The 101,139-nt window shown below is 33.2% G+C and overlaps 3 protein-coding genes across 7 annotated transcripts; 2 read left to right on the plus strand and 1 right to left on the minus strand.

Annotated features, from left to right (window-relative positions):
* Window positions 1-2,407: 2,407 nt before the first annotated feature.
* On the minus strand, window positions 2,408-57,697 carry LOC127738005 (kyphoscoliosis peptidase-like). Of its 4 annotated transcripts, none has more exons than XM_052249012.1 (5): window positions 57,635-57,697; window positions 9,258-9,575; window positions 5,876-5,991; window positions 4,434-4,550; window positions 2,408-3,905 (listed from the first exon to the last, which is right to left on the minus strand). In XM_052249012.1, the coding sequence occupies exons 2-5, from the start codon at window positions 9,561-9,563 to the stop codon at window positions 2,603-2,605; spliced, it is 1,842 nt and encodes a 613-aa protein (XP_052104972.1). In that variant the 5' UTR covers window positions 9,564-9,575; window positions 57,635-57,697; the 3' UTR covers window positions 2,408-2,602. The 4 variants fall into 4 exon arrangements, with proteins under 4 accessions (XP_052104972.1, XP_052104969.1, XP_052104970.1 ...); XM_052249009.1 differs by lacking the exon at window positions 57,635-57,697 and adding an exon at window positions 13,418-13,517; XM_052249010.1 differs by lacking the exon at window positions 57,635-57,697 and adding an exon at window positions 10,777-10,902.
* LOC127738001 (uncharacterized) lies at window positions 57,108-72,338 on the plus strand. Of its 2 annotated transcripts, none has more exons than XM_052249000.1 (6): window positions 57,108-57,168; window positions 62,802-63,565; window positions 64,539-64,997; window positions 65,614-65,700; window positions 68,994-69,063; window positions 70,751-72,338. In XM_052249000.1, the coding sequence occupies exons 2-6, from the start codon at window positions 62,839-62,841 to the stop codon at window positions 71,688-71,690; spliced, it is 2,283 nt and encodes a 760-aa protein (XP_052104960.1). In that variant the 5' UTR covers window positions 57,108-57,168; window positions 62,802-62,838; the 3' UTR covers window positions 71,691-72,338. The 2 variants fall into 2 exon arrangements, with proteins under 2 accessions (XP_052104960.1, XP_052104959.1); XM_052248999.1 differs by having other exon boundaries at window positions 57,114-57,172.
* Window positions 72,339-78,749: 6,411 nt separating this feature from the next.
* LOC127738010 (calponin homology domain-containing protein DDB_G0272472-like) lies at window positions 78,750-97,505 on the plus strand. Its single transcript, XM_052249019.1, has 6 exons — window positions 78,750-78,939; window positions 82,753-82,934; window positions 85,626-85,871; window positions 88,043-88,170; window positions 91,026-91,095; window positions 91,776-97,505. Exons 1-6 carry the CDS (start codon window positions 78,825-78,827, stop codon window positions 91,923-91,925), a joined length of 891 nt encoding a protein of 296 aa, XP_052104979.1. The 5' UTR covers window positions 78,750-78,824; the 3' UTR covers window positions 91,926-97,505.
* The last annotated feature ends 3,634 nt before the right edge of the window (window positions 97,506-101,139 follow it).

Here is a 101,139-nt window from a genome sequence, read left to right on the forward strand (position 1 = left end):
GTATGTTTTTTTTTATTTTAGTTCATTTATATGTTTTGGAGTATAGTGTGACGACCAATTTAATTGGACTAGTACACATGTTTGTTTAGGGGCCAGCTGAAGCCCGCTTCCGGGTGCTTGATTTCGTCTCGCTGTGTTGAAGCCCCATTGGTGGTCTTTGGCTGTTTTTTGCTCTTTGGTCGGGTTGTTGTCTCTTTGACACATTCCCCATTTCCATTCTCAATTTTAGACAGGTAGAAACTGTGAAAAGCAAAGATGATCAGCAATACAAAATCTACAACTAGAGACTCTTTTTTATATAAATATCGTCATTTAAGTGCAACAACTCCTATAGAGAGTTGACTGACAATTTGGGCTATGTTCACCTATATTTGTAAGTCTTGTTTTCCTGGTCATTTTTACTGTTTACAGCTTTTCTTTATCATCAAAATGTTATAACTTTTACAAAGAGTTTACTGAAAATTTCGGCCATCCTGACATATCATAGAAATTGTCCTACTGATCATGTTTCACGCGGCATCTAAAGTTTCTATCTATCTATTATAGTTTTCTAGATACTAGACAAAAACGCGAAATTAATAAATATGTCATTTAAAGGCAATCACTCCTACAAGGATTTCGGCCATTTTGACTTATTTGTATATTTTGCCATGTTGATCAATTTAGATGTTGAAGGTATTTTTCTTTCTGTTATAGTTTTCAAGATAATTGCAAAAATGAAAAAAAAGAGGTAAAAATCGTCATTAAAGGGCAATCAATCCTGTAAGAAGTCGTCTGGATGTTGGACGTGTACTGATTGATATTTTAGTCTTATATACATGATATTTTTATTAGTTGTTATTGGCTTTGAACTTGCTTTAAGATACTGCAAGTACTCTCAGATCTGTACTTTGTCTTTTTTGTTGTGGGAGATAAATTCCCTGCCACGTCCGGTCTGTGTTTTGTAAGTTGTTTTCTCTGCTTTGTATCGATCCGACGAGTTGAGCCCTTTTCAACTGATTTTTATAGTTTGTTCTTATGTTGTAGTGTTACATAACTGTCCCAGGTAAAAAAAGGGGGGGGGGTTGGCGCCAGAAAACATGTTTAACCCCGTCACATTCTGTATGTGCCTGTCCAAAGTCAGGAGACTGTAATTTAGTGGATGTCGTTTGTTGCTGTATATCATATATTTTTTCCTTCATTGTTTTGTACATAAATCAGGCCGTTAGTTTTCTCATTTTTCATTTGGGGCCTTTTACAGCTACTACGCGGCATGGGTTTTGTTCATTGTTGAAGGCCGTACGGTGACCTCTATATATAGTTGTTATTGTCTACGCCATTTGGTCTCTGGTGGAGAGTTGTCTCATTGGCAATCATACCACATCTTCTTAATTTTATAATGACAGTTTTTATGAGAATAGACAGTAGGTAGATCTCGTCATTGGAAAAATGTATATAGATATAAGAAGATATGGTATGAGTGCCAATGAGACAACTCTCCATCCAAGTCACAATTTGTAAAAGTAAACCATTATAGGTCAAAGTACGGTCTTCAACACGGAACCTTGGCTCACACCGAACATGCCACTATCTGTAGTACAGTAGTTGTCGTTGGTTCGTGTCTTTCATATTTGTTTTTCGTAAATTGTTATAGGATTAACACATTTGTTCTAGGGGTTATCGATGTGAAAACTGGGACGATTAACTCCTAAACTTTGATTGCCTAAGAGACAAATGTCAATCAAATACCAATGGACAAGGATGAAGATCAAATCTTTATAACTTTATAGAAATGACGATTGAGAGACCCTTTAAAAAATTAAAGGGGGTGACTGAAAAAGAGCAAAAGCTTTATTATTTTCAAAATTATTCTTGACTTATGCCGATGACAAGTCTGTATACAAGATGATAAAGTTAGAGGGTCGAGCAAAAAAATATCATAGGTGAGAATGCAGGAAAGCAGAACATTCATTATTTAATCAGCATTGAATGTTACCATATACGATACCTATATATAAGGTAGACTAAAAACCTGCAAATGACTAAATATCCATTTCAAGTTTCAAACTTTCATGATATTTGTAATTTCATTTGATACAATATTTTTATGTCTTTTTTTCAAAGAATTATTGGATATTTTTTATTTATCTTTTGTAGGCTAATGACAAGCGCGTCCCGGGCTTAGTTATAAGAAAGTAGAACATCCAAGTGTAAGTGTTTTGAAATGTTCATGCTGGTGTTATAACTCATTTTTAAATGTAGTTAAATATCAATAAAGAATATGAACAGACTATCTTTGGTAGATAGTTGTCTACCAAAGATTAAATTGTATTTACTCATTTTTTTTGAAGTTTGAAAAACTATAACCATTTGACATGAAAGGAGGACAAGTTGAAGCAACTATTGTTTTTTCTGTGGACTAATGGAAAACTTTTTTAAATCATTTTATTATTCATGTAAAGGAAAGGTTGGTGCCTACTAAAGAACAAGTCAGCATGCACTTACGAAACAACATGTTAATTCTGATCCGTTGTGTGATCACCGTTTTTGTATATGATGCCATTTTAAATGGTCTGACCCGGCATCATCGACATAAAAAAAGTTCTGAATAATTAAAATAAACTCAAGCAGTTATAAATTCATACAATGGCATCCTATGCTCTTCTTCGTCTAGTCCGTAGATAACAATCCTCTCACCCATGTTTGGCGTTTCAAAGGTGAAGTCCCAATATTTTTTGCCAATTCGTTTGAATTTGTGCTTTCTTACCATCACTGCAATCATATTTTCACATGTTATCTTTATAGTTATGTTTTTATTACATGGCAAGATTTGGCTGAGCGGCTGAATTAAGTGGCATTTTAATTCTCTAGCATGGCGCAGTGTTTTAGGATATGGGTAACAAGGTTTTGACGGATGTATGCAATTTATCAAGCAATTGATAGCCTCTCTGTAATTTCCCTTTTCATTTTTGAAAGACAGGGTGAGTTTATAGTATCCACTTTTAGGAAATTTAACATTAACTACCATTGATTTTGGAATTGCCTGTATCATAACAAAATCGTCCATGTTCGGTAGTTCTCCATGTGAATATGTCAGTCTTGCTGTAACATCTACGTCGTAATCGACTGGAATTATAAGGTCAATGAACCCGTCGTGAACTTCATAGAATGGTCGTATGTCGGCACCTCTACTTATTCCAAAGTCGAGATATCCATGTACCGGCCCATAATATCCGTAGTATTCTGGATAAGGATCAATTCGGCGCTCTATTTCTCTACATCGTACAAAATATTCATTAATTAAACTGAGTACTTTGTTGTCTGGAGATGTAGTTGCGAATAATTTGACGCTGTACCCGCCAACTTTTGGTGGACGAATGATAGCCTTGAACGCATTGTCATATGGACCGTTTAATACAATGGCATGATGTTGCAGCATATTTCCATCAATATCCATTAAATAAACTGATGTGTCACATAATTTGACTAGATCTGTTTTGAATTTTACAACTAATTCCTTGGCACAGTCAATTACAGCAGACTTGTGACTTTCGTACTCGATACCCCATTCTAAAGATTTATTTGTTGGTTTTATGTTCAAATTGAATGTTTTCAGATCAATTGTTTTTGGAAGCAACTGCCATAATTTGCTTTCATCCACTTCTGGGTCAGAATATGGGAAATGGGTAAATATCATGGTTTCTGGGTCCGGTAAAAAATAGTTTTCATTATACCGCCAAACAAATCTCCGATTTTTATCGATATATCCCGCTCCCCATGTACACTCCATGAAATGCCACTCGTCATCGACATACACAGCATTCCATGTGTGATTAATCGATCCTCTATAATTAAATCTCTTTGCTGGAGTATGTCCAAAGCCTTTGGCAAATCCGGGAATTATTTTGGCATGTATGTTTGAACAGCTAAAATGGAAAAAATAAATGAAATGAAACATATAGGAGAAAAGACTAAACACATTTCCTTGTGCATTCTCATGCAGCTCATTTATGCAAACGTAGTTTTCAAATGCTAAATCGTTATAAATTTGACAGCCAGTGGAAAACTTATCAAATAAGAAATTTAACATTAATTTTTGTTTTCTGTGATAAATATATAAAATGATATAAAAGATAAATCGCCTCAAATATTCTTAATTCTACGCTAAATATAACAATAGCCTTACGTATAGAAAGTCAGGGCAGTCGTGGTTAATAGCATACAGTTTTTGTTTGTATTGTAAAAAAATTGAAGGTAATCATAAAATATGATTCAAAACTTAAAATTCACTTAAAATATCACATCCGTTACAAACTTTAAGTTGATTGTTGACTTCCGTCGAATCATATATGTTTACTAGTATATCATAGAATTGTTAAAATTCTTTTGAATACAGCGTTTTAAGAAGTATTTGAGGATAAATGAAGAGGAATATTGAATTTAATCAGGCTTACTTGCAGAGTTCTGCGAACAGATTGGCATAGCCTTCACATACTGACACCTTACATTTCATTACAGTCAGTGCATCCACTGGTCGACTCCTTCCACTAAAGTGGGACTCCGTATCGTAGCTGAAATAAAATTCTATTTTTTAATCTTTAAGAAGTGTACAAATAGTGAATTTAAGATACAGCTTTTTAAGTATGTTTCTCTAACAAAAACTTTAATCATAGACAACCTAAAATGTTGGTGACGCTGACGACAACGATGGAAGGAATGACCGGTATGTCTCGCTCGCCAGACTTTCGTTGCAGGCTTTACAAAATGAAAGGAATGAATACTCGCAAAACAAATGCAACTGCGTCACATCTCGGTATATCATACCCAAGTAGGGAACATCGACTGATGTTGTCTTTTATAATTTAGTTGGTTTTAGCAATTTTTGTGGATGGAAGACTTTTGCATTTATTCTCACAATATCTAGAGCTTTATATTTCAACTGCTAGATTGACCTTCTTCTTATATTGTGTTATTAGGTCGCTGTTTCATTGACGTATTCTTGGCTCCTTTTTTAAATATCTACCTTTCACACAAATGTGTCGATATTTGTCAGCAGTTGCTAGATATTAACTGAAAATATACACAGTTTGATAGCTAAACATCTAACTTTAATTTAATTTAGTTTGATAATATTTTATTGCATTAATCAAGCAATAGGATTGGACACAAGTTATAACAACTTATATTAAGTCCTCTCCTTACATATACAATACACATATATGATGACAGCAAACACATACATAATATAGCGACAGTTATAGAAAATAAAGGAAGGAGTCACACATTGGCATGGCAACAAAAAAAGTAAATAGGACAGAAAGAAAAAAAGAAGGAAAGCTGCTGACTTAGAACGTTAAAATCTTCTTGACTGTTTAATGAAATAACGAACTTTATCAAAAATTTTAGAGTTAGTTTGGTAATTATATGCATCTTTTCCAAACAATAGCGTTTCAATATCAATGTGTATGTTCATATTTATAAGATCATTAATCAGAGATATTCTTTGGTTATAATATAATTGACATTCTAGAAAGTAATGGATGGCATCTTCAACAGGAGAACCGCAGGAGCATTTAGAATCATTCACTACATTTATCTTATTTAAGTCTGCATTTAATGAACTGCACTGCTGCCTTAGTCTTGTATGCAGTATATTTAATTTTCTGGGCCCTTCACCATAATATGTTTGAGGTCTAAATAGTTTACCCTTTATTTTTCGTTTAAATTGTGGGATAGTTGGTGCGTTTCTTATTGTTGGATTTAAATTATTCCATATTCTGACAGTAGATGGTACGAATGACTTTTCAGTTGTTCGTAGTCTACATCTCTATCTGTCTTTTTTGTCAAGCCCAGAATAATTTACTTGCTGTTGCAAAAAATCAATTAGAATACTTACTGTACATTGTTAGTTATCCAGATATAAAACGCTCGGATTTTCTCCAAGTCACTGGAACATTCTCGTCTTAGATACTGGGCAAGTTTTAGAACAGTTGGTTCTTTATAGTTTGGTGCCTGTCAAAATAAATGGTGATCCATTATGTGAATCTATCATAGAATTAACTGACAGGGGAACTTTCGTGTTTTTTTTTCTAAATTCTGATAAAGATTTCAAGATACTGAGAAAATTTACAAATGAACGCTGATTCATAAACAAGAGCAGCATAGTATTATGTATAGAAATGAATTATTTTCGAAATATTATGTTATAAGTTTACATTTATTTCTCCCTTGAAATTACTACATTTTAGTAAAAACAAACTTCAAATGCATAATTACTTTGCTAACTAAGCAGACACACAAGCAAACAACTTTTCAAAAGTTCTGTTAAATAGAACACACAGGGTATTTTGTATGTGTTGGAAATTCATACAAGAAAAAGGCCTTGGATATTTTGGATGAAGAAAAAACCATCAAATCATATTCTTGCTCATTGTTCAATTCAAGAACGATAACCTGTTCCCTGTTATGGATTGTTCCCTCCTGAAGAAAACCAAAAAGAGGAAAAAAGAATAACTTCAGTATTCACGACGAGCCATGTATTTTTGGTTGCATTGTCTCGGCCAATACATGACGTGGTCTAAAATATAAAGGGTTTAATTCCTTCCAAAAGGACCCGCATCTATGAGCGAGACCAATCGTATGATCCAAGAGTTTCACATTTTATGGACAATATAATTGTGAAGAAACTAAATAAAATCTATTTTCCGCCTAATTTCTATCATTAAACATTACTCTTTTTTTTCTTCAAATAAACTACTTAGTAAAAAAGGCAATCATGAAATAAAATAGTTACGTGGTTATTTCAGTTATTCATTTCTATAATTATCGCATGCCATATATGTCTTACCATTGTAATTTACCAGGGATCAACCTTCTGTAATAGGAAAAGGAGCTTAACTGACATTACTAGGTTAAAGATCTTTAATCGTTCATACATATTAAATATAAGCTAATATTTCCATTAGTCTGAATAGTTTATAAAGTACTCAGAAATTCCATACCTAGGATGATTAAAGTGTGTTGTTAACATAAGCAACATATTTCCTGAATTTTTTCTTTGTTTCTTTTTTTTTTCTATAAACGTATTTTTTTCTGTATTTTAAGGGTTTTGATTCCTTTACTATTCTTACAGACATTTTAATTGTTTTAAAGTTTATTTAATCACATTAAATTTCTAAAAAAAAATATCTTTTTTTCACAAATATAAGTGGCAGAACAGTTAGTAGAAATTAAGTCCTTCGAGAACATTTAATCAAATTATCGGTTGAAAGAAACACTTCGTTAAACGTAGATTCCGTTTCAACAGAACGAAATATTCCGGGAACAAGAATAACGAACATTCTACGATTGCAGGAATATCTGTAACTGTAAATAATATACAATTACGGCCCTCTGAGGAGGGGGATATCCAAAATTGTCAACCCTGCTAATGGTTATTCCTCGTAGGTCTGTATTAAACTGTATTATTATACCGAACAAATATTGGCCACTGCCGGTGAATAATAGGGTTATTCACCGGACGGTACAATTCGGCTTCACCGGTGGTGAATGATAGGGTTATTCACCGGACGGTACAATTTGGCCTCACCAATGGTGAATAATAGGGTTATTCGCCGAACAGTACAATCTGTCGAGGTTATTCACCGGGCTTGCCGATTTGGACGCAAATATCCGAATTAATTCACATTACGTGATATTTTATTAGCCAATAGATTTATTCATTTAGGTGAGGTATAATAATGTATATATAAGTTTTATAATAGATGAATTATTTGCAATGATCTAATGTAAGTCTGAAACAAGACACATAATGTGGAGACCAGGGCCAAAATGTGCTTGCTACAATATGAAACTAGCTAAGGATGTTAATTTGTCTAATAACATATTCGTAACAAAGAGCTCTACATCAATTCTTCGGAAATCAGAAATGAAAATAGAATTCTCTTATGAAACAGTAACATTTTGTCATAATTTTTTTTTTATTTTGAAATGAGTAATATAAAGACGAAGTTTTGTTTAACTGCTAACTTGACATCATTTGTACAGAAAATAAGCAATACATATTTTAATACTTACATCTGCCAAATTAAGCCAGTGTCAATTATAGTTTTAGATATGCCGTGTAAAGGGACTTCGTCTATATAGCGTTTTTTACTACAAATTCTATTGCAGAATAGAAAAACAAAGGATATACCTTCTTTTGTTTTGTGGTCTTTTTTCCCTCCGTTTTCGATTTTTGCCCTAGCCAACAGGTCAAAAATTGCATTGTGTCCCGAATTACCCTTTATATGATGCTTTTGTATTTTTCCAGCTGTGTTTTAAATCATTTTATGAATTACTAGTATGTTATCTGTTTATCTTGCCAAAGGTTGACTGGGAAATAGAAATACGGTGAATTTGGTGTTCTACCGACCGACAGTAAAACCATAGTCCAAATAATTATGACGTCTTGAAAGTCTATTTTAATTTTTTCTGGAAGGCATCACAAAAAGTAAATGAAATAGCCTTTCAAGACGTGATAATTATTTGGACTAGTAAAACCATTGCCAAAGTTGGACTTCCGTTTGGCTGTGCGGGATGGATAAGAACACAGCCACTCCCGGTTAGAATGGGGACGTTAAATCCGATGCCTCGTGTAGAGATAGTTCCACGCTTGTTGCACGCTAAGAATCATTGCAACAACTCGTTGAGGGGTCTGTACCTGGCATGTTGCAAGGCAAAATTACTGCCCCTATCCAATAATACATACCTTCTTTATCCAGTGGCAGTCCAAATTTCACCGACCTATGTTACAGGACCTACCTATAGTATTTCTCGTCCCAAACATGCATGAAATATTTGCCACTGGATTTTAAGCAAACATCAATCAATTTATCTACCGTTGATATATGTCTTAAATATGGTATTGGATGTAAGCCAATTCATAAACAGTCTTTTTTTACGGACATGCTTTGGCGTCTCTTAAGCATTATCGGACCGAAAATTACTCCATCCATGATATGTTAGTTCGGTCATCATATGGTCTTAAGACAACTTCCGATGCAGGTTGTCTGTTCTCCGAACTTTTCCGAAGTCCTCCGTATAGCTGAGTTTGAAACACATATATATATACCATTCAGACTTTTAAGACGTTACTTCAATAACTCTCACGGGTCCTAACCCACTCAACTAGAGCACAAAAATCTTTTAAACTTTATGGAAAAAAGTAACAAGAGGCTTTTCAAAAACCATAAGTCGAAGACAGATCGACTAGACCATGGACTAGATTTATCACTTACCTTTAATGCATTTTCATCGATCTTTTTAAATACAGTTGAGTCAGGTATCAGATCACGCCTCTTCTTTTGTGGTGGGTAGGGTCTTCGAACGTCCTCAACTTCCGGGGATGGAGTTCCAGGTATGCTAAATCTGACTGATGATACGTTTGCAGGGCTTCGGACAACCTGAACTTCTTTGTTAAACTGAACTCGACGTTCAGATTTTGAACTGTGGGTGTCAGTGCTTATTATAGTAGCTGGGGTTAAGAGAGAACTCCGATTTCCTGAATTTGCGGAAGATTCTTGATGGGAAGAGTTGCATCCCATTTGTTACTGCATCTGAAAAAAAAGAATAAAAATGTCAACAATCTTAATTCTTTAAATCAACCTTTAGATCTAGATAAAATGAATGGGTGGGCTACATCAATTTTAGCAGGATACTACCGCAAAATTTTGCACAGAAAATTGCGCTTGACATAGATATATATTCGCCTCATTAATCGGCTAGTGTGTGTTTTGATTCTAAAAAGTATAATAATATAAAAGTGTTATTTTTTACCCCTGAAAGGAGTCTTCCACCATCTTGGATCGTAAAACAGCAGAACACAATAGGTCTAGATTTTCAATTGATAACAATATTTTTCTCTTAACTTCTGGTGTCCATCTATATGAACAGGCTACATTTTAATGCACTTGGATTGAAGAGTTAGAACAATGTGATTTAAATACAAATCTTGTGTCCACGCTTTGCTTACATTGTGAGCGAAGTACATTGTGAGCCAAGCGTGGACACAGGATCTGTATTTAAATCAGAATGGGGTCATAGAACAGCATAGTTTAAAAAAAAATCGTAAACGTACGAATCTCGTATATTAGTTGTATAGGGAGATAGATCATGGCACCTTGATCTCAAATACATATATAGCTTTCTTCTTTTTTTATATATCAATTGTGGACCCCTAAGACTCACACGTCTTAGCTGTTAGTGTTTCACAAGAAGCATTTTTATTTTTTAAGAAATACCATAAATCCATCAAAAAACGTATTAACGAATGAAAAACGCCTGACATTTACTCTCTGTTTAAATAGTGTTTATCTTCTATGCGTAATGCCAAGCGAATCTACCATTACTATCAATGAAGATCAATGATTCTACCATATTCATTTTAAATACTTAGTACCTAACCCTTCTCCTTTCTGTTAGAAAAAAAACATGAAACGTGAAATTGATATAGGCATGCGCCAAATCATTCATTTGCATGACAGTTCCAACAGTTCTGATACCTCCGATCAACCGCGTTATCCTTACTTTACCAAGGATGATATTGCCATCCCTGTAGATCGAGATATATGACAGATACACAGAACTAGAAAAATATGTACTCACAACATGACATTCAGATCTGTTTATATTTACACCGAGAACAGATCTATGAAAGAACGGTGGTATGTAAAGAAGACTTGCCATTCAGTCTTAAAACCGAAAAGACGCAGACAAATCTCAATGTATATACTTTAGTACTGAAAATTGTTTACTTACCTTATTTCGTTTGTAAACAAGACCACTTTCGCTAGTTACTGAGATCAATACTTATAACAGATTTTAATTATTCAAATAAAAAAGTGGAGAATGTCAATAAAGAGGACATTTAAAACTCTGTGGTGATTGTTCAGTGGCGCGTATCAGATATTGAGAATTGTGTTGATAGGATTTAACGTTAATGGTGCGAGGAATATATTAAAACAAAATTAACTTCGACTATAATGCATGTCATACTCGGTAGATTTACGAGTAATTATGTTTTTTTCTCATTAACCCAGAAAGAAGCGGTTATAAAGAATGTATTATCGTGCACTTACATCAAAGAAAAAACGTACAATATAAGTCAACAACAAAAAAGTACCTAGAAATATCAATATTTAAATATATATATATTATAAGTATAAATGAAGAAAAAAACATGTTGTTCAACGAATTAATAGACAACTGACAGCATTTTTTTTTTGCTGATGGAAAATCACGTCTTATTTTTTACTAAGTAATCCTTTTAAAAATACAAGATGCGTTAAATTTAACAACACAGTATAACTATTAACTTAATCGATAAGTCTATCAGAAAAGGACAAATTAAGGTTTTTTTTTGTCAAAACTGTACTGCTACTATTCAAATTCTCTTCTAATTAAAATCTTTCAAAAAAATCGTAATTCTACAAAATACCTGTATATATAATATTAGGTTTATTGATATCCGGGAAGTCTTTGCATACTGTGTATCAGTATATAAATATAAACTCAACAAGAGATAACCAACTGACCATATCAACCAAGGACAGGAAAACTAACTGGTATAGGGAAGAAAGATCTTCCCGCAACTAAAAATGTGCGAAAGGCAGATTTTTATACCAAGGTCCAAAATGGACATAGTCAAAAATTTAATAACACTTTTAGATATTTGGATGATATATTGGCTCGCAATAATGACGACTTCAGTATGTACATTAAAGAGATTTATTCTGCTGAACTGACTTTAAATGAAACTAATACTAACAATGAACACTGCCCTTTCCTGAATCTTGATATCTATATCTTTAATGGAAGCTTCATACCAAAATTCACGATAAATTAAAAGAGATGATTTTTCATTTCCTATTGCTAATTATCCATTTTTTTATGGTGACGTTCCCTTGTCACCATCTTATGGTGTTTATATATCTCAACTTGTTCAATTCGCTCGTGTATGTAACAACGTATTTGATTTTAACGAAAGAAATCTCTGTATTACTGAAAAATTATTACACCAGGGTTTTCGATATCACAAACCAGTCAAAACATTTGCTAAATTTTATCATCGGTACAAGGACATCATTCGTAAATATAAATCAACATGCAGACATCTTATACGTTCAGAATCTTTCATGGTAATATTCTATACAAAGCACAAAAATGTCGTCATTCACCTCAAAAGCTAACCAAACCTTTAAACAGACTTATTTAGAAGGGATATAGTTACGATACTGTTGTCAGATGGCATATTTTGGAATTAATATTGATTCACTCATAGGGTCTTTGCATCGGAAATAAACACATTTATTCTAAAACCAGTTGTTGGCATGATACGGGTTATGTTCTTCTCATGTATTTTATGATGGTATGATACTAAACCCCTAACGGGAGGGATTGTGCTTGATTTTCATATGATGAAGACATAATCTTTCAATCAGTTTAATTGAGGTCTGGAGCTGGCATGTCAGTAACTGCTAGTAGTCCTTTGTTAATTTATGTATCATTGTCATTTTGCTTAGTTTCTTCTGTTACCTATTCTAACATCGGACTCGGACTTCTTTTAAACTGAGTTTTTTCTGTGCGTATTGCTGTATGTTTGTTTATTCTACATTGGCTAGAGGTATAAGGGGAGGGTTGAGATCACACAAAACATGTTTGGCCCCGCCTTTTGTTGGTCTTGTGTGTTTTTTGGCTTTAGTTCATTTATATGTTTTGGTTCATTAATATGTTTTTGAGTTTAGTGTGGCGTCCGTTTTCACTGAACTGGTACACATTTTTTTACGGGCCAGCTGAGGCCCGCCTCCGGGTGCGGGATTTTCTCGCTGTGTTGAAGACCCATTGGTGGCCTTCGGCTGTTTTCTGTTCTTTGATCGGGTTGTTGTCTCTTTGACACATTCCCCATTTCCATTCTCAATTTTATGTGTCATTAACACATCATCTTAAAAAGTGTTGTTATGGATATTTATAAAGTGGTATGTCTGTAATAGCACAGATAAGAACTTTATAAAGTATTGGCAACAGTGTCTCAAACCACACTTTATTTGTTACTTTATTTACAGTGACATATCTGAGTCATATCTTTTGAGTACGAAATTATACCATGAAATAAATCGCAAGTGAAATTTATTGGTGTAGTTGCATAAAAAATAACAGATATTATCTAAATAAGTGTAATATTTTCTGTATCAAAAAAACTTAGGAGCATTTGGCTGTTCGGGTTGTATAAATTCGCAGTCACGGTCGGTCGGAATAGCCTCGGACAGTTTTGGCTTTCTTTTTCGATTCATAGATAGAGTATAAGTGGCAATGAAACATATTAAAAAAGTATTCAAATAAGAAATATCAAAATGTAGATTTGTATAAAGAATACGTTTTATACAATGAAATTAATACATACCGACAACAAACACTGAATAATTGTAATGGAATCCTTTAATTTAGCACGGCATAAGAAAGATATTTTGTTGAACGTTGGTATGGTTTTAGGTTTGATCAAGCCCTATGCTAATCTCATTGTGTATTGAAATTAGATATTGAAATCTTAAAGATTAAGCTGTTTAAAAGATCCACAAGATTATTTAAGTTCAATCAGTGATCGATATATTAATAATCTTTAAGATTTAATGCCTGCAGTTGGTAGATTTACAAATGCATTGTACATGTATTATTTTAACTCGGAATACGAAATTATGCGTTAATGAATTATTAGTGTATATTGCATTATCACCCATGTGAGTTCTGGTAAACCAGTGAGGAAGTATTCCTTTCTTCAATAAATCAATTTTAAGACGTATGTTAAGGTAACAGAGGTACAAAAATTGGCGATATCACGGATTTTTTATGAAATGCGTGACTGCTAGGCATAGATTACCTTAGCCGTATTTGGCACAACTTTTTGAAACTTTGGGTCCTCAATGCTCTTCAACTTTGTACTTTGGCTTAATAACTATTTTGATCTGAGCGTCACTGATGAGTCTTATGTAGACGAAACGCGCGTCTGGCGTATTAAATTATAATCCTGGTACCTTTGCTAACTGTACATGATAGCAAAAATTGTTTCGAAAGGCAACCGGGGACACAGATCCTATCATGTATCTGTCGAAATGATAGTCGGTAATACGGTATGATATCTGTAACTTTAATACTTTCCGAAAAATAGCAAATTGAATATCCGGAAATTGAAGCTATAAATGTATAGAATACGCGTAACAAAATAAATAAAGCAAAATGAATTGCCTTATTCTCAAAAACCTGCCTAGGAATTTTAAAAGTTGTATGATATTGCCAATACACTTTCATTTTTACTGAGTTACTTTTTATATTTTGGTATACAGTTCCACATGCTCTATCCGCTAACACTACATTACACATAAGTTGTATAAATTATATACAAAAACTAAGCGTCAAAGTTTGTACATTGTCTATTTCTCTCTCGTTACGCCATTCTAATTTTAGGAGTGAATGCAAGGTAAGCGTTTGTTTCCTTCGACATTATTATTAAAGTATTTCACAACTATAGAAATGTATTGATAGTACAAATGTATATGCTATAGTACATGTACATAGCAACATAGGAAATCATATGTTATTTTTCTGTATTATCATCTTCAAGATGCCTTCCAAAATCAAATACTGTACCAGCCAGGATTCGAAACCGTGACCCCTGTCACAGTAAGCGCTCTACCAACTGAGCTAACGCTAAAGTGGTTGGTAGAGTGGTGGTTCTTCTTTAGCTCAGTTGGTAGAGCGGTGGCTTACTGTGACAGGGGTTCCGGGATCGAATCATGGCTGGTACAGTAATGAATTTTGGAAGGCAAATCATGCTCTACGGATGCAAATTCAAATTCAGAAATTTGAATTATAGTGTTATAAAAATAGATATCAACATATTATGATCATACCCTGGCCTTGTAAGAGCTGAAAATAAATAACTTTGCTTAAGACAGGATGAAAATGAATATTCTGCAACACAAAAAAACATGGAAACAATAGTGTACAAATTTTCGCGCGGGAAGAAAATAAGCATATTCCAACAGATGAAAATGAAATCAATTTCAATACACAAAAAATCGGCATTTTTAGCATATGCAATGTTGACGACACATTTGCAACAAAGGCTTTTGCTTACTACTTAAGTTGACAAGCACAGACAGCGTATGCGTGTTCATTTGATACAAAGTTGGAATAAATGGAGTTCTTCACCCTTTTTATAGGTAACCATATTATAAGCAAAAATGTGCAAAAACTCGGAACGAAAAGTGCTACATGTGGGATAAATTCCGAGACACCATTACAGTAATATCCATGTGACGGTAAACCAACCTTATTACACTAAACCAACCTTTTTACACCCCTCCCCTTTCGTGCTCGAAGCTCTCTCTGTCCGCGACTGAAATGGATTTATCTTCATCAGATGGCTCAAAATGAAAAAAAATGAAGGCCAAAGATCTACAAATACTTGAATATTCAAAGAGCATTATATCCAAAATGGGTAAAGGGTGATGAAACATGTGTTAAATTTAAGTCAATATTTTTTTTCAGGTGGAACACGTCCTTGGCCGCGGTATAATTGGCGATGTCACAATTTTTATAATATTTTGCATACAACTTCGATATGTTAAAAATCGGGAAAATAATGCACTTATCCTTTTACTTTTTCAGAAAAATTATTGAACGAATTGCTTTAGAATAGAAGAACATTCATAAAGGATGCAGATAAAGTCACATTTAACAAAATTCCATGTATAAGTATTCAAAATGCTGATCATTCATGTGAAATATTACCGTGTATTTATCACCATTTTTAGAGCCCCGTCGACTAGCCCATGTCGACTAGTCGGCGGTGCTCTTTGTAATAACTGTCTGACTGTTTGCCCGTCTATCCATCGATTCACTGTGACAAAAAAATCTTTTAAGAGCTATTCCAAATGTTTCCCCGGTGTAAAAATTGGTGTTAGAAGTCGCAATTTTGAGTAACATCATCTTGCCACCATTTCAACAATAATCAAGATGCCGGTATGATATGCATTTCCAAATTCCAGTTGTCAGATCATTTTCAGTTAAATTTGGAGATAGATGTGGTGAAAACTATTATTTATGTTTTAAACATAAATTTTGAGGCATGTCTTCTTATGCTAAGATCTCAACAAATAAGATATATATGTGTAGTAAAATATTTCAAAGTGATCAAGCGTAAAGGGGAGTGAAAGCCAGTTTTGAAATTAGAAAAAGCTGCTTCTACCCTTTTTATCATTTCAAGTAGCTCATTGTAATATCTAAGAGACCGTATTGGCACTTTTTTTTCTAATATTCGACACGAAAGTAAAGGTCAAAAATTGTCATATTTCGTAGAAAGATCAGACCACTTATAAATTAAGCCCCCACACCTGTGACTAATACATCTATTGGCCCCAGTCCCATATATAAACTTTGGATTTTTAATCATTTTCTGAATTTTAGTTTTAAAGATTTATATATAGAACTCAAATGGACCATGCACTTCAATATTGATGTACTCGGATTTTTATAGATATTCTTCTAAGTCTGTAACTTTTCTGGACTTATAGTAAAATCAAGTCCAATTTTTGTAGAGAGAATTATTTATATGTTGATGATGATAAACAAACTATTATATCATTTATTAAAGTACGTATTGGCAAAGACATATATCACATTCTTTTCATTCTGCCTGAAATATCTAATCTATTTCATAAAATTCTTACAATTGTATCATTTATGGTGTTTTCACAGATTCTTTAGTATGTCTGTATTATATGTCTCTGGTATTAGTAATGGTATTTTAGAACCTCAGATGGTGTTTTTAAACCTGCCAATCAAGTTAACAAAGAATTTATAAATTGTGCAAATTGGACCATAGAAGATGAATTTGACTTTGTAAAGACAAAGACATATATTCATACTTCTAAATAACAGCCCGAGAATGTTAGATCTGTAAATTTGCGGAAGCAAATTTTTTGTTCTTCCCTGGCCGGGATTCGAACTCATGCTCTTGAGATATCGTGGCACCAAATAAGATAAGATACAAGATATTTTATTGTGCCAATCACGGCGCCCATTACTGAGCAGAATAATCATCGTTATTACAAAACAATTAATAATACAATACAATATAATATTTTGAATTGATAGAATAACAAAATAATTGGGTTATTAATGTTTAGTATGATTTTTTATAAAATAAGGTTTCAGGAATACAAATCAAATATAGAAAAAATAAAATAAAAGAAATCCTCAGCTGTGATAGGCCAGGGTTTATTACTAGAGACATACATTTTGCTTAATGTATTAATGTTGCCATTATGGCAAACCGTTTTTATATTTATTCCATTTTCAAGATATCTAATAAAGTTAAACAGATATCTATATAACTAAATAAGATATCTTATTAAACAGTCTATGAAGATATCTTATTTAAGTTAATAAGATAGCTTAATTAGGTTATAAGATATCTTATGTAGTTAAAAAGATATCTTGTTTATTTCAAAAGTTATCTTATAAAGTAAATAAGACATCCTATATACTTTTAAAGATATCTTATAAACTATACAAGATATCTTATAAAAAGTATTTGTTTAAAAGGTATCTTTAAAAAGATATAAGATATCTTATAAACTATATTAGATATCTTTTTTAGTTTACATGCCAAGAAATTGCCTCCGTTGAAATTTTGCAAACATCCCATAGAGCAAATTACATGGATGATTAATTTTGACCATTTGGTATATGGCTGTGTTTTAAGTGAGACGTACACGCGGGTCATAAATTAATTTATTGAATGAAATCAAATCTTTAACTACTAATTGATGCCGTAGGAGGTCGACCGGAATTTTTAGCGAGGATTTCTTGGCATGTAACAGACAGACAACTTAGGGTAAACATTCATAGAACCGAGACAAGGGGCAGTGGCAAATATTTCATGTATATTTTGAACACAAAGAGGATTACCCCGGTACCCTTTGCCAAAAATAATCTTCTTTTTCTTCTATTTGCCAACGGACTTTATGTTATGGATTGTAGTTTCACTTTCCATATTCGGTATGTATTCTAATTTAAGTTCCACGTAGTAAAAATCACGTGATTCAGGAATATAGTATCTTGGAGTTAGACTATTTCTTTCTTTTCGGGCGGAGACTCCAAGCAATCAACATGCATGTGTATAACGGCAATGAAGATTTTCTTATTAAATAAAAAAAGTTGCCTGTCCGGTACATGAATAGATCGGTTAGAAATCAAAGTTTTAATTTTAATTAGATAAGAGGGTTGAAAATAGAGAGCACAAAAAAAAGGGGGTGGGGGGTGGGGGTGTTCCACAGGGAATATTTCCTTCTTATATGAACTCTACATCTGAAAGGTTTAACTTTTTTTTATTTAATTGAAAGAGAGAAAAACAAATGTAAGACAAATTGTGAATGGTCTTTCTTCCTTTCTCCCGTAACAGACAGACAACTCAGGGTAAACATTCATAGAACCGACACAAGGGGCAGTGGCAAATATTTCAAGTATATTTTGAACACAAAGAGGATTACCCCGGTACCCTTTGCCAAAAATAATCTTCTTTTTCTTCTATTTGTCAACGGACTTTATGTTATGGATTGTAGTTTCACTTTCCATATTCGGTATTTATTCTAATTTAAGTTCCACGTAGTAAAAATCACGTGATTCAGGAATATAGTATCTTGGAGTTAGACTATTTCTTTCTTTTCGGGCGGGGACTCCAAGCAATCAACATGCATGTGTATAACGGCAATGAAGATTTTCTTATTAAATAAAAAAAGTTGCCTGTCCGGTACATGAATAGATCGGTTAGAAATCAAAGTTTTAATTTTAATTAGATAAGAGGGTTGAAAATAGAGAGCACAAAAAAAAAGGGGGTGGGGGTGGGGGTGTTCCACGGGGAATATTTCCTTCTTATATGAACTCTACATCTGAAAGGTTTAACTTTTTTTTATTTAATTGAAAGAGAGAAAAACAAATGTAAGACAAATTGTGAATGGTCTTTCTTCCTTTCTCCCGTAACAGACAGACAACTCAGGGTAAACATTCATAGAACCGACACAAGGGGCAGTGGCAAATATTTCAAGTATATTTTGAACACAAAGAGGATTACCCCGGTACCCTTTGCCAAAAATAATCTTCTTTTTCTTCTATTTGTCAACGGACTTTATGTTATGGATTGTAGTTTCACTTTCCATATTCGGTATTTATTCTAATTTAAGTTCCACGTAGTAAAAATCACGTGATTCAGGAATATAGTATCTTGGAGTTAGACTATTTCTTTCTTTTCGGGCGGGGACTCCAAGCAATCAACATGCATGTGTATAACGGCAATGAAGATTTTCTTATTAAATAAAAAAAGTTGCCTGTCCGGTACATGAATAGATCGGTTAGAAATCAAAGTTTTAATTTTAATTAGATAAGAGGGTTGAAAATAGAGAGCACAAAAAAAAAAGGGGGTGGGGGTGGGGGTGTTCCACGGGGAATATTTCCTTCTTATATGAACTCTACATCTGAAAGGTTTAACTTTTTTTTATTTAATTGAAAGAGAGAAAAACAAATGTAAGACAAATTGTGAATGGTCTTTCTTCCTTTCTCCCGTAACAGACAGACAACTCAGGGTAAACATTCATAGAACCGACACAAGGGGCAGTGGCAAATATTTCAAGTATATTTTGAACACAAAGAGGATTACCCCGGTACCCTTTGCCAAAAATAATCTTCTTTTTCTTCTATTTGTCAACGGACTTTATGTTATGGATTGTAGTTTCACTTTCCATATTCGGTATTTATTCTAATTTAAGTTCCACGTAGTAAAAATCACGTGATTCAGGAATATAGTATCTTGGAGTTAGACTATTTCTTTCTTTTCGGGCGGGGACTCCAAGCAATCAACATGCATGTGTATAACGGCAATGAAGATTTTCTTATTAAATAAAAAAAGTTGCCTGTCCGGTACATGAATAGATCGGTTAGAAATCAAAGTTTTAATTTTAATTAGATAAGAGGGTTGAAAATAGAGAGCACAAAAAAAAAAGGGGGTGGGGGTGGGGGTGTTCCACGGGGAATATTTCCTTCTTATATGAACTCTACATCTGAAAGGTTTAACTTTTTTTTATTTAATTGAAAGAGAGAAAAACAAATGTAAGACAAATTGTGAATGGTCTTTCTTCCTTTCTCCCGTAACAGACAGACAACTCAGGGTAAACATTCATAGAACCGACACAAGGGGCAGTGGCAAATATTTCAAGTATATTTTGAACACAAAGAGGATTACCCCGGTACCCTTTGCCAAAAATAATCTTCTTTTTCTTCTATTTGTCAACGGACTTTATGTTATGGATTGTAGTTTCACTTTCCATATTCGGTATTTATTCTAATTTAAGTTCCACGTAGTAAAAATCACGTGATTCAGGAATATAGTATCTTGGAGTTAGACTATTTCTTTCTTTTCGGGCGGAGACTCCAAGCAATCAACATGCATGTGTATAACGGCAATGAAGATTTTCTTATTAAATAAAAAAAGTTGCCTGTCCGGTACATGAATAGATCGGTTAGAAATCAAAGTTTTAATTTTAATTAGATAAGAGGGTTGAAAATAGAGAGCACAAAAAAAAAGGGGGTGGGGGTGGGGGTGTTCCACGGGGAATATTTCCTTCTTATATGAACTCTACATCTGAAAGGTTTAACTTTTTTTTATTTAATTGAAAGAGAGAAAAACAAATGTAAGACAAATTGTGAATGGTCTTTCTTCCTTTCTCCCGTAACAGACAGACAACTCAGGGTAAACATTCATAGAACCGACACAAGGGGCAGTGGCAAATATTTCAAGTATATTTTGAACACAAAGAGGATTACCCCGGTACCCTTTGCCAAAAATAATCTTCTTTTTCTTCTATTTGTCAACGGACTTTATGTTATGGATTGTAGTTTCACTTTCCATATTCGGTATTTATTCTAATTTAAGTTCCACGTAGTAAAAATCACGTGATTCAGGAATATAGTATCTTGGAGTTAGACTATTTCTTTCTTTTCGGGCGGGGACTCCAAGCAATCAACATGCATGTGTATAACGGCAATGAAGATTTTCTTATTAAATAAAAAAAGTTGCCTGTCCGGTACATGAATAGATCGGTTAGAAATCAAAGTTTTAATTTTATTTAGATAAGAGGGTTGAAAATAGAGAGCACAAAAAAAAAGGGGGTGGGGGGTGGGGGTGTTCCACAGGGAATATTTCCTTCTTATATGAACTCTACATCTGAAAGGTTTAACTTTTTTTTATTTGATTGAAAGAGAGAAAAACAAATGTAAGACAAATTGTGAATGGTCTTTCTTCCTTTCTCCCATGCCAAGAAATTGCCTCCGTTGAAATTTTGCAAACATCCCATAGAGCAAATTACATGGATGATTAATTTTGACCATTTGGTATATGGCTGTGTTTTAAGTGAGACGTACACGCGGGTCATAAATTAATTTATTGAATGAAATCAAATCTTTAACTACTAATTGATGCCGTAGGAGGTCGACCGGAATTTTTAGCGAGGATTTCTTGGCATGTAACAGACAGACAACTTAGGGTAAACATTCATAGAACCGAGACAAGGGGCAGTGGCAAATATTTCATGTATATTTTGAACACAAAGAGGATTACCCCGGTACCCTTTGCCAAAAATAATCTTCTTTTTCTTCTATTTGCCAACGGACTTTATGTTATGGATTGTAGTTTCACTTTCCATATTCGGTATGTATTCTAATTTAAGTTCCACGTAGTAAAAATCACGTGATTCAGGAATATAGTATCTTGGAGTTAGACTATTTCTTTCTTTTCGGGCGGAGACTCCAAGCAATCAACATGCATGTGTATAACGGCAATGAAGATTTTCTTATTAAATAAAAAAAGTTGCCTGTCCGGTACATGAATAGATCGGTTAGAAATCAAAGTTTTAATTTTAATTAGATAAGAGGGTTGAAAATAGAGAGCACAAAAAAAAGGGGGTGGGGGGTGGGGGTGTTCCACAGGGAATATTTCCTTCTTATATGAACTCTACATCTGAAAGGTTTAACTTTTTTTTATTTAATTGAAAGAGAGAAAAACAAATGTAAGACAAATTGTGAATGGTCTTTCTTCCTTTCTCCCGTAACAGACAGACAACTCAGGGTAAACATTCATAGAACCGACACAAGGGGCAGTGGCAAATATTTCAAGTATATTTTGAACACAAAGAGGATTACCCCGGTACCCTTTGCCAAAAATAATCTTCTTTTTCTTCTATTTGTCAACGGACTTTATGTTATGGATTGTAGTTTCACTTTCCATATTCGGTATTTATTCTAATTTAAGTTCCACGTAGTAAAAATCACGTGATTCAGGAATATAGTATCTTGGAGTTAGACTATTTCTTTCTTTTCGGGCGGGGACTCCAAGCAATCAACATGCATGTGTATAACGGCAATGAAGATTTTCTTATTAAATAAAAAAAGTTGCCTGTCCGGTACATGAATAGATCGGTTAGAAATCAAAGTTTTAATTTTAATTAGATAAGAGGGTTGAAAATAGAGAGCACAAAAAAAAAGGGGGTGGGGGTGGGGGTGTTCCACGGGGAATATTTCCTTCTTATATGAACTCTACATCTGAAAGGTTTAACTTTTTTTTATTTAATTGAAAGAGAGAAAAACAAATGTAAGACAAATTGTGAATGGTCTTTCTTCCTTTCTCCCGTAACAGACAGACAACTCAGGGTAAACATTCATAGAACCGACACAAGGGGCAGTGGCAAATATTTCAAGTATATTTTGAACACAAAGAGGATTACCCCGGTACCCTTTGCCAAAAATAATCTTCTTTTTCTTCTATTTGTCAACGGACTTTATGTTATGGATTGTAGTTTCACTTTCCATATTCGGTATTTATTCTAATTTAAGTTCCACGTAGTAAAAATCACGTGATTCAGGAATATAGTATCTTGGAGTTAGACTATTTCTTTCTTTTCGGGCGGAGACTCCAAGCAATCAACATGCATGTGTATAACGGCAATGAAGATTTTCTTATTAAATAAAAAAAGTTGCCTGTCCGGTACATGAATAGATCGGTTAGAAATCAAAGTTTTAATTTTAATTAGATAAGAGGGTTGAAAATAGAGAGCACAAAAAAAAAGGGGGTGGGGGTGGGGGTGTTCCACGGGGAATATTTCCTTCTTATATGAACTCTACATCTGAAAGGTTTAACTTTTTTTTATTTAATTGAAAGAGAGAAAAACAAATGTAAGACAAATTGTGAATGGTCTTTCTTCCTTTCTCCCGTAACAGACAGACAACTCAGGGTAAACATTCATAGAACCGACACAAGGGGCAGTGGCAAATATTTCAAGTATATTTTGAACACAAAGAGGATTACCCCGGTACCCTTTGCCAAAAATAATCTTCTTTTTCTTCTATTTGTCAACGGACTTTATGTTATGGATTGTAGTTTCACTTTCCATATTCGGTATTTATTCTAATTTAAGTTCCACGTAGTAAAAATCACGTGATTCAGGAATATAGTATCTTGGAGTTAGACTATTTCTTTCTTTTCGGGCGGGGACTCCAAGCAATCAACATGCATGTGTATAACGGCAATGAAGATTTTCTTATTAAATAAAAAAAGTTGCCTGTCCGGTACATGAATAGATCGGTTAGAAATCAAAGTTTTAATTTTATTTAGATAAGAGGGTTGAAAATAGAGAGCACAAAAAAAAAGGGGGTGGGGGGTGGGGGTGTTCCACAGGGAATATTTCCTTCTTATATGAACTCTACATCTGAAAGGTTTAACTTTTTTTTATTTGATTGAAAGAGAGAAAAACAAATGTAAGACAAATTGTGAATGGTCTTTCTTCCTTTCTCCCATGCCAAGAAATTGCCTCCGTTGAAATTTTGCAAACATCCCATAGAGCAAATTACATGGATGATTAATTTTGACCATTTGGTATATGGCTGTGTTTTAAGTGAGACGTACACGCGGGTCATAAATTAATTTATTGAATGAAATCAAATCTTTAACTACTAATTGATGCCGTAGGAGGTCGACCGGAATTTTTAGCGAGGATTTCTTGGCATGTAACAGACAGACAACTTAGGGTAAACATTCATAGAACCGAGACAAGGGGCAGTGGCAAATATTTCATGTATATTTTGAACACAAAGAGGATTACCCCGGTACCCTTTGCCAAAAATAATCTTCTTTTTCTTCTATTTGCCAACGGACTTTATGTTATGGATTGTAGTTTCACTTTCCATATTCGGTATGTATTCTAATTTAAGTTCCACGTAGTAAAAATCACGTGATTCAGGAATATAGTATCTTGGAGTTAGACTATTTCTTTCTTTTCGGGCGGAGACTCCAAGCAATCAACATGCATGTGTATAACGGCAATGAAGATTTTCTTATTAAATAAAAAAAGTTGCCTGTCCGGTACATGAATAGATCGGTTAGAAATCAAAGTTTTAATTTTAATTAGATAAGAGGGTTGAAAATAGAGAGCACAAAAAAAAAGGGGGTGGGGGTGGGGGTGTTCCACGGGGAATATTTCCTTCTTATATGAACTCTACATCTGAAAGGTTTAACTTTTTTTTATTTAATTGAAAGAGAGAAAAACAAATGTAAGACAAATTGTGAATGGTCTTTCTTCCTTTCTCCCGTAACAGACAGACAACTCAGGGTAAACATTCATAGAACCGACACAAGGGGCAGTGGCAAATATTTCAAGTATATTTTGAACACAAAGAGGATTACCCCGGTACCCTTTGCCAAAAATAATCTTCTTTTTCTTCTATTTGTCAACGGACTTTATGTTATGGATTGTAGTTTCACTTTCCATATTCGGTATTTATTCTAATTTAAGTTCCACGTAGTAAAAATCACGTGATTCAGGAATATAGTATCTTGGAGTTAGACTATTTCTTTCTTTTCGGGCGGGGACTCCAAGCAATCAACATGCATGTGTATAACGGCAATGAAGATTTTCTTATTAAATAAAAAAAGTTGCCTGTCCGGTACATGAATAGATCGGTTAGAAATCAAAGTTTTAATTTTAATTAGATAAGAGGGTTGAAAATAGAGAGCACAAAAAAAAGGGGGTGGGGGTGGGGGTGTTCCACGGGGAATATTTCCTTCTTATATGAACTCTACATCTGAAAGGTTTAACTTTTTTTTATTTAATTGAAAGAGAGAAAAACAAATGTAAGACAAATTGTGAATGGTCTTTCTTCCTTTCTCCCGTAACAGACAGACAACTCAGGGTAAACATTCATAGAACCGACACAAGGGGCAGTGGCAAATATTTCAAGTATATTTTGAACACAAAGAGGATTACCCCGGTACCCTTTGCCAAAAATAATCTTCTTTTTCTTCTATTTGTCAACGGACTTTATGTTATGGATTGTAGTTTCACTTTCCATATTCGGTATTTATTCTAATTTAAGTTCCACGTAGTAAAAATCACGTGATTCAGGAATATAGTATCTTGGAGTTAGACTATTTCTTTCTTTTCGGGCGGGGACTCCAAGCAATCAACATGCATGTGTATAACGGCAATGAAGATTTTCTTATTAAATAAAAAAAGTTGCCTGTCCGGTACATGAATAGATCGGTTAGAAATCAAAGTTTTAATTTTAATTAGATAAGAGGGTTGAAAATAGAGAGCACAAAAAAAAGGGGGTGGGGGTGGGGGTGTTCCACGGGGAATATTTCCTTCTTATATGAACTCTACATCTGAAAGGTTTAACTTTTTTTTATTTAATTGAAAGAGAGAAAAACAAATGTAAGACAAATTGTGAATGGTCTTTCTTCCTTTCTCCCGTAACAGACAGACAACTCAGGGTAAACATTCATAGAACCGACACAAGGGGCAGTGGCAAATATTTCAAGTATATTTTGAACACAAAGAGGATTACCCCGGTACCCTTTGCCAAAAATAATCTTCTTTTTCTTCTATTTGTCAACGGACTTTATGTTATGGATTGTAGTTTCACTTTCCATATTCGGTATTTATTCTAATTTAAGTTCCACGTAGTAAAAATCACGTGATTCAGGAATATAGTATCTTGGAGTTAGACTATTTCTTTCTTTTCGGGCGGGGACTCCAAGCAATCAACATGCATGTGTATAACGGCAATGAAGATTTTCTTATTAAATAAAAAAAGTTGCCTGTCCGGTACATGAATAGATCGGTTAGAAATCAAAGTTTTAATTTTATTTAGATAAGAGGGTTGAAAATAGAGAGCACAAAAAAAAAGGGGGTGGGGGGTGGGGGTGTTCCACAGGGAATATTTCCTTCTTATATGAACTCTACATCTGAAAGGTTTAACTTTTTTTTATTTGATTGAAAGAGAGAAAAACAAATGTAAGACAAATTGTGAATGGTCTTTCTTCCTTTCTCCCATGCCAAGAAATTGCCTCCGTTGAAATTTTGCAAACATCCCATAGAGCAAATTACATGGATGATTAATTTTGACCATTTGGTATATGGCTGTGTTTTAAGTGAGACGTACACGCGGGTCATAAATTAATTTATTGAATGAAATCAAATCTTTAACTACTAATTGATGCCGTAGGAGGTCGACCGGAATTTTTAGCGAGGATTTCTTGGCATGTAACAGACAGACAACTTAGGGTAAACATTCATAGAACCGAGACAAGGGGCAGTGGCAAATATTTCATGTATATTTTGAACACAAAGAGGATTACCCCGGTACCCTTTGCCAAAAATAATCTTCTTTTTCTTCTATTTGCCAACGGACTTTATGTTATGGATTGTAGTTTCACTTTCCATATTCGGTATGTATTCTAATTTAAGTTCCACGTAGTAAAAATCACGTGATTCAGGAATATAGTATCTTGGAGTTAGACTATTTCTTTCTTTTCGGGCGGAGACTCCAAGCAATCAACATGCATGTGTATAACGGCAATGAAGATTTTCTTATTAAATAAAAAAAGTTGCCTGTCCGGTACATGAATAGATCGGTTAGAAATCAAAGTTTTAATTTTAATTAGATAAGAGGGTTGAAAATAGAGAGCACAAAAAAAAAGGGGGTGGGGGTGGGGGTGTTCCACGGGGAATATTTCCTTCTTATATGAACTCTACATCTGAAAGGTTTAACTTTTTTTTATTTAATTGAAAGAGAGAAAAACAAATGTAAGACAAATTGTGAATGGTCTTTCTTCCTTTCTCCCGTAACAGACAGACAACTCAGGGTAAACATTCATAGAACCGACACAAGGGGCAGTGGCAAATATTTCAAGTATATTTTGAACACAAAGAGGATTACCCCGGTACCCTTTGCCAAAAATAATCTTCTTTTTCTTCTATTTGTCAACGGACTTTATGTTATGGATTGTAGTTTCACTTTCCATATTCGGTATTTATTCTAATTTAAGTTCCACGTAGTAAAAATCACGTGATTCAGGAATATAGTATCTTGGAGTTAGACTATTTCTTTCTTTTCGGGCGGGGACTCCAAGCAATCAACATGCATGTGTATAACGGCAATGAAGATTTTCTTATTAAATAAAAAAAGTTGCCTGTCCGGTACATGAATAGATCGGTTAGAAATCAAAGTTTTAATTTTATTTAGATAAGAGGGTTGAAAATAGAGAGCACAAAAAAAAAGGGGGTGGGGGGTGGGGGTGTTCCACAGGGAATATTTCCTTCTTATATGAACTCTACATCTGAAAGGTTTAACTTTTTTTTATTTGATTGAAAGAGAGAAAAACAAATGTAAGACAAATTGTGAATGGTCTTTCTTCCTTTCTCCCATGCCAAGAAATTGCCTCCGTTGAAATTTTGCAAACATCCCATAGAGCAAATTACATGGATGATTAATTTTGACCATTTGGTATATGGCTGTGTTTTAAGTGAGACGTACACGCGGGTCATAAATTAATTTATTGAATGAAATCAAATCTTTAACTACTAATTGATGCCGTAGGAGGTCGACCGGAATTTTTAGCGAGGATTTCTTGGCATGTAACAGACAGACAACTTAGGGTAAACATTCATAGAACCGAGACAAGGGGCAGTGGCAAATATTTCATGTATATTTTGAACACAAAGAGGATTACCCCGGTACCCTTTGCCAAAAATAATCTTCTTTTTCTTCTATTTGCCAACGGACTTTATGTTATGGATTGTAGTTTCACTTTCCATATTCGGTATGTATTCTAATTTAAGTTCCACGTAGTAAAAATCACGTGATTCAGGAATATAGTATCTTGGAGTTAGACTATTTCTTTCTTTTCGGGCGGAGACTCCAAGCAATCAACATGCATGTGTATAACGGCAATGAAGATTTTCTTATTAAATAAAAAAAGTTGCCTGTCCGGTACATGAATAGATCGGTTAGAAATCAAAGTTTTAATTTTAATTAGATAAGAGGGTTGAAAATAGAGAGCACAAAAAAAAAGGGGGTGGGGGTGGGGGTGTTCCACGGGGAATATTTCCTTCTTATATGAACTCTACATCTGAAAGGTTTAACTTTTTTTTATTTAATTGAAAGAGAGAAAAACAAATGTAAGACAAATTGTGAATGGTCTTTCTTCCTTTCTCCCGTAACAGACAGACAACTCAGGGTAAACATTCATAGAACCGACACAAGGGGCAGTGGCAAATATTTCAAGTATATTTTGAACACAAAGAGGATTACCCCGGTACCCTTTGCCAAAAATAATCTTCTTTTTCTTCTATTTGTCAACGGACTTTATGTTATGGATTGTAGTTTCACTTTCCATATTCGGTATTTATTCTAATTTAAGTTCCACGTAGTAAAAATCACGTGATTCAGGAATATAGTATCTTGGAGTTAGACTATTTCTTTCTTTTCGGGCGGGGACTCCAAGCAATCAACATGCATGTGTATAACGGCAATGAAGATTTTCTTATTAAATAAAAAAAGTTGCCTGTCCGGTACATGAATAGATCGGTTAGAAATCAAAGTTTTAATTTTATTTAGATAAGAGGGTTGAAAATAGAGAGCACAAAAAAAAAGGGGGTGGGGGGTGGGGGTGTTCCACAGGGAATATTTCCTTCTTATATGAACTCTACATCTGAAAGGTTTAACTTTTTTTTATTTGATTGAAAGAGAGAAAAACAAATGTAAGACAAATTGTGAATGGTCTTTCTTCCTTTCTCCCATGCCAAGAAATTGCCTCCGTTGAAATTTTGCAAACATCCCATAGAGCAAATTACATGGATGATTAATTTTGACCATTTGGTATATGGCTGTGTTTTAAGTGAGACGTACACGCGGGTCATAAATTAATTTATTGAATGAAATCAAATCTTTAACTACTAATTGATGCCGTAGGAGGTCGACCGGAATTTTTAGCGAGGATTTCTTGGCATGTAACAGACAGACAACTTAGGGTAAACATTCATAGAACCGAGACAAGGGGCAGTGGCAAATATTTCATGTATATTTTGAACACAAAGAGGATTACCCCGGTACCCTTTGCCAAAAATAATCTTCTTTTTCTTCTATTTGCCAACGGACTTTATGTTATGGATTGTAGTTTCACTTTCCATATTCGGTATGTATTCTAATTTAAGTTCCACGTAGTAAAAATCACGTGATTCAGGAATATAGTATCTTGGAGTTAGACTATTTCTTTCTTTTCGGGCGGAGACTCCAAGCAATCAACATGCATGTGTATAACGGCAATGAAGATTTTCTTATTAAATAAAAAAAGTTGCCTGTCCGGTACATGAATAGATCGGTTAGAAATCAAAGTTTTAATTTTAATTAGATAAGAGGGTTGAAAATAGAGAGCACAAAAAAAAAGGGGGTGGGGGTGGGGGTGTTCCACGGGGAATATTTCCTTCTTATATGAACTCTACATCTGAAAGGTTTAACTTTTTTTTATTTAATTGAAAGAGAGAAAAACAAATGTAAGACAAATTGTGAATGGTCTTTCTTCCTTTCTCCCGTAACAGACAGACAACTCAGGGTAAACATTCATAGAACCGACACAAGGGGCAGTGGCAAATATTTCAAGTATATTTTGAACACAAAGAGGATTACCCCGGTACCCTTTGCCAAAAATAATCTTCTTTTTCTTCTATTTGTCAACGGACTTTATGTTATGGATTGTAGTTTCACTTTCCATATTCGGTATTTATTCTAATTTAAGTTCCACGTAGTAAAAATCACGTGATTCAGGAATATAGTATCTTGGAGTTAGACTATTTCTTTCTTTTCGGGCGGGGACTCCAAGCAATCAACATGCATGTGTATAACGGCAATGAAGATTTTCTTATTAAATAAAAAAAGTTGCCTGTCCGGTACATGAATAGATCGGTTAGAAATCAAAGTTTTAATTTTAATTAGATAAGAGGGTTGAAAATAGAGAGCACAAAAAAAAGGGGGTGGGGGTGGGGGTGTTCCACGGGGAATATTTCCTTCTTATATGAACTCTACATCTGAAAGGTTTAACTTTTTTTTATTTAATTGAAAGAGAGAAAAACAAATGTAAGACAAATTGTGAATGGTCTTTCTTCCTTTCTCCCGTAACAGACAGACAACTCAGGGTAAACATTCATAGAACCGACACAAGGGGCAGTGGCAAATATTTCAAGTATATTTTGAACACAAAGAGGATTACCCCGGTACCCTTTGCCAAAAATAATCTTCTTTTTCTTCTATTTGTCAACGGACTTTATGTTATGGATTGTAGTTTCACTTTCCATATTCGGTATTTATTCTAATTTAAGTTCCACGTAGTAAAAATCACGTGATTCAGGAATATAGTATCTTGGAGTTAGACTATTTCTTTCTTTTCGGGCGGGGACTCCAAGCAATCAACATGCATGTGTATAACGGCAATGAAGATTTTCTTATTAAATAAAAAAAGTTGCCTGTCCGGTACATGAATAGATCGGTTAGAAATCAAAGTTTTAATTTTAATTAGATAAGAGGGTTGAAAATAGAGAGCACAAAAAAAAAGGGGGTGGGGGTGGGGGTGTTCCACGGGGAATATTTCCTTCTTATATGAACTCTACATCTGAAAGGTTTAACTTTTTTTTATTTAATTGAAAGAGAGAAAAACAAATGTAAGACAAATTGTGAATGGTCTTTCTTCCTTTCTCCCGTAACAGACAGACAACTCAGGGTAAACATTCATAGAACCGACACAAGGGGCAGTGGCAAATATTTCAAGTATATTTTGAACACAAAGAGGATTACCCCGGTACCCTTTGCCAAAAATAATCTTCTTTTTCTTCTATTTGTCAACGGACTTTATGTTATGGATTGTAGTTTCACTTTCCATATTCGGTATTTATTCTAATTTAAGTTCCACGTAGTAAAAATCACGTGATTCAGGAATATAGTATCTTGGAGTTAGACTATTTCTTTCTTTTCGGGCGGGGACTCCAAGCAATCAACATGCATGTGTATAACGGCAATGAAGATTTTCTTATTAAATAAAAAAAGTTGCCTGTCCGGTACATGAATAGATCGGTTAGAAATCAAAGTTTTAATTTTATTTAGATAAGAGGGTTGAAAATAGAGAGCACAAAAAAAAAGGGGGTGGGGGGTGGGGGTGTTCCACAGGGAATATTTCCTTCTTATATGAACTCTACATCTGAAAGGTTTAACTTTTTTTTATTTGATTGAAAGAGAGAAAAACAAATGTAAGACAAATTGTGAATGGTCTTTCTTCCTTTCTCCCATGCCAAGAAATTGCCTCCGTTGAAATTTTGCAAACATCCCATAGAGCAAATTACATGGATGATTAATTTTGACCATTTGGTATATGGCTGTGTTTTAAGTGAGACGTACACGCGGGTCATAAATTAATTTATTGAATGAAATCAAATCTTTAACTACTAATTGATGCCGTAGGAGGTCGACCGGAATTTTTAGCGAGGATTTCTTGGCATGTAACAGACAGACAACTTAGGGTAAACATTCATAGAACCGAGACAAGGGGCAGTGGCAAATATTTCATGTATATTTTGAACACAAAGAGGATTACCCCGGTACCCTTTGCCAAAAATAATCTTCTTTTTCTTCTATTTGCCAACGGACTTTATGTTATGGATTGTAGTTTCACTTTCCATATTCGGTATGTATTCTAATTTAAGTTCCACGTAGTAAAAATCACGTGATTCAGGAATATAGTATCTTGGAGTTAGACTATTTCTTTCTTTTCGGGCGGAGACTCCAAGCAATCAACATGCATGTGTATAACGGCAATGAAGATTTTCTTATTAAATAAAAAAAGTTGCCTGTCCGGTACATGAATAGATCGGTTAGAAATCAAAGTTTTAATTTTAATTAGATAAGAGGGTTGAAAATAGAGAGCACAAAAAAAAGGGGGTGGGGGGTGGGGGTGTTCCACAGGGAATATTTCCTTCTTATATGAACTCTACATCTGAAAGGTTTAACTTTTTTTTATTTAATTGAAAGAGAGAAAAACAAATGTAAGACAAATTGTGAATGGTCTTTCTTCCTTTCTCCCGTAACAGACAGACAACTCAGGGTAAACATTCATAGAACCGACACAAGGGGCAGTGGCAAATATTTCAAGTATATTTTGAACACAAAGAGGATTACCCCGGTACCCTTTGCCAAAAATAATCTTCTTTTTCTTCTATTTGTCAACGGACTTTATGTTATGGATTGTAGTTTCACTTTCCATATTCGGTATTTATTCTAATTTAAGTTCCACGTAGTAAAAATCACGTGATTCAGGAATATAGTATCTTGGAGTTAGACTATTTCTTTCTTTTCGGGCGGGGACTCCAAGCAATCAACATGCATGTGTATAACGGCAATGAAGATTTTCTTATTAAATAAAAAAAGTTGCCTGTCCGGTACATGAATAGATCGGTTAGAAATCAAAGTTTTAATTTTAATTAGATAAGAGGGTTGAAAATAGAGAGCACAAAAAAAAAGGGGGTGGGGGTGGGGGTGTTCCACGGGGAATATTTCCTTCTTATATGAACTCTACATCTGAAAGGTTTAACTTTTTTTTATTTAATTGAAAGAGAGAAAAACAAATGTAAGACAAATTGTGAATGGTCTTTCTTCCTTTCTCCCGTAACAGACAGACAACTCAGGGTAAACATTCATAGAACCGACACAAGGGGCAGTGGCAAATATTTCAAGTATATTTTGAACACAAAGAGGATTACCCCGGTACCCTTTGCCAAAAATAATCTTCTTTTTCTTCTATTTGTCAACGGACTTTATGTTATGGATTGTAGTTTCACTTTCCATATTCGGTATTTATTCTAATTTAAGTTCCACGTAGTAAAAATCACGTGATTCAGGAATATAGTATCTTGGAGTTAGACTATTTCTTTCTTTTCGGGCGGGGACTCCAAGCAATCAACATGCATGTGTATAACGGCAATGAAGATTTTCTTATTAAATAAAAAAAGTTGCCTGTCCGGTACATGAATAGATCGGTTAGAAATCAAAGTTTTAATTTTATTTAGATAAGAGGGTTGAAAATAGAGAGCACAAAAAAAAAGGGGGTGGGGGGTGGGGGTGTTCCACAGGGAATATTTCCTTCTTATATGAACTCTACATCTGAAAGGTTTAACTTTTTTTTATTTGATTGAAAGAGAGAAAAACAAATGTAAGACAAATTGTGAATGGTCTTTCTTCCTTTCTCCCATGCCAAGAAATTGCCTCCGTTGAAATTTTGCAAACATCCCATAGAGCAAATTACATGGATGATTAATTTTGACCATTTGGTATATGGCTGTGTTTTAAGTGAGACGTACACGCGGGTCATAAATTAATTTATTGAATGAAATCAAATCTTTAACTACTAATTGATGCCGTAGGAGGTCGACCGGAATTTTTAGCGAGGATTTCTTGGCATGTAACAGACAGACAACTTAGGGTAAACATTCATAGAACCGAGACAAGGGGCAGTGGCAAATATTTCATGTATATTTTGAACACAAAGAGGATTACCCCGGTACCCTTTGCCAAAAATAATCTTCTTTTTCTTCTATTTGCCAACGGACTTTATGTTATGGATTGTAGTTTCACTTTCCATATTCGGTATGTATTCTAATTTAAGTTCCACGTAGTAAAAATCACGTGATTCAGGAATATAGTATCTTGGAGTTAGACTATTTCTTTCTTTTCGGGCGGAGACTCCAAGCAATCAACATGCATGTGTATAACGGCAATGAAGATTTTCTTATTAAATAAAAAAAGTTGCCTGTCCGGTACATGAATAGATCGGTTAGAAATCAAAGTTTTAATTTTAATTAGATAAGAGGGTTGAAAATAGAGAGCACAAAAAAAAGGGGGTGGGGGGTGGGGGTGTTCCACAGGGAATATTTCCTTCTTATATGAACTCTACATCTGAAAGGTTTAACTTTTTTTTATTTAATTGAAAGAGAGAAAAACAAATGTAAGACAAATTGTGAATGGTCTTTCTTCCTTTCTCCCGTAACAGACAGACAACTCAGGGTAAACATTCATAGAACCGACACAAGGGGCAGTGGCAAATATTTCAAGTATATTTTGAACACAAAGAGGATTACCCCGGTACCCTTTGCCAAAAATAATCTTCTTTTTCTTCTATTTGTCAACGGACTTTATGTTATGGATTGTAGTTTCACTTTCCATATTCGGTATTTATTCTAATTTAAGTTCCACGTAGTAAAAATCACGTGATTCAGGAATATAGTATCTTGGAGTTAGACTATTTCTTTCTTTTCGGGCGGGGACTCCAAGCAATCAACATGCATGTGTATAACGGCAATGAAGATTTTCTTATTAAATAAAAAAAGTTGCCTGTCCGGTACATGAATAGATCGGTTAGAAATCAAAGTTTTAATTTTAATTAGATAAGAGGGTTGAAAATAGAGAGCACAAAAAAAAAGGGGGTGGGGGTGGGGGTGTTCCACGGGGAATATTTCCTTCTTATATGAACTCTACATCTGAAAGGTTTAACTTTTTTTTATTTAATTGAAAGAGAGAAAAACAAATGTAAGACAAATTGTGAATGGTCTTTCTTCCTTTCTCCCGTAACAGACAGACAACTCAGGGTAAACATTCATAGAACCGACACAAGGGGCAGTGGCAAATATTTCAAGTATATTTTGAACACAAAGAGGATTACCCCGGTACCCTTTGCCAAAAATAATCTTCTTTTTCTTCTATTTGTCAACGGACTTTATGTTATGGATTGTAGTTTCACTTTCCATATTCGGTATTTATTCTAATTTAAGTTCCACGTAGTAAAAATCACGTGATTCAGGAATATAGTATCTTGGAGTTAGACTATTTCTTTCTTTTCGGGCGGGGACTCCAAGCAATCAACATGCATGTGTATAACGGCAATGAAGATTTTCTTATTAAATAAAAAAAGTTGCCTGTCCGGTACATGAATAGATCGGTTAGAAATCAAAGTTTTAATTTTATTTAGATAAGAGGGTTGAAAATAGAGAGCACAAAAAAAAAGGGGGTGGGGGGTGGGGGTGTTCCACAGGGAATATTTCCTTCTTATATGAACTCTACATCTGAAAGGTTTAACTTTTTTTTATTTGATTGAAAGAAAGAAAAACAAATGTAAGACAAATTGTGAATGGTCTTTCTTCCTTTCTCCCATGCCAAGAAATTGCCTCCGTTGAAATTTTGCAAACATCCCATAGAGCAAATTACATGGATGATTAATTTTGACCATTTGGTATATGGCTGTGTTTTAAGTGAGACGTACACGCGGGTCATAAATTAATTTATTGAATGAAATCAAATCTTTAACTACTAATTGATGCCGTAGGAGGTCGACCGGAATTTTTAGCGAGGATTTCTTGGCATGTAACAGACAGACAACTTAGGGTAAACATTCATAGAACCGAGACAAGGGGCAGTGGCAAATATTTCATGTATATTTTGAACACAAAGAGGATTACCCCGGTACCCTTTGCCAAAAATAATCTTCTTTTTCTTCTATTTGCCAACGGACTTTATGTTATGGATTGTAGTTTCACTTTCCATATTCGGTATGTATTCTAATTTAAGTTCCACGTAGTAAAAATCACGTGATTCAGGAATATAGTATCTTGGAGTTAGACTATTTCTTTCTTTTCGGGCGGAGACTCCAAGCAATCAACATGCATGTGTATAACGGCAATGAAGATTTTCTTATTAAATAAAAAAAGTTGCCTGTCCGGTACATGAATAGATCGGTTAGAAATCAAAGTTTTAATTTTAATTAGATAAGAGGGTTGAAAATAGAGAGCACAAAAAAAAGGGGGTGGGGGGTGGGGGTGTTCCACAGGGAATATTTCCTTCTTATATGAACTCTACATCTGAAAGGTTTAACTTTTTTTTATTTAATTGAAAGAGAGAAAAACAAATGTAAGACAAATTGTGAATGGTCTTTCTTCCTTTCTCCCGTAACAGACAGACAACTCAGGGTAAACATTCATAGAACCGACACAAGGGGCAGTGGCAAATATTTCAAGTATATTTTGAACACAAAGAGGATTACCCCGGTACCCTTTGCCAAAAATAATCTTCTTTTTCTTCTATTTGTCAACGGACTTTATGTTATGGATTGTAGTTTCACTTTCCATATTCGGTATTTATTCTAATTTAAGTTCCACGTAGTAAAAATCACGTGATTCAGGAATATAGTATCTTGGAGTTAGACTATTTCTTTCTTTTCGGGCGGGGACTCCAAGCAATCAACATGCATGTGTATAACGGCAATGAAGATTTTCTTATTAAATAAAAAAAGTTGCCTGTCCGGTACATGAATAGATCGGTTAGAAATCAAAGTTTTAATTTTAATTAGATAAGAGGGTTGAAAATAGAGAGCACAAAAAAAAAGGGGGTGGGGGTGGGGGTGTTCCACGGGGAATATTTCCTTCTTATATGAACTCTACATCTGAAAGGTTTAACTTTTTTTTATTTAATTGAAAGAGAGAAAAACAAATGTAAGACAAATTGTGAATGGTCTTTCTTCCTTTCTCCCGTAACAGACAGACAACTCAGGGTAAACATTCATAGAACCGACACAAGGGGCAGTGGCAAATATTTCAAGTATATTTTGAACACAAAGAGGATTACCCCGGTACCCTTTGCCAAAAATAATCTTCTTTTTCTTCTATTTGTCAACGGACTTTATGTTATGGATTGTAGTTTCACTTTCCATATTCGGTATTTATTCTAATTTAAGTTCCACGTAGTAAAAATCACGTGATTCAGGAATATAGTATCTTGGAGTTAGACTATTTCTTTCTTTTCGGGCGGGGACTCCAAGCAATCAACATGCATGTGTATAACGGCAATGAAGATTTTCTTATTAAATAAAAAAAGTTGCCTGTCCGGTACATGAATAGATCGGTTAGAAATCAAAGTTTTAATTTTAATTAGATAAGAGGGTTGAAAATAGAGAGCACAAAAAAAAAGGGGGTGGGGGTGGGGGTGTTCCACGGGGAATATTTCCTTCTTATATGAACTCTACATCTGAAAGGTTTAACTTTTTTTTATTTAATTGAAAGAGAGAAAAACAAATGTAAGACAAATTGTGAATGGTCTTTCTTCCTTTCTCCCGTAACAGACAGACAACTCAGGGTAAACATTCATAGAACCGACACAAGGGGCAGTGGCAAATATTTCAAGTATATTTTGAACACAAAGAGGATTACCCCGGTACCCTTTGCCAAAAATAATCTTCTTTTTCTTCTATTTGTCAACGGACTTTATGTTATGGATTGTAGTTTCACTTTCCATATTCGGTATTTATTCTAATTTAAGTTCCACGTAGTAAAAATCACGTGATTCAGGAATATAGTATCTTGGAGTTAGACTATTTCTTTCTTTTCGGGCGGGGACTCCAAGCAATCAACATGCATGTGTATAACGGCAATGAAGATTTTCTTATTAAATAAAAAAAGTTGCCTGTCCGGTACATGAATAGATCGGTTAGAAATCAAAGTTTTAATTTTATTTAGATAAGAGGGTTGAAAATAGAGAGCACAAAAAAAAAGGGGGTGGGGGGTGGGGGTGTTCCACAGGGAATATTTCCTTCTTATATGAACTCTACATCTGAAAGGTTTAACTTTTTTTTATTTGATTGAAAGAGAGAAAAACAAATGTAAGACAAATTGTGAATGGTCTTTCTTCCTTTCTCCCATGCCAAGAAATTGCCTCCGTTGAAATTTTGCAAACATCCCATAGAGCAAATTACATGGATGATTAATTTTGACCATTTGGTATATGGCTGTGTTTTAAGTGAGACGTACACGCGGGTCATAAATTAATTTATTGAATGAAATCAAATCTTTAACTACTAATTGATGCCGTAGGAGGTCGACCGGAATTTTTAGCGAGGATTTCTTGGCATGTAACAGACAGACAACTTAGGGTAAACATTCATAGAACCGAGACAAGGGGCAGTGGCAAATATTTCATGTATATTTTGAACACAAAGAGGATTACCCCGGTACCCTTTGCCAAAAATAATCTTCTTTTTCTTCTATTTGCCAACGGACTTTATGTTATGGATTGTAGTTTCACTTTCCATATTCGGTATGTATTCTAATTTAAGTTCCACGTAGTAAAAATCACGTGATTCAGGAATATAGTATCTTGGAGTTAGACTATTTCTTTCTTTTCGGGCGGAGACTCCAAGCAATCAACATGCATGTGTATAACGGCAATGAAGATTTTCTTATTAAATAAAAAAAGTTGCCTGTCCGGTACATGAATAGATCGGTTAGAAATCAAAGTTTTAATTTTAATTAGATAAGAGGGTTGAAAATAGAGAGCACAAAAAAAAGGGGGTGGGGGGTGGGGGTGTTCCACAGGGAATATTTCCTTCTTATATGAACTCTACATCTGAAAGGTTTAACTTTTTTTTATTTAATTGAAAGAGAGAAAAACAAATGTAAGACAAATTGTGAATGGTCTTTCTTCCTTTCTCCCGTAACAGACAGACAACTCAGGGTAAACATTCATAGAACCGACACAAGGGGCAGTGGCAAATATTTCAAGTATATTTTGAACACAAAGAGGATTACCCCGGTACCCTTTGCCAAAAATAATCTTCTTTTTCTTCTATTTGTCAACGGACTTTATGTTATGGATTGTAGTTTCACTTTCCATATTCGGTATTTATTCTAATTTAAGTTCCACGTAGTAAAAATCACGTGATTCAGGAATATAGTATCTTGGAGTTAGACTATTTCTTTCTTTTCGGGCGGGGACTCCAAGCAATCAACATGCATGTGTATAACGGCAATGAAGATTTTCTTATTAAATAAAAAAAGTTGCCTGTCCGGTACATGAATAGATCGGTTAGAAATCAAAGTTTTAATTTTAATTAGATAAGAGGGTTGAAAATAGAGAGCACAAAAAAAAAGGGGGTGGGGGTGGGGGTGTTCCACGGGGAATATTTCCTTCTTATATGAACTCTACATCTGAAAGGTTTAACTTTTTTTTATTTAATTGAAAGAGAGAAAAACAAATGTAAGACAAATTGTGAATGGTCTTTCTTCCTTTCTCCCGTAACAGACAGACAACTCAGGGTAAACATTCATAGAACCGACACAAGGGGCAGTGGCAAATATTTCAAGTATATTTTGAACACAAAGAGGATTACCCCGGTACCCTTTGCCAAAAATAATCTTCTTTTTCTTCTATTTGTCAACGGACTTTATGTTATGGATTGTAGTTTCACTTTCCATATTCGGTATTTATTCTAATTTAAGTTCCACGTAGTAAAAATCACGTGATTCAGGAATATAGTATCTTGGAGTTAGACTATTTCTTTCTTTTCGGGCGGGGACTCCAAGCAATCAACATGCATGTGTATAACGGCAATGAAGATTTTCTTATTAAATAAAAAAAGTTGCCTGTCCGGTACATGAATAGATCGGTTAGAAATCAAAGTTTTAATTTTATTTAGATAAGAGGGTTGAAAATAGAGAGCACAAAAAAAAAGGGGGTGGGGGGTGGGGGTGTTCCACAGGGAATATTTCCTTCTTATATGAACTCTACATCTGAAAGGTTTAACTTTTTTTTATTTGATTGAAAGAGAGAAAAACAAATGTAAGACAAATTGTGAATGGTCTTTCTTCCTTTCTCCCATGCCAAGAAATTGCCTCCGTTGAAATTTTGCAAACATCCCATAGAGCAAATTACATGGATGATTAATTTTGACCATTTGGTATATGGCTGTGTTTTAAGTGAGACGTACACGCGGGTCATAAATTAATTTATTGAATGAAATCAAATCTTTAACTACTAATTGATGCCGTAGGAGGTCGACCGGAATTTTTAGCGAGGATTTCTTGGCATGTAACAGACAGACAACTTAGGGTAAACATTCATAGAACCGAGACAAGGGGCAGTGGCAAATATTTCATGTATATTTTGAACACAAAGAGGATTACCCCGGTACCCTTTGCCAAAAATAATCTTCTTTTTCTTCTATTTGCCAACGGACTTTATGTTATGGATTGTAGTTTCACTTTCCATATTCGGTATGTATTCTAATTTAAGTTCCACGTAGTAAAAATCACGTGATTCAGGAATATAGTATCTTGGAGTTAGACTATTTCTTTCTTTTCGGGCGGAGACTCCAAGCAATCAACATGCATGTGTATAACGGCAATGAAGATTTTCTTATTAAATAAAAAAAGTTGCCTGTCCGGTACATGAATAGATCGGTTAGAAATCAAAGTTTTAATTTTAATTAGATAAGAGGGTTGAAAATAGAGAGCACAAAAAAAAGGGGGTGGGGGGTGGGGGTGTTCCACAGGGAATATTTCCTTCTTATATGAACTCTACATCTGAAAGGTTTAACTTTTTTTTATTTAATTGAAAGAGAGAAAAACAAATGTAAGACAAATTGTGAATGGTCTTTCTTCCTTTCTCCCGTAACAGACAGACAACTCAGGGTAAACATTCATAGAACCGACACAAGGGGCAGTGGCAAATATTTCAAGTATATTTTGAACACAAAGAGGATTACCCCGGTACCCTTTGCCAAAAATAATCTTCTTTTTCTTCTATTTGTCAACGGACTTTATGTTATGGATTGTAGTTTCACTTTCCATATTCGGTATTTATTCTAATTTAAGTTCCACGTAGTAAAAATCACGTGATTCAGGAATATAGTATCTTGGAGTTAGACTATTTCTTTCTTTTCGGGCGGGGACTCCAAGCAATCAACATGCATGTGTATAACGGCAATGAAGATTTTCTTATTAAATAAAAAAAGTTGCCTGTCCGGTACATGAATAGATCGGTTAGAAATCAAAGTTTTAATTTTAATTAGATAAGAGGGTTGAAAATAGAGAGCACAAAAAAAAAGGGGGTGGGGGTGGGGGTGTTCCACGGGGAATATTTCCTTCTTATATGAACTCTACATCTGAAAGGTTTAACTTTTTTTTATTTAATTGAAAGAGAGAAAAACAAATGTAAGACAAATTGTGAATGGTCTTTCTTCCTTTCTCCCGTAACAGACAGACAACTCAGGGTAAACATTCATAGAACCGACACAAGGGGCAGTGGCAAATATTTCAAGTATATTTTGAACACAAAGAGGATTACCCCGGTACCCTTTGCCAAAAATAATCTTCTTTTTCTTCTATTTGTCAACGGACTTTATGTTATGGATTGTAGTTTCACTTTCCATATTCGGTATTTATTCTAATTTAAGTTCCACGTAGTAAAAATCACGTGATTCAGGAATATAGTATCTTGGAGTTAGACTATTTCTTTCTTTTCGGGCGGGGACTCCAAGCAATCAACATGCATGTGTATAACGGCAATGAAGATTTTCTTATTAAATAAAAAAAGTTGCCTGTCCGGTACATGAATAGATCGGTTAGAAATCAAAGTTTTAATTTTATTTAGATAAGAGGGTTGAAAATAGAGAGCACAAAAAAAAAGGGGGTGGGGGGTGGGGGTGTTCCACAGGGAATATTTCCTTCTTATATGAACTCTACATCTGAAAGGTTTAACTTTTTTTTATTTGATTGAAAGAGAGAAAAACAAATGTAAGACAAATTGTGAATGGTCTTTCTTCCTTTCTCCCATGCCAAGAAATTGCCTCCGTTGAAATTTTGCAAACATCCCATAGAGCAAATTACATGGATGATTAATTTTGACCATTTGGTATATGGCTGTGTTTTAAGTGAGACGTACACGCGGGTCATAAATTAATTTATTGAATGAAATCAAATCTTTAACTACTAATTGATGCCGTAGGAGGTCGACCGGAATTTTTAGCGAGGATTTCTTGGCATGTAACAGACAGACAACTTAGGGTAAACATTCATAGAACCGAGACAAGGGGCAGTGGCAAATATTTCATGTATATTTTGAACACAAAGAGGATTACCCCGGTACCCTTTGCCAAAAATAATCTTCTTTTTCTTCTATTTGCCAACGGACTTTATGTTATGGATTGTAGTTTCACTTTCCATATTCGGTATGTATTCTAATTTAAGTTCCACGTAGTAAAAATCACGTGATTCAGGAATATAGTATCTTGGAGTTAGACTATTTCTTTCTTTTCGGGCGGAGACTCCAAGCAATCAACATGCATGTGTATAACGGCAATGAAGATTTTCTTATTAAATAAAAAAAGTTGCCTGTCCGGTACATGAATAGATCGGTTAGAAATCAAAGTTTTAATTTTAATTAGATAAGAGGGTTGAAAATAGAGAGCACAAAAAAAAGGGGGTGGGGGGTGGGGGTGTTCCACAGGGAATATTTCCTTCTTATATGAACTCTACATCTGAAAGGTTTAACTTTTTTTTATTTAATTGAAAGAGAGAAAAACAAATGTAAGACAAATTGTGAATGGTCTTTCTTCCTTTCTCCCGTAACAGACAGACAACTCAGGGTAAACATTCATAGAACCGACACAAGGGGCAGTGGCAAATATTTCAAGTATATTTTGAACACAAAGAGGATTACCCCGGTACCCTTTGCCAAAAATAATCTTCTTTTTCTTCTATTTGTCAACGGACTTTATGTTATGGATTGTAGTTTCACTTTCCATATTCGGTATTTATTCTAATTTAAGTTCCACGTAGTAAAAATCACGTGATTCAGGAATATAGTATCTTGGAGTTAGACTATTTCTTTCTTTTCGGGCGGGGACTCCAAGCAATCAACATGCATGTGTATAACGGCAATGAAGATTTTCTTATTAAATAAAAAAAGTTGCCTGTCCGGTACATGAATAGATCGGTTAGAAATCAAAGTTTTAATTTTATTTAGATAAGAGGGTTGAAAATAGAGAGCACAAAAAAAAAGGGGGTGGGGGGTGGGGGTGTTCCACAGGGAATATTTCCTTCTTATATGAACTCTACATCTGAAAGGTTTAACTTTTTTTTATTTGATTGAAAGAGAGAAAAACAAATGTAAGACAAATTGTGAATGGTCTTTCTTCCTTTCTCCCATGCCAAGAAATTGCCTCCGTTGAAATTTTGCAAACATCCCATAGAGCAAATTACATGGATGATTAATTTTGACCATTTGGTATATGGCTGTGTTTTAAGTGAGACGTACACGCGGGTCATAAATTAATTTATTGAATGAAATCAAATCTTTAACTACTAATTGATGCCGTAGGAGGTCGACCGGAATTTTTAGCGAGGATTTCTTGGCATGTAACAGACAGACAACTTAGGGTAAACATTCATAGAACCGAGACAAGGGGCAGTGGCAAATATTTCATGTATATTTTGAACACAAAGAGGATTACCCCGGTACCCTTTGCCAAAAATAATCTTCTTTTTCTTCTATTTGCCAACGGACTTTATGTTATGGATTGTAGTTTCACTTTCCATATTCGGTATGTATTCTAATTTAAGTTCCACGTAGTAAAAATCACGTGATTCAGGAATATAGTATCTTGGAGTTAGACTATTTCTTTCTTTTCGGGCGGAGACTCCAAGCAATCAACATGCATGTGTATAACGGCAATGAAGATTTTCTTATTAAATAAAAAAAGTTGCCTGTCCGGTACATGAATAGATCGGTTAGAAATCAAAGTTTTAATTTTAATTAGATAAGAGGGTTGAAAATAGAGAGCACAAAAAAAAGGGGGTGGGGGGTGGGGGTGTTCCACAGGGAATATTTCCTTCTTATATGAACTCTACATCTGAAAGGTTTAACTTTTTTTTATTTAATTGAAAGAGAGAAAAACAAATGTAAGACAAATTGTGAATGGTCTTTCTTCCTTTCTCCCGTAACAGACAGACAACTCAGGGTAAACATTCATAGAACCGACACAAGGGGCAGTGGCAAATATTTCAAGTATATTTTGAACACAAAGAGGATTACCCCGGTACCCTTTGCCAAAAATAATCTTCTTTTTCTTCTATTTGTCAACGGACTTTATGTTATGGATTGTAGTTTCACTTTCCATATTCGGTATTTATTCTAATTTAAGTTCCACGTAGTAAAAATCACGTGATTCAGGAATATAGTATCTTGGAGTTAGACTATTTCTTTCTTTTCGGGCGGGGACTCCAAGCAATCAACATGCATGTGTATAACGGCAATGAAGATTTTCTTATTAAATAAAAAAAGTTGCCTGTCCGGTACATGAATAGATCGGTTAGAAATCAAAGTTTTAATTTTAATTAGATAAGAGGGTTGAAAATAGAGAGCACAAAAAAAAAGGGGGTGGGGGTGGGGGTGTTCCACGGGGAATATTTCCTTCTTATATGAACTCTACATCTGAAAGGTTTAACTTTTTTTTATTTAATTGAAAGAGAGAAAAACAAATGTAAGACAAATTGTGAATGGTCTTTCTTCCTTTCTCCCGTAACAGACAGACAACTCAGGGTAAACATTCATAGAACCGACACAAGGGGCAGTGGCAAATATTTCAAGTATATTTTGAACACAAAGAGGATTACCCCGGTACCCTTTGCCAAAAATAATCTTCTTTTTCTTCTATTTGTCAACGGACTTTATGTTATGGATTGTAGTTTCACTTTCCATATTCGGTATTTATTCTAATTTAAGTTCCACGTAGTAAAAATCACGTGATTCAGGAATATAGTATCTTGGAGTTAGACTATTTCTTTCTTTTCGGGCGGGGACTCCAAGCAATCAACATGCATGTGTATAACGGCAATGAAGATTTTCTTATTAAATAAAAAAAGTTGCCTGTCCGGTACATGAATAGATCGGTTAGAAATCAAAGTTTTAATTTTATTTAGATAAGAGGGTTGAAAATAGAGAGCACAAAAAAAAAGGGGGTGGGGGGTGGGGGTGTTCCACAGGGAATATTTCCTTCTTATATGAACTCTACATCTGAAAGGTTTAACTTTTTTTTATTTGATTGAAAGAGAGAAAAACAAATGTAAGACAAATTGTGAATGGTCTTTCTTCCTTTCTCCCATGCCAAGAAATTGCCTCCGTTGAAATTTTGCAAACATCCCATAGAGCAAATTACATGGATGATTAATTTTGACCATTTGGTATATGGCTGTGTTTTAAGTGAGACGTACACGCGGGTCATAAATTAATTTATTGAATGAAATCAAATCTTTAACTACTAATTGATGCCGTAGGAGGTCGACCGGAATTTTTAGCGAGGATTTCTTGGCATGTAACAGACAGACAACTTAGGGTAAACATTCATAGAACCGAGACAAGGGGCAGTGGCAAATATTTCATGTATATTTTGAACACAAAGAGGATTACCCCGGTACCCTTTGCCAAAAATAATCTTCTTTTTCTTCTATTTGCCAACGGACTTTATGTTATGGATTGTAGTTTCACTTTCCATATTCGGTATGTATTCTAATTTAAGTTCCACGTAGTAAAAATCACGTGATTCAGGAATATAGTATCTTGGAGTTAGACTATTTCTTTCTTTTCGGGCGGAGACTCCAAGCAATCAACATGCATGTGTATAACGGCAATGAAGATTTTCTTATTAAATAAAAAAAGTTGCCTGTCCGGTACATGAATAGATCGGTTAGAAATCAAAGTTTTAATTTTAATTAGATAAGAGGGTTGAAAATAGAGAGCACAAAAAAAAGGGGGTGGGGGGTGGGGGTGTTCCACAGGGAATATTTCCTTCTTATATGAACTCTACATCTGAAAGGTTTAACTTTTTTTTATTTAATTGAAAGAGAGAAAAACAAATGTAAGACAAATTGTGAATGGTCTTTCTTCCTTTCTCCCGTAACAGACAGACAACTCAGGGTAAACATTCATAGAACCGACACAAGGGGCAGTGGCAAATATTTCAAGTATATTTTGAACACAAAGAGGATTACCCCGGTACCCTTTGCCAAAAATAATCTTCTTTTTCTTCTATTTGTCAACGGACTTTATGTTATGGATTGTAGTTTCACTTTCCATATTCGGTATTTATTCTAATTTAAGTTCCACGTAGTAAAAATCACGTGATTCAGGAATATAGTATCTTGGAGTTAGACTATTTCTTTCTTTTCGGGCGGGGACTCCAAGCAATCAACATGCATGTGTATAACGGCAATGAAGATTTTCTTATTAAATAAAAAAAGTTGCCTGTCCGGTACATGAATAGATCGGTTAGAAATCAAAGTTTTAATTTTAATTAGATAAGAGGGTTGAAAATAGAGAGCACAAAAAAAAAGGGGGTGGGGGTGGGGGTGTTCCACGGGGAATATTTCCTTCTTATATGAACTCTACATCTGAAAGGTTTAACTTTTTTTTATTTAATTGAAAGAGAGAAAAACAAATGTAAGACAAATTGTGAATGGTCTTTCTTCCTTTCTCCCGTAACAGACAGACAACTCAGGGTAAACATTCATAGAACCGACACAAGGGGCAGTGGCAAATATTTCAAGTATATTTTGAACACAAAGAGGATTACCCCGGTACCCTTTGCCAAAAATAATCTTCTTTTTCTTCTATTTGTCAACGGACTTTATGTTATGGATTGTAGTTTCACTTTCCATATTCGGTATTTATTCTAATTTAAGTTCCACGTAGTAAAAATCACGTGATTCAGGAATATAGTATCTTGGAGTTAGACTATTTCTTTCTTTTCGGGCGGGGACTCCAAGCAATCAACATGCATGTGTATAACGGCAATGAAGATTTTCTTATTAAATAAAAAAAGTTGCCTGTCCGGTACATGAATAGATCGGTTAGAAATCAAAGTTTTAATTTTATTTAGATAAGAGGGTTGAAAATAGAGAGCACAAAAAAAAAGGGGGTGGGGGGTGGGGGTGTTCCACAGGGAATATTTCCTTCTTATATGAACTCTACATCTGAAAGGTTTAACTTTTTTTTATTTGATTGAAAGAGAGAAAAACAAATGTAAGACAAATTGTGAATGGTCTTTCTTCCTTTCTCCCATGCCAAGAAATTGCCTCCGTTGAAATTTTGCAAACATCCCATAGAGCAAATTACATGGATGATTAATTTTGACCATTTGGTATATGGCTGTGTTTTAAGTGAGACGTACACGCGGGTCATAAATTAATTTATTGAATGAAATCAAATCTTTAACTACTAATTGATGCCGTAGGAGGTCGACCGGAATTTTTAGCGAGGATTTCTTGGCATGTAACAGACAGACAACTTAGGGTAAACATTCATAGAACCGAGACAAGGGGCAGTGGCAAATATTTCATGTATATTTTGAACACAAAGAGGATTACCCCGGTACCCTTTGCCAAAAATAATCTTCTTTTTCTTCTATTTGCCAACGGACTTTATGTTATGGATTGTAGTTTCACTTTCCATATTCGGTATGTATTCTAATTTAAGTTCCACGTAGTAAAAATCACGTGATTCAGGAATATAGTATCTTGGAGTTAGACTATTTCTTTCTTTTCGGGCGGAGACTCCAAGCAATCAACATGCATGTGTATAACGGCAATGAAGATTTTCTTATTAAATAAAAAAAGTTGCCTGTCCGGTACATGAATAGATCGGTTAGAAATCAAAGTTTTAATTTTAATTAGATAAGAGGGTTGAAAATAGAGAGCACAAAAAAAAGGGGGTGGGGGGTGGGGGTGTTCCACAGGGAATATTTCCTTCTTATATGAACTCTACATCTGAAAGGTTTAACTTTTTTTTATTTAATTGAAAGAGAGAAAAACAAATGTAAGACAAATTGTGAATGGTCTTTCTTCCTTTCTCCCGTAACAGACAGACAACTCAGGGTAAACATTCATAGAACCGACACAAGGGGCAGTGGCAAATATTTCAAGTATATTTTGAACACAAAGAGGATTACCCCGGTACCCTTTGCCAAAAATAATCTTCTTTTCTTCTATTTGTCAACGGACTTTATGTTATGGATTGTAGTTTCACTTTCCATATTCGGTATTTATTCTAATTTAAGTTCCACGTAGTAAAAATCACGTGATTCAGGAATATAGTATCTTGGAGTTAGACTATTTCTTTCTTTTCGGGCGGGGACTCCAAGCAATCAACATGCATGTGTATAACGGCAATGAAGATTTTCTTATTAAATAAAAAAAGTTGCCTGTCCGGTACATGAATAGATCGGTTAGAAATCAAAGTTTTAATTTTAATTAGATAAGAGGGTTGAAAATAGAGAGCACAAAAAAAAAGGGGGTGGGGGTGGGGGTGTTCCACGGGGAATATTTCCTTCTTATATGAACTCTACATCTGAAAGGTTTAACTTTTTTTTATTTAATTGAAAGAGAGAAAAACAAATGTAAGACAAATTGTGAATGGTCTTTCTTCCTTTCTCCCGTAACAGACAGACAACTCAGGGTAAACATTCATAGAACCGACACAAGGGGCAGTGGCAAATATTTCAAGTATATTTTGAACACAAAGAGGATTACCCCGGTACCCTTTGCCAAAAATAATCTTCTTTTTCTTCTATTTGTCAACGGACTTTATGTTATGGATTGTAGTTTCACTTTCCATATTCGGTATTTATTCTAATTTAAGTTCCACGTAGTAAAAATCACGTGATTCAGGAATATAGTATCTTGGAGTTAGACTATTTCTTTCTTTTCGGGCGGGGACTCCAAGCAATCAACATGCATGTGTATAACGGCAATGAAGATTTTCTTATTAAATAAAAAAAGTTGCCTGTCCGGTACATGAATAGATCGGTTAGAAATCAAAGTTTTAATTTTAATTAGATAAGAGGGTTGAAAATAGAGAGCACAAAAAAAAAGGGGGTGGGGGTGGGGGTGTTCCACGGGGAATATTTCCTTCTTATATGAACTCTACATCTGAAAGGTTTAACTTTTTTTTATTTAATTGAAAGAGAGAAAAACAAATGTAAGACAAATTGTGAATGGTCTTTCTTCCTTTCTCCCGTAACAGACAGACAACTCAGGGTAAACATTCATAGAACCGACACAAGGGGCAGTGGCAAATATTTCAAGTATATTTTGAACACAAAGAGGATTACCCCGGTACCCTTTGCCAAAAATAATCTTCTTTTTCTTCTATTTGTCAACGGACTTTATGTTATGGATTGTAGTTTCACTTTCCATATTCGGTATTTATTCTAATTTAAGTTCCACGTAGTAAAAATCACGTGATTCAGGAATATAGTATCTTGGAGTTAGACTATTTCTTTCTTTTCGGGCGGGGACTCCAAGCAATCAACATGCATGTGTATAACGGCAATGAAGATTTTCTTATTAAATAAAAAAAGTTGCCTGTCCGGTACATGAATAGATCGGTTAGAAATCAAAGTTTTAATTTTATTTAGATAAGAGGGTTGAAAATAGAGAGCACAAAAAAAAAGGGGGTGGGGGGTGGGGGTGTTCCACAGGGAATATTTCCTTCTTATATGAACTCTACATCTGAAAGGTTTAACTTTTTTTTATTTGATTGAAAGAGAGAAAAACAAATGTAAGACAAATTGTGAATGGTCTTTCTTCCTTTCTCCCATGCCAAGAAATTGCCTCCGTTGAAATTTTGCAAACATCCCATAGAGCAAATTACATGGATGATTAATTTTGACCATTTGGTATATGGCTGTGTTTTAAGTGAGACGTACACGCGGGTCATAAATTAATTTATTGAATGAAATCAAATCTTTAACTACTAATTGATGCCGTAGGAGGTCGACCGGAATTTTTAGCGAGGATTTCTTGGCATGTAACAGACAGACAACTTAGGGTAAACATTCATAGAACCGAGACAAGGGGCAGTGGCAAATATTTCATGTATATTTTGAACACAAAGAGGATTACCCCGGTACCCTTTGCCAAAAATAATCTTCTTTTTCTTCTATTTGCCAACGGACTTTATGTTATGGATTGTAGTTTCACTTTCCATATTCGGTATGTATTCTAATTTAAGTTCCACGTAGTAAAAATCACGTGATTCAGGAATATAGTATCTTGGAGTTAGACTATTTCTTTCTTTTCGGGCGGAGACTCCAAGCAATCAACATGCATGTGTATAACGGCAATGAAGATTTTCTTATTAAATAAAAAAAGTTGCCTGTCCGGTACATGAATAGATCGGTTAGAAATCAAAGTTTTAATTTTAATTAGATAAGAGGGTTGAAAATAGAGAGCACAAAAAAAAGGGGGTGGGGGGTGGGGGTGTTCCACAGGGAATATTTCCTTCTTATATGAACTCTACATCTGAAAGGTTTAACTTTTTTTTATTTAATTGAAAGAGAGAAAAACAAATGTAAGACAAATTGTGAATGGTCTTTCTTCCTTTCTCCCGTAACAGACAGACAACTCAGGGTAAACATTCATAGAACCGACACAAGGGGCAGTGGCAAATATTTCAAGTATATTTTGAACACAAAGAGGATTACCCCGGTACCCTTTGCCAAAAATAATCTTCTTTTTCTTCTATTTGTCAACGGACTTTATGTTATGGATTGTAGTTTCACTTTCCATATTCGGTATTTATTCTAATTTAAGTTCCACGTAGTAAAAATCACGTGATTCAGGAATATAGTATCTTGGAGTTAGACTATTTCTTTCTTTTCGGGCGGGGACTCCAAGCAATCAACATGCATGTGTATAACGGCAATGAAGATTTTCTTATTAAATAAAAAAAGTTGCCTGTCCGGTACATGAATAGATCGGTTAGAAATCAAAGTTTTAATTTTAATTAGATAAGAGGGTTGAAAATAGAGAGCACAAAAAAAAAGGGGGTGGGGGTGGGGGTGTTCCACGGGGAATATTTCCTTCTTATATGAACTCTACATCTGAAAGGTTTAACTTTTTTTTATTTAATTGAAAGAGAGAAAAACAAATGTAAGACAAATTGTGAATGGTCTTTCTTCCTTTCTCCCGTAACAGACAGACAACTCAGGGTAAACATTCATAGAACCGACACAAGGGGCAGTGGCAAATATTTCAAGTATATTTTGAACACAAAGAGGATTACCCCGGTACCCTTTGCCAAAAATAATCTTCTTTTTCTTCTATTTGTCAACGGACTTTATGTTATGGATTGTAGTTTCACTTTCCATATTCGGTATTTATTCTAATTTAAGTTCCACGTAGTAAAAATCACGTGATTCAGGAATATAGTATCTTGGAGTTAGACTATTTCTTTCTTTTCGGGCGGGGACTCCAAGCAATCAACATGCATGTGTATAACGGCAATGAAGATTTTCTTATTAAATAAAAAAAGTTGCCTGTCCGGTACATGAATAGATCGGTTAGAAATCAAAGTTTTAATTTTATTTAGATAAGAGGGTTGAAAATAGAGAGCACAAAAAAAAAGGGGGTGGGGGGTGGGGGTGTTCCACAGGGAATATTTCCTTCTTATATGAACTCTACATCTGAAAGGTTTAACTTTTTTTTATTTGATTGAAAGAGAGAAAAACAAATGTAAGACAAATTGTGAATGGTCTTTCTTCCTTTCTCCCATGCCAAGAAATTGCCTCCGTTGAAATTTTGCAAACATCCCATAGAGCAAATTACATGGATGATTAATTTTGACCATTTGGTATATGGCTGTGTTTTAAGTGAGACGTACACGCGGGTCATAAATTAATTTATTGAATGAAATCAAATCTTTAACTACTAATTGATGCCGTAGGAGGTCGACCGGAATTTTTAGCGAGGATTTCTTGGCATGTAACAGACAGACAACTTAGGGTAAACATTCATAGAACCGAGACAAGGGGCAGTGGCAAATATTTCATGTATATTTTGAACACAAAGAGGATTACCCCGGTACCCTTTGCCAAAAATAATCTTCTTTTTCTTCTATTTGCCAACGGACTTTATGTTATGGATTGTAGTTTCACTTTCCATATTCGGTATGTATTCTAATTTAAGTTCCACGTAGTAAAAATCACGTGATTCAGGAATATAGTATCTTGGAGTTAGACTATTTCTTTCTTTTCGGGCGGAGACTCCAAGCAATCAACATGCATGTGTATAACGGCAATGAAGATTTTCTTATTAAATAAAAAAAGTTGCCTGTCCGGTACATGAATAGATCGGTTAGAAATCAAAGTTTTAATTTTAATTAGATAAGAGGGTTGAAAATAGAGAGCACAAAAAAAAGGGGGTGGGGGGTGGGGGTGTTCCACAGGGAATATTTCCTTCTTATATGAACTCTACATCTGAAAGGTTTAACTTTTTTTTATTTAATTGAAAGAGAGAAAAACAAATGTAAGACAAATTGTGAATGGTCTTTCTTCCTTTCTCCCGTAACAGACAGACAACTCAGGGTAAACATTCATAGAACCGACACAAGGGGCAGTGGCAAATATTTCAAGTATATTTTGAACACAAAGAGGATTACCCCGGTACCCTTTGCCAAAAATAATCTTCTTTTCTTCTATTTGTCAACGGACTTTATGTTATGGATTGTAGTTTCACTTTCCATATTCGGTATTTATTCTAATTTAAGTTCCACGTAGTAAAAATCACGTGATTCAGGAATATAGTATCTTGGAGTTAGACTATTTCTTTCTTTTCGGGCGGGGACTCCAAGCAATCAACATGCATGTGTATAACGGCAATGAAGATTTTCTTATTAAATAAAAAAAGTTGCCTGTCCGGTACATGAATAGATCGGTTAGAAATCAAAGTTTTAATTTTAATTAGATAAGAGGGTTGAAAATAGAGAGCACAAAAAAAAAGGGGGTGGGGGTGGGGGTGTTCCACGGGGAATATTTCCTTCTTATATGAACTCTACATCTGAAAGGTTTAACTTTTTTTTATTTAATTGAAAGAGAGAAAAACAAATGTAAGACAAATTGTGAATGGTCTTTCTTCCTTTCTCCCGTAACAGACAGACAACTCAGGGTAAACATTCATAGAACCGACACAAGGGGCAGTGGCAAATATTTCAAGTATATTTTGAACACAAAGAGGATTACCCCGGTACCCTTTGCCAAAAATAATCTTCTTTTTCTTCTATTTGTCAACGGACTTTATGTTATGGATTGTAGTTTCACTTTCCATATTCGGTATTTATTCTAATTTAAGTTCCACGTAGTAAAAATCACGTGATTCAGGAATATAGTATCTTGGAGTTAGACTATTTCTTTCTTTTCGGGCGGGGACTCCAAGCAATCAACATGCATGTGTATAACGGCAATGAAGATTTTCTTATTAAATAAAAAAAGTTGCCTGTCCGGTACATGAATAGATCGGTTAGAAATCAAAGTTTTAATTTTATTTAGATAAGAGGGTTGAAAATAGAGAGCACAAAAAAAAGGGGGTGGGGGGTGGGGGTGTTCCACAGGGAATATTTCCTTCTTATATGAACTCTACATCTGAAAGGTTTAACTTTTTTTTATTTGATTGAAAGAGAGAAAAACAAATGTAAGACAAATTGTGAATGGTCTTTCTTCCTTTCTCCCATGCCAAGAAATTGCCTCCGTTGAAATTTTGCAAACATCCCATAGAGCAAATTACATGGATGATTAATTTTGACCATTTGGTATATGGCTGTGTTTTAAGTGAGACGTACACGCGGGTCATAAATTAATTTATTGAATGAAATCAAATCTTTAACTACTAATTGATGCCGTAGGAGGTCGACCGGAATTTTTAGCGAGGATTTCTTGGCATGTAACAGACAGACAACTTAGGGTAAACATTCATAGAACCGAGACAAGGGGCAGTGGCAAATATTTCATGTATATTTTGAACACAAAGAGGATTACCCCGGTACCCTTTGCCAAAAATAATCTTCTTTTTCTTCTATTTGCCAACGGACTTTATGTTATGGATTGTAGTTTCACTTTCCATATTCGGTATGTATTCTAATTTAAGTTCCACGTAGTAAAAATCACGTGATTCAGGAATATAGTATCTTGGAGTTAGACTATTTCTTTCTTTTCGGGCGGAGACTCCAAGCAATCAACATGCATGTGTATAACGGCAATGAAGATTTTCTTATTAAATAAAAAAAGTTGCCTGTCCGGTACATGAATAGATCGGTTAGAAATCAAAGTTTTAATTTTAATTAGATAAGAGGGTTGAAAATAGAGAGCACAAAAAAAAGGGGGTGGGGGGTGGGGGTGTTCCACAGGGAATATTTCCTTCTTATATGAACTCTACATCTGAAAGGTTTAACTTTTTTTTATTTAATTGAAAGAGAGAAAAACAAATGTAAGACAAATTGTGAATGGTCTTTCTTCCTTTCTCCCGTAACAGACAGACAACTCAGGGTAAACATTCATAGAACCGACACAAGGGGCAGTGGCAAATATTTCAAGTATATTTTGAACACAAAGAGGATTACCCCGGTACCCTTTGCCAAAAATAATCTTCTTTTCTTCTATTTGTCAACGGACTTTATGTTATGGATTGTAGTTTCACTTTCCATATTCGGTATTTATTCTAATTTAAGTTCCACGTAGTAAAAATCACGTGATTCAGGAATATAGTATCTTGGAGTTAGACTATTTCTTTCTTTTCGGGCGGGGACTCCAAGCAATCAACATGCATGTGTATAACGGCAATGAAGATTTTCTTATTAAATAAAAAAAGTTGCCTGTCCGGTACATGAATAGATCGGTTAGAAATCAAAGTTTTAATTTTAATTAGATAAGAGGGTTGAAAATAGAGAGCACAAAAAAAAAGGGGGTGGGGGTGGGGGTGTTCCACGGGGAATATTTCCTTCTTATATGAACTCTACATCTGAAAGGTTTAACTTTTTTTTATTTAATTGAAAGAGAGAAAAACAAATGTAAGACAAATTGTGAATGGTCTTTCTTCCTTTCTCCCGTAACAGACAGACAACTCAGGGTAAACATTCATAGAACCGACACAAGGGGCAGTGGCAAATATTTCAAGTATATTTTGAACACAAAGAGGATTACCCCGGTACCCTTTGCCAAAAATAATCTTCTTTTTCTTCTATTTGTCAACGGACTTTATGTTATGGATTGTAGTTTCACTTTCCATATTCGGTATTTATTCTAATTTAAGTTCCACGTAGTAAAAATCACGTGATTCAGGAATATAGTATCTTGGAGTTAGACTATTTCTTTCTTTTCGGGCGGGGACTCCAAGCAATCAACATGCATGTGTATAACGGCAATGAAGATTTTCTTATTAAATAAAAAAAGTTGCCTGTCCGGTACATGAATAGATCGGTTAGAAATCAAAGTTTTAATTTTAATTAGATAAGAGGGTTGAAAATAGAGAGCACAAAAAAAAAGGGGGTGGGGGTGGGGGTGTTCCACGGGGAATATTTCCTTCTTATATGAACTCTACATCTGAAAGGTTTAACTTTTTTTTATTTAATTGAAAGAGAGAAAAACAAATGTAAGACAAATTGTGAATGGTCTTTCTTCCTTTCTCCCGTAACAGACAGACAACTCAGGGTAAACATTCATAGAACCGACACAAGGGGCAGTGGCAAATATTTCAAGTATATTTTGAACACAAAGAGGATTACCCCGGTACCCTTTGCCAAAAATAATCTTCTTTTTCTTCTATTTGTCAACGGACTTTATGTTATGGATTGTAGTTTCACTTTCCATATTCGGTATTTATTCTAATTTAAGTTCCACGTAGTAAAAATCACGTGATTCAGGAATATAGTATCTTGGAGTTAGACTATTTCTTTCTTTTCGGGCGGGGACTCCAAGCAATCAACATGCATGTGTATAACGGCAATGAAGATTTTCTTATTAAATAAAAAAAGTTGCCTGTCCGGTACATGAATAGATCGGTTAGAAATCAAAGTTTTAATTTTATTTAGATAAGAGGGTTGAAAATAGAGAGCACAAAAAAAAAGGGGGTGGGGGGTGGGGGTGTTCCACAGGGAATATTTCCTTCTTATATGAACTCTACATCTGAAAGGTTTAACTTTTTTTTATTTGATTGAAAGAGAGAAAAACAAATGTAAGACAAATTGTGAATGGTCTTTCTTCCTTTCTCCCATGCCAAGAAATTGCCTCCGTTGAAATTTTGCAAACATCCCATAGAGCAAATTACATGGATGATTAATTTTGACCATTTGGTATATGGCTGTGTTTTAAGTGAGACGTACACGCGGGTCATAAATTAATTTATTGAATGAAATCAAATCTTTAACTACTAATTGATGCCGTAGGAGGTCGACCGGAATTTTTAGCGAGGATTTCTTGGCATGAAAGATATCTTTTTAAGTTAATAATATATCTTATAAAGTATATAAGATATCTTATAAAGTATATAAGATATCTTATAAAGTATATAAGATATCTTATTAACTTAAAATTAAATAAGCTATCTCATATAGAATACAAGATATTTTATATACTTTATTAGATATCTTATTTACCTTCTAAGATATCTTGAAATTGAATAAATATAAAAACGGCTTGCCATATATCATACTATTGTTGATTTATACTTGTGGAGTGCTTATGTGTTTGTTATTGATAATAATCCAATTACAATGATCAGAGTTTAGTTCCATTAATTAAATTATTTGACCGACAAGTTGGTTTAGTATGACGAATCCATCATTCAAGTACTGTACAGTAGATTGGTAATCAGGGAATATTACCTCTTTTTTTTTTAAATGTGCAACAAATAATAATATTAATAAAAAAAAGTATTTACTGGCCTACTTACTTTATAACTTAGTATTTAAAGAGTTTCTTTCCTGTGTTTTACATTAATTGATAAAACTTTGGTATACCAGATATATCATCACCACTCTTCAACGTGAAGTTAAGAAATTATAAGAGCCTGAAGAGGGAATTTCGAACGAGTAAGTAAGTAAATTGTTTGGCAGCCGTTTATCTGTTGGTCAGTTTGTATGATTACTTCTTTGTTTTAATTGAAGTCCTTTGAGAATACACAACAATTGGACTGAATAACTAATTGCCATGAAACGGGTTTGACTGTTAGAAATAGATGCCATCATGATCTGCTTTAGACTCTTAGTTTTGATGGCACAGCCACAGGGTTCGAAAATAACCTTTTTAACATTTTCCAGGTATCTGACCATGATATTTTACCTGTTCTCAAGAGAAATCAAATTGTCCACATTTAGTACTGGCTTAAGAAGTTTCTAAACTGCCATTTATCAATGACACAATATCATTTTATAAATTTGTGTATGTCAGGTTTTCATTGATTTTATAAATACATGTACTGTTCTGCCAGAGACATATTTATATATGTCTGATTCTGCTAAATGCATCAAATTAAAAACAATCCCCATATTGACTTACTATTGTTTACATAAATCTCTGTGTGTTAAATAACATAGTTAGCAAGTTAAATACATCAATACATGATTTTTCAATTTAGATTTTATGATTGAACTGCCCCAGTTGACCTGGGTTCATTTGGAGGAAAACACGTCATAGTACATTGTGAAGTAAAGCTATTTGCTTTGTACCGTCAAATTTTTCTGGGGAAAAGCACCTATTGAAAGATCATCATGTATTTGTAATCATTTGATGATTAGTAGCTTCCTTTCACAACTTTTTTTGCCCTGTAAAAATGTGCTTTAATGATTATGTGAGTATTGTGTTAAGATTTACTCTGGTTTTATCTTTTAGGGTTCGGGTAAGTCAATCATGTGATAAATTATATCATTTGGTGTTTTTGTTTCTCTTGGATATTTCCATTATTGTCAGCAATGGAAAATAACAGAAGTCAGAGTAAAAATATTGAAAAGATCCATGTTTCCTCCGGATACTTTTATGTACAGTACATGTAAACTATCCACACCCATATACTGAAACTATCCTGTAATAATTTGATAAATTTATGAATACATAGACTGGAAATAAAAAAATAATTGTAAGATGATTTATTTATTTTATCTCATAACCATATCACCATGTGCATGTCAAGTCTTCTTATTTTTGTCTCGCCTTGACAGAGTCAAAAAGCGAGACATAGGTATGCCGTTTCCGGCGTCGGTGAGGGCGGCGTCAACAATGTATTAGTTTGTGATTAGGTCTAGTTCATGGTGAATCACTAGTGGTAGGTCAATGATATTTGGTATGCAGTTGTATTAGCATTGGCACATCTCATTACCATGGAGATTATTTGGCCCCGCTCCCTCAGTCAAGGTCTATTGACTTTGAAACTTTTCATCGTTTACATGTATTCGTTTGTGATTAGGTCAATTAATGGGGAACCACTAGTGGTAGGTCAATGATATTTGGTATGCAGTTGTATAAGCATTGGCATATCTCATTTCCATGGAGATTATTTGGCTCCACCCCCTTAGTCATGGTCTATAGACTTTGAAAATTTTGGTAAGTTAACATGTATTAGTTTGTGATTAGGTCAGTTCAAGGGGAACCATTAGTGGTACGCCAATGTTAATTGGTGTTTAGTTGTATAACCATTAGCACATCTTATTTCCATGGAGAATATTTGGCCCCGCCCCCTCAGTCATGGTCTATTTACTTTGAAACGTTTGCTTAGTTTACATGTATTAGTTTGTGATTAGACCAGTTTAAGATGCACTGCTAATGTTAAGTCAATGATATTTGGTATGCAAATTTATTGGCATTTGCAAGATTGTTTCCATGGAGATTATATACATGTAGCCCCAACCCTGATCATGGTTCATTGACTTTGAAACTTTTACATAGTTTACAAGTTAATGTTTGTGTTTAGGTTTGTTTAAAGGGAATGACTTATAATAAGTCAATCATGTCAATGGTATTTGGTATGCAGTTGTATTAGCATTGGCACATCTCATTCCATGGAGATTGTTTAGCCATGTACCTTCAGTCATGGTTCATCGACTTTGAAAATTTGCATAACTTTCATGTTAAAGTATTGCTATTTTAATTTCAACATTTGCATTATCAAAATTACAAAAAGGCGAGACATATCTCTGTGATAACAGTTTATTCATATTTGGTTTGTTTGTGTTTTTATGTGCAGTAAAAAGTTCTGTAGAGTAACATTCATTGTATGTTGTCAATCATCTCAATGGTTGTGGCTGCTTATAGATGCATCTAAGGTTCAACATGTACATTTTTCGTAAGGAGCAAATATAATTAATTCACAACATATGCTCATCATGCTCATACATATATGAGACTATTGGTGTTTTTAGAACCAAATGCAGAATCATGAATAGTCAATACATGTGCATGTAGTTTTCAAATTCTAAATCTAATTCATTTAGAGTTTCTCATTTGTTTAATATCATGAAAAATGATGAATATGTTGGTAGTAAGGCATTCCCAAAAATTATAATTATATCAAACTTTATCATGTTTATATAGATATAAGAAGATGTGGTATGAGTCCCAATGAGACAACTCTCCATCTAAGTCACAATTTGTAAAAGTACATGTAAACCATTATACATGTAGGTCAAAGTACGGCTTTCAACACAGAGTCTTGGCTCACACCGAACAGCAAGCTATAAAGGGCCCCAAAAATGACTAGTGTACATGGTGTAAAACCATTCAAACAGGAAAACCAACGGTCTAATCTATATAAAAAACGAGAAACACTTACAGTATGAACCATATCAACAAACGACAACCAATGAACATCAGGTTCCTGACTTAGGACAGGTGCAAACAAATGCAGCGGGTTTAAACGATTTAATAGGCACCAACATTCACCCTAACCAGAAACAATAGTGTAACATCACAACATAGAAAGACACACTATAAAATATCAATTGAAATGGCTTAACTCAATCAAAAGACATATTAACAAAAACAAGTGAACATACACTGAACGAATAAATTTGATTTATGACACAATGTACATGTAAATACAAAATTAATAAAACAAGGGGGTTAGATGTAAAACAATATCAGAAAGACAACCATAACCTTGGACAAAATGCCGCCAAATAAAATAACGTACACAGGTAAATAAAAATAATTTTGTTGCAAGGTATACATGGAGTACGGAAATATTTTTTTTGTTCATAGTACGAGAACAGAAGTAAAAAATTTATCGTCATACCAAACACTTATCGCAGGTGGTATATATTAAAAATAGTAAGACGAGATATAACACTAAATAAGTAAACATTGAATAACAAAAATGCATTACAAATTTTATCAACAGGTCAAATTAACACGAAAATACAATTTGAGAGTAGTACTCGCAGTTACTGAAAGCTAGTTAAAGCCAAAAACAATTAATAATAAAAAATCATGCATCAGAGACTAAAATCAACTAAAACATCCCAGGGATTTAGTGTATTAAGGTCATGGACAGTCAAAGAAGACATGACTTGTGCAATGCCAAAATAAAAGTATCATAGGCAGTAGGATAGTCAGGAGTTAACCTTTTAATAAATATGTATAATGTTATATATAGATAGAGTAATCTCTATAGAAAATGAAAGTGGATTTGTATTTATACGTCCAAAAAAAACCCTTTGAAAAGAATACAAATTAAGTTATGTTTAATTTGCTGATGACAAAATCGATATTTGTGCCAATGTAAACTATATTCAAAGATCTAATTACAACATTGGTAAGATAACCTTTACTAATAAGTTTGTTTAAAGGTTCGATGAGTTTACACAGATCACATAGTGATTTCCGCGCTTTTAGTACAATATTACCATAAAATTTAGGATGTGAAATACTGTTTTTAATAAGTTTTCTACAGGTACAGCCAAATTTACTAATCAAATCTTTGTATCTATGAAAGAATTTTGTAAAAGTTTTAAGTAATTTATGGTAACGAAATCCCTGACTTAATAATTTAGTAGTGATGCATTGATTACGTTCGTTAAAATCTATGACATCATTACACACACGGGCATAACGAACGAGTTGGGATATATAAACACCGTATGATGGAGCCAAAGGGAACATCACCGTCTAAAAAAGGAAAATTAATAATAGGGAATGAAAAATCATCTCTTTTGTCGTAAATTTTAGTATGGAGTTTCCCTTTACAAATTGAAATGTTTAAATCTAGAAAAGGACAACTACTGCTGTTTATGTTAGATCTATTTAAAGTAAGTTCCTTTGGGTAAATTTTGGTAGTATATTTAGAGAACTCTGGGTTATTTAACGAAAAAATATCATCAAGATAACGGTAGGTATTGCTGAATGTATCAACCAAATGTAACAATGACGTGTCTTTACTGAGTTTGGTCACAAACTGAGATTCATAGCAATACAGGAATAAATCTGCTATTAAAGGGGCCCAGTTAGTGCCCATAGGAATACATACTACCTGTCGATACACTTTATCATCGAAACGTACATATATGTTGTTCTGGAGAAAATTTAAAGCTTCAATCATATCTTCACATTTCCAGTAAGTGTATCTAGCATACTTCCCTTTTTTCGTTACAGAAAAAGGCTTTAAACGAAATAAAATAAATTTGCAATGAGATTTTTCAAAAGACTATTTAATTAAATATGAAAACTTTTTCTTGATAAGATTATGTGGAAGTGTAGTGTAGAGAGTAGAAAAATCATAACTGTCAACAGAATTAAAAGGACCATCAAAAGCACATATTTTATCTAAAACCTCTAAAGATTTTTTAACACTCCCCAAATAGTTAATACCATTATTTTCATAAGCTTTATTACAAAAGTTAATAAGTTCTTTGATAGTAGTAAGGGTAATATAAAACGTCTAGATATTAGTCAACGATCTTTCTAACGAGGGGGCTGGATTGTTACAAGTAACTATACCTGTACACAATAAAATTATATAAACGCCTAAAAAGTGTACAAAACAACACCAATATTAAAAAAAAGGAAACATTAAATGTAAGTATCTATAAATATTTCTGATAACAGATATCCTTCATCAGTATGTCATGATTATGATGTAAAATGAATCATATCAATCTAGTCTGATTTAACTATAACAATCTCGTTGAATTTGTAGTAAAACTGAACAACACTTGTACAATTCTAAAATTTCAAACATGACGTAGGTTAGGTATTAACAACAGAGACTGCATAGATATGCTTCTATTCTATATTATATATATAAGTCTAAAGATTTGCACAACTGTACTAATATAAGATGGTAATTTATGAAGATGATGTTATAAAATCATGTTGACAAATATTTCGTCTTAATAAATAGCTTTTGTCAGTGTCAACAATTTTTACGACTTATATAAAAATTTTCCTTATCTGCACAGTATCGTCTATTCTAGATGATCCAGTAAATGTAGTTCATTTTAATTTTATATTGTACATGTACAGTGGTCACTAGCCTGTCAACACTGAGGTTGTGAGTTGGAAATGCTGCTTGTAACAAGATGCATTTGACACTGATCTTAATTGAATTGTTTTCCTGCAGAAGGTCTGTGGATCTCTCTAGGAATTCTGGCTGTCAAGACTGCTGAAAGTGACATTAAAACACCAACAATCAATCACTGTATCTAATGTACAATGAACATGTTTAATTTTATTTCAGATGATGACAGTATAAACATAGAATCCACACAGTGATAATGGACAACCATACATGTATGACAGACTTTGTGATACCAGTGTATAATTATCTTGATAGATGTATTGATGAGCTATATCAAAACACTTCTTCGAACAGTCAACCAGTCTTAAAATTCAGAAGAAAGTTTAAAACCAAACACATTAAAAGTAGCAATTGTAGTAATGTTTGTAATTCTGTGAATAGTGGAAACACAAATAAAGTTTCTGAATTCAATGGGAAAAAATGTTTTTCAACTGAAAATAGAAATTTTGAATATGCAGAAAATGGTAGTCTCTTGTCACAGGATGTTTTGGTGGACAAGAAACATATTTCAAATGAAAACATAAATTTTAAAAACTCAGAAAGTGGTAAACTGTTGTCACAGGCTGTGTGGATGGACAGCAAACAGTTTGACCAGCATAAAGATTTACACAAACAAAATATTCAAAAGAACTTTAACAATTCATACTTACAGCAGTTTGCTTTGAAAAGAAAGTGCAGAATAGGTATTGTTGAAACTGAAAAGCTTAAAGGTGACCATTCATATTCTGAATTGAGCTCTAAGCCCAGGATTGAACATGAAAACCATTTTTCTAGATCTGAACAGGAAAGTTTCAGTGTTGCAGTTACAGAGGACATTATAGATGATGGTAATGATAAAAATCAATCAATGAATAATGAGAATCATCTGAAGTCATATTTTGCACCACATGGTTTAAATCAGGCTGCCAACACTCAGCAAAAAGGTAAAACATAACTCATACATTAATGTACAATCTATAATAATACAATTGGTTTTTTTATATAGGGTAATTTTTGCTAACCAGTTTTTTTTTGCATGTTTAAAAAGCACACCAAATTGATTGATTAACATGGTGGAAGTTTTATCCTGAACATACTGTACATGTATATCATGTATATGTATATGCAGTTTGTTAATTTGATGCAACAAATGATGTCAGCACAAATATGTCAAATGTACAATATATTTTGACATCTATTAATCATCTGGCCTTTTTAGGATCAAAGGAGCTATTGCCATCAATCTGTATCAATCTTCTAAATATTGAAATAAAGAATCTATAATGTTAGAACTTTTTGGTTGACATTAATATCTGTTTATTCACTTACATGTGTAAATATAGCTATAGACTATAATTTCTTTGTAAAGAATGATTCCAAATTTTCATGGTTTATTGTTGGAACCATATTTTACTGAAATGAAAATAAAATAATTTAACTGTTAAATTTCATACATCTTTTTACACTAAACACATATATATATATATATATATATATTTAAACGCCTAAAAAGTGTACAAAACAACACCAATATTTAAAAAATTGCATTTAATGTTTCTTTTTTTTTAATATTGGTGTTGTTTTGTACACTTTTTAGGCGTTTATATAATTTATTTATTTTGTACATGTATCGTTGACTAATATCTACATGTAGACATTTTATATATATATATATGTATATAATTACTCTAAATAACAGCACAACAATGTTAAATCTGAAAATATTCCAAAGAGACAACCAACAACCTCATCTATTTTTAAATAAATAAACAAGAGAGAAAAACATATTTTGTGCATACTTGGAACTGTGCACAATTTACTTGTTGATCTATAATGTTATTGAAGTATGTTATACATTGTTATAGTATATGAAATATTATTTTACACTTCATAACTTCATACATTTTTTTCTTGTAGATCCAGCTAGGCTGAAAGAAAATGATTTGATTAATTTGAGTTTTGACATGTTGTTGGAAAATGCCAGCAAACCCACCAAACTGCCAAAGTTTAAGTTCAGATTGAAAAGTAAATCAAGAAGTTTGCCTATTTGTAAAGTTGACCAGGATTTAAAAAATACTGTTGGGCAAACTTGGCTAGAACCAAAAAGTTTGCCTATCTGTAAGGTTGACCCGGCTTTTAAAAATACCACAGAGCCAACACGATTAGAATCAAAAAGTTTACCTATCTGGAATGTTGGTGAGGCTGAAGAAAGTACTACAGATTTAACACCGTCAAGTTCCAAATGTTTACCCTTGTGGAAGGTTTGCCAGGCTGTTGAAAGTACTGCAGAGCCGATAATGTCAAAATCTAGAAGTTTGCCTCTCTGTAAGGTTGACCGGACTGTTGAAAGTAATACGCAGCAATCAATAAAAAATTGTAAGTATCTCAGATTAATGACCAATTTTGAAACAACTATATTTTCTCTGCACAATAATTTTCAGGTGCATATCCATCTGACAGAATTGTCTGACAATGACATATTTTCATGGTTCATTGATAAAGTAACAGTTTATTAATGTGAAGTTTTCAGTAAATACATCGTATGACTTATTTTTATGTATATACAATCATTGTCAGGTGAATATGTCAATCTAACAAATAGATCAATATTTCCGATCGTGTGAGACTTTATAGGTAGTCAAGGTCGTTAAACACCCCGTAGTACATTTTTGAAGTAGATCAATATTAATTTGTTATGAACATTTTCAAAATATTATTCAGTAATTTTCCATACGCAAAAAAAACATTCCAGCATGTCTACTCCTGTTATGTCGTGATGTAGTCGTTTAATGAGAAAGCATTTGAAAATTTTAACCTCGTCTAAATACATATTTTATGTACATGCTTACATACTGTGCTTTTCAGTATAATATTTTGTTTACAGCTGTTTCCTTTTGAAATTCATTGGCATTAATTTTCAATTAATTTTTTTATGTCATATATGTTGAAGGAGTATTTATTTTTTAAGTGAAATAAATAATTTTTGTTTCAGATGAGATCATTGATGTTCCAGGTCTATGTGAGAAAGAAGATAGTGACACAGGAAGTGATAAATCTGGGATTACATCTGCTAGACAAAGTAACTCAATAATTACATCTGCTAGACAAAGTAACCCAATAATTTCTTCTGCTAGACAAAGTAACTCAATAATTACATCTACTAGACAAAGTAACTCAATAATTACATCTGCTAGACAAGTAACTCAATAATCATGATAATAACATCTGCTAGACAAGTAACTCAATAATAACATCTGCTAGACAAGTAACTCAATAATTACATCTACTAGACAAAGTAACTCAATAATTACATCTGCTAGACAAAGTAACCCAATAATTATTTCTGCTAGACAAAGTAACTCAATAATTACATCTGCTAGACAAAGTAACTCAATAATTACATCTGCAAGACAAAGTAACTCAATAATTGCATCTGTTAGACGAAGTCACACAATAATTACATCTGCTAGACAAGTAACTCAATAATCATGATAATAACATCTGCTAGACAAGTAACTCAATAATAACATCTGCTAGACAAGTAACTCAATAATCATGATAATAACATCTGCTAGACAAGTAACTCAATAATAACATCTGCTAGACAAGTAACTCAATAAAAACATCTTCTAGACAAGTAACTCAATAATTATATCTGCTAGACAAAGTAACACAATAATTACATCTGCTAGATAAAGTAACTAAATAAATTATTATTTGGAAATTTAAATGGGCTTCTTTTTGCAAACACATCTGAACAGTTTGAAAAGTATGGAGGATACAAAAATGACAGCTAAATTAGATTAAGAAATGAAAGTAAAAAAATTACATTATGTACTGTGGATTTATTATTATTCGTGGGAATATGTTAACCACCAATTTAAATGTTCAACCAATTACCAATTTTCTATAGACTTTTGTAGATTTTGACAAAACAAAGAAATAGAATAGCCTAGCAAATGCAAAATTTCATCAATCCATACAAATAAATGAATCCACAGTATATGGCACTGTCTAATCAGTTTTTACAAGGGGGACATAAACAGTATCAACTTACCTTTAGACAAACTGCTTTTGATGAATTAAATGGAAAGGAAATTGTGTATGCAGTATATATGGTAGAGGGAAAGCCTTATTTCCAGTTGAATCAATTCCAGTTTTCTATGTCATAAAAATAATATTCTGGTTCATATATGTTAGTAGTTGTAGCTGCCTTTTATGTTATGAGGCTTTTTTATTGGCATTTTTACATTATATCATCTTTTAAAATGATTCATTCATATATATACTTAAAGAAGTAGACAAAGCCAGTAAGATGACTTGGATATATATGTAACACTCCCAAATGTGTCCATCCCCCCAAACGTGTGCGATTCCCCCAAACGTGTCTATTTCCCCAAAACATGTCCATAAAAGTTGACATCGCCCAAACGTGTCCGATAATTGTTATTCGCCAAAACGTGTCTACTTTAAAACGCACGAACATCTAAAAAATTTAAGTGCTATTATGTTCTCAATGACGTCAATAACATTTACGGCAGACACAATTGAAGAGGTCGGGTTTTGGTTGTATTCTAAATAAGTTAAAAGCAGCATTCAAAAGACATAAATCTAGAAGTATTTTGGGCACAATTACCAGAAATTAAAAAAGGAACAGAGTTGAAAGAAGAAATTCAAAATTTATTAGCATTAGTTTGTTCAACGCCAGTTGTTTATATTTAGCATAATTGCAAGATTGATTAGCAACTTGACTGTTGCTTGTTTAATGTCTAGTGGCAAATATTTCATGCATATTTAGAGCGAACATAAAAATTAGTTTAGAACAGTTAAATTAATTGTTTACTAAATAAGTTATTTTGTACTAATAAAACTGCGGTGATGCCTTACTAAATTAATCATGTATGAGGATAGTGCACGGCCGCCTTCTGCATAGGTGTTTTCCAATTTTTTCAACAGTTCTGCTTTTTTAAAAGCTCTTGAAATTATAAACTGGTGTTCAGGTTTTATATTATATATTTTGGGTTTCAAGCATCACTTAAAGACTCACAAACAAGAGACATTACATCCAGTGGCAAATATTTCATGCATTATCAGGACAACAACATATTAACAATAAATACTATAGGTAAGTTCTATAATGAGAGGTGGAAGAATATTTTCTGGGACTTTGGGATTGTACCTTTATTATTCCGGGAATTTGGGATTGGGCCTAAATGTGTACGGTTATTAGGAATTTATACTAATCGGGAATCGGAATTAAATAATAATTTTTTGGGAGAGGGGAAAGACCGCTTTATTTTTCGAGACTTCAGTATGACACTCCTTCATTCCCCCTTATATAATAGAGGCCGTTTGAAATTAAAGTTGGGGAAATTCTAACTGCCACTAGATAATAAGGGTATATGTATTGGGACAAAATTGTTGCCTTGCAACATACCACAGACGGCACCCTGAAAGAGTTGTTATGAGGATTTTAATGTGTAAATCGTTGGCATTCTCCCTACAGAAGGTATCTGATTTAATATCCACATCATAACATGACATTGCTGCGTACTTTTACAAACCCCCCACAGCCAAACGGAGGTCCCCCTTTGGCACAGGTTATAACGTTAGTTTGATAAAAAAACCTAAAGGATTGTATTTTGATTTGCAATGGACTAGTAAGAGGAGTATACGTCAATGAAAGAGCAATAACCAAATAACAGAGGAAACGTTTGGGCTTTTTTTTATAATTGGACACGATTGAGCTTTCAGAGAAAGGAATAACTTAGGCTTCATATGGACACTTGGACACGTTTGTGAGATTGGACACGTTTGGGCGGTTTTATAAAAATGGACACGCTTGGGCGTTTATAAAAATTACACACTTTAGCGCCCTTTTACAACTAGACATGTTTTGGAGTTCGGTGATGTTATATGGACACGTTTGGGGGAATGGGACACGTTTGGGGGGATGGACTCGTTTCTGAGCGTAACATATATATACAGCAGGTTATTTTATAGTTTGTTCAGAATTTTGAAATTTAACCAAAAAACTTTCAGTAGCAAATCTTGCATGCATATTCAGGACAATATTATGTTAATTATGTACCAATTTACCCTGTCATGTACTAGCATGACATGCTAAACAGGATTGTTTGACAGAAACAGCAAATACAGTTTTATGGTCTTAGGTTTAAAATGTCTTTAAATCTAAGCCATAACCTCCCACAATATAGGTGTGCACACTACCACTGATTATCTGGGAAAAAAATTGAAGGCATATCAATAATTATTTCAAGATGTAATATATATAATATTTCATGATTTCAGTAAAGAATGAATCGATATATCACATTACAGTTTTTATATTTGATTTTTCACTCTTTTCAGGAAGGAAAGATGATAACTCACCAGACATTCCAAGAAGGAAGTTAGACAGTAGAAATAATTCAAAACATAAGTAATGATTTTTTCTGTCATCTTTAACCTTAGTTTGAGATTGCTGTACATGTAATGTCAGGGGACTAGTTGGGGTAGTGAGACTTTAGAGGGCAGTCATTGTACAAAACTTTGAAATCTTTGACTCAGAGTTGGGGCAGCTAGGGTCTGTTTAGAAATCATAAAAGATCCATTGTCAAGCAGATAAACCATATATCATTTGTTTTCTTATTCATTTTTCTACACAAAAGTAAATGTGAAAAGTGTATGTGTAGTCATATGATATTATGAGGTACTTGTAATGTCTTTTATAAGCACATCAAAATGACTGGAAGTTCATATTATTATGGTTCACACTTTTAGTTTTTAAGTCTGGTATAATCTAATTTCTTATTACTTGGTGCTTTATCCTGTTTTGTCTTGATTCACTGGTAAAGAGGAGTCCATGTAGTAACTCTAGGTTACATTTTCATTTTCAATGAAAAGTTGATATATTTCCAAAATCAGACCAATGTATTCAAAAAAATATAAAGAAAGTTGTCCTGATTCATTCTCAGTGCATTCAAAGAGAAAAGTTAATTTGGTGAAGAAAAAAATTATATCTTTTTGCTTGTATTTTTAACAATAGTTTGTAAACTTGACCTTAATATCTTTCTTTTTTAAAACAATATGTCAAATGACTCTTGCCACATAACAATTTAAAAAAAAAATTACCTGATGCGTTTAGTTAACTCTTAATACTGTTATTCCCCTTTAATGAAGATTTTTACAAAAAAAATGTGGCAACTGTTGATGATGTAGGTGAGCAAAACCCTCTTTATAGCCTCTAGTTCTACCTATGGCTGTCAAATATACACATTTTTTCTTATTAATATTTTTCAAATGTACATCTGTTTTGGGGTTTTATTTGTAAATTACAAATCATAGGTCGACATCAAGCGAATAGACTTCATTCTAATATGATGTGCTGCTTTCGCTTTGTAAACAACAGAGTGATAAAATTCTTTATATACCTATATTCAGTGCAGACACACAGATGTACATATTAATGACTGTTACAGTGTATCCCCAAAACACATATCAACATGTATTGTAACCTATGTACAAACACTATGAAGATTTTGCTGCGTGAAAATTGAAATTAAAAAAAATATTTAGAACTGTAAATATTGCTTGGTAATATTCAAGATAAAATTTGCAACAAATCTATATAATCTTATAAATGAAGGGTTGCTTAAGCTGAATTTTAATCAACTAGACCAATATGCACAACTTTATTAATAGTAATTTAAAATGGTTTCTTATCTAATCACATTACTTCAAAGAAAAAAGTAATCTGGTGACTATCAGAAAGCAATACTTCAGGGAACATCTATGTATAGAAATGATTTAGAAATTGATAACTTTATAACATCTTTCCATACGTCAATATTATGCATGCATTAATCTATTTGTTATAGCTGTGTGTTAAAATCTATAAGTTTGAAATTTTTGCATATACCAAATGAACTGTTTGACCTGTCTTATGCTCAGTATAGAAATACTCATATTATGTTTACATAAATACTACTTTGAGCATGCCTAAAAAAGAACATTCAAGTAGCATGTATCATTTGCCCTGAAATTAGTATTATATGTTTATGTTGAACAAGCCCTCATGAATGTTAAATTTTGTCATGACAATAAATCAAAATTGTTCTCTATTCTAGAAACCATAAAGACATGCATAGAATATATCAAGTAAGTAGGAAAGAAGATTGTGATTTAAACAGAAGATGGAGAAACCTATCAAAACAACATGCAATGAAAACAGATCAACTTCATAGCTCAAGACACAATATTAGACATGATAAAGAGTATAGAGAAAATCATTCACACAGAAACAAGAATCATAAAGAGAAACCCAAACATAGAAAATATGATGTTAAAACATCAGAAAAATCACTACCAAGTGAATTCACAACAAGAATTGACAAATATTTCCAATCATGTGAAAGTGTTAGAAAAACAAGTGAAAAGGTTGTTTCTTTAGAAAATAAAACAGACTGCAATAAAATAGATAAACCATTTCTCACACGACCATATTCTAAAAGTTCCAAAAAAGAAAAGGCCAGTCACAAAGAAAGCAGAAATAGCAATACAAAATATTCTTCAAAGTCTGGAAAAGTGAAAATAGATTTAAGAAATAACAATAACCTGAGCAAATCAAATGATAAATTGCATGATGAGAAGAGTAAGAAAAAGGGAAGTTTTGAAAAGTCACATTTATGTACAGACCATAAGGAGAAAAAATCATATGACAAGAATTACCGTACAGATAAACAAAGGAAGACTAGAGGAGCTGCAAAAATTGTACTGGAACAACAAAAAAGGACGAAAGAATTGACAACAATTTATCAGAACATGCAAGATAAAATCTTACAAAAACATTTAGAGGATATCAGTACAACTAATAATGTGTATGATTGCTTGCATGTTATGGATGAAAAAGTGGATTTAATTTCCAGTGAAGATGATGTGTTACCAAAATCACAAGCCACAGAATGGTCCAATGGGGAAAAACAATACAGTTTAACAAACAATAACCAATCAAAACATGGCTTTCATTATGGAGGAATCTGGAAATCAATAACAAGAGAGAAAGTTTGATTTAGAAAGGAAAATATGTACACATTGAAATGAATTACATGTACTCATATATTATTCTTTTATTTATACAATTTATAAAAGTTCAAAAAATATGTTATGATTGAGACCAGACTTGGAATAATCATTTGATAAATATCTGTGAAAGTTAATACTTTTATGGTAATTTGAAATTCAACAGGACTTCCTCACGGCAAATATCACATTTCAAAAACTGACATTTTGAAGTTTTTGGTGCACCCGACTTTGATCTATCAATGTAATGTTTTTGCAATGTGATTGGCTTTTTGTTGTGATACTATCACACTGTTGCTAATTTTATCTCATAATACTTATAAGGAGAATGTGATATATACATTTATGTTATTGTCTGTTAAACATTTTACAATTTCATCATTTTCTCTCAGTAAACTGTAAGGCAAATTAGAACTTGACAGGGATTGTGTGTTAAGTTCCATTAGAAAAAAAAGATTTATATGAAAACTTTGAAACAATTAAAATTTCATGAATTATTTTTGAGAGTATTGCTGAATGTGATTTGCTGCTTCAAAAAGCAGTTGATGTTTGTAACAAAAAAGAAAAAAATACTTCTTTTAGCTGTTGTTAAATTAAGTTTCATTCTTTGTTTAATAAAATTTCTGGTCAGTTTTACCCCATTTCTGCTGTTGCATGATTTCTTTTTTCTCACATACAACCCTCCTGAAGTGACAATTTTGTTTTTTCTTTTTATCAATTTGTAGTATAATTGATTGGTTGTGCTTAATTGATTGTATATATTAAATGTACAGTAAGCCACTTGACCTGATGGAATAGGAAGTTTTCACCATTCTGAATATTCTATGTCCCTGTGTCTCCTGTGATTTTGAATGGAATCACTTTCTTCTCAGTGATATTTTTAAATAATTCATTAATGACAAAAAAATAACAAAAATGAATGAGCACTGGGACTGTTTCAGTCCATTGTGTGAACCATAAACTACAATATGCTCCAGTCTTTATTGTTAATGAGGGCACAGAGCAGGAGATTACAGAAATTGTTTTGATATCAGAAAGCTTCTGCCAAGATTTGCAGACATGACACCTAAATGATATCCCATAAGTAATCAGATTGCATACATTACATCAAGGAATCAATACATGTTCACTTTGTACCCAGAAACAGATCACATTTATTTTTCATCGAAAAAAAACATAACAAATCTGAACCAATCTTTAATAGTAGGAATAATGCCTTGAAGGGCCTTTATAGGATATCAAAATACCACATATTATGCTCTTATTCTTCCAAACTAAATGGTAGTCTTGAATCTGATTTGTCAGATCTTTATGAAATAAATCCATTTAGCAAATTTTTTTATTGGAATGGTCAAATTTTTATTGTGTCTTAAAATACATGGCAAGTTCGTTTCACCCTTGTCAGGAGGGATTGTTTGGAAGTCACATTTTCATCCTCTTCTTATATAAACATTACCAGTCTCTACCAAAACAAGTATAATGTATGAAAGTTCCTTTTCAAGAACCTCTCATTTTGTTTCAGTCCTGCAAATAACATGACCAGCACTGACAGTTCTTGGAGCTGATTGTTTAATTTTCAGATTTCTTCTCTGAAATTTCAATGTAAAATCCCCTGGGATTTAGTCCCCTGTAGCTCAGAAATCGTAAAGGCTATACAAAATCTGTTGATAAGCTTCCACAAGTTCTTGATTTAGCCTTTTCTCCATGTTTAAGGCCCCACTGTGACTTTGAGATGAAGAGCAGCCATAAAGGATATTATCCATTGCTTATGATTTTGTCTAGTGAATGTAGGGTTTTTTGCCTTGAATGAAATATTTTGAAAAATCACAGTATTCCATTCTGAAATTACATGAAATGAAAGAAACAGAACATTTTGGGTGTTTATACATATTTAGCTCCTCAGAATTCAAAACAGCCATGCAAATCTGTCACCAAGTTATGACTTATTTTTGTCAAAAGAAACATCATAAAATACCCATGTTGTATACATTTTAAAAACAGTGCAATTAGGACCACAGTTGAGAAGGTAGTTGCACAGACGGCATGAGTTCTGTTGAAATGTGCAGTGTTAACATTATAAGGGGATGTCCATTTGAATCATGGGGGAGGGGTATACATCAAATGGGAGAACAACCCAGCGAAACAAATAACCACATCCAAAACGTGGAGATATCAACTTAAATTTTGGAAACTCGCACTCAATTTCAACAATCAACACAAAATTCTAAAGATAACAATATACAATAAAACAACCACTGACAAAGCTCTTTATTTGGTACAGATAATGAATATTTGGTGGGGTTCAATAAGTTTTTATAGACCTGAACCACCGGCTCCCTTTTTCTATATATATAGGGGCCTCGGTGGCCGAGTGGTCTAAGTAGTTACTACTGTAATCACTAGCCAGTCAACACTGAGGTTGTGAGTTCGAACCCCGCTCGTGCGGGTGCACTCGACTCCAATCTTAGTTGACTAGGATTGTCAGTTTTCCCATCGAAGGTCGGTGGTTTTCTCTGGGCACTCTGGCTTCCTCCACCAATAAAAACTGGCCGCTACGAAATAGCCCAAAAGCGGTGCTTAAAAGTGGCGTTAAAACACCAAAAAATCAACCAAAAATCATTTTTCTATATACCGGTAAGGGAGCTACCATTTGATTTTTATGGGGGGGGGGGGGGGGGCTAGGATGAAAAATTGTGTCCTGCATTTTTTTTTAGTTGTAATCTCGATCCTGCCTTTTTTTATTAGTTTATCCTGACTTTTTATACATAATTTGTCATCCTGCCTTTTATTTTGCCAAGTTGCTCGTCCTGCCTTTTTTTTTACTCAGAACTTCTGTCCTGCCTTTTTTTTCAAATTTCATCCTAGCTCCCCCATAAAAATCAAATGGTAGCTCCCTAAGTTACAGGTACTATATACAGTCTTCAATAATAGTCTGGTGTCAGTACAATACATATATGTCAAACTTCAAATGACTAGAGTCGAACAAGTAGTAGATTAATATTTTAAAGATGCACATGTCAAGACAACCTTAAAATTATCTATGCACAAAATATAAATATTTGGCCTACTACTTATATTGATTAAGAAACAGGCATAATCACGACCTCTTAAAGTTGACCAATGCATCATTAAAATGAGTGAGATCAAGGACGAGTCATTGCCACTTTACAATCATTCTAACAAGGATTTATAACAAATACGTCCTTGATTCTATTTACCAATTATAGTTGAACTTTTGCTTAAAACAGAGACAAAAAGTATCAGAGAAACGGACCTATGGCTAATCACAAAATCTTAGCGTTGAAATCTGAACCATGAAATGAGATCAAGGTCAGAACTCCTGTATGTCACAATCATTCTATAAACCCAATATTCTTGAACTATTATAGTATCTGTAAACCTAACAATCATTCAATATACCAAATATATTTGCTTTTTGCTCCTAGTCTTTTTCTAGGAAAACCTAACATTGGTCACTGAACAAAAACTTTGTCTCTCACCTTGGTATATTATGCATCTCCAATAATGGACACTCTCCCACATTGCGGACATAAAACAATGCATGACAAAATCTCTTTTTTATTGATCTTGTATTGCTGGTCATTTTTTGTTTATACTTTCTCTCCATCTTCTTTAGTTTTTGCTTAAAACAAAAAATGGGCTTAAAAAATGTCAATTTAGGGTTATCACTCCTATAAATGGTCTACCAAGGAATTGGGCAAATATTGACTTGTTTGTAGATCTTGTCTTGCTGATCATCTTTGCTGTTTAAAATGTCTTTATATCTTTTTATAGTGTTTATGAATATTGGTTAAAAACATAAAATATTGGTAAACATCGTCATTAAAGAACAAGAACTTTGATAATGATTCGACTTACGATTTCGACTATGTTGACTTATTTGTAGATCTAGTCTTGCTGATCATTTTTGCTATTTATAGAGGCTATCTATAATAGTTTTCAATATATGAGAAAGAACGCTATAAATGGGTGAAAAACGTCATTAAAGAGCAAACATTCCAATAAGGAATGAAATGACGATTTCGACCAGTACACTTATTTGTAGATTTTATCTTACTGATCATTTTTAATTATTTAAGTTTCTATCTATCTATCATAATGTTTTAAGATATTAGGGAACAAGCCTAAAATTGGCGAAACCTTCATTAAAGAGCAATAACTCAAATAAGGGATCGTCAAATGAATTCAACAAGGCAAACTTATAATATTTGTAGACCTTGTCTTGCTGATTATTTTTTATTATTTAAGTTTGTATCTATTATAGTTCTTCAAATATTAGGCAAAAACGAAAAAAAAATGATAAAAATCTTCATTAAAGGACATTAACTCCAATAAGGAGTCATCTGATGATTTCGACCCTGTTAGCATATTTGTAGGTCTTGTCTTGCTGATCATATTTGTCATTTGAAGTTTCTCTCAATCTATTATGATTTTCAAGATAATAGGCAAAAATGAAAAAAAATGGTAAAATTCGTCATCTAAGGGAAATAATTCATAGAACAACAACAATTTTTATTTGTCAAAAAAGACGCCCCGAGGAGCAGAACAATTACAGTTTAAATTTAAAGTGTACAAATAATTGTGATGATTTTTTTTATTGAAATATGACAATAAAACTAAAACTATATAGGAATTAGAAGTTTTGATGTATATGGACAATAGGTAGATCTCATGATTGTGAACATTTCTGACAATGTCAGATTTTCTCTATTCATAGAGGTTTTCAAAATTTTAGACACAACTTGCATTTTACACTTATGTTCCATTTTCAGCCATGTCAGCCATGTTGGTTAGCAGGCGGGATCATTGGACACGTGTTTTAAACTAGATACCAAAATGAAAATTGTGGCCAACTTTGGTTAAATTTGGCCCAGTAGTTTCAGAGGAGAAGATATTGCAAAACGTTAACGAAGATGAGGGACGACGGTAGCCAAGAGATGAGAAGGCTCACTTGGCCCTTTGGGGAAGGTGAGCTAAAAATGAGGTCAATGACAATGAGCATATGTCAAACGATTCCATCAGACCACAAAGCGTCTGTATACCTGATACAGACTATCCAGCTCTCCTATCTTCCAAAATATATTTTTTTAATTCAAACAGAGCTAACCCTGTCCATCGAATAAGTATCCCTAAGTCTCACATTCTGCGACATTCAATGAAACTTCGGAATATTACAAGCATTTAAGGGCATACGTCGATACAGTTTCGATCCTACGATGAATTTTTTTATGAAAATTTGCATACAAGCTATTTTTCACCTAAGCAATTCAAATATGTAATAAAAAATATACCTTCATGTGCTACTTTAAGAGATAAAAGGGGTCGAAATTTTAGACATTTACTAAAAATTTCGATTTTTTTTGACGTTTCTATCCTTTGGATAGACATACCTAACTTTTTTATTCCAACAGATAAACGCAAGCCGATTTTTTGTAAAAACATTATGAAAATCTTCTTTACCTCATTATGCTCTTAATATGTAAAACAATTCTTTGTAAATAATTAATTTTTAACAAAGTTTCAGGATTTCAGGAAAAAAACAGCATTTTTTGCGGTATGTATTTATCAAATTTAAAAAAAAATCATCGTTGATAGTTAATAGTTTTACATGGATGACAATAATATTTCCGATTTTCACAAAAACTATCTACTTTTCCTGTCAAAAAAGAGGTGGATAATGTAGTTGACTGATACATCCATCAACACGTACCGGCGAAAAAATCAGTGGACTGACAGTTCGAATGGAGTTTTATGCTTTTGACCATTCTTGTATTCCCGTTTATTGTATTATACATTATAACATGATTTATAAGTATAGTACTAGTCTTGTTTCCTCGATACTGATTCACCTCAATGAACCCTAAATAATGTAACTGGTAAATTATTAAAGTCATATAATACTTCAAATTTAATCAAAAGTTGGATGTGAATTATAGACTAAAATGGCTAAGTTTGACTATAAAACACGTATACATAGATTTTTTTTCACAAAGGAAAACCCTTTATTCATTCAAATCTTCAGAAATGAATTTCTGTTCAGTTATTGTCTTCCGGCACTGTTATTCGCCAACAGCTTTTCAGTATGCAGTGACTTTAACCGTGACACTTCGGTAAGCGCACAGAGCAAGTGTCATTTAGCACTATAGTAAGATCCTTCAATATTGTTTTCGTCGGTTCTAACATTGATTTTGTTTTTTTGATAAATAAAAACATAACTAAATATGTATTGCTATACATTTATGAAAACTTATTGTCCTAAGTCCTGTCGATATTATGTACCTATATTTTGGCATATCGTAAATGCCGTGCTTTGATTAGACTGTCTGTGTCGTCTTTACACTAAATCCGTTGGATTTATACTGATTGATATTTTAGTCTGGGGTAATATGATTTATTTATGAGTTGTTATTGGCTTTGAACTAATTTGTAGTAACTGTGAGTTCTTTATGTTTTTTTCATGTTAGTTGTGTGTTTGTCCTTTGTAACAATCATTATCTGATATGTCAAGAAGATTCCATCTGATTTTAACAGTTTGGTCTTATTTTGTGCTGTTACATTGCTGTACCGTGTTATGGGGAGGCGGTTGAGCGCTCACAATATAAAGTAAGATGTGGTATCATAGCCAGAGCGGGCGGATCCAGACATTTATAAAAGGGGGTTCCTAACCCAGGATAGGGGGAGTTTCCAACTATATGTCCCCATTCAAATGCATTGATCGTCAAAAAAGGGGGGTCCAACCCCCGGAACCCCCCCCCCCCCCCCCCCTGGATCCGCCACTGATTGCCCATGAGACAACTCTCCATCATGAAAGCGCATGCGGCGAAAACATGAAGTTTGATTATTCATTATTATAATATTTTTAAAAGCACTGTATGCTAGTTTTAATTTTGCACAAATCAGTATTTAAATAGTTATTTATACGGAATTCGTCCTCTTTCACATGCTACACCTGCCTCATATTACTTGGAAGGAGTTAAGTTTCGTTTCGTTCCGTCTCTACTCCTTATTTTGTATTGACCCATCTCAACCCAGCAACGTTGTAAACATCCGGTATTTTCATATCGGAAATATTATCATTGCAAACATTGTTTGTCATTCAAAATGTCTGCATTTTCGATCAAAAGGCAGATAACATATCGTCCCCATGAAGCTCTCGAGCGAATGCTGAACAAAACAACTCTTTCAACCCAAAGAGTTCAACACAATAATGTCATTGGTGAGTGCCCGTTTTACATGGCGCAGTCACATAAACTTGTGAACGAATGGGTCCATTTATCTAAATTACTTGTGAAAATATTAGCAGTACCCAGTATTTCCATTTATAAAAGCTTCATTAATCATAACACCAATGAATATATGTTAAACTGAAAGGTACATAATTGTTTTGATATATATAAATACAAGTTATCAAAGTATGTAAATGAAAGAAATGAATACCTTGATACAATTATTCAGATCAAATAAGATTGATTAAACAATCTCATTTATTATCAATAACCAGGAAAAGGGCACGTAGATGTAAGTTTCTTTATAAAGCTGTTGTTCTAGCTTTAAATAGATTTAAACCCAGTGAGAGTTTCCATCAAAAGGTTGACAGTGCACTAATCTAGTTAGATTTAAAAGCTATTTAGCTAGCAGAGTTTATCGATATACTAGTGTTAAGATAAAAGGAGGCTTATGAGGAGATTTAAATAGTTAAAGGAAATTTAATTATAAAGAACTGATTATGTACAGTCTTAACATTGATATTTGTTCTCTCTAGAATTTAAAGTACTTGTAGGAATTACTTGGTAACTTAAAGGCTTTGCTTTAAAAGATTGGTAGAAACGTGTACAATCTATTTTTCTACAGTTGAAATGCATATATATATTTTTATAATGCTATAATCAGTTGATTACATGAACAGTGCTAAATTACATGTAGCTGATTTGATTTTGAAAATGAAACGTCAATTTCGTTGTAAAAGTGCACATGTTACTAGAGAGGATATTAAACATGAAAGTTTAGTAAAGTACCTTGCTAACAGACCAAAATCTGGCAAAAATGGTTTGTATGAGTATTTGAATTATCATGAAGATTAAATTTGTACTTTTAACATTACCAGTAGTTTCCTTTTTTGTGAACAATCATGACAATGTTGTAATATATTCATTTTAAATGACACATAAGCACTTTATCTTTGTGTATCCCAGTGCACTATTGGTTTTAATTTTCATCCTTTGGATTTTTCATTGCAACAATAGAATAACAAGTTTAGTACACACTGTATATGGCAAGTTGTTAGTGAATCAATTCTGTTTTGGAGTGAATGAGACAATGGATACAAGTTGACTTCTGATAGTTTAATCATTGCACATAGTGTGATTTATTGTTCCAAAACACTAATTTTTATGATAATATTAAAATATATTAATAGATCTGTGCTTCTTTGACAGTGGCTGTTTGGTTTATGAAACTGTTAATTTAGAAAATGGTGCATTTTATTTCATCAAATTTTATATTTGTAGTGACAATATTTAATCATTTAATGTTCCCCCAAAATTTTCATAAAATGTATTTCAGTTGATTAAAAAAGTATAAATGATACGGTATATATTTCAATTAAGTTGATCTAGAGATTGCAGTGAGTTCCCCCAGAAGCTTTAATTTACAATCATGCAATGTAAATTTTAGCATCAGGGTTACTTAATAATTTTGTTACCCTCATCCTTAATTTATGAAACGAATTTTCTAATGTTACAATATGAATTATTGCCTATTCTTATATGCTATATACATACATGGAATATAAAGAAACAAGATGTTAACTGAAGCTCTGGTATTTGCCTGAATGCAGTTATGCATGCATTTGTGATTTTGAGGGAAAACATAAGATTGTGTTACAACATGGATGTGTGGCCTTGGACTGTTTTCTGTTCTTTGACACATTCTATGTTTCCATTCTCAATTTTATGTGTGTACATTATAGATCAAATTTTAAGTTAACAAGACAAAATTAAAAAAAATCTTAGCTAATATATCTCAACTGATGCAAGCACTATTTTTGTTTGGAACATAACTTATTTACATTTCTATTTTCAGACTTTAGTTTTGTTTGTTTATAATCTTTAATAAGTGAATTACAATATGAATGTCACTGATCTCTCTAAGATTTTCAGTAAACAAACTGTGTTCATAAATTTGTGAAAGGTTATCACATATATGGACTTAAAAATACCAACTCCATTTTCAAATCAAACAAAGACCTCAAAATAATAAATTTTAAAACAAAACAATCATTCTATAAAATAACTTTTTGTTGGCAAGTATTTTGCAATATAAAGCCAAAAAAAAAAGGTCAATACATTATTCAGAATTAAAAAATATTTAAATTTTATTTTATTGTGCAATGATGTATTATTATTAGTATAATTCATTTTATTATTTTTCCTGTGACAAAAGTCACAGAATGCAAGATATCAGGATTACAATCTATGGGTGGCAACAGTGTAAACTATTTATATAAAGCTTTATATTTTTTTTTTGTCAAAATATATCTGTTAATTTCTCACTTATTATGAGTAATATGATAATGATATTTGGTACATGTGTATGGGATCCTTGGGATATCCCCTACACATGGTTTACCTGACCTCAGCCTCATTCATGAATCAGTCAAGCCCATTTCTCAGATACTGTAAGCAATAGTTCAACTATATTTGGTGTATGGAATAAATTTGAATATGTCTGTCTAACTGGTTTCAATTAACATTGTAAATTGAGCATTTGAAGTACTCTCTTTTACATTTGTTCTGCTTTTTTAGCTCACCTGGCCCGAAGGGCCAAGTGAGCTTTTCTCATCACTTGGCGTCCGTTGTCGTCGTCCGTCGTCATTAGCTTTTTACAAAAATCTTCTCCTCTGAAACCACTGGGCCAAATTTAACCAAACTTGGCCACAATCATCATTAGGGTATCTAGTTTAAAAAATGTGTCCGATGACCCCGCCAACCAACCAAGATGGCCACCATGGCTAAAAATAGAACATAGGAGTAAAATGTAGATTTTGGCTTATATCTCTGAAACCAAAGCATTTAGAGTAAATCTGACAAGGGTAAAACTGATTATCAGGTCAAGATCTATCTGCCCTCAAATTTTCAGACAAATCTGACAACCTGTTGTTGGGTTGCTGCCCCTGAATTGGTAATTTTAAGGAAATTTTTGCAGTTTTTGGTTATTATCTTGAATATTATTATAGATAGAGATAAACTGTAAACAGCATTAATGTTCAGCAAAGTAAGATCTACAATTAGTCAATTTTTAATAATTTTTCGTAAATAATCTTTTACAAAAATCTTCTTCTCTGAAACTACTAAGACAAATTTAACCATACTTGGCCATAATCATTATTAGGGTATCTAGTTTAAAAAATTTGTCCGATGACCCCGTCTTCCAACCATCATGGCGGACTTGGTTAAAAATAGAACATAGGGGTAAAATGCAGTTTTTGGTTTATATCTCTGAAACTAAAGCATTTAGAGCAAATCTGACAGTGGAAAAAATGTTCATCAGATTTAGAGTTATCTGCTCTGAAATTTTCGGACCAATCCGACAACCCGTAGTTGGGTTGCTGCTCCTGAGTTAGTAATTTTACAGAAATTTTGCAGTTTTTTGTTATTATCTTAGATATCATATAATATCTAATATCTAATACTATTAATTACGATTTTAACCTTATTTTACATGAATTCCAAAGCATCAGTAAATACAGGTGAGCGACACAGGCTTTTGAGAGCCTCTAGTTTTATTTGTGTGTCTTTAAAGATTTATAGTCATATTCCAGCTGATGAGGATCTGTTACAGTTATATTTATACAATTAACTGGTGTCAAACTTAAAGAATTGATTAATTCTTATATACATTGTACATGAATATACCTTTAGATTTTTTACCAATTATGTCATAATTTTATTTGATCTTCATCAGAATAACCCAACAGCATCTGAATACCTTGAGATTTGCTTTATTCAACATGTTTCTGCCATTGTTGTAGACTTAGGGAATCGTATGTTGATGGTTAAAGATGATGATTCTAAAGAAAGACAAGAAAAATTGCTCAGCCATGTTTTAGATGAAGCAGAGGCAAGACATACCAGAGAACTTCGAGCTGCTTTAAAGAGACTTAGAGATCAGAAAGATGAAGAAAAGAAAAGAGCTGTGGAAAGAGAAAGAAATGTAATAATCATTATTTATAAGAATTTAGATATTGCAGTTCTTAAAGATAACAATAATAATAATAATAATAAATAATAATGAAAATTTATAAAGCGCCCTATATAAAAAATAAAAATTACTCTAAGGCGCTGTACATTCAACATGGTAATGAAAACAAATCAATGACAAAAACATAAAACATACATTGTGTCAGATTCAAATACTGAAAAATAAACAAAATACAACAAAAATGCCTACCATAGAATAAACAAAATTTATGCTACATGTATGTTTACCTGTGCATTTTGTACATTAACTTTAGATTATCTTTATAATTTAACAGATCAGGTCATATCATAATTTATGGTTTCAGGACCATAAAATTATGGGAAGACTGTCTCTATAAAATGATGAAGATAACTTAATGTGTTTAATAATGAAGATAATTTAATGTGATCTAAATCAGGGGCTCTTAGAGGCTAGAATTGTTTACCTCACTAATTTATAAAGAAGATAAGAGAACTTAGAATACATTTGGCTTCTTGTGGCTTTGTTTTCAAAACATTACACTTTGTGTTTTTAGAGGCAAAGATTTTAGATAATAAACTTACTTTTTGGGCTGTGGCTGTGTTTTTCATTCTAAAAAGAATTGTAGAAGATTTCACATACATCATTCCTGTAAAGTTTAGTTAGATTTGTGGAGTGCTTTTAGAGGGGGAGATTAAAATGGGATAAGTTTATGGAAGGAATAGCTCATATGACTATATAAAATCCAGGTGATCTTAAAGGACAGATATTTGTAATATTCACATTTAGGATAGTACCTAATTAGATAATTTGTTGCTTGAATAATTTACATGACTGATGAAAGAGAAATTGATTAAATTGAGACATATATAATCAAAGTACTGAAGTACTGAACATGGATGACCACAAGTTCTTGAGGATGGTCAAAAGCACTTGTCTCAGAAAAAAAGAACATATCTCTTTACCTGAAACTGAGGTTAATGTACAGACTACAGAGATATATTTTTTTCTGAGACAAGTTCGTGCGTGGATGATGAATAAATGACAGGAAATTCAACTTCACCGTAATAACTATTATATTGTAGTGATACAAATCAGTATACACTGATTTGTTGTTATATATTATATTAAAATAACAGTTACATATATATATGATTTGCATCCATTTGTATATCATTCTATTCTACTATTCTAATAATAGTGCAATGCAAATGCATGGTGATCACTTTTCTGTAAAAATTCTATTTTTCTAAGATTGGATACGAGTTGGCATTCATATTTTCCCGCAAAAACAATTACAGTGTTACCGGTCCTTGCCGGTATTGTTGCAAAACGTTCTTTGAGATATTCTTCCGCATGCTTTAACACAATTTTTCGGTACGTGTGCATTGATATTATCAATGATTTTTTACTTATATATATATATATCTAACTACAAAACATTTTCATATTATTAATTTATGTTGTAAACAAAAATATTTTTATCAGTATTCATTGAAGAGATGTATTTATATCAAACGATAAGGAATGTTATTTTGCACTTGTTTATGTGCGCATATTTATCATGTTTATAGATCGGTTACAAACCCAAAACTAATTTACATAATGGAAATCTAGGCGATAGCAATACATCGGAATGACCTCAAGGTCATCGCGATGTAAAAAGGATTTTTATGGATTATATTATTTAACATTTAACATAGAATTAAAAAGGTATGCCAGGATTTTTTTATTTCAGTTATTTATACATTAATTGGTGATATGCCTGTTTTTGCCCATACTACTACAGGGGGTGTTCATGTTTTTTTTTTTGCCCATTTGAAATAACTTGAAGTCAAGTTGGTTGTATGAATTTCAATTGTAACCAAGCCAGAACTGATATCAATATCATGTCTTGCAAACATGATTGATACATTTTGTATTCAATCAGGCCCAACATATGACATCACAATGCGTCCATAATCATCACATAGTATTTTATATGTTGTTTCATTTGGATAGAACACTTATCAATGTCCAACATCAGTATGCTTAAAGTCACAATCTTCAGTGCCTCGTATAGAGAGAACCCTTGCAACAACTCTTTATGGGGTTCATAGGTGGCCTGTTAATTTCTGTCCCCGTCCAATATAATTAATACCCTCTTTTTCCAGTGGCAGTCCAAATTTTACAGACCTTCATCCTGGACAGCCTCTTTTATTAGACCTACCTATTGTATTTATTGCTAATTTGTTCTGGTCCTGGAGATGCATGAAATATTTGTCACTGGACATTAAGATAACATCAACCAATCACAATCTTTAATGACTTGTCAGTGTGACAAGTTATGTCAAAAGTAAAGTTATGTTAAACATTTTAGTTGAAAATTAAGTGCATTTGCATTTGTTATGAAGAATACAAGTTGTGTAGAAAATGTATAATAAATGAATTATGACCACATTTATTTTGCATATCAGTCCTGAGGTCATCCCTTTGCCTCATATTAGGGTCTCAACTGTATGGTAATCTATTCTTATAATCCCTTTACCTCATATTAGGTTCTCAGCTGTAAGATCATCTATTTTATATCCAGAAACAGTAAAAATTAAACATTTCACCTTTGTCCTACTTGGCAATGAAAAAACTACTTGTCTTTCATGGTTCTGAATTTTAGCTTTTAGTAATAAAGTAATAATATCTTTTTAGTACTATGAGAAGAAAGCAGAAAGAATTGAAAGACAAAGAAATGAACTTGAAGCAGAGAGATTTCGGGAACTGACTAAGAAATTAGAAAAAGAAAAACAAGCAGCACTTGATGAACAGTGGGAGGAATGTGAAAGACTGAAGGAGGAGGCTGTAGAGGAAGCTAAAATAGAATTGACAAAACAATTACGGAAGGAATTTACAGTAGAGAAAGAGCAGGCCATAGCTGAGGCATTGAAAAAACAAAAGGTGATAACAGTCGTCTTAGTTTAATTTATAATGAAAATATCCTATGTATTCCAATATTTTCATGTGGAAGAATTTATTCAGATTGTTTTAAGGACTACATATATTTCAAAACTAACTGTTAATATAAAGATTGCTCAATGAGAACTTAGGTAAAATAAAGGTAAGCATACCTGTCATAAGATGACTAGAATAGATATTCCAGCTGAAAAATTGTTTTTTAAACCACTATAATCATTTTTTATAATTCCTGATCAAATTTGGGGAGAGCAAAAAATGTCCCTTTGCTGAGCTGAAGGTTTTCAGACTATTAACTTAAATATTATAAGAATTAAATGATTATAACTTGCACAATTAATACATATTAATAGATTGACTCACATCACTTATATACATCAAGATTTTCGGTCCTCTTGAAAATACCCCAAAACCATCACAATTATCATTGTCAGGTGATAACTTTAATACAGTTATTGGGTTAGCATTGTGAATGGATATTATTGTCATTTATGATAAAAAAATAATTAATACACAAGAATACCTGTATCTTCCATGTGCACGGTAAATGTGTTCTGAACCTTAGAAAACCTGAATATTGTCAAATGTGAGTTTTATTTTCCAAAATGATAAAAAATTGTCATATGCACATCAAGTTTGATGGGATTTTATCTTAGTATAAAAAAAAAATTTATTCAGAACAAATTCAATAACACGTACAGCAAAACAATGCAAGGATGTGAAAACAAGTAACTAAACATTCCTCCTCTACTTTTTGTCGAGCCTGCGACTTTTGTCGCAGAAAGCTCGACATAGGGATAGTGATCCGGCGGCGGCGGCGTTAGCTAACTTCTTAAAAGCTTTATATTTTAGAAGGTGGAAGGTCTGGATGCTTCATACTTTGTATATGGATGCCTCATATTATGAAGTTTCCGTCAGTCACATGTCCAATGTCCTTGACCTCATTTTCATGGTTCAGTGACTACTTGAAAAAAAAGTGAAGATTTTTTGTAATGTTAAATTCTCTCTTATTATAAGTAATAGGATTACTATATTTGGTATGTGCGTACCTTGCAAGGTCCTCATGCCAATCAGACAGTTTTCACTTGACCTCGACCTCATTTCATGGATCAGTGAACAAGGTTAAGTTTTGGTGGTCAAGTCCATATCTCAGATACTATAAGCAATAGGTCTAGTATATTCGGTGTATGAAAGGACTGTAAGGTGTACATGTCCAACTGGCAGGTATCATCTGACCTTGACCTCATTTTCATGGTTCAGTGGTTATAGTACAGTTTTTGTGTTTTGGTCTGTTTTTCTTATATTGTATGCAATAGGTCTACTATATTTGGTGTATGGAATGATTGTAATGTGTACATGTCTAGCTGGCAGGTGTCATCTGACCTTGACCTCATTTTCATGGTTCAGTGGTCAAAGTTAAGTTTTTGAGTTTTGGTTTTTTTTTCTAATACTATAGGCAATAGTTCAACTATATTTGGTGTATGGAAATAATTTATGATCTATTTGTCAGTCATGCAGGTTTTTTTTTACCTTGACCTCATTTTCAAGGTTCATTGCTCAGTGTTAAGTTTTTGTGTTTTGGTCAATTTTTCTTAAACTATAAGCAATAGGTCAACTATATTTGTTGTATGGAAGAATTGTTAGCTGTACATGCCTGCCTAGCATGGTTCATCTGACCTTGACCTCATTTTCATGGTTCATTGGTTATTGTTTAGTTTACTTGGTTAATGTTAAGTTTATGTGACAGTTGTAATAAAGCTTTATATTTAGGACTATCAACATAATATCAATGATTAGTAAAGAAGGCGAGACATTTCAGCGTGTGCACTCTTGTGTTATCTTCTAGTAGATAAATGGATTAAGGCTTTGGCCATCTGTGTGTTGTGCAAAGTTTTAACTCAATATACTGAATAAATTCAAGGACTCAGAAAAACATATAAACTTATGATGTTTTGTTAGTATTAACATTACTGCTAAATAAAGCATAAATGAATAAGGTTTTATGTTTTAGATAATATAATTATATCTTTTCAAAGAAAATTATATCTAATTTCTTAACTCTACTTAATGTTAATTACTGAGGTATCTCACATACACAATATATAGATGTACAAATGTATACTATTGTTCAAATCAATAAATATTTAATTTATCAGGAAAAATTTTTGGTCAGAGAGAAAGAAAAAATAGAGAAAACAATAAAAGAATGTGAAGAAAAAGCTAGAAAGGAGGCAGAGAGAGTTGCCAGATTACACCAAAAAGAAATAGACAGATTAAATGAGAGGTAAGGCTAACTGGGTTTTCCGAAGAACAGTTCTTAATTTGGTGAATTACCATGGAAGGGTGGGCGGGAGCCTGCAGTTTCCTTGCAATAACTTATGAACTGTTCAACCATTCCCTCCCAAATATTAATATGTTGGTAGTTTTTTCCTTTTTTTTAAAACACAAATATGGATTTTTTCACATATAATAGAACATTTTATTATATACTTAGAGTAAATAAATTATAATTTTTACATTATGATAATAGCATTTAATTTACGTGAATTCCAAATGGTGCTTAGCGGGCTGATATGAAAAATTTATCAACTGCGTCCGGCTATTATTGCATGCCTTTCAGTAACGTTATTACATGGCATTGCTGCATAACTAGGCAAATTTTGAACAATACATCTCAATGGTACGATTTCAGTGAAAATCATAACAAAGTAGGGTACAAAACAAAAATTAGGAAACAAATATATTATGTAAAATGCAAAACAAATGATTCAATAAAAGCATAATTTAGCAAGTTATATTTGTACTTTACAAATGTTGACTTTCCAAACAGTGTTCATTTTGTTTTGTTGATTATTTTTTTATTGTGAATATAAAAATATAATATACTGTTGTTTTTCTCCTCTGTTGAGGCATATGATAGAAAGATTTCATATCAGATGTATTACATTTGGCGTCTGTTGTCTGTAAACTTTTCACTTTTTGAACTTCTACTTGTCAATGAGAACCACTTTAAATGATCAATATATTAACCTGTTAAAAAGGCCATAACATGTCATTTTTCATATCAAATGTATTATCAGCCCTCTGTCAATATCAGCCATCGAGCCTTCGGCTATTGGGCTGATATTGAACCATGGGTTGATTATACATCTGATATGAAAAATGCCATGTAATAATCTGATAGAATAGTTAAACATTTAAACACATGTATATGTTCAAGTTAACAGTAACTAATAACTTCCTTTATTGTGATTAGATAGGAGGCAGCTTATAGAGTTTCATTATTCAAGAATTTTTTTCTTACTTATAATGAGAAAAAATAAATAATTTAAACAGTGGATTATGGTGCTGGAAAGCTTTCAATTTCACTTTTTTCAGTAAAGCAATTTGAGTTATCTCCCATTTTACATTGTAAGATTTCAGGAAACCAATGTCAAACTATTACATCACTTTTTAGCTCACCGGGGCCCGAAGGGCCCCATGTGAGCTTATGCCATCACTTGTCTGTCGTCGTCGTTGTCTGTTGTCGTAAACTATTTCAAAAATCTTCTCCTCTGAAACTACTGGGCCAAATACCTTCAAACTTTAACTAAATGTTCCTTAGGGTATATATTTTATAAATTGTATCCGAAGTTTTTATCCATCGACAAACATGGCCGCCATGGCTAAAAATAGAACATAAGGGTCAAATGCAGTTTTTGGCTTATATCTCAAAAACTAAAGCCTTTAGAGCAAATCTGACATGGGGTAAAATTGTTCAATTGGTCAAGATCTATCAGCTCTGAAATTTTCAGACGAATCGAACAACCCATTGTTGGGTTGCTGCCACCAAATTGGTAGTTTTAACAAAATTTTGCAGTTTTTTGTTATTATTTTGAATATTATCATAGATATATATAAACTGTAAGCAGCAATAATGTTCAGCAAAGTAAGATCTACAAAAAAGTTAATATGACCATAATTGTCAATTGACCCCTTAAGGAGTTATTGCCCTTTAAAGACAATTTTACACAATTTGTTCATCAAGTTTGCTAACATTTAAAAATCTTCTCCTCTGAAACTACTGGGCCAATTACCTTCAAACTTTAACTAAATGTTCCTTAGGGTATCTTGTTTATAAATTGTATCGGAAGTTTGTATCCATCGACAAACATGGCCGCCATGGCTTAAAATAGAGCATAAGGGTCAAATGCAGTTTTTGGCTTATATCTCAAAAACTAAATCTTTTAGAGCAAATGTGACATGGGGTAAAATTGTTTAATTGGTCAAGATCTATCGGCCCTGAAATTATCAGACGAATTGAACTACCCATTGTTGGGTTGCTGCCACCGAATTGGTAGTTTTAACAAAATTTTTGCAGTTTTTTGTTATTATTTTGAATATTATCATAGATATATATAAACTGTAAGCAGCAATAATGTTCAGCAAAGTAAGATCTACAAAAAAGTTTATGACCATAATTGTCAATTGACCCCTTAAGGAGTTATTGCCCTTTAAAGACAATTTTACACAATTTGTTCATCAAGTTTGCTAACATTTAAAAATCTTCTCCTCTGAAACTACTGGGGCAATTACCTTCAGACTTTAACTAAATGTTCCTTAGGGTATCTTGTTTATAAATTGTATCCAAAGTTTGTATCCATCGACAAACATGGCTGCCATGGCTAAAAATAGAACATAAGGGTCAAATGCAGTTTTTGGCTTATATCTCAAAAACTAAATCTTTTAGAGCAAATGTGACATGGGGTAAAATTGTTTAATTGGTCAAGATCTATCAGCCCTGAAATTATCAGACAAATCAAACTACCCATTGTTGGGTTGCTGCCACCAAATTGGTAGTTTTAACAAAATTTTGCAGTTTTTTGTTATTATTTTGAATACTATTATAGATATATATATAAACTGTAAGCAGCAATAATGTTCAGCAAAGTAAGATCTACAAAAAAGTTAATATGACCAAAATTGTCAATTGACCCCTTAAGGAGTTATTGCCCTTTAAAGACAATTTTACACAATTTGTTCATCAAGTTTGCTAACATTTAAAAATCTTCTCTGAAATAGAGGTTAGCGATTCAGGCTCTTGAGAGCCTCTTGTTTCTTGATCTATAGATAGTGTGTGAAGTTTATTATATATTGTAGGTATAATGCTCTGGAGCGAAAATATCAAATAGAATATTCCCATAGACATAGAGTTGAAGAAGACTTTAGAGTAAGTATAATCATATGTGTACATGTACTTGTTATCAACAAATCTGCAAAACTACAACAAAAACATTGTTCTTGTAGTTGCTTCAGATGATGAGAATAGTTGTGTAACTTAGAAATGTGGTTGCATGATAAGACTTTCACACTTTAAAATAACTAATAGACCTTGTCTAACAGAAAAATATTGTTTATTATGATTATATTTTGAATTAGACAAACCTTTACGCATATTGCACACCACACACTAAGCCAATAAAATTAAAATGACATTTATGACACAATTTGTGGATAGCATAATGATCTATGCATTAAGCTATTACTTGAATGAAATTGAAATTACCCTTAAAAACACAATTCAAAACTGTAAAATTAAAAAAAAAAATGCCAAAAAGGTCATAACGGTTACTATAAGTGGACTGTCCTTCTGTTATTGTCATTCTGATATCAAACATTGTTGAGACTTTTTTCATTATACTGTAGATATTGATCTCATTTACCTTAGTGTATAATTATGACTTACAGATCAAGTTTGTGTTTTATCAGCTCTATTCCTAGAGGAATCGCATTTATTATCATCCAAAGTATTATGGTTTAACTAGGGGATAAGGGGAGACAACTAGATCAGTCTGAAAAGTTTTATTCACTTTAGTCACCTTCATTTAATAAGTTTTCTTTTCCTTTCAGAGCTTACAAGATGATTACAAAAGATTTTTGGATCACACGGATGGCAAGTTCCATTCAGATTATTTGATGAGATTACGATACACTGGATTAAGATTAGCTAACAAAAGAATAAGTGATGTCACTTATGAAGATGTTTACCACTTAAAATAGTTATGATATTAATGATCATTCCAGTTGATATTGCTAGCATTATGAACCAGACAGTTTTATTCCTCATACTGGTATACATGAGATATTTTTCTGTATAAATATTTGAGAAGCATATTTAAGGTTATTATAGGTTTGGTGCATATGTTATAAAATCACTGTGTCCTTCCATACCTTATTGGCACATCACTTTTAACAGTTAGTGAAAGTATATAAGGCCAGTCACTGATCATCACACAAGTTTGAATCAACTTTGAATCTGGCAGCTTCAGAATGCATCTTCTCTGAGATTGTTTGAGGGATTTCAGGTTAAAATTCACATGAAGGAGGGAAGGTTGGCTTCAAAGAACATATTATTTTTTTATTTTAACTTGAATTGAATTTCTATGCATTTTTTTTATTATTAGGAGCAAGGTTGAGAGTATAATTATAGATTATCGTTGGTTATCTCAACGAGATTGATTTTCTCGCTTGAGCCGGTACGGTGAAAGCGAGAAAAGCAATCGAGTTGAGATGACCAATGATAATCTGTTTATCGCTATTTTACCTATGAAGACGTTGTTAATTTCTTTGACAACGGCACGTGTTCCCTTAGTTTCTAGCAATAATTTTCATATCACTCGACTCCGCTGAGAACGGAAATTATCAGTCAGCAAGATCAAAGGAAAAATTCGTAAAATAGCTATAAATTTCTAATATTACCTACAGTTTTTGATAATAAAGCTCTTGTTTTTGCATAGGGTGATGGTATATAATATTGTGTGTTATTTTGATTCCTTACTGCAAGAACCTTTCAATAGATAATGTTTACCTTTGCCTGATACTTAAAATTATATGTGAAGTTAGATTGATGAATACTGAAAATTTTATTGAATATTGAAAACACTGATAAGGTAAGTGCATATAATCCTTAATAACGAAATTAAGTCTTTTAAAGCTGAAGTTAAAATACTATTTCTCCTATGATCTGCTGAATGTCTTTAGCAGGAACACAAACTTGTACTTTACCTTTAATTTTTGTCAATTTGTTGACATGTTTTATCTTTGTAGCTGAAAACTCTTTCGGTTCATTGATGATGATACATATTTTTTCCTTCTCAACTTGTGAATTTTTAAAAAAGACAAATGATGTCAGTTGACATCTTCATTATGTTCTTTCATGCTTAGTATCACTAATAACTGCTGTTTTATTTAGTTTTGTTGATTCAACAACGTTTTGTCGGAATGATGAAATCAGACTAAAACTAACCATCATCTAAAATACTTGGGAGAAATATTTCTCTGGATGTAAATACATTGCTTTCAAACCTATGATTTGAAATGTAAGCGTGTGCAATTTAGATTTTTCCCCACCATAATTAAAAGACCAAACACACCATAATTAGTAGTACCTTATCTCTTTGAGTATAAGACACTGACTTGGGATTATGAATTGGATTTCCAGTACCATGTCTATTTTCTATACATGTATTTGCATTGTTAACAGATTAAGTAAATAATTACCAATGTTAAGGAATTCATTGAAATGTTTTCTCACCTGCAATTTCTTTTGTTCTTTGACATAAACTCAATTTTGCTTGTTTTAGCCTAATTTGGTCTTTATTGAAAAACAGTGCTGTTGGAACTTTTTGGTCTTAATCTAATTTTTCATCATTTACTTGTGGTGCATTTTTGTTTGTGACTTTTTTTTTTATATTATATCTTTAATGATTCCAGAAGTTAGTTGTATCAATGATTTGTATAGTAAGAATATTACTATGTATATAAATCATTGGTTGTATATGTTTAAGAAAAGTATTTAATTAAGTCAATTTGAACTCAAGATTCTACAATTTGTACAGGAAGTAGCAAAACTAAAAATAAAACTGTTTGTTTATACCTGAGATTACTATAACACATATAAAGTACCAATTTATTTCAAATAAAAATAACATTATAAGACACAATTGTTAAAAGTCTAGCACTTTCATACTTCAAGGGACTTATCAAAATGTTGTTAAGTGTTTCTATAACGTAACGTCATCGTATTGTTACACTGTTTTTATCCCATCTTATTGTTTGGGTGTTTCCAGCTTTTTTGAAAAGAAACAGTTCTTATCTGTTTAGTTTTGGTTTGAATATCTTTATAAAATTTTTCCATTTTTTCTCTGTATGTCTCAGTAACTTTTGAAAAATGGGAAAACTCTGAATTTTTTTATTTCCTCATTGTTCATTGTGTTTGCTTAACAAAGTTTTGGTTGTGCTTGGGTCACTTATTTGTATTTGTCTCACATTAGTTGTATTTTCAGATTACTTGCCTGTCAGCGACTAGTTATTATTTGTATTTGTCTCACGTTAGTTGTTTTTTCAGACTACTTGCCTGTCAGCGACTAGTTATTATTTGTATTTGTCTCACGTTAGTTGTTTTTTCAGATTACTTGCCCGTCAGCGACTAGTTATTATTTGTATTTGTCTCACGTTAGTTGTTTTTTCAGACTACTTGCCTGTCAGCGACTAGTTATTATTTATCTTCTTTGAGAACTTTTTAACATTCTTACTTTGTAAAATAATATGTAGGTTTACTTTTGCTACATTAAAAATGTTGGTTACTCCAGGATCATATGTAGTAACAAAAGGTAGTAATAAGCTCTTTTTTTTTCTTTTTCTTTTGTAGTATGGAGCTGGGTAATTGTTAATTCCTTTATCTTTTCAAATCTGTCTTTGATTAGTTTGACTGGGTATATAACTCTGTTGAATAAGATATTCTTTGAGTTCTTCCAGTCTTATTTTCTACAGGTCTTCAGTTACAACTATGACACAAATTCGTCTTGCCGTACAGTAGGGAATGTTCTGCTTTGTATGTGATGGATGACACAATTAGAAATTGAGGTATTGATGTGTGTCAGTTTTCTGATAAAATATATCTGTAGTAATTTGACCATTTGATATTTTAATCAAAATGTCTAAAAAAGGAAACTGTTCTGTACTTGTTTCCATAGTAAAGTTGATTAACAGGTGCAGAGAGTTCAATATATGGGCTGCGTCGGATTAAAAAAAAAAAAGAAACATCGTGATATCTTTCCCATTGATTTAAAACATATTCTTTGAATGTCAAAGTATAGTATATATATATTAAGTAATCTCAGGTTTGTACAAGGAAGTACATATGATGATATGTTAACAATGATGACTAAGCTATTTCATAGTTTCTAGTCTAAAGTAGGTGCAACTTTCTAAATTTAGTAGTTGTGTAGAGACAGTTTTTGCATTTTAACAAGATTTTACTCCTTTAAAACTGGTGGGTGTGTTATGTTCAAAGAATGGAAATCATGGGAATGTGGTCATTACAACTACTTCTGTGTTAATTGTTAGCTGTTGGATTAATTTTGAAATATCTAATATGCACATAACAATTTTCACATTAAAACTAGTCATTCATACTTCATGATTGAAAAACTAATTCAGGGGAATTGATAACAAATATAAAATGTGGTTTTGTGACTTACATGGTAAGGGTTATTTTTTTTTAGTTTTATTCTGAGTAAATTAATAACAATGTACTGTGCTGTGATATTAACTTATCTATACTTTGACTTGTTAAATGTTGTTTATTCAGTCTGATTGTTTATTAAGGATTGAAGCTTATTATTGTAATTTTATTGGGGTGTTAAAAGAGTTAACAGAAGCACAATTTATATGAATGTGTGCGTGTTTAATGCTTTTACAATCGTATTAAAGTACATAGAAAAGAATTCAATTCTAATAATTACACATTTGTGCTAAAAACATGAAAAAAACAATTTAGATCTTGAGTCTTTCATTGTTTTTCTATACATATTTCATATGTAGATGTTGCATTTTATTCTGCTATAAATTTAACTTTTGGATTGCCTTGGCCAATCAAAATTATGGAATCGTAAGATTGATCTTCTTTTGTAATGTAATTGATGTTCAGCCACCAGTACCTGTTCAAGTAGGCTTTTTAAAGTTTTAGGGTTTTTCTGTTTCCTTTGAAATGTCTACTGGACACTACCTTTGTATCCTATCTTCCAAATGTCTTTTCATAATATTTAGATTAATATTTTTTATATTAACTTGGTGGCAGATTAAGATGTGTATTGGATGGGGTTCCATCTTGTTTGATTTCAGCACAATAAGTACATTTAAGTTTATTTATCTTATTAGGGCCCTGCCACATATTATCACTAGGTCTGTCTGTCCATCACCACTTCTATGTTGTATGATAAAATTAAATTGCCTCAATCTCTTTCAATAATCTTAATGCACATTGTTTTATCTATAAAAGGAAAATCCCTTTCACTTTTTTTAAAAATTGGAGGAAATTTGCTGTAAAAACTTAGTTTTTGTCTTAGAAACATCTTTTTGCTTGGCCTCAGTGGCAGAGAGGACTAGGTAGTCAAACTAATGTATCACTAGCCTGTCAACACAGAGGTTGTGAGTTCGAATGCTGCACGTGTCAGGTGTGTTTGACTCCAATCTTAATTGACCAGTTTTCCTACCGGAGGATGGTGGTTCTCTCTAGTGCTTTCTCCACCAAATTATATACAAATTTTGTGATGGTTTGTTGCCATGATAACTCAATGTGAAATTTGTTTTTTATTTTCTAAACACCTTGTACGTCAATGTAGTCAGGACAAATTTAAGAATATGTATGGTAATTTTTCAATTTGCACTAATATTTGGGCCAAATAAGGGCTTAATTGCCCCTACTCCTTTGTGGTTAAACGTAGCTTATTTTTTGGTAAAAAAAATTTTGGAGAAACATATTTTTAAACTGATTTCAACAAAAGAAGATATACGTATAGCTATAATATGTGATCCAAAATTAAAAGTGTCAAAATTTAAACATAAAAAAATAGTTTTTTGATTTTAAAGAAACTTGATATATTAAGAATTTGTTTTTGTGCCAACTTTACAAAAATTGAACATGCATTGCTTCGTGTGCATCAGGATCAATTATTTGTTTCTGTACCTCACATATATGTATGTGCGAGAGGGGCCCTTCTTGACATGTCAGTTTGATAGTTTGTTTTGCTTATTGTAAGATTGTTTGTTTTGAAAGATTTTTTGTAAGTTTTTTTTTTTCTTGTATTCTTGTTTTTGCATAGTAGGTGTATATTTGAATGAAAAATGGTTGTGATGTACAGTTTTTAACAGCTGACCTTTCAATTTATATTGTGAAATATGTATAATACCTAGTTAAGTAAACATTTTTATGGATGTTATAGGTTAATTCTTCATTTTATTCTTTGAAATCACAAGAATTCAGATGGATCAATTTAAGAATAAACCAAAATTTGAACCCTTATATTTGATGCAATAAACACTTCCAAGTTTTTATGAACCAAGATATTTATACAAATGACAAGAATTTCTACTAACTAACAAAAGACCTATGACAGTACATAGATAGTTTGATAGATATATAGTGTCCTATTAAGTTACAGAAGTGTCCAGTTTTATGTGATATATTTATGTTATAATGATATTGTTTTGGTGCTTTAAGTTGAATTATTTACAATAAACAGCTTTATTATTTACATTTATCTGTGATATTATGAAATAAAACTGAAAAAAAAATTACTAACTGTGTCATTGTTGTCTCTTTAAAATGGAAAACTCTTCATGAAAGATGCTAAGCTGTATGGATTTAGCTCACTGTTGAAGGGCATACCATGACCTATAGTTACTTAAATTTACACCATCTGGTTTTTATACGACCGCAAAAAATTTGCGTTGTCAATTTCGTATATTGCTATCATGTCGTTGTCCAAAGACATTTGGTTTCCGAACAATAACTTTAGTATAAGTAAATGGATCTCTATGACATTTAATCACAAGGTTCAATAGCACAAAAGGAAGTTTGGGATTGATTTTGGGGGTTATGGTCCCAACTGTTTAGAAATAAGGGGTCAAAAAGGGGCCAAAAAAGGCATTTTTCTTGTTTCCGGACAATAACTTATGTATAAGTGTATGGATCTCTATGAATTTGTACCACAAGGTTCTGTACCACAAAGGGAACGTTGTGGTTGACTTTGGGGGTTATGGCTCAAACCGTTCAGAAATTAGGGGCAAAAAAAGGGGGGGAAAACAAGGTTTTTCTTGTTAATGGACAATTACTTAAGTATTAGTCTATGGATCTCTATGAAATTGAAACACAAGATTCCATTTCCATACCACAAAGGGAAGGTTTGGTTTGATTTTGGGGGTTATGGCTCAAACCGTTCAGGAATAAGGGGCAAAAGGGGAGGGGGGGGGGGGGGACAAGGTTTTTCTGGTTTCTGAAACAAATACTAAGTATTAGTCAATGGATCTCTATGAAATTGTACCACAAGATTCCATACCACACACAGAAGGTTGGGGTCGATTTTGTGGGTTGTGGCTTTAATTGTTAAGAAACTAGAGGCCAAATAGGGGCCAAAAACAAGACTTTTCTGACACTGGCTAAGCTGGTTCTAACATAAATTATTTCTGATCTATATAAAGAAACAACAAATACTGATATAGCAGGAGATACACACCAAACAGGGTGTGTAAATTATTATATTTAGTTTGTAAACAGATTTACTAAGTATTGCGCAACAGCAAAGTATTGCACAACAGCCAAAAATCTTCAATCGAAAATAAATATAAAACTTTTAACCAATTTCAATGAGGATTAATTTAAAGTCTTGAATTGTTTGAGGTTTTTACCATGTATTACTTTATTGGATATTTGGACATTTTTAAATAGGTCTACATTGAGCTCCAAGGGTCCAAAATTAGACTTTGTTTGATTTCATCAAAAATTGAATTCTTGTGGTTCTATGATATGCTGAATCTAACTGTGCATTCAGATTTTTAATTTTCGGCCCTGTTTTCAAATTAGTCCATATTAAGGTCCAAAGGGTCCAAAATTAAACTTTGTTTGAATTCATGTTTTTTTTTTATATGCTTAATCTAACCATGGAATTAGATTTTGGATATTGGACCATTAAGTAGATTAAATGTCCCATTTCAAATTTTTAAGTTATCTGACTACATTTATTCTGTTATATAACAAATATTTAATCACTATCCAAATTCAGAGCTGTTTCAAGCTTGAATATTGTGTCCATACTTGCCCCAACTGTTCAGAGTTCGACCTCTGCGGTCGTATCCAGCTGCTCCAGGCGGAGCACATTTTTTGTGGATTGGTAAGGCTATTAGAAAATAAATAAGATAGGTATACATCTTAGCAAGCTATAAACCCATATTGTATAGTAAGGTGTATAAGTCCCTGGCATAACAAAATGTAATACAATTCAAATGAGAAAACCAATGGCCTGATTTATGTACAAACAACAAAAGAAAAGCAAATATTATTATACAGTAACAAAAGACAAACATGATTTGACCTAGACTGTAGTATCAGGGTTCTTAAATTGCTCTTTAAATTAATATCCATATATATATTGCAACAGTCGAGACATTTTGGTGACTTATTTGAAGTTTGGTATAAAAGTTGTTTTGATTGTTAACTTCCCATGTATACCCAACAACCTATGTCTGGCGTCAATTGTAGTCGCCAATAAAACAGTTTTTACATAGGATCTTTAGAGTTTTTTTCTTCTTTTTCAGTCTTTTCTTCGGAACACAAATGATAAAAAGAAGGTTGAGTTTTCCTGCATATCAAACAGCATAGTTGCTGACTCTTAATATTAAGCATTATGGTAAAATGTATTAACGTCATAAATTTATCATTGTATCTGCAGTAATGCTACGTCCTATGAGGACCAGATATGGTTGAAGTAGTCCTTCTGTTATAGCCCTTTTCAGCACTGTGATAACCTCATAATATAACCAACATGCATTATTATCAATAGATATCTCAAAAATTTGTCGAACGTACTGATTAAATATCTTATTTGGCATATTTGACGCAGGGTTTCGGTTTTATATTTTGTGGTTGAATGGTTTAGTTTACAAAAAGGTAGGGCAATTTCCTATGTATTTGTTTCACTAAAAAGGGTCAAAACCACAAGATTGCTGAAAATCAATGAAATTCAAATATTTTAATCTACATAAAATACTTTGGAAATTTCTATTCTAGTAAAAATGATCAATTACTGCGAAAAAAATTCCCATTCTTACAAAATTATTCTTCTTTGCTGTTTCAAAATTGGTTTTTTTTTCTGGCATATACAATGTATTACGCTTGTTTTATTGTCTCGCCTTGACGGAGTAAAAAAGCGAGACATAGGTATGCTGTTTCCGGCGTCGGCGGCGTCAACAATGTATTAGTTTGTGATTAGGTCTAGTTCATGGTAAACCACTAGTGGTAGGTCAATGATATTTGGTATGCAGTTGTATTAGCATTGGCACATCTCATTACCATGGAGATTATTTGGCCCCACCCCCTCAGTCAAGGTCTATTGACTTTGAAACTTTTCATAGTTTACATGTATTAGTTTGTGATTAGGTCAATTTATGGGGAACCACTAGTGGTAGGTCAATGATATTTGGTATGCAGTTGTATAAGCATTGGCATATCTCATTACCATGGTGATTATTTGGCCCCGCCCCCTCAGTCAAGGTCTATTGACTTTGAAACTTTTCATAGTTTACATGTATTAGTTTGTGATTAGGTCAATTTATGGGGAACCACTAGTGGTAGGTCAATGATATTTGGTATGCAGTTGTATAAGCATTGGCATATCTCATTACCATGGAGATTATTTGGCCCAGCCAAAGTTGACTTTGAAACTTTTCATAGTTTACATGTATTAGTTTGTGATTAGGTCAATTTATGGGGAACCATTAGTGGTAGGTCAATGTTAATTGGTGTTCAGTTGTATAATCATTGGCATATCTCATTACCATGGAGATTATTTGGCCACCCCTGATCATGGTTCATTGACTTTGAAACTTTTACATAGTTTACAAGTTAATGTTTGTGTTTAGGTTTGTTTAAAGGGAACGACTTATAATAAGTCAATGGTATTTGGTATGCAGTTGTATTAGCATTGGCACATCTCATTCCATGGAGATTGTTTAACCATGTACCTTCAGTCATGGTTCATCGACTTTGAATATTTACATAACTTACATGTTAAAGTGTTGCTATTTTATAATTTCAACATTTGCATTATCAAAATTACAAAAAGGCGAGACATATCTCTGTGATAACAGTTTATTGCTACCTAAATTTTGTTATCTTAAGTTTTGTTATGAATTTTCTAATTGTATCATCAATTTC

The sequence above is a fragment of the Mytilus californianus genome, unplaced genomic scaffold (genome assembly GCF_021869535.1).
Source record: "Mytilus californianus isolate M0D057914Y unplaced genomic scaffold, xbMytCali1.0.p SCAF_4, whole genome shotgun sequence".
NCBI lineage: Eukaryota > Metazoa > Mollusca > Bivalvia > Mytilida > Mytilidae > Mytilus > Mytilus californianus.

Coding starts and splice junctions, on each gene's coding strand:
- LOC127738005 (XM_052249012.1), bottom strand. CDS start 9,563: ATGGGATGCAACTCTTCCCATCAAGAATCTTCCGCAAATTCAGGAAAT. Junction 5,992..9,257: donor TCGATGAAAATGCATTAAAG/GTAAGTGATAAA, acceptor TTATTTTGACAG/GCACCAAACTATAAAGAACC. Junction 3,906..4,433: donor CTGTTCGCAGAACTCTGCAA/GTAAGCCTGATT, acceptor TTTCCATTTTAG/CTGTTCAAACATACATGCCA.
- LOC127738001 (XM_052249000.1), top strand. CDS start 62,839: ATGGACAACCATACATGTATGACAGACTTTGTGATACCAGTGTATAAT. Junction 63,566..64,538: donor TGCCAACACTCAGCAAAAAG/GTAAAACATAAC, acceptor TTTTTCTTGTAG/ATCCAGCTAGGCTGAAAGAA. Junction 64,998..65,613: donor GCAGCAATCAATAAAAAATT/GTAAGTATCTCA, acceptor TTTTTGTTTCAG/ATGAGATCATTGATGTTCCA.
- LOC127738010 (XM_052249019.1), top strand. CDS start 78,825: ATGTCTGCATTTTCGATCAAAAGGCAGATAACATATCGTCCCCATGAA. Junction 82,935..85,625: donor CTGTGGAAAGAGAAAGAAAT/GTAATAATCATT, acceptor ATATCTTTTTAG/TACTATGAGAAGAAAGCAGA. Junction 91,096..91,775: donor GAGTTGAAGAAGACTTTAGA/GTAAGTATAATC, acceptor TTTTCCTTTCAG/AGCTTACAAGATGATTACAA.